The sequence below is a fragment of the Canis lupus genome, chromosome 6 (genome assembly GCF_011100685.1).
Source record: "Canis lupus familiaris isolate Mischka breed German Shepherd chromosome 6, alternate assembly UU_Cfam_GSD_1.0, whole genome shotgun sequence".
Classification (NCBI taxonomy): domain Eukaryota; kingdom Metazoa; phylum Chordata; class Mammalia; order Carnivora; family Canidae; genus Canis; species Canis lupus.
In genome coordinates, this window is record NC_049227.1 from 68,759,532 (window position 1) to 68,901,001 (window position 141,470).

A 141,470-nucleotide genomic window follows, 5' to 3' on the forward strand; every position below is an offset into this window, starting at 1 on the left:
AGCTATAATTATAGTTATCAGGATGTTCATAAATCATGATCTGACTTTTATTTTTCACTATCAGTTCTGCGGAAGAAAATAGTCCTTTTCATAATTATGGCATTATAGGAGAATATGATATTCAATGATAGTCATACTTTCAGATCCTTAGAATTAAGTTTCTTTGGCGTTATTCATAGACTTGTCCTATATCCCAAACTCTCACATTGGCAAATATTTGTAACATCTGTACAGTGACGCTGCTTTTATTGCTGTATATCAACATTGGCCATCTTCCAGGGGGCTTATAAAGATATCACTGACCACATGGAACCAGGAAGAAAAATCTGCTGGAGATTTCTCTAAAAAGCTACTGTCTACTTTACACATTAGTGTTTTTCTTTTCTTAAGAAGACTACATACAAGATAATGATTTAGTGCTGGTAATCACAAAATGCTCATTTACATGTCACTCTGTTAAGTGTGGCTTTTCTTTTAAATCACAAGTTCCTTGTAAATTATTTACTTCTCTTGTGTATGTATGAAGAGCAGAATGATGGCTGCAAAAGAATTTTACCAACAGGTAAAAGATTCTATTTTCATATCTGTGCTGTCTGAGGCTTCAGAAAAGTTTAGCTCTAATAATGATTTGAACTTTTCATATAATTTATGGGTAAAAATAAACTTCTTCAAAGTCAATTCTTTCAAATGTCAAATAACTAGCATTCCTGCAGAAATATTTTGTTAATTCAGTTAGAAAGTCTGGCATTGCAGTGATGAAACAAATACAAATGTTGAGGGACAGCATTATTATACTAATGTTCTTACTAAGTTGAAAATATAAAAAGATATTCTTAAGTACAGTGCACACATAATTTTCATTCGCAAACAGCAGTGTTCTGAAAATAAAAATAAGAGCTCTAATTATCAAATTTATAAACACATACATATATGCATATGTTAATTTCCCACACAACTTTCCTGATTAAGTTAATGTTAAATACTTCATATACAAAGAGATATAGATAGATATTTCTACATGAGAGCATGTAACTTCTTCTTTTGCTGCCCATATCAATAATATTTTGGAAATGTTTGACTCTTTGAACAACTGCTTTGTCAATAAAGCTAAAGGTCCTACAATGATATTGAACATTTAAAAAAATCCTCTAGATGTTGATATTTTCTTTTCAAAATAAGAAATTAAAAATATTTAAAGAATTCAACAAATGGAGCGCCTTCCAAAATTTTAGGTCTAAAAATTTTGGCAGCTCAAAATTATTGACAGTTTGCAAACAAGAACACATTGAAAGTATCATCACTTTCAAATTAATCATACAATGCATCTTCAAGGAATATTTGAAAAAATATTTAAAAAATAAAATTAATTAAGCCATGGTAAATTTTTGTACTTAAAAATACCAGTGACCTAGTATTAGACATAGTTACAGCTAAGCCATGATAAAATATGTGAAAGTGTATAAGAATAATTATGGGCTATGATAATTTTTAATAAGATATTTTGTTTTTAAATGTTGCTTTAACAACCACTGATTGGGGAGAAAATTTTAGTTGTGAAAATATTTCTTTAATATAATTCTTTGACATCTACAAATATAGTTAATCCAATTTGCCCATTCATAAGGGTGGATTTCAAAATCCTATGCTCTAAATCATTTTTATTGTCTTCCACTCTTCAAAGTGTTCTGGCTTAGAGGATAAATGTATGCTCACCTTATAAGCTTGAAAGACTTTGGCTTTTATAGGCATACCTTGGTATTGCAGGTTTCTTTCCAGAACATCTCAATAAAGTGAATCAAATTAATTTTTTTGGTTTCCAAGTACATAGAAAAACTATGTTTCCAGTATACTATAGCCCATTAAATGTGCAATAGCATTACGTCTAAAACAACAGTGTACATCTCCTAATTAGAAAAAGCTTTATTGCTAAAAATTGCTAACCATCATCTGAGCTCTCAGCAAGTCAATAATCTGGTGGAGTCTTGCCTAGATGTTGACAGCTGCTGACTGATCAGGGTAGTGGCTACTGCAAGTTGGGGTGACTGCAGCAATTTCTTAAAATAAGACAACAATGAAGTTTGCCACATAGATTGGCTTTTCCTTTCACAAGTGATTTCTCTGTAGCATGCACTGTTATTTGATAGCACTTTACCCGCAGTAGAACTTCTTTCAGAATTGGAGTTAATCCTCTGAAACCCTACCGCTGCTTTATCAACTAAGTTTATGTAATATTCTAAATCCTCTGCTGTCATTTCAACAATCTTCACAGGATCTGTACCCGGAGTAGTTTCCATCTCAGGAAATCACTTTCTTTGCTCATCCATAAGAAGCAACTTCTCGTCCACTTAAGCCTAAAATGAGATTGCAGCAGTTCAGTCACATCTTCAGGCTTTACTTCTAATTCTAGTAGTCTTGATATTTTTACCACATCTTCAATTAGTTCCTACACAAAGTCTTGCACCCCTGAAAGTCATCTCTGAGGGTTAGAATCAACTTCTTCCAAACTCCTGTTAATGTTCGTATTTTGTCCTCTTCTCATGAATCATGTTCTTAATGGCATCTAGAATGGTAACTCCTTTCCAGAAGGTTTTTGACTTGCTTTGCCTAGATCCATCAGAGCAATCACTATGTATGGAGGCAAGAGCTTTCTGAAACCTATTTCTTAAATAAGAAGACTCAAAAGTCAAAATTACTCCTTGATCCAGAGGCTACAGAATAGATGTGTTAGTAGGCATGAAAACAATGTTAATCTTGTTGTATATCTCCATCAGAGCTCCATACATGCAGTAACATTTTAAAAAGAAACTTTTCCCTTGACCAATAGGTCTCAAAAGCAGGCTTAAATAATTCAGTAAACCATATTACAAACAGATGTGCTGTCATCCAGGCTTTATTGGTAAATTTGTAGAGCACAAGCACAGTAAATTCAGCCTATTTCTTAAGGGCCCTAGGATTTTTTTATAATGGTAATGAGCATTGGCTTTGACCTCAAGTCATCAGCTGTAGTAACCCCTAACAAGAGAGAGTCAGGAGTCCTATGAAGTTTTGAAGCCAGGCATTGACTTCTCCTCTCTAGCTATGTAAGCCCTGGATGGCAATCTTCTTCTAATAAGAAGAATTAATAGAGTGTAGCCATCTCTATTAATTATATTAGCTGGATCTTCTGGATAACTTTCTGTGGCTTCTCTATTAGCACTTGCTGCTTCATCTTGCAATTCTGTGTTATGGAAATAGCTTCTTTCCTTAAAATCCATGAACCCACCTCTGATATCTTCAAACTTTTCTTCTGCAGCTTCCTCACCTCCTTCAGCCTTCATGAAACTTAAGAGAGTTAAAGCCTTTTTCTGAATTAAACTTTGGCTTAAGGGAATGTTGTGGCTGGTTTGATCTTCTATCTGGATCGTTAAAGCTTTCTCCATATCAGCAATAAAACTGTTTCACTTTCTTGTCACTAGTGTGTTCACTAAAGTAGCACTTATAATTTCCTTTAAGAACTTTTCCTTTGCATTTACAACTAACTTAACTATTTGGTGCAAGAGGACCAGTTTTCAACTTGTCACAACTTTTGACATGGTTTCTTATTAGGCTTAATCATTTCTAGCTTTTGATTTAAAAAGAGAAACATGCAATTCTTTCTTTCACTTGAATACCTAGAGGCCCTTGTAGAGGTATCAACTGACCTAACTGCATTCGATAAGATTGTGTTTCAGTGAATAAAGAAGCCTGAGGAGAGAGAGTGAAATGAGGGAATGGCTGGTCAGTGGAGCAGTCAGCAAACATACAACGTGTGAGTTTACCATCATACATAGGCCTCTTTTGTGGCTTCCCAAAACAATCACAATAGTAGCATCAAAGATTGCTGATCACGAATCATTATAACAACTATAATAACATTTAAAAGTTTGAAATATTTCCACTATTACCAAATGTGACCCAAAGCCACAATGTGAGCAACTGGTGTTTGAAAAATCTGCCTATACACTTGCTTAACACAGGGCTGCCATAAACCTTCAATTTGGAAAACGAAAAACAAAAACAACAAAACAAGCACTATCTATGAAGCAAAATAAAGCAAAGTACAGTAAAATAAGTTATGCCTATACTCTGATGAAAATAAAAATCATTTAGAGCTAAAAAAATGACATGATGTGGCTTATAGACTATATATACATAGGACATACATATTCTTCTATATTCTAGGATTACTTTATCTCTATAGAGGAACATGATAAGCCAAATATGGAGACCAGACCAGGTAAATGGCTATTATAATAATGCCATTAGAAATGATAATGTGGTAACAATGTAGCTGAGTATTGTTCGGATTTGAGATCTAACTCAAAAGTAGAACCAAAAGCATTAGGTGACAGATTGGATGTTGGATATGGAAGAAAAACAATAATTTTGATGGCCTGAGAAACTATGCAAGTGAAGATGCTATTTTCAAAGATTAGGAAGTATTAAAGGATGATATTGCTGACAAGAGGTGAAAAGATTGTAAATATAATTTGGGACAAAGTTGGGATGACTATTAGACATCTTAGGGATACTGACAAGAAAAATAGTTGAACATATGAGTCAGATTTAGAACAGAACCAGTCTGGAGATATAACAGGAAAATCATTAGATATTTAAGCAGCACTTAAATTCAGACTGGACTAGATTACTCAGGAAGAAATCAAGGCAAAGAACAAAAGAGGTCCAGAAACTAAATTTCAAGGCCTTCATTTAGAGAGAGGCCAGAAAGTGAAACTGCAGAGGAGTGTCCAGTGTAACAGGAGGAAAGCCAGAGAAACAGAATACACTGGAAGGCATGTGAAGGAAATGGTTCCAACAAGACAAGTGATCAGCGTTATAAAATGGTGATAAGCCAAGTATGAGGAGAACTGAGAACTGACCACTGGACTTAGCAAAGTAGAGGTCATAGTTGACCTTGACAAAAGTCATTATGGTGAAGTGAGTAGAGAAGTTAAACATGCTTTTATATATTTAAGCTAAAAGAGAGAGAGAGAAAAGGGGTGGATATGTAGATAGTAGGGCAAATAATTATCAAATCTGGGTGACAGGAATATAAGATTTCATTATCCATTATCTAATTTTGTGTATGTTTGAATTTTTCTAAACAAAAACTTTAAAACGGGAGAGTCAAAGCAGAAAACTGGAGAAGCAATTACACGTAACTTTTCTTGGTAGCTTAGTTATAAAAGGGAGATGAGAAATGAGGCTGAGGGATGCTAGTTGGAGAGGAAGTAGGATCCAGAGAGACCTGTTTTCAAGTGTATGAAAAAGCATTATTTATTTGTACAATGATAGTAATAAAGAGGTAAAATTGATGATGCATAAAAGAGAAAGGGAAGACATGCTCAAAAGATAATTGAGCAAATAAAATGGAGGGGTTATCCAACAAAGGTTTCACTTTAGCTAAGAGCATGACATGGGTGTAGGAGTGATGTAGGGACTGTACACACAGTTGGAAGTTTCCTGGGTGTTGTGATGGAGAAAGTATGTGGCATTTTATTCCTATTGTTTCTCTGTCTTTAGTGAAATAAGCAAGGTCATAAGCTGAGAGTAAAGATGGATAAGAGAGTTTTAAATGTAAGAAGAAAGCAGGAAATAGTTACCTATGAGAGCAGTAGAGTGGGGGGATTCTGAGTTCTAGTGGGCCAGCCATCATGGTTGTGAGCTTTCCTTATCCAATGCAGGCAAGAGTACCAGTGTAAATGATGAGTACAAAGAGTTGGATTCATTTAGGGTACAGATTTTTCAGACTTTTACAAAAAAAGCAAGACAATGAAGGTTATAGGCAAGGTAAAAAGAGGAGAGAAAGAGGTTATAGATTGAAGTCTGTAGGTCTCAGTGGGTCATACAGAATCTAATAGGGATAAGAATCTAGGTGATGAGTTTATTTGTATGTTGACTGAATTAAAATATAAAATTATTTTCATTAAGATACACTACAAAAGTGGAAAGAGAGCCTAAAAAATATTTAATTTTTATATTTGTGTATATTTATGTATAGTATACTATACAGATAGCTATAATATGTTTTTAACTGCTAAACACGTAAAAAGCAAGATGCATAGGCAATTCAAAAAAGAGGCAAATAAACATATGAAATGATGATGCTCTATTTTATTAGTAATTAAGAAAAAATATATTAAGGTCACAATGAAATCCCATTTCATAATAATCGAGTTGGCAAACATTTTAAGAGTTGCTTGATATCAAATGTTGGCAAAGCAGAGAAACATCAGGAATATTTATACATAGCTGGTGGGACTGGGCATTGGTACAATCACTTGGGAGAATGTATAAAAATAACATCATAAAAAAATGGAGAAAGAAAGAAAAAACATTTAAATGTTTATAGCAGGAGAATGAATAAATAAATGCTGGTATATTCATACCATAGGCAAAAAGAATGAATATAAATACATCTCACAAACACCATGTTGGATGAAAAAAATTGAAGTTACACATTGAAACCAATTATATAAAGATTTAAATATTCAAGACAAAATTATGTATTACTTAGGAATTTTTGCATATATAGAAAACTATAAAGAAATTCATGACAGTGCTAAATAAGAATGTCGGGCTACTTCTAGAGGAGACATTGGCTGTGCCAAGGAAAGATTTGTGAAGATTTAGCTGAATCAAGCTATTTTCTTGAGCCAGTTGGCAAGTATGTAGGTACTTGATACAATATTTCTTACATCTTTTTGGAAGTCTTAAGTACTAATAAACTTTAAACCTAAAAACCAGTAATATATTAACTAGCAACTTCAGAACTACTATAATGATGTCTCCCGTTTTTCTTTCTCTTTCCATTTTTTTTTTGTTATCTTCATACCCCTTCATCTTTTTGTTTTTCTTGCTGCCTCAGTACACCATGTATTTACTTCCTCCCCCTTGGGTTCCAACAATGTACTTAAGAAAATATACACATTTCCTTGAGTGTACAGTCTTTTACTGGAGGTCTAAATTTTTTAAAAGGACTACACTGAGAAACATGTATATATGGATAGGTAATTTTCTTGATCCTAACCATTAAGAAGGGTAAAAATATTAGAGCAATTATTCTTTTCTTGAATTCATCTATTTCCATGAAATCTCATTAGTTAAAACCAATAGCCCTCTCACTCCCTGAGGCGAGGAAAACTCTTACCTAATTCATATTATGAAGTTTGACAGACAGACTAATTTTCCCAAAGTTTAAGATTTCCCATTAAAGTTTCTCTTCAGGTGTTTTTTTGTTTGTTTGTTTCTGGATGAGAAAATGTACCACTCCAGCTCACACATATTTGTTATATGGACCTTAAACTTTCCTTTTCTAATCTCATTTTACATCCTTCTGAATTATTAGCCAACACTTGGGCACTCTTTCTGCCCCTTCTCTGAGAACCTGGAGGTAATTTTAGCAACTATAATGGACAGTAACACCTAGTTTCTACAAATTTCATTTTCTCTACTCTCCTTTTGCTTAAATCATATGTAGGGATTTCTCTTCTCCACAGATCAAGTTCATGAATGAATATGCAGTTGTCATTTTGATTGCCGCTAGAAGCAGTGTTAAGGTTATAAATCACCCAAAATAAACCACCGAAAATACAATAGATTTCAGATTTTCAGAACTCCGTTTACTGTATATCCATAAAAAAATAAAAAAATAAAAAAATAAAGAAATTTACATAGCACATGCAGCACATTTCCTTACTGCTTTATATGCCTTTGTGGAAATTTAAAATGAAGAGTAATCATATTTACCAACTAATAAATATGCCTTTTTTGTCCATTTAGTCAGGGCAAGATATGAATGTAGCATCCGTGTAATGTCTACACATAAGTTTAAATGAATTAGCAAGTGAATACTCAGTGAGAGAAAGTGCTGAAGTTAAAATTGGATCTAATTTAAGCAAGGGAGATAGAAACATTTATTGAAGAAATACAAGTTTTTTTACAAAACGACAAAATTAGGCATGAGCTCTGTGCACAGTAGTCAGCTACAAAGTAATTTAAAACTTGATGCCATTGTGCTTCTGCACTGTATATCCCCCAGGAGTATCTTTTGGGAATATGATAGTAAATACTAATGACAGGGACATAAAGCTTCAAAATATTTTTAAATTTAAAATCCCCTTAGTAAAATGGAATGAGTAAAAGACTAGAAGTCTAGTTTCTAATTTCATATTTATTTATTTACGTATTCATCAATCATTAACTACACCAACTATATGCCAGGAGCTTGCGAGGCACTGAGGTGATCAAGATAAACAAAATATACTTGTGCTTAGAAATTGCTGACATTCAGGTTGAATAAATAAGGTTGTATGACCTGCCCAAATCAATCTTTCAATGCCTTCTTTTGTAAAATGAAGAAAATGCAAATCCTAACCAATCTCACTGATGCCAAGGATCAAATGTGCATGTGAAAGTTCTACTTAAACTGCTAACCACAAACAGAAATATGCTGGAGAAGAGACTATGAGTTTTTGGAGGCCTCCCATATCCACAACTGCTAAGCAAAATGGCCTCGTGTATGTTAAGGAACAAAAGTAATTCTATGAGAAGGGTCACATGCTTTCCATGAGGATCAAGTCCCACTAGTTAAACCCAGATTAAAGACAACCAAGCCAAGTCTTTGGGTTTCCAGTGAAGCACATAAGAGGCTTGAAAGTTACCACTCCATCCTAATAACATGAAAAAGCGGACGGGCTATAAAATCAACAGTGCTTCTCAGATGTGTAAGAGAACTGAGAACACAGGGCAATTTGCTATCCATAAAGTTGGAGACATCAATAGACATATACTGAAAATCACAACTTACCTCGGCAGAAATCCATAAACTGAAACCTCCATGAAAACAAGTGCGGGGGGCGGGGGGGGGGGCCGGGGACCATTTTGAAACACCCAAGAGCACTCTTTCCTTAACAAGGTCTGCCCATAGCAGAAACTATTTAACCAAATTGTAATCAGCTGGATTTTATCAGAGCCTAACTGACTTGGGAGAAGAGAAATACTCAACTCCAGCTAGATCTACTCTTCCACATGGATAAAAGGAAACATCCAAATCCAGTACCTCTGTCCATTCTGTCCCACATAAGGGAGTGAGGAGGAATGAGAAGCTTGTGTGATGTTCATGGTCCAGAGATACACAATCACTTAAAGACTGAGACCTAATCAGGGCACTACAGAATGCTTCATCTCCTCCCCCACCTCACCACCACATTACTAAAGGCCTATTCATGGCTGTTCCTTTTACCCAGTGCACCATATTCAGCTATCAAGAAAAACTTACAAGACATATTAAAAGGCAAAAACATAGTTTGTAGAGACAGAGAAAGCATGAAAAACAGACCCAGAAGTGACATGGATTTTGGAATTATCAGACTAGGAATTTAAAACATCTGGATTAATATTCTAAGGGCTCTAATGAATAAACAGCATGCAAAAACAGATATCCTAAGAATTAAAAAGAAATGCTAGAGAGCCCCCCCTCCAAAAAAAAACCTAACAGAAATGAAGAATGCTTTTGATGGTCTTATTAGTAGATTGGATACAGCTGGAGACAGAATCTTGAGGCTATCTCAAGAGAAACCACCAAAACTGAAAAGTAAAGAGAAAGAAGAGTGAAAAAATAAACAAGTGGAACAGAATTTCTAATAACTGGCACAACTACCAAAGGTGTAACATATGCATAATGGGAATAATACCAGAAGAAGACAGAAAAGCACTGTTGAACAGAATGCTGTGCACCAGTTACTAGTCCCAGGGAGGACTCCAACTATGTGAGGGATAGCAAAGATCATCCCTATGCCAACCACCAGCAGTAGAAGTTAAAGCACTTCTGCCCACTGCATCTTCATATCAGAGTCACCAAGAAAAACACACTTGACTTAGCACTGGATGGAACAATGCTTGGCTTACATAGAAACAAGCCAGAGAACAACCAGGCTCAATAGTGGATGCCCGCTTTCCACTGCCAGCCGGCCTCTCCTGTCAGCTGCTGTAGGGCCATTTGCTGATAAACACCCATCTTGTGTCTTGGTAGAAGGACCTCATCCACTCTCCACAAGGGACAGATATAGCAATGGAGTTGTCCAAGATCCATATGACTTACACACTTAAACAGGACAAAAGGGCATACACTGAACATGAAACAGGAAAATATATTACCACAGAAGATAATAAGTCCAGCACAGGCTGTGTGGGCTCTTTAACTATTGCAAAGTATTCCAGGAACAAGACACTGTCTTATGCAGCTAACTGGAATTTGAAAGATGGTGCACAGAACTGCCTTTCCCAACAGAAACAGAAGAAATATTTAAAACAATGACTGAGGGACACCCCGGTGGCTCAGCAGTTGAGCTTCTGCTTCAGCCCAGGGCATGCTCCTGGGGTCCTGGGATCAAGTCCCGTATTGGGCTCCCTGCATGGAGCCTGCTTTTCTCTCTGCCTGTGTCTCTGCCTCTCTCTGTGTGTCTCTCATGAATAAATAAATAAAATCTAAAAAAAAAAAAAGACTGAGAACTTCTCCAAGTTAGCATCAAACATGAAACCACAGATCCAGGAAACTCAGAGAACATCAAACAGCATGAATCCCAGAAACACTAAGCCAAGACGTGTCATTTTCAAACAACAGAAGGCCAACGATAAAGAAAAATGTTTTTAAATGTCAGAGGATTAAACCTTGACTATAGCAAAGCAAAGATAAAAATTATATCTTCTCAGAAACCATGCAAGCAAGAAGACAGTGGAAATACTTGAGGTGTTATAAGAAAAAAAAAAAACACTAACCTAGAATTCTATATGTTGTGAAGTTAGCTTTCAAAAATGAAGGGTGCCTTGGTGGCTCAGTTGATTAAGCATCTGCCTTTGGCTCAGGTTATGATCCAGGATCCTGTGATGGAGTCCCGCATCAGTCCCTGCTGAGTACGGAGCCTACTTCTCTCTCTGCTCTTCCCCAATGCTCATGATCTCACCCCCTCCTCTCCCAAATAAACAAATAAAATCTTAAAAAGAAAAAAGAAGAAAAGAAAATGAAAGAGAAATAATGGTGTTCTCAAATAAAAAAATAGGGAATTTATTGTTATTAGTTCTCGTAAAGAATGTTAAAAGTTCTTTAGAGAAAAGGAAAATTATATAGTTAAAAAACTCAGATCTGCCTAAAGATAAGAAGGAACAGATGAAGATAAAATAAAAACTTGTATTTTTCTTACTCTTAATTGATCTAACAGATAGATTTATTCAAAATAGTGGTAGCAACGGTGTATCTGATTACGTTTGTGTGTGTGTGTATGTGTATGCTTATGCATGCTTATAAATAAGCAAAGTGAATGACAGCAAAAGGACAGAAGTGAATAATTAGGATTAGTTTTATTATAAAGTACTCACACTACCTGTGAAGCAGTAGAGTGTCATTTGAAAGTAGATGTGGGTCAGTTGTAAATATACATTGCAAATTCTAGGACAACCACTAAATGCATATATAAAAAGAAGTATAACTTACATGCTAAGAAAGTAGAGAAAATGAAATCCTATAAAATTGCAAAAAGCAGAAAAAGGTGAACAACAAAAATAGAAACAAGAAACAAGGACAAGTAGAAAACTGGAACTAATATGGTAGACAGTAATCCAACTGTATCAATAATGGTCTACATGCACCAATTAAAAAACTTAAATTCTCAGAGTGGATAAAAAAAAAACCACTATCTAACCATATGTTGCCTGTGAGAAACCCACTTTATATAAAGGCACAGATAGATTAAAAGTAACTGGGTGAGGAAAGATAGCATGCTGACACCTAAAAAACAACAAAAAAAGTAGGATTGGCTATATTACTTTCAGGCAAAGTAGACCTCAGAATGAAGAAAGCTACCAAGGATAAAGAGGGACATTACATGATGATAGAGGAGTCAATTCTCCACGAAGATGAAACAAACCTTACTGTGTATATACCTAACAACAGAGCATCAAAATAGGTGCGGCAAAAAAAAAAAATGATACATGTGCAAGGAGAAATAGATTAATCCACTGTTATAGTTGGAGACTTCAACATCCCTTTCCAAAATAGACAAATCCGGTGGGCAGAAAATCATTGTAAAGACATAGCTGAATTTAACAACACCGTTAATCAATTGGATAAAATGGACATCTATACATTACATCATCCAATAACAGCAGAATACACATTCTTCTCAAGCTCATGTGGAACATTCACCAAGGTAAAACACAACCTGGGACATAAAACATACCTTGATAAATTTAAAAGAATGTAAATCATACAATATCTGCTCTCAGACCACAATGGGATTGAACTAGAAATCAATAACAGAAAATAGCTGGAAAATCCTAACATATATGAAGATTAAACAACGCTCCTCTGAATAACACATGGGCTAAGAAAGAAATATGAATTAAAATAAAGGTGTTTTGAACTAAATGAAAATACAACTATCAGAATTTGTGAAATGCAGAGAAAAAAATCCAGCTCGACAACAAGTGTATGAAATGATGTTCGTCATTACCAGTCATCAGGAAATTGGAAATCACAACCTCAATCAATATCTCCTCACACTAGGATAACTATTATGAAGAAGAGGAAGAGGAAGAAGGAAGAGAAGGAGGAGGAGGAGGAGGAGGAGGAGGAGGAGGAGGAGGAGGAGGAGAAGAAGAAGAAGAAGAAGAAGAAGAAGAAGAAGAAGAAGAAGAAGAAGAAGAAGAAGAAGAAGAAGAAGAAGAAGAAGAGGAAGAAGAGGAAGAAGAGGAAGAAGGAGGAGGAGGAAGGAGGGGACAAAGACAAAGATGAAGATGAAGAAGAGAAGTGTTGCCTAGGGTGTAGAGAAATTAGACCCCTTATACACTGTTGATGGGAATGTAAAATGGTGCAGCCTCTATTGAAAACACAAGGTTCCGCAACAAATTAAAAATAAAATTACCACGTGATCCAGCAATCCCCACTTATAAGTAGGATATATCCAAAAGAATTGAAATAAGATCTTGAAGATTCCTTGCAGCATTAGCCAGAATAGTCGAGGTAGGGTAATAATCTAATTGTCCATTGGTGGATAAATTGATAAAGAAAATATGGTATATACATAAAATGGAATATTATCTCATCTTTAGAAACAAGAAAATACTATCATCTGCAACCACCTGGATGAACCTGGAGGACATTATGCTAAGTGAAATAAACCAGTCACGGAAGGACAAATACTGCATGATTCCACTTATATGAGGACCCTAAAATAGTTAAACTTGGAAGCATTGAGTAGCATGGTGATTTCCAGGGACTGCAATAAGGGGGAAAAGGGGAGTTGTTCAACAGGTGTTAGGTTTCAGTTATGCAAAATGGCTAAGTTCTAGAGATGCAGTGTACCATGTAGTGCTTAGCTAGAGTTAACGATACTGTATTGCGCACCTAAAAACTGGTAAGAAGAAAGGTATTCAAAGTGCTCTTGCCACACACACACACACAAAAAGAAAAGAAAAAAGTTGAACAAAAAAATATAGATATGCAAGTCACTACAATGGTGGAAATATATCCAGTATTATTTTTCATAAGTAAAATAGATTAATAAACCCTGATATCTAGGATGATAGAAGCCAGACGTCAGGATAGTGATTATACTGGGAATGGATAGGAGTCCAAGTAGAGATAAGGGATTGAATGAAATAAGGGATTGAATTGAGTGGTGTTCAGATATTCTTTATCTTATTCAGGTGGTGGTCACTGCATGGCTTTTAAGAAATGTATCAAACTCTATACCTGTTTTTTTTTTTTCTTTTTTCTTTTTTTTTTTCAGATAGGGAGAAGGGGTGGGGGCAGAGGGAGAGAGAGGATCTCAGCACAGAGCCTGATGCAAAACTGATCTCACAACCCCGAGATCAGAACCTAAGCCCAAACCAAGAGCTGTGCGCTTAACTGACTGAGTCACCTAGGAGCTTCTATACCTAAGATTTTACCTATAAAATTTTCAACTTTCCCGAATACATGTTGCGCTTCAAGAAAAAAAAAATGTTTTTTTTTTTTAAAGTCATCTTATATATATACTGGTGACTACCACTGCACATGCTAAAATATGCCAGAAAATAGGAGTATCCCAAATGCCCTTTCTGAGGGAGGACATGCAATTCCCATACCTCCAACCAAATACAATAAATACAGAGCCTCAACTTCTGGATGGTTCACCCGATTGGCCCTACTTTGTTAGGATTATTTTATCATAAATGGATGCTGAATTTTGTTTTACACTATAGATTGTAGGATTTTTATCTGCAATCTGTTAACGAGAAAATTACATAGAATGCATAAAATTAAATCAGACACACTTTTCAGGTCATGACGTAATATGTTTTATATACTGCTATTTGATTATTTTTTAATGATTTCACCTGTTTTGTGAATATGATTTTCTTACTTCTTAATTTTGAATCAAGATTACAGTTGCTTCATGAATTAAGCTGGGGTGAATTCCTTCTATTTTTATTCTGTAAATAATTTGTTCAAGCTGAAACAGATTTCTTCCATATAAATGATAAGATTTGCTTGTAAAACCATCTGCGAGTAGCATTTAGTGGTATTATCTTTATGGAGATTGTTAATTGATGCAGTGTATTTAATGCCTGTAGGATTATTCCATGTTCCTATTTCTTTCTGAATTGGTTTGGTAAGTCACTTTCCTAGGAAGTTTTCCCACTCCATATGTTTCAGATATATTGGCATAGATTTGTTTATGATATTCTATTACTCTCTTTTAAATCTCAGCTATATCCTTAGTTCTGCCATTTTATTTTATTTTTTTTATTTATTTTTTTTTTTAATTTAAAAAAAAACTTTTTTTTTTAAACTTTTATTTATCTATGATAGGCACACAGTGAGAGAGAGAGGCAGAGACACAGGCAGAGGGAGAAGCAGGCTCCATGCACCGGGAGCCCGACGTGGGATTCGATCCCGGGTCTCCAGGACCGCGCCCTGGGCCAAAGGCAGGCGCCAAACCGCTGCGCCACGCAGGGATCCCTCTGCTGCCATTTTAATTCTTGATGTTATTTGTATTTTCATTCTTGTTTTTCTATCCTTGTCAACCTGTAAAAGGTATGATGGTTTATCATCACTTTAATAATCCTTGTTTTAGCTTAGTGGTTCTTTTATTTTGCATATTTGCTTTATATCTCATTAATTTCTATTCATGTCTTTATGAGATTTGTCTTTCTAATGTATTTCGGTCTTTTCTCTTTGTTGTTTTTCCAACTAAAGTTGGATGCTGAACCCTTTTATTTTCAGTCTTCTTTATTTCTAATATGAGTGGTAAAGCCTGTACATTTTGATGTAATCAACTTGGTTGCATCTACCTAGTATTGATATGCCATATTTTGCTATCATACAGGAAATGTTTTTTACGTAATGTCCATTTTGATATTTTCATCCTGTAAATAATTAATTTTTTTAACTTCCTAATATAGAAATAAATTGTATTAAATATCATTTTATGACTGATTTCTAACTTATATTTGGATTTTTGGGGCATTTTTCCCCAGCTTTATTGATATATAATTGGCAAATAAAAAATTGTATATATTTAAGGATATAACATGATGGTTTGATATATATATATATATATATAATATGAAGTAATTACCACAATCCAACTAATTCTCACTTATTTCTAGGGTCATAGAATTGTGGTCAGTAAACTATCTGCATGATATCAATTTATTAAAAACTGTTGAGATTTTTTAATATGCTAGCATTCATTAAGACAAATTATATAAATATTTAATGAGTATTTGAGAAGGATTTATATTTTTTGAGTGTTGGCTTCAGGAAAAGATCTCTTATTAAATAAAGTTTGTTAAGCATACTTTTCAAATTCTACTTGTTTTAAATCAAAGTTTGCTGTATCTATTAGCTACATACAACTTCGAATTAGTATATCTTCCTGGTGAACTAAGCCTCTTACCATAATGTGGCAATTCCTTTGGTCTCAAATAACTTTTTTGTCTTTAAATCTATTTTTTCCTCTCTTAATAGCATATGTGCTATCTCTGGTATTCACCTTATATGACTTCTTCCATCCGTTTGTATGCAGCATTTTGGCATCCTCATATTTTTGGCTTATTGCTTATAAAGAACCTATAACTACAACTGGACCTTGCAAACTGCACTTGACAGTTTCTGTCTTATGAAGGAAACATTCAGTTTGCATAGAGTAGATCACTGATATATCAAATCTTCCTTACATCATTTTATTTGAAGCTTTCTATTATTCTTCTCTTATATGTTATTTTTCTTTGTTGCTTTTTATTTTGGAGGAATTTTCCAAGGATTTGCACCTGTTAATTTTTCATATTATTCCTTAAATCTACACATTTGAGTGCTATCATATCATTTCTATTCTTTTATGAGTTACACTTAAAATTGTATCATCAGTGCCTAATATAAACTCTCAATATAATCATCATGTTAATTCTCCTTTCAAATACCAAGAACTTTGAATGTTTTATATGCCCCAATGTATGTGATATTTTGTCTTTTTTACTTCCCCCAAATTATACATGAATATTATTTTATACAATTGACATACATGTGTTTTTATACTCATGTTTACAAGTTTATTTTCTCACCATTTTTTCTTACATCTCAAACGTTCTTCTAGGGTCATTTTCTTTCTTCCTAACATGCAAATGTAACTTGCAAGTTCTTTAGATAAGGATCTATTGATAGTAAACTCCATTCGGTTAAGTTGCCAATTTCTTTTTTTTTCACTTTATTTTTTTTTATTTTTTTTAATAAATTTATTTTTTATTGGTGTTCAACTTACCAACATACAGAATAACATCTAGTGCTCATCCCGTCAAGTGCCCCCCTCAGTGCCCGTCACTCATTCACCCCCACCCCCCGCCCTCCTCCCCTTCCACCACCCCTAGTTCGTTTCCCAGAGTTAGGAGTCTTTATGTTCTATCTTCCTTTCTGATATTTCCCACACATTTCTTCTTCCTTCCCTTATATTCCCTTTCACTAAATAGTTGCCAATTTCTTTTCTTTTCCCTCACTTGTAAAAAACAGTTTTGTGGGGTGTAGAAATCCTCTTTCCACTTTGAAGATATTTTCCATTATTGTCTAAATTACAGTATTACTCTTGAAACATCAGTTGTCAATATGACTATGGGTCATAAGAAGAGAATTTATGCCTTTTAAAAAACATTTGATGTAGGGATGCCTGGGTGGCTCAGCGGTTGAACGTCTGCCTTTGGCTTGGGGCGTGATCCCAGAGTCCTGGCATCCAGTCTCGCATTGGGCTCCCTACCAGCAGCCTGCTTCTCCTTCTTCCTATGTCTCTGCCTCTCTGTGTCTCTCATGAATAAATAAATAAAATCTTTAAAATATATATGCATATATATTTGGTGTAGCTTTTGTTTGTTTTTGTTTGGGCATGGTATAGCTATTTCACTACAAAGTATCAAGTATCAAAGTATTTCACTTCTTTCCATTTATACTATTAGTATTCATAATGGCTTTTGTGTCATATAAAATTATGTAAATTTTGAAAAACTTATCAACCATTCTCTTCTAACATTAATTTTTTTCTCATTATCTTATTCATTATTTCTGGAACTCTAATCATATCAATGTTGGAGCATATCCATCTATCCTATATATCTTTCACTTCTCATTCATGTTATACATCTCCTTTCCTCTCTACTAGAGATTAAATAATTTCTTAATAGCTCTTCTAGTTCATTAAGATTCTCTACAGATTTATTTAACCTGTTCGATTTTCTATTCACTTTAAATTTCTTTTCCTTAATTTTCAACTCTCTTTAATTAAAATCAAATCTTTCTGGTGTTTATAACTTCTTGTACATTGCTATTTTTATGCCATTGTTCTTTTAAAAATAGTTAATATATAATTATTTTATATTCTAAATCTGTTAATTCCGATATATGAAGTCCTTGGATATCTTTATCTATTGTGTTATTTCTGCTGGATCTCACACATAATGGCTCCTTTTCTGGTGTACTCAGAAATTTTAATCTGAATTAATGTTGTATAAAATTTAATCTGTTGGAATCCTGAGATTTTCCTGGGTCTGTTTTCTTCCTGAGAGGATTTATATGTCATCAGAAGAACTGCCTACTTGAGACCAATTTAAATTAATTTCTTGCCTTAACACTCTCAGTTGACATCGGTTGTAGAAATTTGAAATCCAGAGTCACCTGAGAGAAGCACAATGTTTCTAAATTATGAAATAAGACTATCATTTTGATGATTATAATTATTTTATATCAAAACTTTCACTTTTTTGAGATGCAATATTTTTGTATGTTCCTTCTGCTGAAAATTTTTGGTAACCTGCCCTTTCACTAATGTGTAGCTTTTTTATATTACCTCATATTATTGTAGTAGTGTGCTATTCATTGCTTTCTAATTTGGTGGCCTAATAAGAATGTCAAATTTCCTGCATACTATATCATTTACATTTAAAGTCTAGTAACTAATACATGCATTTGCCCTAAGGGACATCTCCTAGATTTTGCTTACTTAATGCATTGATTTGGTTTCAGCAAACTAGTCCTATTTTGGAACCCGTGGTAATGTTTCCTACTTCTTTATAAGCTCAGTCACTCATTTAAATATAAATAGATATTAAAATTTACCCAGGATCTAGTTGTGTTGGAGAAGAAAGGGGTTTTGTGCTTGTTTCTTTGTTTGTTTTTAGAATATCCAATCAATCATAAAATTGGAAGCACTGTTTCTGATGTGTAATGTGGCTCTTTCTTAGATTCTTTGATTTCAAATGATTTAAGAGAGGACAGCCTGAGGCCCAAAGCCAAGATTAGGGATGATCAGGATATGAAACCAAGTATTTTCTCAATATGATGTTATCTGTAACATCAACTTGTTTTTTTTTCTTTTTTTTTTTTAAGATGTATTTATTTATTTGAGAGAGAGAGAAAGAGGGGAGGGAGAGGGAAAGAAAATCTTAAACAGACTCCACCCCGTGTGGAACTCCATCTTACAACCCTGAAATCACAAACTGAGCCCAAACCAAGAGTCAGATGCTTAATTAACTGTACCACCAAGGCACCCCAACAGTAACATTTTTTATTCTTTTTTATCTCAAATCTTCATTTACAATTAAGAGGCATGTGATTTACTAAATTGTTATTCTAATATAATCTGATTTCAAAGGTCATTAGAATAAGTTAATTTTGGCTTTTCAAATGCATTTCTTCTGAGGCTCATTAATTAGAAATTGCTTCCAATCTTAAAATGATTAATAGTCATCAAAAATATGATTTAAAGATTTCTGAAAAACATTTAGACTTACTCTTGAGATAAGCCCATTAAACTTAACCCTGAGTGTGTAGTATATTTGGCAATGACACACTAGAATGCTGTGTTAGGGGATCACATAGGTTTCTTCACAGTCACTAAAGCCCCCTGTCTTGGACTGTACATATGCAGATATAATCTCTCATAGATCCAAAGAGAAACTATCCTGACTCTAATTCAATGTCGATAAAGGCAGAAGCAAATTGCTCTGCTATATAGAGAGTTGAGGTCATTGAAATCATTGCTCCATTGAATGATGTTTGAAACAAAAATGTGAACAGGGATCCCTGGGTGGCGCAGCGATTTGGGCTCCCGGTGCATGGAGCCTGCTTCTCCTTCTGCCTATGTCTCTGTCTCTCTCTCTCTCTCTCTGTGTGACTATCATAAATAAATAAAAATTAAAAAAAATGTGAACAAAATTGAACAAAAATAGCAAAATATACAGACTCCATATTACATGAGCCAAAGAATACTTGAAAGTGTATAGAGTAACCAGTAAGTGGCATTTTTGTAATTATCAGATTAAAGAATATGTTTACTTCTAAGGACATTTTACTTTTAGATGATTGGGCGATTTTACATTTCCTAGAATAAAATCAAGTTCTCTATTTGAGTTGGCACAAAGGGGTCTGATTTAGCACAAAGATTCCTTTGGGTGTTAAATTACCTACCTCTCTTCTGACCTAGTGTCATTCTGACTATGTGTTACAATGACCCACAGATGACAAAAATAGGCATTGTATTCTACACAATCAAATCTAATAACTCATTTAACTGCTGACTTATGTATTGTCCTTATTTCCAGATGTTAAGTTTTACAAAATACTAATTCTAGATAGAAAAATAAAACACACCATCCAAAAACCAAATCTTTGTAACATAGCAAGTCCTTAAAAAAAAAACAAATTATGTATTTCTTATTAAAATATACTTCTATAGAAAAAATAATACTTTATTATTCTTGTTTTTTTTTAATTTTTTATTTATTTATGATAGTCACACAGGGAGAGAGAGAGAGGCAGAGACATAGGCAGAGGGAGAAGCAGGCTCCATGCACCAGGAGCCTGACGTGGGATTCGATCCCGGGTCTCCAGGATCCCACCCTAGGCTAAAGGCAGGCGCCAAACCTGCTGCGCCACCCAGGGATCCCAATACTTTATTATTCTTTAACAAAAATATAACTTATAGGGTTATTGTAACTAAGCTTTAAGAAAGTAGCTTTGATTTCACTACATCAACAAAATTTTTGTAAGATATCACTTTAAAATCACATGACAGGTAATACCAAATTTTGTGGTACAGTTTTTTTTAAGAAATTTCCTACATAAGCAAGTTCCTTGTTATAAAACTACAACATTTGAGAATTAACTAAATCTTATTGATGATCTTATCCAACTCCTTCACACTATAATTAGGAAAACTAAGGTCTGGAAGCGTTAATATGATTTGGGCATGGTAACAAACTTACAAAGTGGCAAAATCAGAACTAACATCTCAATCTTCTGGTTTCTCATGTCAAAATTTTTATGCAAAATTACTGGGAGAGAACTAAAAACTCACATATTCCCATAATAGTAAAAAAATATTGTGCAATATTACAATATTGCAAGAAAAAATTCTTTGGAATGTATGGTTCATTTTATTCGAGACTATATTTTGGCCTTTGACATTAAAACCTTGGCCTCAAGTTAAAATTATCTTTACCATGAGGGTGAAGTTCAATTATTCAGCAGTGCCCTCTAAAAGAAGCAACTAAGAGAACAGCCTGAGTTGATGAATTTCACAGGAGATTACAATTAGAAACATTCACTGTAGACAAGACATTTAAGCTAAAATACAAATTCCAAGTCAGCTGATTACTGTTACATTGGGTTCTGACCTGATGTTCAGCAATATGCTTTTCCTAAAAGCATATTTCCTCAAAAGTTAAATGGGGGGCACCTGGGTAGCTAATCAGTTAAGCGTCTGCCTTGTGCTCAGGTCATGATCTCAAGATCCTGGAACTGAGGCCCACATCAGGCTCCCTACTAAGCAGGAAATCTGCTTCTCCCTCTCCCTCTGCTCCTCCTCCCTGTTCATACTCTCTCTCTCTCTATCTCTCTCTCTTTCTCTCACAAATAATAAGTAAATAAATAAATAAATATCTTTTTTAAAAGTTAAAACTGATAAAATGCATTCAAAGAATTAGTGCTACATTTTACCCTGAGTTGAAATTATTTTTCTACAATGAAATTATTTTCAGTCATGAAATTATTTTTTTACAATGTCAGCTGTCACTTTTAACTACAATTTCTGTTGCTGTGTGGTTTGGGAGATTTGAAAAAAATACGGAATCTGCAGAGAAAATGCTAAGTATAGAGATTAAAAATTTTGTTAACTTTTATCCGTATATAATGACACTTGAAATACTAGTCACTTCATGAATAAGTCTTTGACAGTGTGCCAATGTCATCAAATTACAAAATAGAAAATATCAAAAGTATTGATTTTGCTTAAGCTGTGGTATACTAACACAGAATATACTAATCTTAGGAAACATATCTCAGCAACAAAGGGTACTAAACAGAACATATATTTGGAGATATGACATAAAGTCATTTCCATTCTAATTATGTATTCGGAAGTTGAAGTAAATGCCAATGTCATCTACCATAGCTGGTTATTTGTTCCGGTAAAAATTTACTATGGTGGCTGAGAGCAATTTTCCTAATCCTGTTTTTATCCCTAAACAACATATGAAAGTGGTATCACTAAACCATAATTCAGTGTCATGAATATAGTAAGAGGAGTACCTACGAATATCAGCTGAATTTCAACAGTCATTAACATAACTCTGTTACCTAAAGAGAATATGTTTGTAACAACACCAACGTGAAAGGAGTATTTCTAAAGTGATAATTAAAATGCATTTTTAGGGCATTTTGCAATTCAAAACATCCTACATTCATTCTTCTACACTTATGCTCTGCTCACTCTTATTTTTACTCCCATCAACACTGCCAAGTACCAGATGCACATAAAAGTATTAAAATGGGCAATTCACAAATGTCAGTTTTCCTTACCGCTAAGGAGAAGAATCATATTTTCCCTCACAAGTGTTAAAATAACATTTTCCTCTAAATATCTCTCCTCGAGATCTTTTGTGTTTCTATAGAACATTATTCTTGGTTTTCTAGTGAGTTGCCTACTAAGGAACATTCTATTGGAAGGGATTAACTGATAGTCCATTTTTGTTTTTCTGGATATCACATATTGAAAAAAAAAAAAAGAAAATATTTACAAAGGCATGCTTAATTTCTCAGAGTTTAAGGTGGAGAGAGCAGCATGTATAGTGTCAAAGATGAAAAAGCCACCTTTTTTTGTAGTCTGGAGTTTTATCCTGACACATATCAACAGGAGTCATGTGCTGGCTTTTCAAATACTGAAGTAGAATGTTAGATCAAATAGGTCCCTAATTAATCCTAGAGTCATTTACATAACGTTACACATACTACTCAATCAGAGATGTTTCAAATCAGCTCCCTGTAATCACCCTTAAGGTTTTATAAAACTGAAGAAATTAACGAGTCATTGTTTTCCTGGATATATAGAAAAGGAGAATAAAATGTGGCTCTGGTCTGGGAGTCTCCTATAACCCATCAATATATGGCAGGTGCAGTATTTGTTGCAAGCAAATCGTGGATTGCTGATATATTTTAGGGATATACCTTGTTAATCAAGAGAAATAAGGTAAGATTGAAGTATTCCAAATGAACCCAACATTGCTCTGCTTTTCTACTCAGCTTCCTACTTGCTGCCATATTTTGTGCTGAGGGTTAATAAGAACTAAATATTTTTAATGCCTAAAATTTGACATGTGTATCTAGCCTCAAAAATATGAGAATATATTAAATTCCACTAGAATTTACACTGTAAGAGTGTCAAGATATGAGTTGGCAGAGGTAGTGCAGGGGCAAATTGTGGAAGCCCTTCTAAGCCACATGTTATGGACTAGAAGTGCCCCCCCAAAACTCACATGTTGTGATCCTCATGTCCAATATAATTATATTAACAGGTATGGCCTTTGGGGGATGATTAAGTCATGAAGGTGAAGCCATCATGAGTGAGATCAGTGCCCTTACAACTATGACCCCAAAGAGCTCTCCTACTCCTTCTGCCAGCAGAAGACATAGAAAGACAACTGTGAACCAGGAAGTGGGCTCTCACAGACAGCAATTTTGCTGTATTCTTAATCTTGAACTTTCGCGGCTTCCAAAACTGTAAGAAATAAATTTCTGTTGTTTGTATGCCACCTCATCTAAGGTATTCTGTGGTAGCAGCCCAACCTGGCTAAGACACATGGTAACATGTTACACTTAGTTAGATTTAAAGATGGGGAATAATACTAGTTTGGCATTTAGGAAATCTACTCTAGTTTCGATGTAAGATAGAGATCTGCAGAAAGCAAAATTATTGGCATGGAGATCAGTTTAGCAAATATAATTAGAGGTAAGAGAGAGAGTGTTTGGGTAGAAGGTAAATGAATATTGTCAAGTGGTCAAGCAGTTCCTGAGCAGCAGGGTGATGGTGGTAGCTACTAGGTTGGCTTGCCACATTTCTATAGATTCGGTCAGCAAAAGACAATGAATCTGAATGGATTTAGATAGTTTATTATTTACCTAAAGGAAAGCAAAAGCAATTATCAGCATGGTTTCAGCTCCCTGTGACCCTAATCCCATAGAATGACACAGGACTTGACCTGAGGGACCAAATGGCAGCACAATTTGTACATTGCTCTGCTATGGATGAGCCATCTCTGGACCTGCAGTTAACTGGTGTTTTAGAGCTTACACCTCCACCCTCCGTGGAGGACTCGGTGGGAAGTCCCATAGCTCACCACACCCAGGGAGGTGAATGAGAAACCGCCTCATGGCAGCCCCCTCTAGGGGTGGATGAGAAACAGTCCTGCGACAGTTCCTCAGGACACTGCCTTTCTTGCTATATTACAGGGAGAATCACAAGACATTCACTAATACTTGGGTTAGACTAAAAACAAACAGTCCAACTAGAAAACGTGCAAAAAATATGACAGACATGTCACCAGAAACGACATACAGACACATGAGAAGATGGTCAACATGATTAGTCGTTAGAAAAATAGAAATTAAAGCCACAATGTGATATGACTACACATATCACACGTGATACCTATCGGAATCGCTAATTTTTTTAAAAAACTGATTTGTTATAAAGGTATATCAATTATAAATGTACATGTACCTAACAATGGTTTTATAATAGACAAAGCAGAATTGTATAGAAATGGAAAAATAAAAAAAAATTAAAAAAAAGAAATGGAAAAATAAATGTAACCACGTTTAATAGATATGAGAGTTATTCTGATTGAGCCTTATTTTCTATCTCTGTAAGCTTGAAAGTTTATTTCTCTCCTGCATACAGTAGACACCCCCTTATTGCAGGGGCTATTTGAAAGCTCCCAGTGGGGTCACTTCAGGTGTTCCATTTATAGAATTTGTGTTTACTCTTTTGCCATATTAGAGATCCTGATTTCCCGGGAGGGAATACATTTATTTCAAGACCAGATTGGTGTGGTATAATCAAAATTGTATAGGAGTTGGAGTTGGAAATCTCTGCACTGTGTCCTAATTGTGACCTAATGCCTGCCATTATGATCTGATGCCTCCTTGCTGAGAGAATTTGCCCAAGTAACACTTCATCTTTCAAGTGGACACAGTAATCGTGCCTTTCATTTTTATTGCTTTGCCTGCAAACTTAATCATATTTGTTAACTTCTATGTGCCTCAGTCTCAACATCTGTGAGTTGGGGATAATAATCACCACGTTGTTGAAAGAATTGATGAGAAAAAGCAGGTGAACTCTTGGCATAGAGCCTGGAAGAAAGCAAGTGTTGATATGTGCTGCTGTGTTTGTTTTATTACCTATTACCCCCCCCCCCCCCCAGGATTTCTGGAAGAATCAAATTAGTCAGTGGGCTAGAAATCATCTAAACAAATTTTGTTACTATTTCAATGGCCCCTCGATTTCCATAATTTTTTGCTAGGTTATTATACAACCTTAATTTATGTAAAACCACTATTGGAATAAAAGTATAATTTTCTTGTTTTTTTAGTCTCTAAGATATACTAATAATTGCAGAATCAGATCACTGAGACTGGAAATTTGTTCAAAAATACAAATATTATAGATATATTTACTATTCAGATAATAATGGAAGTAATTTGGCTAAAGCCAAGCAACATCTGCTTTCCCTGCAATTGTAGATCTATATTGACTCTAAAAATATCTATATTGACTCTAAAAATTTATTACAGTTAAGTTCCAAAATGGTTTTGGCTAAATATTCCTTTTTAAGGTGAATTTAGAGTATTTACAGTGAACTTCACATTAAAATAAGGTAGTCTGTTTTTTTTCTTTTTTTTCTTCTCTAGGGTTTGTAAGTAAATTTTAATTTGTTATCATCAGTTTCTTGAGAAGTACATGATGGATAATACATTAGACAGACTATTGGTTTGGGGAACATTCATAAACATAAAAGCTTCAGAACCTTAGCATGAAAAACTAATAGATCTTTAGGAAATTCTTCATAGTATTAATAATCATGAAATAAGAAGCTAGTTTGATTTGCTCCTGAAGATGGAGAGTATCAATTAAAGGAAGACAGAATTGACAAAATAGATGTATTACAAAAAAAAAAAAAAAAAAAAAAAACACCTGATATTGCCACGTAGTGGAAGGTCATTCTTTTAAATCTTACCTAACTGCAATATTTTCTACTTTTCAGGGGTGTTTGTGGAAACAAAAACTGCATTAGAGGAGGTACTATTTTACCTCATTAATTATTGGATCTCATTATATTAGCATATGTGATACATAGTGTTTTCATAATTGAATCTACAATATAGAGTATTTAGGCATTTTAATGTAAGTATGGCTTTCACATTTGCATGTGTTCTTCAGGGAAACAAAAGCACATCCATTATTTAGACCTATTCTTCATATTTCATTAAGTAGAATTGAACATGCTTATAATTGTGGAGTCGTATTTTATTTTTTAGAACTTAACTTCAGAAAGGGACGATTTATAGTTCTAAATAAGAAAGGATATTTCTGATGGACGGCCACAATCATGCTTGGAAAAACTGGGATGTGGGTGAAAAGTAAAGTAGAAATCACTGGCCCTGATCTAAAACCCAGTCTCATTAGGTTAAGAAAATATATCCAATTTGAAAGCTGAAATTCCCTTCTTTCTACAACTTTTTCAAGTTTTGGAGAAATAAGTGAGTTTCATCATACGTTTTCTTACTCATGCAGAATGTAACTAAGACCGGTTTTTGTGAGGGGGAGGGGGTTTGTTGTTGTTGTTTTACGTAGTAGCCTACCTAAATTCCATTTCATACTTTTGCCAGATAATTCTCAGCTCAAGCCAGCCTTGGACTGGAGGGATCTCTTCAGCTCTGCACTCAAGGGAGATAAAAGAGCATAATTGTAAATGCACAGCAGTTCATCTCAAGATCTATTCAACTGTATGAAAACCATATAACCTCAGGTTAGTTAATCAACTCATTTCATATGCAGAAAACAAACAGATACAAAAGCAAACACTTCACTGCTACTTGATATTTAACATAATTAGTACCATTTCCTGGTTTTGCATTTCAAGAATTCATACTACATTTATGTTGAATAGAGAATTATATTCTAATTACGTGGTGATATTAATGTTTCCCATCTTACATAAGAAAATATCTTCACTCTAAATCTGTGGACAAGTGTATGAAAATAACCCCCTCAATTTCTTCATCATAAAAGCATTAGTTGACTTGGGTAAATATGGAGGATCACAGATTAATAATGCTTTATGAAAAGAATATGTTTTGTATCTCTGTCTGTACCTATATCTATATACAGATATATCTCTACCAGGATAGATCCTTCAAAAGATATTTGAAGGTTAAGTGTTCAGAGTTTAAAGGTTCAATATTTCTATATCAGCCATAAGTCCTCCTCATGAAATGGGTCAGACCAAGTGTGGTTCTTTGAAAAGTACCTCTCGGGTTAATATTCTCCTTCAGGGACACCTGGGTGGCTCAGTGATTGAGCGTCTGCCTTTGGCCCAGGGCGTGATCCTGGAGACCCGGGATCGAGTCCCACATCAGGCTCTCTGCATGGAACCTGCTTCTCCCTCTGCCTGTGTCTCTGCCTCTCTCTCTCTGTGTCTTTCATGAATAAAAAAAAATAAAAAAATAAAAAAAAAAATCTCCTTCATTGGATCGCTTTTACTTCTCTTACATCATCACTATAAGATGTACTGAAATCGTTCAATGAGTTCATAGTCAAACTGCTCAGTTAGAACCTCAAAGGCCACTTAAAATGGACATTTGGGCCTTTTTCATAATTTGACTACTGGTGATAATGCTGCTATAAACATCAGAGTGCATGTATCCCTTGAATAAGTATTTTTGCATCCTTTGGATAAATACATAGTAGTGCAACTGCTGGGTGGCAGGGGTAGCTCTATTTTTAACTTTTTGAGGAACCTCCATACTGTTTTCCAAAGCAGCTGCACCAGTTTGCATTCCCACCAACAGTGTAATAAGGTTCTCCTTCTTCCGTATCCTCACCAACACCTGTTGTTTCCTGAGTTAATTTTAATTTTAGCCATTTTGACAGGCGTCAGAGGTGATATCTCATTGTAGTTTTGATTTCTGCTTCCCTGATGGTGAGTGATGGTGAGCATTGTTTCATGTGTCTGTTAGCCATCTGGATGTCTTTGGAGAAATATCTGTTCATGGCTTCTGCACCTTTTTTAACTGGATTTTTTTGGTTTTGGCGTGTTGAGTTTGATAAGTTCCTTATACATTTTAGGCACTAGCTCTTTATCAGATATGCCATTTGCAAATATCTTCTCCCATTCCAAAGGTAGCCTTTTGGTTTTTTTGTTCATTGTTTCCTTTGCTGTGCAGAAGTTCTTTATCTTGATGGAGTCCTAATAGTTCATTTTTGCTTTTGTCTCCTTTGCCTCTGGAGATGTAGAAGTTGCTATAGATGATGTCAAAGAGATTGCTGCCTATGTTCTCCTTTGGGATTTTGATTGATTCCTGTCTCATACTTAGGTCTTTCATCCATTTTGAGTCTATTTTTGTGAATGGTGTGAGGAAATGGCCGTTTCATTCTTCCTCATGTGGCTGTCGAATTTCCTAACACAATTTGTTGAAGAAACTGTCATTTTCCATTGGATATTCTTTCCTGCTCTGTCAAAGATTGGTTGACCATAGCGTTGCGGGTTTATTTCTAGGTTCTCTATTCGGTTCCATTGATCTATGTGTCTGTTTCCGTGCCAGTACCACACTGTCTTGATCACTACAGCTTTATAATACAGCTTGAAGTCCAGAATTGTGATGTCTCCAGCAAAGCTGCTTTAGCTGTTCAGAATCTTTTGTGGTTCCATATAAATTTTAGGATTGTTTGTTCCAGCTCTGTGAAAAATGTTGGTGTTATTTTGATAGGGATTGCACTGAATGTATAGATTGTTCTGGGTAGTATATACATTTTAACAATGTTTGTTCTAATCCATGAGCATGGAATTTCTATTTTCAATTGTCTCAATTCTATTCAATTCAATTTCTATCTTTAATTTTTTTCATCTGTGTTTTATAGTTTTCATAGTAAAGATCTTTTACCTTTGGGTCAGGTTTATTCCTAGGTATCTTATGGTTTTTGGTGCAATTGTAAGTGGGATCAATTCCTTGATTTCTCTTTCTGCTGCTTCATTATTGGTGTACAGAAATGCCATAGACTTCTGTGAGTTGATTTTATATCCTATAACATTACTGAATTCCTGTATCAATTGTAGCATTTTTTTGTGGAGTCTTTCAGGCAGTCACAATTTATTTTACTTTTTCAAAGGACTATTTCTGGAATACATTTAGCACTCTCCTCTTTTTTCTGTTTTCTAATTTATTAATTTTTGTTTTTTTCCTTTTGTGATTTCCTTTGCTCTCTCTGGACTAATTTCAGCTTTCTTTGTCTTGAGTTGATAATTTATTTTTAGTCAAGTTAGGTATTTAAACCTGTGAAATATCTCTGAAAATAGATTTAGCCATTAAAGAGAAATGGGGGGTAGAGATAAGAAATAGAGGCAGAGATAGAAATAGAAACAGAGATAGATGTATATATTTCAAGATGCTTATTATTTCTCATGCACTTAAATGTCAACTTGAATGTATATAAGATTTTTTTTAAGATCTTATTTATTCATGAGAGACACAGAGAGAGAGGCAGAGGGGAGAAGTAGGCTCCCTGCTGGGAGCCCAATGTGGGACTTGATCCCAGGACCCCAGGATCACACCCTGAGCCAAAGGCCGGCGCTCAACCACTGAGCCACCCAGGTGCCCCTGTGTATAAGATTTTTGAGTCACTTTTTCCTTTCTCTATATTTTATTTTAACTTTTTCATTGAAGCATAATATTCACACTACATAAAGTATGCAAACATTAAGTGTACAGATCAATAAACGTTTATTAGTTGAATACAACTTCCTAGCCACCACCCAGACCAAGACATACATATCACCATGTCGCGTTATTCAAAGCTCCTTCTTGCTGTTGCATAAAACTATAAAATGGGTGGGACAGAAATGTGTTTGGGAAATCTCACATCCCCCAACTCCCTGTTGATTACCTACCCAAATTCCTATCATGGTATACTTGTCACTGTTCTCAAAGTCTATCTGAATGATATTTCACAATAGGTAGCCTGTCGTGTCTGACTTTTTTCATTTTGACCGTGAGAAACAACCCAATTGTAGCATGTAGTATTAATTCAATTTTTATCAATGCTGTATTCAATTATGTAAATATAACAGGATTCATTTATCTCTTCTACTAATGATAAACATTTGGGTATTACAAATAATTTGGTTTTTTTTAGTTACTATCTGAAAGATGTGAAAAAGCAGCTACACTTGTGAATTCATGAGATGATGACTTATTTTTTTTTAAGTGTGAAAAAGAGCATCTTTGTGGGACTGAAAGGCAAAGAAATTTATGGCTACCCAGAGTCAGAAAAATTTTTAAACACTTCTCATCTAGTGTTTTAGTATAAATAAATACCATATATTAAGCATGTCTTTTTTTAAAGATTTTATTTATGTATTTGACAGAAAGAGCATAAGCAGGGGGAGGGGTAGAGGGAGAGAGAGAAGTAGTCTCCCTGCTGAGCAAGGAGCCTGATAAAACAAAATTATGTATTGATCAAAACGTTGACAAAAAATGTTGGGATCAGAGGCTGTCAAAGACATAACCCTGTAACTCCTCAGTTAACAATGACTCAGTATTCACTAATTCATGTTCACAATAACTTTACGGAACATAACTACCCTGAATCAACTGTATACCTACTACATATCAAGTACTTCTCTGATTCTAGGGATTCAGCAATGAATAAATTAGACTTAGTCCTTTCTTCAAAATGTTTGCATTTCAGTGGTTGGGAGTAGGGGAGAGCAAAAACCAAATAAGTATATAACATGTTGGGAGGTAAAAATACTACTAAAAAAATCTGGGTGGGGCAATAGTGTTATGAATGGGTTGTATTTTTATACAGACTAGTCAGGGAAATTTTCTCTGATGGAATGACCTTAAAACAGGAAGTGGAAAAAAGTGCCAAGCAGAGGAGGGAACAGAAGCAGAAGGTTCAAAAAAGAAGTATACTTTTTTAGTGGGGAAAAAAGGATGCAGGATGCAGGCCAGTGTTCACAAGGAAAATATTGTTAGGTAGAATAAGTAGAAAAATAGGTAGAAAGGAGTAGGGCAACTCCAGGACAGCTTTATAAGGCCTCATAAATTGGATACTTTATATTTGTTCCTCAGATATATTCCCCAATCTTCTACACCCTTATCTGTGCCCTTTTATGGACCACATCAATGGGCTGCCTTGCCCTTTGGCTTCTGGTAGGATTTAGCCAATAAAAGGTATGAAGAGGAAATTAGAGGAGAAAAGAAATAAAGGTAAGGTTTTTAATCCTCCAGCTCTCTCTGTGTTTCACTGCCTTGGTCTGGCTTTGCCCCTGAAGCCATGGCTCCTGACGGGTCACCCTCTGTCTCCGAGTTCTGGTAATGGCTTTGTAAACAGACCCTTGATTATTTCCAAAAATTGTGAATTTGAATATGCCATTTGTTTCCTGTTGTGACTACATTGAACAAGGGAAGGATTTGGTGTTAATATGGGTGGGCGCCCATGGAGTCCTCTGGAGAGTTTTGAGTATTTAAATAGTATCACTTTGGTTGCTGTGTGAATAAAATAACCAAGGTTAGTAGCAGAGAGATCATCTCAGAGGGTATTTTAACAATCCAGGTAAGATAACGTTGGCCTACATAAAGTGATAGAACTAGAGGTATCAAGAAGTAGGTTGAATTGTACATACATTTCAAACAAATCTGTTAGGATATGCTAATGAATTGAGTTTAGTAAACAAGGGAAAGAGAGAACCCCCCTGCCCAAAAAATTAGAGCTTTTAGTCCAAGCAAACAGAAGACTGGAGGGAAGTGCCTTTCACCAAAATAAGGAACAGTAGATTTTATGAGGAAATTAAAAGTCTGTATTTGGAAAAATTTAATTTATAATATCAACCAGGCAGTCTGGCAGAGAAATAGAAATCTGGAATTCAAAGATGTGTATTAATGTAAGAATCATCAATATAGAGATGGCACTTCCTGTAAGAGAGTGGGTAAGAGCACTAATATTGTGTGTATATAGAGGGGGAGGAGAGAGCACTAAGTCTTGGGGCAATGATGTCTAGAAGATAGGAAGGGGGCGCCCGGGGTGGCTCAGTCGGTTAAGCATCTTCCTTCAGCTCAGGTCATGATCCCAGGGTCCTGGAATCAAGCCTCTTGTCTGGCTCCCTGCTCAGTGGAGAGTTGGCTTCTTCCTCTCCCTCTCCCTCTGCCCCTCCCCCTGAATCATTCCCTCTCCTCACTCTTGTTCTCTCTCTCTCTCTCTCTCTCTCTCTCGTAAATAAATAAAATCTTAAAAAAAATAAGATGGGAAGAGAAATAAATTCTGGAAAAGGACAAAGAAGATCAGAAGTCAGTGAAGTAAGAGAATAATCAACAGGTTTCAAGACAGTAAGAAAGGTCTTCAAGAGAGAGGAAATGACTAATTCTTACAAGTGCTTTTTACAAGGCAAGTTAGAATTGACCAATAAATTGGGTGAGAAACGGGTTTGACTGTCCTTAACAAGAACATTCTTATTAAAACACCTAGTTACAGAATGGAAGAAGTAGAAGCACAGATAGTAAATGTAGATAACTCCTTCAGATACTCATCAGGGTCAACAAGATGGAAGGAAAACAGAGAACGGGGAAACTGGATGGTGGCTGAAAGAAGATACATATTTGGTGTTGGAAGAATGTGACATTTTTCCTATGCATTTCTGTATCCTCATTTTGAAACAGAAAGGAAGGTTTTCAACTGAGGGGAAAGAGGGTTAAACTTTGGAGACAGAGACGAATGTATGTCATAGCCCCCTAAAACAGAGATCAGCAAAGTTTTGTTAACAAAGAATCAGATATTAAGTACTGTGGGTTCTGTGGATGATTCAGTCTCCGTACAGCTACTCAACTCAACGTCTGTGTTGTAGTGTAAAGACAGCCACGGACAATACATAACCAAATACGCATGGCTGTGTTTCAGGAAAATCTTATTTTCAAAATCACACAGAGCTGGGCTTTGCTCACAGGAGATAGTTTGCAGATCCCTGATCCAGGAGAGTGAAAAACTGATGCCCAGAGAAATGCAGTTGAGTTTGCAGGAAGCTAAAGGCTGACTTGAGGTTATAGCCATAAATATAAAGTTGGACCAGTCAGGATGGGGTGGTTTGTCTCTAGCCATGTTTTAGGTGCTTGGGGGCCGAAGTTGCAGCTGGTCCAACGACAATACTGAACAAGACAGGCATCTTTTATCCTCAGCTTCCGCCAAGAGCTGAGCTGCTCTGGTCATTTACCCTGCCCTCCGCTTTATTCCTATAATCCTGTGCTTGCTTTTGCGTGTTTGGACATGATTCTCCATGTAGCAGCCTGAATGGTTTTCCTGAATTCCTCCATTAGACAGGCAGGTTCCTGCTTTCTACCCTTCACTGTCTCCCAGTGTATTGTGCATCACATTGGAAACATGACTGCCTAGGCCTTGCAGGGTCTGGCTCCCCACCTCCTTCCAGACTCATCTCCCAGCTCTTTGCTCTCTTGTTGTCACATGCTCCACACACACTTTCTGTCTCTGTTTCTCAAATGTATCAAGGTTTATTCTGTCCTCAGACTTGAAATACTCTTTCTCTGAAACTTCCCTGAATTCCCACTCTTTTTTCAGACTCTATTTTTTTTTTAAGATTTTATTTATTTATTTGAGAGAGAGCACAGAGGGAGAGGGAGAAGCAGACTCCCCACACTGAGCAGAGAGCCCGATGTGGGTCTCCATCCCAGGACCCTGGGATCGTGATCCGAGCCGAAGGCAGACACTTAACCAACTGAGCCACCCAGCTGCCCCTTCAAGCTCTATTTTAAATGCCCCTTCTTCTTTAAGATGTCCCCTCAGCCCTGCGAATACTCCTCATCACCACCCCCCATGCGCCCACCCTTTCCCATCCACACAGCTACCCATTATTTCTGTCCTAGGACTCTCCCCTTCCCCTTCACTGGATTCAGTGTATTCTATAATGATGAATTTATAGCTGATACCATGGGCTTAAGGTCTACATGGCCCATCAGATAATACATCTCACGAGGGCAGGATGTTTGTATGTTCCACCAACACACACCCTAGCCTAACCCTTGGTATAGTAGATTCATAATCAGTATTGTTGATGAATGAATTAAGGAATTCAACTCACTTCAGGGTTGAAGGTAAGAAAAGACTTCGTTTGCTGCTTTCTAACCGTTAATTCCTTGTATTAGTCTATCCGGGTTGGTATACTAAAACATCACACACTGGGTGGCTTAGACAACAGAAATTTTGTTTTCTCACAGTTCTGGAATGTGGAGTTCCAAGAACAAGGTGCCAGCAGAGTTTGCTTTTAGGGAGCAATCTCCCCTCAGTATGTAGACGGTATCTTCTTGCTGTGTCCTCACATGACCTTTTCTCTGCACACACTCCCAGAGGGAGAGCTAGCTCTGGTATCTCTTCCTCTTCTTGTAGGAAAATCAGTCCTATAGATTAGGGCCCCAGCCTTAGACCTTACTTCATCTTACATCCTTAAAAGCTCTATCTCCAGTTATAGTCCCATTGGAGATTAGGGTTTCAACATATGAATTTAGAGGGGGACACCTTCAGCCCCAACCCACTCCCCATCCCATGCCCCTGCCTCCTAGACTGGGTCAGGTTCTCCTTCATTTGTTCCCCCGGTGCCCTGAACTTCTATTACACACTGCATATTAACTTCTGATTTCATGTCTTTATTTCCCGCAAAACACTTAACTTCAGAAGAGCAGTAATTGTATCTGTTTTGTTCAACATTCTTTCCTAGTTACATTGCACACTACCTGGCACATGGCACCCAAAACTGCCTTTTAAATAAATGAACGGGGGACACCTGTGTGACTCAGGGTTTGGGGTGTCTGCCTTGGCTCAGGTCGTGATCCTGGGTCCCAGGGATCGAGTCCCACATCGGGCTCCCTGCAAGAAGCTACTTCTCTCTCTGCCTATGTCTCTGCCTCTCTCTCTCGCTCTCTCTCCCTCTCTCTCTGTCAGGAATAAATAAATACATCTTTTATAAATAAATAATAAATAAATAAATAAATAAATAAATAAATAAATAAATAAATAAATAGCTTTAGCTTACAAAAAATCCTAATATTTTGTGTTCCCAGTGATTACATACTTCTTGTGGAAAAAATAATCCTTAGAAGATTTTTACTTACTTTCTATACAGAGAGACAATTTGAAGACAGAAAAAAAAATTCATTCAATTTAATGTAATGTAATTTTAAAATGAAAAAACTGAAAGGAAAAGAGGTTATAGTCCTATGAAGCCTATGAGGTAGACACCAAATACAACCTGTAAAACCTGTTTTGATATCTCTTTGGTTTGGGGGGAGGTTTTTTGTTTTTTGTTTTTTTTTGTATTGTTTTGTTTTTTTTGAAAGATTTTATTTATTTATTCATGAGAGACTGAGAGAGAGAGAGAGAGAGAGAGACAGAGACACAGGCAGAGGGAGAAGCAGGCTCCATGCAGGGAGCCTGGTGTAGGACTCGACCCCAGGACTCCAGGATCAGGCCCCAGGCCAAAGGCAGGTGCTAAATTGTTGAGGCACCCAGGCATCCCTTGATATCTCTTTGAACAAAAAATTCAAACAGACTATTTGGGGAAAATATGAAAAATATAAATACAGATTGGATATTGGAGGACATAAATAATTTTTAATTGTGTTGGTTCATGATAATGGCACCGCCATTGTTTTTTTTTTTTTTTTTTTTAAGTCCTTTACTAGGATTTGTTTAAAATACTCCAGGAAGAAAGAAAAAAGTAGAGGAGAGAGATAAAATGAGATAGTAAAATGATATTCGTTGAAGTTTGGTGATAGTACTTGGGGATTCATCATACTTTTCTTTCTATTTTTTATGTTTAAAATTTCCATGAGAAAAATTTTTTAAAGGAACACATGAAATGTAAAGAAGTGCTATGTACAAAGTTACTGCTTTTAAAATTTTTTCCACTCAAAATCAAAACTATGATCCTTTTTGGGGATTAATTCAGTTATAGTGATGGAGTAAAGTGGCAACTGGCCAAAAAAATAACTTCGTTCTTTCATTTAAACTCACCAAGTCTCTGGGAACACAGCTTCTCATACCTGTCAATTTTCAGTATCCTGGGGGCCAAAGTGGAAGAATTTACATCTCATATCAGAAATCAAATCGTGTTCTGAATATATAGAAAGGCAACTCAGAAATTTTTGAAAATACCATCAAGAGTAGATATGTATAGTTTGAAAAATTATAGTGCTGTATTTCAATTGTCAAAATTGCATAAAAGGCAGGAAAATCACCCCATTCATTCTTGAAACATGAGCTGTCTGAAATCTGTCGTAAAATAGAGGCCCTGTGGAATGACTGAGGTAATTGTAGTAGTAATATTAAGATAGCAAGATATCCCCTTATGATGTCATATTAAGGCATTTTATATTATCATTATTTATATTTTATAGATATGCTATAAAATCATCATAAATGCACTGCCCACACAGCTCTTTCATTGCACTATAAGCACAATTATTAAAAAATAAACTAATAACCTAAAAGATGGAATAAAGGGAAAATAACTTTTATGGAATATCTACTTTTTAATATTAACTATGCAAGGTGGTATCCATGCTTTCATTTAGCCTATAAATAACTTATTTACATTATAATCTATCCAGTAGAAATCATTCTATGGCTAAATTGAGAACCAGAGTGTTTTCAGCAATTTTCTCCAGGTAGCACAGTTAATAGAGGAGCTCTGATTAAAGCCCAGATGTATGGGATTCCAAACCTACTTGCCTCACCACTAATGTACATTGTGTTACTACATTTATAAGACATCCATTGAGCATGGAAGAAGTTATATAAGCTTGGCTGAAGGTTGCAGTTCAAGGTTTTAAAATAGAAATTTGATCTAGAAATACTGGTTGTTTATGTAGGCAGAAAGTCCTAGTTTGGGGGGACTGCTGTAACAAAAATACCACAGGCTGGTGGCTTTAACAATAAATATTTATTTTTCCCAGTTCTGGAGGCTGGGAAGTCCAGGGTCAAAGCACCAATACGTCTGATGTGTTGTGAGGATCTGCTTTCTGGTTTGTAGATGGCAACTTACCTGACGTGTTGTCTCATAGAGAGAGCTCCGAGATCTCTTGTTAAGGACACTAATCCCATTCATGATGGCTCCACACTAATGGCCTCATCACCTCCTATTTCCTAATACTGTCCTACTGGACATTAAAATTTCAACATGCATGGTGCAGGGGACAGCATGATTCAAGGACCTGCTACAATGACCACAGGGTCAGTATCAATTAGTCCTAGATTAGGAATTAACTAAAAGATTTTTGACACACAATATTACCCAATACTGATTACCATAGCTTTAAGTAATATGAACAGGGAATCAGAACACAAGCAAACAATAGTTGTTTCAAGATGTCTCATCACATATAAGGCACAGTTTCCAGATCCTCCTTCCCACCACCACTCCATTGCAAAAGATAAGGTCAAAGAGAGGCAAGACCATTTCAATCTTCAATACGGAAAGATACCCTCTCAGGTCCCTGTCTTGCACTGGTCCTATACTCCTCACAAGATCCCTCTAAGAGTACATGGTACCTTTAATGAAAGAATATCTAACTATTTAGAAGATACTGTCACAACCTCTGGATGACTTCCAAAGTTGTGTTTACACTGAACTACATCTACACTGAACTACATCCAGAGTAATCAAAACACTGTCCAGTCTTTGTTACAATTTTATAATGAGAGGACAATTTTAAAATTTTTTGGATATCGTGTGAATAAAGATGTGTATGTGAATATACCTATGTTAAATATACCTGTTTAGGAAAATGTTTGCCCTGTTATAATGCAAACCATAGACCTTGGCTGATAATGTGTCAGCATAGCTTGGACAACTGTAATAAATGTACCATATGGGGCAGGATATAAATAGTGGGGGAGATTGTGGGTATGAGGACAGGAGAAGTATGTGGAGCTCTCTGTTCCTTCCACTCAACCTTGCTGTGAACCTAAAACTATTCTAAAAACAGAAATAGAGGGGTGCCTGAGTGGCTCAGTTGGTTAAGTGTCTGCCGTCGGCTTAGGTCATGATCCTGGGGTCCTGGGATTGAGCCCCACATCAGGCCCCCTGCTCAGGACTCTCCCTCTCCCTCTACCCTTCCCCCTGCTTATGCACTTTCTCTATCAAATAAATAAATACAATATTTTAAGAAAATAAAAAGATAAAAACATAAATAGCTTATTAATTTAAAAACTTCATCAAGTTTTATCCCTAAAACATAAATATTCAATTGCTTAATTGATTTAATTTGATTTAAGTAACTATTTCAGATATGTAAATTAAACATCTTTATAGTAAAACATATTATTTCATTATCTTTTATTGGTAATATTTTGTTTCAGAGATAAAAACTAATTTATTGTTCTTTCTAGCACAAAGAAACCAATGAAGGAAATCTTTTCGCAGTATTTTCAGCTTTCCTGTTTCTTCCAAAGATTCTATCCATATGAATCTGTGTAATTCAAGGAAACCAATTATTCCAGTCTTTTCATATGCTTAGATTTTAGAATCAGATCAGTGAACTGAACTGGTTATTGGGTAAATTCAACAAGAGATCAAAGTTTCTAATAGATTTTCTAGTGAAGAAAATTTCCAGCAGGGTAGACTAAAGGCTAGATTGAATGTAATTCTATGAAAAAATAAAATAAAATACAACTACAGTCAATTTCAATAATAATTTGCATCTATTAAGGTATAATACATTAGAATGTAGTTATATTTCAGGCTCCTTGTGGATTACTTAAAGGAAATAAAATCTTATTTAAGCCACTTTGTGGTTTTCAGGAATATGAGCGTTTATTGAGACTTTTAAAACATGGAAATTTTAAATGGGTAGTCCTAATAGGAACTCCTCTCCAGTTCCAAAATTTGCTATTTTTGTAGCCATTAGTTTTTGGGTTTTTTGGTTTTTTTGAACCAATGTCTTGAGGTCTGTTTGCCATAACCCCTCACCCCCATGGGAATTATTGACCTGGTGGAACAGGGCAAGAGGTCATATCAGGGAAGGGAATAGAAGCAAAATACTTGATTAATTTCTTCCCAGGCCATGCTTTCTTCCCATTCCTGTGGTAGATGAAAGCAAGAATTGTGACTTTGTGTCTAAGCAGAAACTAAATTTCAAATAGGTCATGTCTCTTGTGATTTTCAGAGCGACATCAGAAACTACAAAGAATATGAGTAAGTGCCGAGATTCCTGTTGCTGTGCTCAAACACCAAAATCTGACTATTAGTAAGACCTAAAAAAAAAGAATCCTGGAAGATCTGATATATACAATGTTTCAGTTATCTGTTAAAATTTTAAAATACATTATTTGTACCTTTATATTTTTCCCAAGCCAGATAACCTATTGATTTTCAGAATCATTGTTCTTTCTAAGATGCACAATTTTAAAAATTTTCAATAGATATTTAATTTCACAGGTAAAACATTTTACTTTTCTTATATCTCTTAAGATCTGTGTATACATTGAACAATTGAACATTATGATTATTATTCTTTATCCTTTTAAAGTACCATTCTGGGGAATGAACACATGAACTTCCTAAATTATTTTCCTTATCAATAGAACTAGCCCCAACTTGTTCTTCAATCTCACAGTAATTTAACAGCTGAGCTGGCAGCAAGGCATGGGCCAGAGCTACATGAAAGTGAGACACAAAGTCTTTTTAGTGAAGGCTAAAATGCTGTTTTTGTGTCTCCCAGTGGTTTTGCAGCTGCCATTGATCTAATCTCAGAAGGATGCCTGTGACCAATTCAGCAATTTTCTATTTTTATACACAATCGGCCCCTTTTATAAACTAAATGAGACTTTCCAAAAAAAAAAAAAAAAAACCAATAATTTAATCTTTCACTAATGGCTCACCCATCACCTCTATGTGTTAATCAGAACTAGGCAAAGTTCTTCTAGAACTTAAATAATAATTATTGTCTTAACAAGCTAAAACAAGCATAAAGTAGTTGTGGAGGATGCAAACCATCAGAGATCTTAGGTTGTCAAGTTTTACTCTTTCCTCCACATATCCAGTATACTCTTGTTTATCTGTTTTTCAAACTGACTTTAGAACATTAAATCCACAAAGCAGGTATTTTCTAATATTGGTATGTTGTCCACAACACATTGCTAGAAGAGATCCTCAAAACCAAGTTAAGTCCGATGGCATCTGATGTGGCCACCTCTTGGTACATTAAATTGCTTTCAAGTAGAAAACTGCTCAGAATCTCTTAAAACACAATAATTTCAAATAAACAGTTTAGAGAGCAATGCTGATTCCAGAGTAAATATCCACCTGCAAGTGTATGCATTTATTCTGTCCCCAAACATTTCAGGTAAGCCATTAGACATGTTTTCCCATGTGATTTAGTTTTAAGATTATAAAAAGGTTGTATCATTGGACTTTATACGTTACATTAGTTATCTTTTGCTGCATAACCAATTATGGATATCAAAAGTCCACGTTATGCCACTTTGCTTTTATGAAAGACTTGCATTACTACCTGTTTTTGCTAACCAAAATAAATCCAAAGAGGATTTTTGCTTTTATGGAAAAAAAAAAAATTGAAAGTAGCATTCAGTGTGTGTCTTGCTGTGGGCTATTACAGAGGGAGTGTGCACTTGGAGCAGCACAGCAGCCCCACCAAGCTCCTCCCCCAGGAACTACACTCAGCATCTCAGCATCAAGACTCAGTAGCCTTGAACTGGGTCTGTGAACATTTGTGCTTCATCTCAATTGATTTTATGAATTCACTAAGAAGATGTGTCTTAAGGTATCAGGAAAATCTACTTGCTAAAGGTATCAGAGAGGTTGTCTTTTAGGTCTGGAAATGCCTAAAAATGTTTCCATATAAACGAACGGTAATTACTTCTTTGTTTCATGCCACTTCAGCTTACCAAAGTTCTTATAAAAATGCTCTATTTTTGGATAGCTGGGGAAACCCAGATGGTAAAACTTAGTAACTTAAAACATAAGACATTTATAGTCAATTTTCTTTATCTGTAGTAAGCGTGTCCTATAAAGTCACTGCAAAAATGGAGCAATTGAATTCTGAGCAATGGCTTGTAGAGGCAACACAGGCTTAGGCTCCTGTGAGCTTCAGGTCACAACCTTTTCAACCAACGATCAATACATAACTTTGCTTTATGTGTGTTACTGCTTAAAAGCACTTACGTAGTTGATATATGTAGTTGATTCATTAATACTAAACTCATAGCCAATAGCACTATAACTCATGCCTGAACAAAGCTTACCTAACACTTGTATTTTCTCCCTAAGGCATAGCACAGCCTTCTTGTGTTCAGAAACACTAGAAAGCCCTTCAACATCATGCTTGGGGCTATTTTAAACAGTGAAACCACCACCAAAAAAAGCACAAAAATGCAGAAAATAGAGCACCAAATAGGCCATGAAAAAAGATACTTGCTTACACCAGGGGAGCTGATGCAGGATGGCAGAGCTGGGAACAGGGACATGGACGTTGGGCCACTCAAATCATTCATTGCTCTGTGCATATCTGTAAATGACTGTAAAAATGTCACAAATATTGATTTGGGGATTACAAATATATTTTAGCAAGTAGGCAAATTTGCAAATACAGCATCTGTGACTAATGATAGATTGCATTTTTGCAGTCTCTGAAAGGCAGCAATCTGGGAACAGATTACCTAACTCTTACTTATTCCTCAGAATTTAGTTTATGGTATCTCCCCTTAGAATCACCTTCTTTTACGTTCTTTTTGCCGATTTTTATCACATTGCTTATTAGAGTAAACCATAATGTCATAGTAACTTGTCCTTCCCAATACTCAATTGTATGCTCTTTTAGGGCAGGAACTGTGCCTTATTCATTATTATATTTCCAAAAAGAGTTGCCTTAATGGGCAATAATTCCTAATGGCTCAATAAATTACTTAATCTAGTTTTACCTGATGGTGCAAGTAATGTCAACATGGACCCACCAAAGTACCTCTCAGCTGCAAAGAAATACTGTATATTTAAATTTCAGTTATTAATGAAATTAGCACTTACGAAGCTTCTTCAAGTATTAGCTCTGAAGACTAATTTGCACCAAGAAATTGAAAAATACTGTACAAGTATTAATGGATTGAGATAGCTGGCAAATGAAAAAAGCTGGTAATATAGCAAATGACTATTGTTAATTTAAAATTAGTCAAATTTGGGGCTGCTGAAAAATTTACTCAAGTTACTGTCAAAGGCTGGAAGGACTTCTACCCTTCTTGAAAACTAACAAGTTAGCCCGCTGTATTTCATGGAGAGAGAACACAAATTAACAATAGCAGGAATGAAAAGGAGGAAGTAATTAGAAATACTGAAATTATTAAAATGATTATGAGAATATTTTTAGTAACTTTATGCCAGTGATTTGACAACTTAGATGAAATGGACAATTTCAACTTACACAAAAAGAAATAGAAATGCAAGAGATCCATACCTATTAAGGAAATTAATATTATATTTTTCCCACAAAGAACTGTAGGCTCAGCTTCACTATTAAGTTCTACCAAGCATTTAAGAAAGAAAAAATAGCTATCATACACAAACTTTCAGAAATTAGTAAAAGAGAGAGCATTTTCCAATCCATCTTATAAACCAGAATAAGCTTATGGTTAAAATATTACAAGAAAAAATATAGGCCAATATCTCTAATAAGCACAGATGACAGAATCCATAACAAAATATTAGTGAATCCAATCCAGTCATACATAAAAAGGATACTATGTTATAGCCAAATACAGTTTAACCCAGAAATTTAGGTTAATGTATCATTCAAAAATAAATAGAACTCAATCCACTATCAGAATAAGAGAGGAAAGATGAAGCGACATGAATTTCTCAAGAAACATAAAAAGCATTTGGCAAAATTCTACACTCATTCATGATTAAAAAAAAACTACTCAGATTAAGAATAGAAGAAAATTTCCTTCACCCAATAAGGGGCATTTATGAAAAGCCTAATATTAACATCACATTTTCTAATGAAATACTAAGCCCTTTCCTCCAAGACAGGGAATAGACGGAGATACTGTCTCACCACTTCTATTCAGCATTGTAGTGGATGTCCTAGTCAGTGCAGTACAGGTAAAAATGTCTAAGAATAAATAAAAGACAAAAAAAAAACCCTAGAAATAAGTAAACCATCTTTATTTGAAAGTTTCATGATTTATGTATATGTGAAATTCTAGAGTCTACCAAAAAAATGACTAGAACTAATAAACGAATTGATCAAGCTCATAGGATTCAAAATAAAAATATAAAAATGATTTACATTCCTATCTACTAGCAATAAACAATACCATTAAAGCAACATAAAAAGTATTACAACTAAATCAGGTGAAAGATATACACAACCTGCGTACTGAAAAATAGAAAACACTGTTTAAAGAAATTAATGGTGGCATAAAGGGAGAGATTTGCCATTTTATGAATTGGAAGGCTCAATGTTTTAGAGATGTCCATGTCTCTAAATTGTTCTGTGGATTCAACAAAATCCCAACAGGATTTCTCATAGAAATTGGTGAGAAGATTCTAAAACTCATACATAAATGTAAAAAATCTAGAAAACCCTCCTGAAAAAAAATGAAAGAGTTAAAGGAATTATACAAACTGATTTTAAAACTTATAATAACTGGGACAGTATGATATTCGTGTAAGATCCATGCATAGGATACAGTCCAAAAATAGACTCAAATATCTGGCCAATTGGGGGAAAAAAAGGTTGTTTGTTTTTGTTTTTGACAAATGTTGATCAAAATACCTGCGTGAAATATAATCATTCATAATCATACAAATTAAAATGAAAACCACAGACATCCGTTCACATCTACTAGAATGGCAAATAAACAAGATACACTAAATACAGGACAGAATGTGGAACAGTGTAAACTCTCATACAGTACTGTTGAGAGTATAAAATGGAAAACATTTTGGAGAACTGTTTGCCAGTTTCTTATTAAAATTAAGCATACATGTAGTCTACAATCCAGCAATACCATTCTTTGATAGTAACTTAAAATACAAATGGCTTCAAGAAGCTTTGTATAAGAATATAGCAATTTTACCCATAATAGTCCAAACCAGAAACCATCCAAGAGCCTGACAATAGGAAAATGGACAAATTGGGATAGTTTCATACAATGGAATACTATTCAGCAATGTAAAAGAATGAGCTACACACAATGTTCTCAAAAATATTTTGTTAAAATGAAAAGCCCATCACAGAAAATGCATTCAGCGTGATACCATTTATCCACAGTATGAGGATTCACAAAACCAATCGATGATAATAGAATTCATAAAAGCACTGCCTAGAAGAGAGGTGAAATCAACTTGAAAGGGACATGAGGGAATTTTCTGAGGTAATGAAAATGTTCCACACATTATTTTGCGCTGTGATTTTTTTTTTAAAAATATTTTATCTATTTATTTATTTGACAGAGGTAGAAAAAATGAGCGCAAGCAGGGAGAGTGGCAGGCAGAAAGAGAAGCAGATGCCCTACAGAGCAGGGAGCCCGACTCAGGACTCCATCCCAGGACCCCAGGGTCATGAGCTGAGCCGAAGGTAGACACTTAACCCACTGAACCACCCAGGCACCTCTATATTATGCTATGATTGCACTAGTGCGGGAAATAGTAAAAACATGTCAAAATGAACATTTAGTATCTGTGCACTTCATTGCATGCCAATTATGAATCAATTTTAAAAACATTGAATTTACTTTATCCCTAAGTCTGATTTTACTCTATTGTTCTCTTTTGTGTTGAATGAGAGCACAAACAGGTGAAAAATCTGGAAATTTTCTTTGAACCTACCTGCTACAACCTATTTTCTGTCATCAGATCTTCTTGAATCTATCATAAATACTTCTCCAACCCAGTTACACCTTTCCATCAGATTGCCAGCACCTTTTCCCAAATTATCATCACACTGAATTTGGACTAACTGGGTCCTACGCCTACGCTTTTGCCTTGCAATCTACTTGCTACAATTTATATAGGATAATATTTCATAAATACAAATGTATTGAAACATTTAAGATTTTCACGTTGCTCTTATAAAAACTAACAAATATTTCCCACTGAGAAAATTTCCTACAAAGCCATACATAGCTAGAGACTAAATCTGTAATCTCTAATACTTCTATGAGGAACAAGCAATGACTTATATCCTCACAGATGTGTAACCAAAAACGATACTAACAACTTATTGACTCTCAAAGTTTTGTCAGGTCTTGTACTAGGTGGTTATAGACATAATCTCTAATTTCATCAACCTCCAATGAAGAAACAGAAGTTTAGACAAGTTAGTGACTTCCAGAAGATTAAGTTTATGTGTGGTGAACCTGGAATTTAAACTCAGGTTTGTCTGGCTCCAAAGTCTGTCTGCTGAATTTCAATGATATTACTGGGAATTGTGTTCGTGGATCTTTGGCTGCATATAGCTGTGATTTAAATGGCTGAGTATGATAATTACAGGAGCTGGGTCAATACCAACTATTTTTCTTATAATTCCTAGTGATCCGCTCCCAATAAATAACATTTGCACGAGAACCCCACAATAATGGGGTCTCCATGTGCATCAATTTATGTGTTCCCTTTTGTAAATCAGCATAACAATAGACGTAATATGGGAAGATTGCCAAAAGGCAGAGGAGTCCATGTAATTTATTAGATGACCACAAAGGAGTATTTTCTAAAGTCAAGAAAGTAACTCTGAAAATCATTCTAATGGTCAGTTTCTGGGAAAACAATGGGAAGGAAAGTCCTTCAACTATTTTCAAAACCTTCAATGAGAATGCTGCCTTTCGAGATCATTGGCAGACATGCTATGTGACTCTTCAATTCCACATACTGTGCAACAGCATTTAACCCCACTTCAACAAAAAGAAATAGAAAACAGACCACAAAAAAAAAAAGAAAAAATAGAAAGAAAAAAGAAAACAGACCACAGAAACAACAGTAATGTAGTGATACCCATACTAGGAACCTGAGAGACATTTGGAAAGACATGCCTAAGGAAAAAACAATCACCACCGAACGCTAAAAGTATAAAGAACATTTCTATTTTTTCTCAAGTTTTTTAAGTCCAGGATAATTAACATACAGTGTTATATTAGTTTCAGGCGTACATTATAGTGATTCAACAATTCCATACATTACTCAATGCTCCTCATGGTAAGTGTGTTCCTCATGGTAATCCCCTTTACCTCTTTCACCCATCCCTCCCCCCTCACCACACCCCCTGCTCTGGTAACCAAAAGCTTGTTCCCTATAGTTAAAACTGTTCCTTGGTTTCTATCTCTCTCTCTCTCTTTTTTTTTTTCCTTTTGTTCAATTTATTTTCTTTCTTAAATTCCACATATAAGTGAAATCATATGGTATTTGTCTTTCTCTGGCTGACTTGTTTCACTTCATATTGTACTCTCCAGCCCATCCATGTCATTGCAAATGGCAAAACTTCATTCTTTTCTATGCTGGAGTAATATTCTAATATTCCATTTCATATAGATATATATATATATATCACTTCACATCTTCTTTCTCCATTTATCTAAAAACGGACACTTGCACTGCTTCTGTGATTTGACTATTGGGTAAATACTCAGTAGTGCAATTACTGGATCATAGGGTAGTTCTATTTTTAATTTTTTGAGCAACCTCCATACTGGTTTCCACAGTGGCAGTGCCAATCTGCATTCTCACCAACAAGGCATAAGAGTTCCTTTTTCTCCACATTCTTGCCAACATTTGTTTCTTGTGTTTTTGATTTTAGCCATTTCACAGGTGTGAGGTATTTCCCTGATGGTGAGTGATGTTGAGCATCTTTTCATGTGCCTGTTGGTCACCTGTACGTCTTCTTTGGAGAAATATCGGTTCATATCTTGTGCTCATTTATTAGTTTGTGTTTTGAAAGTTTAGTTGTGTAAGTTCTTTATATATATTTTGGATACTAACCCTTTATTAGATGCCATTTGCAAATATCTTCTTCCTTTTAATAGGTTGTCTTTTAGTTTTGTTAATTGTTTCCTTCACTGTACAGAAGCTTTTTATTTTGATGTAGTCCTAAAAAATTTCTTTTGCTTTAATTTCCCTTGCCTCAGGAGACATGTCAAGAAAATACTGATGTGATAGATGTCAGAGAAATTACTGCTTGTACCCTCTTCTAGGCTTTTTATGATTTCAGATCTAACATTTAGGTCTTCAATCCATTTTGAGCTTATTTTATTTTATTTTTTAAAGATTTTATTTATTCATGAGAGACACACAGAGATAGAGAGAGAGGCAGAGACACAGGCAGAGGGAGAAGCAGGCTCCATGCATGGAGCCTGATGTGGGACTCAATCCCGGGACCCCAGGATCATGAAGGCAGGCGCTAAACTGCTGAGCCACCCCATTTTGAGTTTATTTTGTGTCTGGTATGAGACAGTGGTACAGTTTTCCCAAAACCATTTGTTGAAGTGACTCTTTTTTCCCACTGCATGTTCTTGCCTCCTTTGTCGAAGATTAATTGACTATATAATCATGGATTTGTTTCTGGGCTTTCTGTCCTGTTGCCTTGATCTATGTGTCTATTTTTGTGCCATTACTATACTGTTTTAATTACTTCAGCTTTGTAGTATAACTTGAAATCTGTAACTGTAATACCTCCAACTTTGTTTTTCTTTTTCAAGATTGTTTTGGCTATTCAGGGTTTCTTTGTGGCTCCATACAAATCTTATGAGTATTTGTTCTAGTTCTGTGAAAAATGATGATGGTACTTTGTTAGGGATTGCGTTAAATCTGTAGATTACTTAAAATGTATGGACATTTTAGAAATATTTGTTTTTCCAAATCATGAGGATGGACTCTTTCCATTTGTGCCATCTCAAATTTCTTTTATCAATGTTTTATAGTTTTCAGAGTACAGGTCCCTCACCTTCCTTGGTATTTTATTATTTTTGGTACAATAGTAAATGGGGTTGCTTTCTTGATTTCTCTTTATGTTGCTTCATTATTAGTGCATAGAAATGCAGTGGATTTCTGTATATTGATTGTTTTCATCCCATGATCTTACTGAATTCATTTATCAGCTCTACTAGTTTCATGGTGGAGTCTTCTGAGTTTTCTATATATAGTATCATGTCACCTGCAAAGAGTGAAAGTTTTACTTCTAAAGAACATTCTTACTTTTTTAGAATGTACCAAGAGTAAGCAATTTTATAGTAATAATCAAATACATCTCAGTCATCAGCCTGATGCGGGACTTGATCCCCAGCAGCCCCCCAAACCCCGGGGCTCACTTCTTTTTCTCATTTCTGCTTGGATATAAATCTTGGGCAAGGTGACAGTGTAAGAAAGAAGAAGGTTGGTGTGACTTGGCTTTAGTTGAATCATTGCACTTCATGTCATAGCCAAGAGAAAATAATAAACCAGAAGACACTAAAGTGTATCAGATATTGTTAACCAAGTGATGATTCAGTGGGTTCATGTACAAACCTTGGAGAGAAATTTTAAATGTAACATATGAGTGAAAATATATCAGTTGATACGATCTCACTTTGGCAGACATATAGCCTATAATAACTGCATTTCTATAGGACCTGAATAGTAGATATTTTGGAGGATACAATCACAATGAATCAATAGATTTCAACTGGAACTTAGTAACTAACTTCTTACTTTTATAATACGATAAGCTGTTATTAGAGTCTCATTTTGATTATCAGTAAAAATCAAAGGGTTTTGTCACAGAAATGGAAAAATGTAAACTTTTTTTCAGGACAGGTGCAATGTAAGTGAATATTATACTTTCACTCCAATGTAAGGGTCTGATTTCAAACTAATGAGACAATAGATCAGAATTCACCAATTGCACTGCACTATGGAAACATATTTCATTAACAGAATATAAATATGTCTTATATTTGCACTAAAGTTGGTTTCATGAAGCTAGAGTCAGTTTCTCTATAAGGTGTAACTGTGCTAGTATAAGCAAATATTATTCAGATTGAATAATTCATTCTCTAGTTTGTAACAAAATGCTTATACGCAGAGTCAAAAGTTTTCATCAGAGTTGAATTATATGGTCTGTTATGAGCTGAATGCTTGTATCCCCCTAAAATTCATATGTTGAAGCCCTAACCTCCAACATGGCTATATCTAGAGACAGGGTTTCTAAGGAAATAATTAAGGTTAAATGAGGGCATAAGAGTGAGTCCCTGATTTCATAGGATTTATAACAATAGACACCAGAGTTCGCTCACACTCTCTTTCTCTCCCTCCCTTTGTCTCTGTCTTTGTCTCTTCCTCTACCTTTCCTTGCACTCCAAGGAAGGCCACGTGAGAACATAGTGAGAGGGAGCTGTCTATAAGCCAGGACACCTTCACTAGACACCGAATTTGCTGACACCTTGATCTTGGACTTTCCAGCCTCCAGGATGGTGAGAAAATAAATTTCTGTTCTTTAAACCAACCAGTCTGTGTTTTGTTATAGCAGCCCTAACTAACTAATATATGGTCTCTTCCATTTCAAGGTACTACAGCATTACATATGCAAAAGAAACATACATATCTTTTTCTCTAAAAAAGTCATAAAAAATTGTTTAGTGATGTTGTCTTTGAAAAGTATTTATCTATTGTTTATACTTAGTCAAAGTAATTATGAATATAAGAACTTCCTTAAAAGAATTTTAAATAATTGCAGTTGAGCATGAAACCATCACCTCACAATCCATGCCTGCAAATGTAGTCTTCCTGAATTTAATAGCCAGAATGCATCATTTCTCTATATCAACACGTTCTCCATCATGCATAAATACTTGGTACTAATGAAGGCTAAGGGACTGGCATGAAAGCCTAAATATATCTATGTCTGAGTAAGGTTATTGGTGAAAACCAATTTTTTTTAAAAAGGCACTACCTTCTGGCAATAACCAGAATTGATTATTGTTTACATACAAATCTTGGAAGTACCTTATAATTATACAATAGTTTTCCATAAGAACCTCAGAAAACTACACACAATATATTTAACTTGGATAACAAGAACTTTTCTCATTAAAGTACCTCTAAGACATGGTAGAGGCATATTTGAAATGAACTGAGTTGATTTGAATTAAATTCAACATTTTTTTTCTTCCCAAAAAATGTAAGATGTAGTGAGAGTTATTTATCCTATATGATAATTATGTAGTGCTTGTCATCCAATAAATACCCACCATAAACCAAATATTTATTTTTAAAATATTTTTTTATTTTAGCATAACACATTTTCAAAACCAGGAAGCTGAAGTTCATATAATACTATTAACTCTGGTACAGATCACATTTGGATTTGATCAACTTTTATAACAAGTACTGATTTTTTTATAGCTTTATTAAAGTATAATTGATACACAAACACCTGCACATATTTAATGTATACAATGTGATGAGTTTGGACATACGTCTGCACCTGTGATACCATCAAAAAATATGGAACACTTCACAAATTTGCATGTCATCCTTGCTCAGGGGCCAGGCTAATCTTCTCTGTGTTGTCCCAATTTTAGTATATGTGCTGCTGAAGTGAGCACTATAAACCAAATATTTAGTTTTTATCCCCAAAACTAAGGCATACTCACCTTAAGAAGTACAAGAAATTAGAAGAGAGATCAATTACAAATAATCTAATTTGCCATCATTTTCTTCAATTTCTACCTGCTTTTGTAATGTGACTCGCCCAATATGAGACTGGTCTTTGAAAACCTTTCTGTCTGGGTCACTTGAGTGGCTCAGGCAGTTGAGCAACCAACTCTTGGTTTCAGCAGGTCACGATCTCAGGGTCCTTGGACAGAGCCCCACACATCAGGTTCTGTGCTCAGCAGGGAGTCTGCTTGAGGTTCTCTCTCCCCTGTCCCTACCTCCACCCATGTGCTCTCTCTCTCTCACACACACACAAAAATAAATAAATCTTTATAAAAATTCATTTGTCTATCAAAAAAGAAATCAAAGAACTACAAACATATGTAGAATAAAGAAATGTTGAAATAAACTTGCAAATGACCTAATACTGGCTTTTTCACAGGAGTATTTGGGGAGTGGGGAGTGAGAAAAATCAACTGAGTCTCCACCTGACACAATTTATTGGTGTGTATAATGACAATAATTATTTCTCATTGCTAATAGTTATCTATAACTTGCAAAGTTGTTTTCATAAATTTTTTAGTTTTTTTTTTTTTTTTTTTTTTTTTTAAGTAGTAAGAACACATTCAGAACTGTTAAAACAGGAGGAAAGAGACCTCAGTATAGAACTGAGTTCAATTCTAAATACAGCATGGGCAGGAGAAATTCATAGCCAAGTGGTAGGGTGGTGGTGAATGGATAGAAAGGTACTGATAGGAAACTTCAAGGATAAGGGGAGAGTCTGGCTAAATCGACTTGATAGGATCCTTGCCGAGGTCAGGCTAGGGTGATCAGACACTAAGGAGTGGGGAGAGGGAATGTGACCAGAGATCAAGGGTGATCAGATATCAAGATGAGGAATTCTTGCTACAGCAGGACAATGTGGGTGCCATGAGGACAGACACTGAAGGTAGAGGCCTAGGAAGGAATGAGAGGCTCTGGCTGGAAGTAGGGTGAGAAGAGAGTTTGTATCCACAAAGAAGCCTCTCATTTTTCTCTTTCAATGGGATCCAATGGAATAGAATTAGGCGAAGATGAAGGGGTTGGTGTGGGTAGGATTTTCTCCAAATGGCACTCCTATGTTCTTATTAAATGAATGAATTTCAAGTAAACAATTCACAGAGTTGACAGAGAGAAGAGGGTTCTAAATGCATCCCAGAAAGCCAAAAAAGTCTTTCCATAAAACTCCAGTGAAGAGTTACTCACTCTAACATGTATAAGCCTGCATCTGCCACATAATCCCCCTAGAGAATAGTTTTTAAGTGACAGAGTAGGATACTGGCAAATTCTACTTCTACTGACAAACCTAATGGAACCAGCTATTAGTCTAATTCAAGGCACAATGACTACATGAAAAGCCATATCCCCTTCCCCAGTTCTGCCAGAGCAAAAATGAGTAAGTTCAAAGAAGAATGCTCAAACCTAGAATGGGCAAATGTTTTTGAGGTTACATGTCATTTTATTGCTTCTCTCACTTTTAATGTTTTAGCAGGTATTACTGAACATATCAAACTACCGCACTGTAATTTAGTCTCTGATAAAACACTTTACCATCTGGCCAGCTTCCTTCCAACACTTTCATCAGTTTTCCCAAACTGATAGCAAAAGAGAGTCATTTGTTTCATCTCCTGATCTCCTTTTTCACATCACAATGAGTGATTCCCATTTAATACATCTCATGAGCTGATACTACAGAGTGAAGGAATGCAAATGATGTGACTGGTACAATTGGAAAAAATTTTATAATTGCCATGAAATGAACAAGGGGTCTCTAATTATACACATTAACAGGACAAAGATGCACAGTGTTCTGCCCATGACGGTTTAATGACATCAGTTTTATGGCTGGGATTTCTAGCATTTCTCTCATTATGGTGTATGTCATATTAGGCAAGTAGTAAATTGGTTCAAACTGCATGGGTGGTTTTAAAAGCCAACCCATATGCTGATATGTGTTTCCTTTTCTTTACATTCTCTTATGACAGGTAATGCCCTTGAATAGTACTCCAGTAAATAAGACAGGTAAAACTTTTCCCCTACTAATATCTTCAAACTCAAGTATGTCTCCTCAGATGCACCTGGATTTAACATGTGGATTTAATCTTTTTGTTGTCATCTATCCTCTAAAATAAAGATGCACATTTAATAAAATCTAGAAAAGCTTATGGAAATGCATCCAATCAGATGTGACACTTATAGGGGACATAAGGGCAATAATATCCTGAGAAATAGTAGGAAAGAAAAGTAAAGTAGGAAAATTACTTTTCATACTTCAAGTGAGAGAAATGTTATTCTATTGCTATACTCAAAAGCAATATCCACAATATGACTGAAAAGCAGCAACTCCAAATAATTTCACAATTGTATATGCCAAAGTTATTTTGACAAAAACTTTTCTTTAATGTATCTGATAAATATTTGTCCCAAATGGAATAGAAAATTGAAAAAAAATGCAGTAGTTTTTTTACTATCTCTTTTTAGATACTTTGACTCATGGCATAAGTTCTCTTTATGATTTTTTTTCAAATAAAATTGTTTCATCTGCATAACCTAGCGATTTTATGACCCCTGGAAGCATTTTCTCCAGGTGCAGTTTCTAATATGATTTTAGTATTTCAAATTTTTCTTCTTTTATAATTTCAGGCATTTGGAGAACCAGAGGGAAATCTTGACAGTCAAGAAGGTCATTAGGAGTCGGCAGTACAATTTTATAGTTCAGTGATGTAAACCATTACTCTTTTCAAGCATTCGAAAGATCATGCCAGCCTCCATTGGACTGCCATTGAAAAGGATCTTCTGTTACATTTCTTTAAATTGGACACCAAGAGCAGAGGTTACGTGATTATATCCTTTAAGTGCAGAATTTAAAGCAATGAATCACTGTGATTACTTTATCATGGATGAAGCCAAGAAAAGTACTGGGCTAAGCACTGTGATGGATACAATGAATAGGGAGCGCACATTTAATTTGGAAGATTGCAGATGAAAAGATAAATAACAAGTAACAAGACTTGAAATGGGTTGCTGCTCTACCACGAGCAGTGTGACACTGGCCAAACACTGAACATTGATGAACCCGAACTTACCAGGTTAAGTGACTTAACTAGCGACACACACACACAAGACTTGTTAAGATACACTGGTGCCATATAAAGTGGGGTGTAATCTGGAGATACATCTTTGTTTTTGTTTGTTTTTAGTACTGATATTTAAGAAAAAGATGGAAAGAGAGGAAGAAAGACTGAAGAAAAGAAAACGAAGCTTGAGGCAGACATAGACATGTTTGTAAGAGGACAGAGAGTTAATAAAGAAAGGTCATGTTGGTGGCTCATACTCTTCTCTCTTAGAAATAAAAGTCAAGATTATCTCTAAGTGTGCAGGAGAACAAAGTAAAGTGCATGACAGATGGAAAGATCAGGATAGTTGTTGAAATAAATCAGAGAGCAGCTGTTAAAGTGTAATTGCCTCCGATTTTAAACTCTAACAGGTGTAAGAAAGTAGAAGGCAATTTTTAATGGTTTTTGATTTGCAGAGAGATTTTTAAGGGATGACGTACAAAGCCAGGGAAGCAAAGGACCTGAGGCTATTAGCTAAAGGACACCTGAAGTGAAAAGAATGTTGAGAAAAGGAAGGAATACCTTAAAGTAAGTCCAGGAATAGAAGATGAAGTTGGATGTCAAGGGACTGAAGGCCCAACAAGATCAAAGAACAAGAGTGTAGGGAATGCTGGTAAGGTTTTCTGAAAAGAAATGATGCTTCTAATCCATTTCAGGTGAGGGCAATGTTCAGGATTGGGCTGTGGAGGTAAGTCCCTGGACAAATATGAGGAGAGACGTCGACATAGAGGAATAAGAAGCCACGAGAGTTGAAATATTTGGGGTGATTGATATAGTGACATCACATAGGAAAATAGAAGGTGAAAGGATGGATGACTCTAACATAGGAATGGTTGTCCTCAATAAATGCCTGAAATGTGAATGAAAATTTCCATGTTTATACTTATGTAAATGTATGTAACTTTACATAAATGTAAATGAAAAGTAAATGATAGAAAGGATACAGACTGCATAGCAAATGGTTCTACTCTCATGTTGAAAAGTTTCTGTGTGAGTTTGAAAGTCTTGGAGAATGACAAGACTCCCAGTGTTGAAAAAAAGTGAGAAGCCCCGGGGAATGAGGCTTACCACTGAGCTGACCTACAAAGGAAATAATATTCCCAGGAAATAACCAGATTTCTGATTATTCCCGGAAACAATCATGCTTCTATGATAAAATACAGATAATATAAACTTCTATACAGTAATATACTCAAAGGTACAATTTATAATTCTGAAAATGTTGTTTCTGGTCATAGACAATAAAAAATTACAGAACCTGGTATACAACTTGTTAGCTCAGGAGTTCAAATAAGTATTGAATTATGCTGAATCATCCTGCCTAAACATTAATTACATTAACTTAATGACATTAACATTTGCCTCTTTTTATTCCCCCCTTTGTCTAATTGAGACATTTGTTACATGAACTAAATTAATTCTTGATATAATAGGTTTCTTTGCATCATGGTCTTTGTCAAACAATTTTGCCTTCTATTGTCCATCAAGTTTTTACATCTGGATTTGAAATGTACATTAGTATGATAAAATGGTTTCCCTGTCATTTTCCCATGAGCTGTTTCTCATTTAGTTAAATACCTCTTCAGGGGGCCGAGACTCCATTGATTTCAAAGTGAGATCAGCATGCTGATGAGATTTTTAGACCATATTGAATAACGAGAAAATGGACTCTTCATTGGTCTTCCCCCAAGAGGAATTCAGCAGAGCTACAGAAAGAAAACACCAATGAAAAAATATAGAGACCAAGGGACAGCAGGTAGAAGAATTAGTCATGGTTGCTCTAAAGTATAAAATTTTACTTCCAATATACTGCCAAAAATACTGAATGATTTAATAGAACATGTTAGTCTAGCTTTTACAAAGAATGGATTTCTGAGATTTTCTTTCTTTCATGGCCCTGTGTTTTCTTGACCTTTTTTACCTGGTTCCAGTTTCCTTAGATACTTGCTGGGGATAGCATTTTGGAGCATTTTGCCAAGACTTATTCACATGAGTCCTATTGACCTTGATCAAGGTCACAAGGCAAACTCTCCAGTCCTTAACTTTGAAAATAAACTTGATATTTCCAGTCATATTTTCATCTGGTTTTGTTATTCCACATATGAGAATTATTTCTCTGAGAGGTTTGATTTACTTCTATTAATTATTATTCAAAAATATACCCTGTGAAACAATTGCAACCAAATACCAAACGAATGAAAACAGATGGCAGTGTAATCTTGAGAAAGAATTTTGCCCCCCTAGGGAGGACAGTAGGAGGATATACTAGAGACAGAATTTTCTTAAATTGTCCTTAGAAAGTTAACATTAAAAGTGACTAAAATAAGGTTTGCTGGTATCTCTCTCAATTTTAAACATTTATGTTTCTAAGGTAAAGCATTTATAAAAATAATTCAGAACTTACACAGAAAAAGTAAATTACTTTGTTTTGTGGTCTCACAATTACAACATTTGGGTCCGTGCCAAACCAAAGAAAAAATGTACCCAATGAATTTAGAAAATATGACATCAGAATGATAAAAGTAAGTTTGAGAACTGAACAAAATTTGAAGAACTCATCAAAAATTTCCCTCAGTTATTAGGATGTGTCTGACTTTTATTTTTCTGGCTTTATCTTTGTAGATTTTACCCATTCAAGATCAAAACAGTTGGTCAATTTCATTAGCTCCTTTAAAAGTGCATGTAGAAGGGCTCCTGGGTGGCTCAGTTGGTTAAGCATCTAACTTTTGATCTCAGCTCAGGTCTTGATCTCAGGATCATGAGTTCAAGCTCCGTGTTGGGTTCCACGCTGGGCACAGGGCTTCTTAAAAATAAGTAAATAATAAAATAAAACCATATGTGGCTAAATCTTAAAAAATGCATCTAGAGAGTGAAAGGAGTTTAAATATCTGAGGGCAATCCCTTTCACCATGTTAGAAGGGGGCCCTTTGGTCTCATTATCATACACTAAAAAGGTAGTGAAGTTAGATCCTACCCAAAAAAGCAGGTCTCCAGGGCACAGAATGAAGACCAAAGTCAGATTCACCAGATATTAATCGGTTAAAAGTGCCTCTGCCTAAAAAGCCTAGTCCAAGATCCGCATGAGGCAATGTACTTAACACCTCCCAAACTCCCTTTTCAGCACAGATTACCCACTACACTTAGGGTACCAGATGGAATCTTGAAAAAGTGTTGCAATGCAATCAGGCATCAAAGTTAAAATGAATTTTACAAACAGCATTAAGGCTAACTACATTTCCAAACCACTCTTGGCATATTTCTTGGGTCTCCTCCATTCATTTTGCCAGCAGTGGTTGATTTAAAAGGTTATGTGAATGTGTGTATTTTTTCCTAATGTAACATTTACAGAGAAAGCACTTATGTAAATAAACCTTTGGAAAATGAGGCTGTTAGGATTAAAGCACAAATGCGGGCATATGCTATGGAAAACACTGTTCTTTTTCTTTAATACTATGCTAAGGAAAATTTATTTAAGTAAATTTCAAGTAAACATTTTATACGTACAATTGCTATGAAAGACACTCAATTTTCCACAATATTGCAAAAAAAAAAAAAGTATGAGTGCTTTTAGACTGGAAATATCGATCACACCTTTCCTGGTACAAAGATCATAGAGAACACACATGTTCTCATAGCTTTATACTACATTTTTTTAATGTTAAAACACCAGAGCCAATGCTGGCTGCCTATTTTTATAATTCCATAGGTATTGACATATGTCACCTGTGATGCAGCCACATTTGGCCAACTCTCTGCACTCACCAGGGAAGAATCGATCCTCAGCTTTCATTAGATGGTAGAAATAGACCATTGGCAGAAAAAAAAATATTTTTAAAAATAAATAAGAGAATTTGCTGCCTGGGGATGACACCACTACCATTCTCCAGTGATTTGAATTATTGAATGGGCTAAATAAAAGCTGTTTCTATTCTCTTTTTGCCCAGACTAACCACCTGAAATGCAAGTTGACTTTTTAAAAATTCTTTTATCCCTTCAGGTTGGTAGGATTTATCCTTGAATGTTCTGTTCTGCACACTCTGTGTGGAGTGCTGACATGTATTTATCTAACAATCTCTAAAAAAATAGAGAGCTTTAAAGAAAATAAAGACTACAAAGCCCATAGTATTTGCCAAACTATTAGCCATGATGTGCAATTGTGAGATCGCTCAACAAACTTCACAAAAAGCTGAAACTTTTCATTTCTATAAAGTCTTTTCTGATCAGTAGCGTCAAAGGTGTTCTCACTGGGTCCGCATGGTAGGAGAACATGTAAATGACAAACAGGGCAATGAATGGAAACGATTTTAATCTGATTAAATTCGGCCAATGTTTGCTAAGCACCTACTACATGCGGGAACACAGTGCTGTGGCACTATGGACTATAACATCCATTTCTTCGCCAATCATTTCAATGCCAGGCTTTCAGCTCTATATCAAGAACTTAAGAAGTTTTTCTTGTCTTTCACCTCCCCAATCACCAGCTAGTTTCAGTTTGAACTCCTGGTTTTCCCATATTTGCACCTTATTGTCATTGTCCTGACCCCACTGCTATTGTAATTATTTGTTATAATTACTCTAAAAGCTTTTTCTTGTGCTCAAGAACTCTAATTCCATGTCCTGCAGAGACTTGCGCAATGACAGAGTTGAAGGAATAAATGAATTCATTCATTCAGTTGAATAAGTAAATGAGTGAATTAAGAGACAGCCAAGAAGCTGATAATCTCCCAATGCAGATATGTGCAAATATTACAAAAATACAAGGTAAAATTTAATAAATAGCTGAAAAGAGTTAAAGTGTTATAGAGAAGTTTAGAATAGCAGAAGGGGGACATTGTGTATGGTCAATAAGAAAAGGTGCCTTTTGAGAACAACCTTCAAAGATGAACAGGAATTCAATAAAAAGAAAAAGTTTTAATGGTGGAAGGAAGCATTGTAAGGAGGAACGAGAACACAAGGTCAGAAGCTGAAGAGCAGGCAAGAAGGAGGCATAACATTGCGATTACACCTGCACGCCCTGGGACCAGCCAGCTGAGGTTCACCTGCTGACAATGCCAACCTCTAGTTCCATGACCTTGGGCAAGTTGCCCAACATCTTCATGCTTTGCCCTTTTATCCCCTTTCTTTTTTTTCAGGTTATAAAGTAAGGGTAATAGTAGTAACTACCTTGTAGAATTATTGTCAGGCTTAAATGATTTCATGCTTGTAAAATACCTGACACGTGATGAGCACTCGAAAAACTGGCTAATATTAGTTTTAACTAATTACAAAGAGCTCCATCAAACTATGGTGGAATCTATACACAGGACAAACAATGGTCCAAAAACTTTGAAAGAGGGTGTGCTCATTCTATGGAGTATAAAATTCCAGATGAGGAATTTGCACTTTGCAACACAATAGACAGACACATGGTTGTACAGTGTCTCACTTTAATGCAGCTAAATGTACACCTGATTCTTTCACCAAAAACCCATTTTTTAAATAAATAGGAAAGCTCTGAAGACACAGACTATACTGTGCACTATGTTGCATGGCACACAGAATTCATTAAATGTCAAATAAATTCTTGGTAATCTATTCATGGACCAAAAAGATACCTTTAGACTTCTACTCTGGAGAGCTAAAGAGCTGATGAAAAGTTTCTTTCCATCCCTTATTCAGAAGTCTGAACAAAAAACATTCAGACTCTTGGACTTTTTTTTGCACTGGGAATTGACCAATGTGACTGCTAGAATCAAATGTGCTTTCTGCTCAATAATATTCTTTACAGACAAGTTTATTCCCAGCCAAAGTGATATATATTAGAGAGATAATAAGCTTCTATATTAACATATAAGGAGTATTATTCAACTGCAAATGGTTTTGCACAATCCATGATACCTATAAACCCTATCCTAACAGGTAATTTGCCCTAAGTATTTTAGTCTATCATATATTAAACCATTGAGAGCAGAGAAAAATCATTATAAAAAATGAAAAAAATCCACAAAATATCAAAAAAAGTAATTACACATATAAAAAACATATATTCTTGAATTAAGAAATGACAGATCCAATTCAAGTTAATTTTCAGAAAACACAAGTTTATTTTTTTTTTAAAACACAAGTTTAGAAAGTGAATCATTTGCTGTTTATTGGCAACAGTGCTCTTTAGTTAGTATTAACATTAATGCCAGAGGGCTTAAGAATATTCTACTACTCAAAATATGGAAGCTTCACTGACAAACATGACTAATTATTGAAACTGGACTGATATTCAGCTTCCTGAGCAGTCTTCTATTTCTAAGTAAAGGCACACTAGTAAGAGATAATATTAAAGTTTTTTATTCATAAATAAATATTTGACAACTTGGCATTTTATCTTAACTTTTTTTGGAATTTAATGTAAACATACATTAAAATGGGAAATTTGATATTGATGAGTTTTGCATATCATGTTGGTTTGACCTTTCACTTTGCCTTGATTTTCATAAATGAGAGTTAAACTCAAGGTGGCGAGTTGTATTGGAAGCCAGGGGGCTTTTACCAAATTATAGTAAAAAACCTACTTAATCACTAAAACTTAGTAAGAATTTCCTTCCTCTCTGCTCAAATTACATTATTACCTGCAGTATTTAACTCTATGAGATAATTTGCACACTTAGCTATGGCCATTTAAAAAGCCACATAAGTCATTATGTGACTTCTCTATTTGGTTTAATGCAAATTCCCAAAATGGCTTTCAAGTTATTTGGAATTTTTCTTCTCAGCCTAATTGCAATTTTATTTATAGAAATGGGAATTATTTCTGCTTGGAAAATAAACTTCTCAGAAACTGAAAATTTATCGACAGAAAGAGCATTTAACAGTATTTCCTCTTTAAAATAATCCCGGGATTTCTCATCAGATTGTAGAATGGGCAGTTAAAGGCAGCAGGTCTTGCCTGGTGAATAGAGAGACTAGTTGAAAATATCAGTTATTTCACTTACTTTTTCTTTTCTTTTTTTTTTTTTTTTTTTTTTATTTCGCTTACTTTTTAACCAAACTATTCTCTGGCCTTGGACCCATAAGTCAATTTTCCAAGTAACTGTGTTTCAGAGTTTTGCGCTCTTCCTTCATTTACATCCATCTCTAATACATCCGTGAATGTCCAGGCATCTTGAGCTAGTTGCTCAAAGTGACCCTAGACCCGACTACTGAAAGAAGTCTTCACCCCCAGCCATTGTCAGGAGAGAATGTAGCAACTCCTTTTTCCCTCACTTGTTCTTATTGTCCTACATATTTCCATCTCACATGTAAAAGACCGCATACCAAGAACTGCCTAAAATTCTATTTAAATGTGTAGAAAGGATGTACACCAACTCTCCCAATTGACTTGCTTTCTTATTTTTGAATAACCAGAACAGATGTTAACCATTTGAAGTGATTACATGATAGACTTAGTCAGATGAGCTGGGTGCTACTTTAAAATTATACACTGTGTTTATGAAAACTTATTTTTGTTTTTAATTCCCCAAGGGAGAGGGTTGCCAGATTCAGCAAACAAAACTGTAAGACATCCAGGTACAACTGAATAAATTGAAAAATTCAAAAAGTAAAATTTGAATAAACACCAAATATTTATTTGTATATGTCCCAAATATTCTATGTCTTGCATTTATATCTGGTAATCCTACACAAGGAGTTCATTGTGTTGTCAAATAAATACATCTCTGGAGTTTTCAAACCACTACCATTGTATAACACAAATGCTTAATTCCATAACACTGTGAAGAAAAAATATAATCCATTTAAACAACTTCTTGATATTATTAAGCTGTTAGTTTAAATTTTCTTCTAAGTTGTTGTTTTTAAGTATTCAGTTCTAATCAATCTATTTATTTAACAACTTCTGTAGTCTGGTGAAATCTAGAAGTGACACCAACTTAAAGAGACTTACAGCTTGAAAAGATCTCTGACCTTTGAGTGAATTAGTCAAATCACTATTAATAAGACTCAGTTAACTTGAAAATGTTAGGTAATCTAAAAGCAGGCAGACACAATAACAGGAGCCGTGGTGGCTAGGGCAGAGATCTGGGAACTAATACACACACAAAACTTTTGAAAAAAAAAATGCATGTATAATAAAATAGTAGACACTTTACATAGTGATTCTGATTTAACATTCATATGTTCAAAACTTCACACTCCTGTAGGAATTGGTTTGCAACACCTTAGCCCCATAGCATAATCATTCTTGTGTTGTTTACCCATCAACATAAGTTAATCATCCCTTATGAATTACAAAAGCACAACGGACATAATACATATTGACTGAGTGTTGATTTCATTAGCTAAGGCAAACATGTGTTACCGTAAAATATCCATGTGGCCTAACACAAATCTTTGAATTGTGTCAATATGTAGGAAATCCACATATTAAGTATTGGTAAGTAAGATATTAAAGGTATGTAGTGATTAAGTAAAGATATTAGTAAGTATGATATTAGTGAACAGGACTAAGGTATTAAAATATCCTTTACCACTTTCGTGTGTACAAATTCTGTACAGTGGATTTGAAACCTGAGAAATAGAAGTACTGGTATCACTTATAAACTAGACAAGAACAGTTTTCACAAGGAAAATCATAGCTTTATCTCATTTATGAATATCAAAAATTTAAACAATAGATTTACAAACTCAATCCAGAATAGCATAAAAAACACACATGACCAAGTTTGACTTATCTTAGGAGTACAAATATATTTTCACATTGCAAATCTATTAAACTACATAAACATATTTAAAGGGAAAAACACAAGATCATCTAAGAGATGTAGGAATTTTATAAAATTCAGCATCTCTTCAGACAGAGAGCCAAGAAAACTAAGAATAGAAGGGAGCTTCTTATCCTGATAAAAGATATATACCAAAAGTCTACTACAAATATCCTTAGTGGTAAAATATGAAATGTATTCCCCTCATAATCCGGAACAAGCCAAGAATGCCCATATCGCTAAATTTTATTCCAATTTTATTGAGGATCTTTTTCAGTACAATAAGAGAAGCAAAATAAATTACGAGCATAAATATTTAAAGAATACTTAAAGAAAGAAAACATGATTTATAGATGATATTATTGACCACATAAAATACCTGGAATTATCTATAGACAAATTGCTAGAATTAATAAGAATTCAGCAGGGTTTTACCCATGTTATGCAGACACTATACAAAAATAAATGGTATCTTACACAAGTAACAATCTGAAAAAGTGTTGAAAGGAGGGAGAGCAAGAGTGAGAAGTGGCAGGAGGGGTGCTCTTTATGGTAATAACAGAAACAAAAAATGTACAGATATGTATGTAGAAAATTTAACATTGGTGAGAGGCATTATAAAAGACCTAAATAGGGACACCTGAGTGGCTCAGCAGTTGAGCATCTGTCTTTGGCTCAGGTTGTGACCCTGGGGTCCTGGGATCGAGTCCCACATCTGGTTCCCCACAGGGAGCCTGCTTCTCCTTCTGCCTATGTCTCTGCCTCTCTCTCTGTGTCTCTCACGAATAAGTAAATAAAATATTTAAAAATAAATAAAAAAATAAAAGAACTAAATACATAGAGATCTTCCACGTTCAAGGACAACAAGCCAGTATTTTAAAAATATTTACTCTCCTCAACTTCACCACCTCCATTTTTATCACCATAGTCCAATTCACCATCATCTTTCACATTTCTCTGGTCCTCTCCTAACTGGCCTCTTTTGCTTGAACCTACTGCTGCTTCAGGCCTCACATATAAATCCTGTGCTCAAAATCCTTCAACAGATTCACTTTTCACCATATAAATGCTAAATCTTTAAGGTAGCCTATAAGATGCTAGCTGGCCTGGCTCCCAAATTACCTTTCAACCTCATCTCATACCACTCTCTCTTCGCTCAGTTTGCTCCTGATGTAATGGCCTTGTAACTATTCTTCAAACATACCACGACTCCTTCCTGCCCTGGCTGCTCCTATACATCCCAAAGTCCTCACTACTTCAACTCCTTGCTCAAATTCTCGCTCACAAAAATCAACCCTATTTAAAATTTCAACCAGCCTTCTACTCTCAGATTCTTCACTTCTCTTTATTTTTCTCAATGGCACTTGTTATCTCCTTATATACCACATAATTCACTTAGCTATTATATTCATTTTCAGTTTCTGCCCAATTAGAACTTAATCTTCACGAGGGCAGGTATTTCTTTTTCTGTTTTGCTTATTGCTGGATCCACAGCACAGTTAACAATACCTGCCACATAGTAGGCATTCAATAAATATGTGTTAAGTGTTATGATGAATGAAATGTAATTTAGACAACAACGAGAGGGATTATTAATCGGTTAATAAAGTCATTTGTAGGGGATCCCTGGGTGGCTCAGTGGTTTAGCGTCTGCCTTCGCCCCAGAGTGTGATCTTGGAGTCCCCGGATCGAGTCCCACATCAGGCTCCTTACATGGAGCCTGCTTCTCCCTCTGCCTGTGTCTCTGCCTCTCTCTCTCTCTCTCTGCATCTCTCTGTGTCTTTCATGAATAAATAAATAAAATCTTTTAAAAATTAAAAAATTTTAAAAAGTAAAGTCATGTGTAATTATTACACATACCCACTAGAGTGCCAAAAAATTAAGAAATATGGTAGGTAATACGAGAGGATGTAGATCTACAGGAACAGTTTATACACTGCTGGTGGGAAATCAAATTTGAGCTTTTGTGTCCCCCCGCCCCAGAAAACTGGTTGACATTATCTTGTAAAGTTAAACGAGCATTCTCATACCCTGCAAATCAATATTTCTACCCTTACATACAAATCTTAGAAAAATTCTTCCATATGTGCAGGAAGAAACATGCAAAAATATGAATGACAGCAGTATTAATAATAACAAAATGCTAGAAGCCACACAAGTGTCATTTGACAAAGGAATAGACAAGTAAATGGTGTTGCATTTACCGAATCAAATATTCAGAAAGTGGTTAAGGTAAATGAAACACAACATTTACAAAAATATGGATGTGTCTTAAAATATGTTGAATAGAATTGTCCTGTAAGACTGCATAAAATATAAGGTCATTTTAATAAATCTCCACACAAGAAAAAATAAAAATGGACCAGATATTGCCTTCAGTTTATTTATATTATGCCAAAATAACTATCCATGTAGTTAGTTTCCTCTACTAGAGTAGAAACTACTAGTATGAAACCAGTTTTCTCTGGTGGAAAACAAGATGAGATAGCAAAGTATACATAGGTAGACGCAGGTCATGGTAACCTTTAATTCTTAGGTTCGATAATGGGTTCACTAACGTTTATTAGATTATTCTGCTAATATATACACATGTATATGAGTAAATCAAACATAACTTATGTATATAAATTATACATATATAAATGTCTATAATTTGTGTATATAATGCAAATATGTAATATAAATTAAGTATATTATTTACAAATTTAAGGATATTTAAATATTTTTATAATTGAATATAGAACATACAAAAGAAACTATAAAATTCCCACAGCAAAAAAAAAAAAAATTCCCACAGCACCCTTTTGCATGTTTCAAAAATGAATTTGGCTGTTATTAATGTAAAACAACTGTATATTCAGCTTATGTTTCAAAATTCTCAGAGACTGTTTGGCACCCAACTTTATGGTCCTTGATTAACCCCAAATTCTATGGTTTGGAATACACACTACTCAAAGTTTTGATCTTTCAAACTTCTGAAACAAGTCCCCCCATTCATCTTTGAGATCCAAATTTTCTACGTCTGTGTTTCACATCCCTGTTGTTACTAGCTGAAATAAGCTTCCTGAATTATGGTGACACAGATGAAAGGGGATCAAGGAAAATGTAGCCGGAAGCAGTGTTTTTCCAGACTAGCTCAGCCATACTGCATTCTTACAAGTGATTCAACTGTGTTCATTTTCAACCAAAACCCTCGTGTTATTCCAGTAAGGGATAGGCTGTTGTTCAAAGTAATGTCATATTTTACGATCTCTGCCAATTGTCTCGATGGAGCTAAGAATGTGGCCACAGCAATAAGTGGCCACGAAGGTTTTGTGGGAGACATTCTCTTCTGCAGGACAGACAAAATGCTTGTAGTGAAGGTTAAACAAAAAATAAAACACTTCCATTGCATTATGTATCTTGATATATTCCTAATGTATTCCTTTTTGAAATATTCCTTTGCTGAAGTAGAGGCAAAGACAGAATGAGCAACAGTTGCTGTTCTATGTACAAGTACCCATTTTTAAAACTTTTAAAAATGCAGCGGAGCAATTTAAAAGAGCAAGTAGCATGGTTACTTTTTTAAAAATACATATTCTCTACAGCTACATTTATCAGACTCAAAACATGCAAATTGCACAGTATATGAATTTGGATATGGCTAGTTTCTTTCAAGACCGGCTAATACAAAGACATCAAATCCATGTAGTTATGTATTAAATGTAGATTTCTTAATACAGAGCCAACATTTCTCTTGAAACTACTCAACAGCGTTGCATTTAACATCAAGACATATTTAAGATGTGGAAAAGATTCTATTCAACAATATTCCTTGAATCAACAATAGTTTTATTAATTATTAATCAGACACATTTTTCTTCACTTTAAGTCCTCTCTTTGACTTTCTGTAAGTACCTTAGAAAATTTCCAAGTAAATGTGAATTTGTCTTGCCTATTGAAATCAAGTTATTTTGTGTGTTTGAATGACAAGCCGAAGGAGGCTATGGTTTTGTTAAGCCAAATTTTGTACTCAAGTGCAGTGTTATTGAAATTATTCTATGCTTGTGGTCTGTGATTGCTTCTTTTGAGTCCTACTCCCCTCTTCCTTGGAAGTCATTATTATCTTGAGATAAAAAAAATGTATGTCTTATTAGCCAAATCAATATTTCTATTCAAGTAAAATGTCTAAAATAAAAGAAAAAAAACATCGCATAAAAAATAAACCATCTCCAACAATTTAGTTTCTAAAGTTTGGCTTTTGTACTTATGCAAGACTGACTCCTTGCTAAGCCTTCACTCCAAGGCATTTTATAATGAAGGTTCCCAGTGTTTGACCTTGTTATTTTGCAGAATTAATTTGATCCACTGTCATCCAACTGAACTGCCCTGTGTCTCTTGTTAAGTGTGCCGTCCCTAACGAAGCCCTAGTGTTTGGTCTTTAGACTTTGTAATACGGCTCTTCCGTTCGCTCTCAGGTTATAGCACTCATCATACATTCAATGGAAGGGAAAATGTCTTTTTATGGCATTTTTAATGCTCTGAAAAATCATGTGTTAAAGGAGGGGTTTTTGAAGGAAGTATTGTCCTTCTGGCTTAGTTTATGGTTTTTCAACTCTTAGCATAAAAGGAGTACCTTCACAACCAGATTTTATAAAGGTAATAGAATGTTTCGTCTGAAAGCTTGAAAAGAAATGAACACCATGTTTAGTCTGAAAGCTTAGCTGGAAGATAAGGGACAGCTGGAAGACAAAAGCAAAGTGGACAAGCCAAAGCATTACATAAAGAGAAAAAGAAGACCTCAAAGGTAAATAGTAATTTAAAAAAAAAAAAAGTGTTTCTCATTTCTCTCATAATATACAAATTTCTCCTTTTTTTTCTTTTACCAAAATATTAGTCCTTTGAAATATTCCAAAGAGATTAGAATCTAAAATTGATTCTCATTCTTGTAGTCAAGAATTAGCATTTCATGAGCTTCTGCCCCCTGTTGGTGAATCTTTCCTTCTAACATTAGTTATCAAGACACTTGGCATTTTTTTCACAGCATGCATGAGTCACAACACAGTCTCCATCCTCAAAATAAGTGAATGTTGAACTTTGAATGAAACATGCCTCTTCCACCTCAATCTCAAATTTGTGAATGTGCACCTCTTCCCTTTTAGTCTGCTGTTTGACTGCCTTCAAGCGACAGCTCTTTCTCTTACGCAATCTGGGCTACAAAAATACATACCAAGGATTTACTTTGGGAAGCATCTGCCCATGAGGAGAAAAGGACTGGGGACAAGATACCCTTTGACACACTTGAGATTATTCCAGGGCCCCAAGTCACAGCCATTAGGCTACATTTCCAAGAGATGCTAGGTTCCCAGATTTCACAAAGTAGACTTGCCTGATGGTGATATAATTACATTTCTAAAATAAAATGACTTTAATTTCCCTAAAACCTGTGCCAATCAGAAAGCTTATTTCTAAAAGAGAATATGGAAATATCTTAGTCAAATAAGAATCTTCTCCATTTTGACTGTTTGTCAGCTGTTGGAACATTCACAGGTTTTACATATCTGCTGTTTTGTTCCTACCCAAGGAACTGTCTAGACTGGTAGGTGGGTAGAATGGGTATTTCCATCTCATTTTATAGATTAGGAAACCAAAATAGGGAGTCATTGGTTATGTCACACAGTCATTGGCAGAATCGTAGTAGAACTGGAGTCTCCTGATTTTTCATCCAAGATTATTTTATTTATTCATTCATCCAGTGTTACTGTTTGAGTACCTGTTAACGTACCAGACCCCACTGGGGTCTAGGAATACTGCTATGCTGCCTTTCACTCTATAATTATGTCAACATATCAATGTGTAATATAAAAATATGACATACATAAATTAAAATATATTACTTGAAGTCAAAATATGTTTTTAAATATTTATTGATTTTAGAGAGAGAAAAAGAGAGAGAGCAGGTGGGAGGGAGGGACAGAGGAAGAGAAAGTCTTAACAAGACTCCACACTGAGCACAGAGCCAGACCTGGAGATTGTTTTCACGACCTAGAGACCAGTGCCCTGAGATCATGACCTGAGCCTGAAACCAAGAGTCGGATGCTTAACTGACTGTGCCACCCAGGTGCTCCTGAAGTCGAAATATTTAAATGAAACTGAAACTACCAATATTATCAGCACGTTTTCATTAATATGTATTATTACTAAGTTAATTCGATCTTAATTGTGCTAGACTATCAGCTCTCATTTCTTCCAAAATGTCTAGCAAATAGTAGACACTTAAAATGCATTTCAAGAGAATAGAGTAGTAGCTTTTCTTTAATCACTGATATTTGTTCATTGTACTCCAAGTCATCAGCTGACACGTAGCACAATTAGAAAATAGAGAACAGTTATCACTGGCACTATCCTTCCGTCTCCCACATCCTACTCAGCTGCTCCAGGTTCTCTCTTTCCTCAGGCTTGCCTACTGAGTCCCATGCTTAGAAGAGCCTTTCCTAAGCTAAATCTTAAATGACACTAGTATTTATAGTACAGGAATACTTACATAGTACTTTACTGTGTGGCTCTTAAAAAGTTCCAAGATCAATACAGTAAATCTCTAAATCCAATGGTTCAAATAGAAGTTGAGACTAAATGTCTGAGAAAAGAAAACTTCCTCCCATTCAATTCAAATCACAATTTACAAGACACTGTCGCTCAGTTAAGTTGACTTCAGTCCTTTGCTGAACTTTTATAAGAGTAAATCATTTGGAAATCAATGCTGCACTAACTCTAAAATGAAATACTCCCAAAAAAGGGAAAGATTACTTTTAAAGAAAATAAAAAATTCCTTTAAATAATACATTCTCACCCAGAAACTTTGATCATATTGTTCCATATTCTTAACAATTCTTAACAGTAAGGAGCTAACTAAGTTTTTTTAAATGAAAGACTATCACTTCAGCATGTGTCAAGGATGTTTGAGACACGTAAGTCTGAAGGACAAAGACCGAGTTTTCCCCCTCCGTTGTGTAGAAATGTTGCTGGAAAATGGCTGGCAAAAAATAGACCACACAGTTTTCAGCCGTATTTAGCATGTCACCAGTGCCATGGAGCTGGTTTTTGCTTATGGTGTCACTGGATGTAGCGTAACACCTGCCGGCCAAATTGAGAAAGAAGCGAGTGAGCCCCAAGATGTAAAGAGCTTGAGTCCCTAAATGTGGAAAGTTACCTGCCAATCAGGAGCACCTCATTTGGATTTTATGTGAGAAAGGAAATAAACTATTTTATTAACCCATTAAGATTTCAAGCTAATATACTCCAGCAGGTGATATTATCTTAAGTGATGAAATGCCCCTGCGTAAGACAAAATTGAAAAAGGTATGTATGTGTGAACTAATGTGTCTTAGTTTATTTGGGTTACTATAACAGAATACCACAGGCTAGGTGGCTTATAAAGAGCAGAAATCCATTTCTTTTCACTTTGGAGGCTGGGTAAGGGCCCACTGCCTGGTTCATAGATGACCATCTTTTTGCCTTATCCGCACATGACAAAAGAGGAGGGGGACTCTCTGCGGTCTCTTTTTTAATGTCACTAATCCCACTCATGAGGTCTCTACCCTCATAACCTAGTCAGCTACCTCCGACTGCCATCACAGTGGGGTCAGGATTTCAACATACCAGTTCTAGGGAGCCACAAACATTTTGTCTATGGCACTAGGGAATCAAATCAGATATAAGATCTGGTCTGTGTATGAAATACTTTTGTCTATGTTGTCCTTTGTAACATCACTAATGCTTATTCTGGTTTTGAACATGAATATAACAGGAATGTTACAGAGAAAACACATGAATGGAATTTTCCTAGGAATCAAAGATGCTGCAATCTGAAGAGGAGCTCCAGGATATCAGATCTAGTGCCCTAAATTTTGAGGGAATTTACAGTTAGTTTGTATTCTCCTAGTTTCCATGGGCTCCATGGAATCATATCTCGAGATAAATGGTTGCCTTCAGGGATCCTGAGAAAGTTTCAAACACATCAGCCATCCTCAAGAATGAAGGTAAGCCATGTTTTCATTGGACCTCTCTCTTTGTGCCTCCAAAGGCAGTTCTGCTTACAATCTGTCATCTCTATAGAACATGGCACAAGGGAGCATCAGCTTTTTTTTAAGATTTTATTTATTTATTCATGAGACACACACAGAGAGAGGTAGAGACATAAGCAGAGCCTGATGCAGGGCTCGACCCCAGGACCCTAGGATCACAACCTGAGCTGAAAGCAGACACTCAACCACTAATCCAAGGCGCCCAGAAGCATCAGCTTTAGTTGCTAAGAATGTACTAACCACAAATGCACAGTTAAAACTAAACTAATATACATGATATAGGCCAAAAAGATATTTGGACATAAATTTTTTTCAAACCAATTCAAGGTGACTAAAAGAAATTATATTACCTTCTCATTCGTTTGCTTTTTAGACTCTGTTGAGGAAATCATTAAAATGGATTACTGAATCTCTGAAAGCAAATCTATTTCTTAATTGATGGGAAAAAGGTTTGCACCAAACAATGATGCAAATCTCTTGAGAAATTCTGTAATTTTATAAACTATGATAACAAAGCAATGGCTGTTTACCATTCACTCCCGTACTGTGTACGTTCTTGTTTGATTACACAAGATCATAAACAAAAGAATTAAAGAACAGAGAGATAGGTTAGCCTTCTCCGCTCTTGTAAACAATTCTGATAAATGAAGGGCAAATTCAGAGGTAAGCAAATAACTCAGTCTAATGTAGCCACGGAATTTCTTTTACATTTTTTTCAAATGCTCCCTTTCCTGTTTTTAAAGCTACCTTATCAAAGGACCCTAAAACAGGGAGATATCTCTTTAGACAATCTGCTTGGAGCATTTATAATATTTAGTGTAACCATAGAAGAAAAATTCTTGTTAAGACATTATCCCAAAAAAAGAAGCAAGCTGACTGTTTTTGGCCTACTGTAAACTTCAGAAATAGGCTTTATAATTCAATCTATTATAGTGGCTCAAAGAAACATTTTTTTTTTTACTTTGGTACTTAAAATACAACAAAAAAGATTCATTAAAAATGACTGAATTCAAAATAAGAACTATAAAATGTATATAACTCTCTCTTAAGATTTAACTTAAATATTTTTGTGTATCCCAGTATGAAATTAATTCAGGAATTAATTTTCAATCATAGGATATGGTGAAAAGTCAGGTCTAAACCTTTCATTTTGGGGAGACAAGGACCAAAGTTGTTTTGTTTTAATTATGTATTTGATCTTTGAAATTCACCCCACCTACTTTGAAAAGTTTGTTTCTTCTACAATTGCTTCGTTTGCTTTCTTTTTTAAAAAAAATATTTATTTATTCATGAGAGACACACACACACACAGAGAGAAAGAGAGAGAGAGAGAGAGAGAGAGGCAGAGACACAGGCAGAGGGAGAAGCAGGCTCCATGCAGGGAGCTCGACATGGGACTCTATCCCGGGTCTCCAGGATCATGTCCTGGGCTGAAGGTGGTGCTAAACCGCTGAGCCACCTGGGCTGCCCTGTTTGCTTTTCTTCTACAATTGCTTTAATTAGAAGCTGTAGAGAATTTTTCCTTCTGTCCATGATAGCTCAAATTTAGTCTTTAGGTAAAATAGTCTTCTGATGCACTCTGTGATCTGAACACTTGTTGGTATGATTAGACATGTTCATGGGCATGATCAGTCCTAACAATGTGACATCTTAATTGTTTCTTCCTTTCTTCTAGACCTCCAATAGTAGCATGCCCCAGACCTCTCCTCTCCACCTCCTCTATCTCTATGATGATCACATTCAGTCACATGGAGTTACATGACATCAACAGGCAGAAGACACCAGCTCCAACTTTCTGTCACTAGCTCCAACTTTTCCCCCGGAACTCCAGACACAAATAGTCAATATTTGTTAGTAATCCCCATTTGCATGTCAAAAAAGCTACTGAAATTTGACATGTTTGGAAGAACACTGGATGTCTCCAGGAAGGGAATCTCACCTATACTCTTTCTTATCTTAGTTAATGGAACAACCATTTCTCTTTCTCTCCTCACACCTTGTAAGACTTTCTAACTCTGCTTGAAAACATTTCCTAAGCCTGAACTATTTCTTATTGCATTCATGAATACCACCATAGACAGAGCCACGTAATTTTTCCTAGAGTATTAAAAGTTCCTCCTTGCTATCGCGCTGCCTCAGCACACTCTAGCCATGCTTGCTTCTGCTATTCCTCAAGCACACAAAGCTAGCTCCTTCCACACAGCTCTACACTCCTGTCCCCTGTGCGTGGAATACCCTTATCACAGATCTTTGCATGACTCGCTCCTTCATTTTATCCATAGCTATCCAAATGTCACCTCTTCCAAAGGATTATCTTTGGCCATGCCTCCAAACCAACTGCCACTTCCTATTATCCCCTTATTCTGCTTTTCAGGTAGGATTCACTTCTACATGAAGTTATACTGTTAATTTTTTGTATCTCTGACTAGAATACAGGTAATTTTGTCTTTTGTCACACTATCTGAAGTATGAGAACAGTGGAAGGCACATATAAGATAATATTTGTTAAATAAGTGAATGATAAATAGTCTTCTTTGCTAAGATTCTAGGCACTTCACATGACTACAGTGGAAATTGCCCCTGAACCACCTGCTCTGGTGCCTTAGGAAATTATGTGCATGTGTGTATGTGTGTGTGTGTGTGTGTGTGTGTGTGTGTGTGTGCTGAGATAACTTTGTCTCTAATGTGTTCTGGCACCTGGGAGTTCAGACCAAGAGTTGCAAGATGTGACTATGATTGATTCTAATACCAGAGAGGAGAGACTTGCCTCTGCTACAGCCAAAGTCTCCAGAACCTTTGGACCAGCAGTGGTTGTTCAGGCTTGCTATCCTGGGCATAGAAATTGGAATACACATCTAGATGCAAGACCACCAGTGGCGCTATGGACTTGGAAAGAGATTAGCATAGCAATTAAGTGATTAAACTTATCTACTATATCAAACTTGATTCCACCTCATGTTCTCAAGTCCTACACTAGCTCGCTATATTCAAGAAACTGTGGTAAATAACACCATGGGAGCAATCTGAAATTACTGCTTCCAGGTAGAATGAAAGTAAAACTTGAAGATAAAATTTAATAAGATTTCTTAAAATTTTTATTTTAAATAGGGGGAGTTTCTTCTTCCTAGCCACAGCTTCAAGCCAAAAACGTCATACTTTGACTTAGTGATACTGGCAGCAGTTTTCTGTCCATGTGCTGGGATGATGACAGTCACAGGCGAAGAGACTCTGCTAGACTAATTCTCCTCTTCCTCGCTTAGATAAAGAACTTTGTGCACTCGATTCAACTTTGTTCTATTGTCAAGAGGCTAAATTGGCTACTTGAAAGAAGAGAAAGATGTGTATTTTCATTGGACATAAGATCGCATTTTTGCCTAATTTACAGGTCTGTTCTGTTCATCGTGGCTTTATAGAATTTAGGAGAAGAAAGTGATCACCAGTGGGGCACCTGGGTGGCTCAGCCATTAAGCATCTGTGTTCTGCTGGGATCATGATCCTGGGGTCCTGGGATCAAGACCCACACCAGCATCCCTGCTCAGTGGGAACCTGCCTCTCCCTCTCCATCTGCCTCTCCCCCAGCTCATGCTCTCTCTTACACTCTCTCTCTTTCTCTAAAATAAATAAATAAAACCTTAAAAAAAGAAAAAAAGAAAAGAAAAGAAAAGAAAAGAAGAAAAGAAGAAAAGAAAAGAAAAGAAAGAAAAGAAAAGAAAAGAAAAGAAAAGAAAAGAAAAGAAAAGAAAAGAAAAGAAAAGAAAAGAAAAGAAAAGAAAAGAAAAAAAGAAAAGTGGTTACCGTCAAGCATGCGTAGCCATAATCACAGCAGTAGCAGCAGCAGCCATACTGGCAACAACATCAACACCTGTGATAACTTTTTTACACATGAGGTTATTACTTTTCTTATTTTTTAATAACTTAATGAATCAGGAATGACCCTGGAAAAACACATTTTCTGGAGTAAACAATGGAAAAGAGCTATTAACCTAACACAGCAGGAAATATATTGACCACAGTTAGAAATTTATTTTCTCAGAATGCAATACACAGTTTAGTGCTAGTATCTCTTTGTAAAACTAAAAGAGAGAAAAAAAAAGCCCCAGAAAACAAAAAAGACGTATTTTCATTGTTGATGTATAATCTGCAAAGCCAGCAGACTGAAAATGCACAAAAGTATTTAACTGTGACTATAGAGTATATATTATTTTCCATAAATATGGCTCCTAAATATCCTTGTCCTTTTTAGATGTTTCAGACTGTGTAAAGGGAGTAAAATATTCAATTACTTTTTAATGTCTCAAAATCACTCTCAGCAAAATGAAATCAATGCAATTGCCAAGAGCCCTCTTTAAAGGATCAGCTATATTAATTCAAGATATGTCTCCCTCCCTCAGGTAACTTTAGTTTGAACATTGTTTACGAAGCTTAACCCTTGGTGGAGACTGAATCCCATGCTTTCCAGAATAAATTAAGAAATGGGTAATTTTTAACAATAGGCGGTAGAGATGTGTTGGTTCCGCAGAAAATAGTGAATTGGTTGCTAGAAGATTATAAATTCAATTCAACCTACTAAGTGATATGCACAACTCCGTATCCTCCAATCCTACCTTAATGTACAGGTAAGGTGTTACAGATCTGTAGGAGGCCAATTAGTGCAGACATGTTCCAGTGGGTCTGAGATATCTACCTAGAAACAGTACAATAGAACAGAGCTCTGCCAAACTTTTCATAAAATTCACTGTGAACAGATTTCACAATGGATACATTATGGCCAAAATAGTGTTCAAGGCCAGGCTTGAGTCAAGCAGGCACTAGATGGTTGGCCTATAAAAAAACTTGCACTGGTAGCATTTTTTTCCAGCTTTAACTAGTAACAAGAGATTTCATAGGCATTATCTCACCATTTTTTCAGAGGGACTCAGGCTCTTGTTCAGTAAGGCATCTCAGCAACTCTTAAGAATTGCATATGATTCAGATTATCCCAACGACATGACCTGTGTAATCTGAATTAACTCTTGGGCTATGTATTCGTTGGCAAAATAAAGAAGCCATTTAGATGGCATAGTGTAAAGGCCAGTTTTGCTTCAGTTCTTCACTTTTGTCTGTTTCGTATCAGCTGGAGGAGAAATCTGCTCTTAGGGCTTGGGAAGAAATTGAAATAAGCACATTCTCTAATGACCAATTGTACAGAAGGCCTCTCCAGTGAAGTTAGATTAGCAGTTAGGTTGACCTTCATGTGCCAGAGAGACTCCTTTGCATGTATTTTTTAAGAGGGCTCTTTTGTAGAACCACCTTCATGCCCAGCAAAGCATTTTCACCTAAAGGCAAACAATAAAACTTCCTGGTAATGACCTGATTTGTAAACTCACTTGGTGAAAAAAGAAAAAAATAATAGTAGTCTTAACTGCTGTATAATATTAAGCCAGAAAGTTTCTGGCACTATTTGCAGATTCTGACTTAAAGGTTTCATTCAAGGTGAAAATTGCACTGGGACACATCCTGGGAGAAATAGTTATGGTTTTGTTCATTCTTTGCCCCTAAACAGGAAATTGCTTTTCTGAGTCTACACTATTTTAACAGCAGCATAAATGCAGCTCATTGCTCTGAATTCAGACATAATACCTCATAATAAGATTGGGGCTGGGGGAGGGAGAAAGCAGGTCAGACACGAGATTGGGGTGAATAAAATAGACAAACAATAACAATACTCAAATCCATCCCTAAATAATTAGTCGCTATTTTTTTAAAGCCTGCAGTTAAAAAAAAAAAAAAGTTGGATCTAGAGAGCAAGCGGATGCTTTACTACATGCCCTTAGGAGAGCATGCGAATCACTTTAACATGTTTGAGATAACTACAAGTGTTAGTCGCAAAGTGGAAAACTGGAAAATTTTAATGGTTCCAAAGACATTCTATATAATATTTGCCAGAAGTAGATATATGAAATATTGCCCACACTTTCTGAATCTCAAAGGTGATAAAAAATTACCACTGTATCTAGAGATGGATACATGGATACATTGATAACTTTGTATCTCTTTTATTACAACCATGTTGGCATGATTAACTTCTGACTTAAACTATACATTTCTGATAGGTAGGGTAGATTTTATTTATTTTTAATTTATTATTTTTGGTAGGGTAGATTTTAAAGTGAGACTAATCTGACCCCAGGAGAGGAATAAAGGGGATTCATGATGTCCATCTTTCCTCTCAAAATAGAAAGTTGAGTGTCTACGTCAGTATTAACTCAACAGCAGCTTTCCTCAAGTTGGTGAAGTTGAAGGACAATGATACTCCTCTCTCATTTCTCAGGCTGAAGATTTTTAGGAAATTTACTAAACCTCCTTGATTCTCAACTTCTTCATCAACTATAAATAGATATATTAATATATATCTAGAGATATATAATATATATATAATATATCTAAGATATATTAATATATCTTTTTTAGGGACATTGGGAGGATTTAGTGAGATGAATGTATGTAAGTACATACATAAGTGATTAGTATACTTTGTGGCATATAACGGGTGTTCAATAAATGTTAGTTCTCACATATGTAGACTTACGGATTTAGTTTTGTCTTACAGCAAGAGAAACTGAGGCTGGTGGAATAATGCACAATCAGTGAGCTACTTAGAGGCAGAGCCGGTCCTTGAACCTGATCTCTTGACCTTCCAGTTAACACAGACAGTGGGTACCAGGAAGGCCAGATATCACAGGAATGAACACTGTGAAGACAGACCTAAACTCAACCCCAGTGCATGGGTTTAGCAAGTCATTTAATGTCACTGTGTCTCAGTTTCATCATTTAGAAAAATGGAAAAACTAGCCACCTCACAGAGGTAATGTAAAAATTAACTGGAATATCTGAATAACATAGCAGTATCTAGCAGATACTTAAAACTCAACAAACGGTAGCATTTATTATTAAATATTTGCCAAGTGCGGGACACCATGAAAAGTGCCGTGAGATACCCCAAAATTCCCTACCATGGAAAAGCTTTTTTGAAAAAATAACACAAGGAAAAATAATTATTGATGCGAAGCAGTGTTTAAATGACAAATAAGTAATATAGTTAAGAAGCTAATGAGTTAAAATGATGGTGAAACAGAGCAGTTTATGTTGAGGCAGCCAGAAAACAAGCCTCACTGAGAAAAAGTAGGATTGAATTCAAGCTCAAGAGAAGCAGATTCCTTCATCTTAACAAAATTTTAGTTAATCGTTTTTTCCTTTCCTGTAGGAAGGTTGACAAAAAAAAAAAACAAAAAAACTTTCAATTTCAGAATTGTGAAAGAGAAGCCATATTCCTTATGGGGAGTTGTTAGGGAATCCAGCTTTCTGGGTGAAGGTTGATAGACAATTATTTTATCTTGAATATCAAAAAGAGAGCCACGGTGTTTGTGTGTGTATGTGTGTGGACACACATGCTTATTCACAAGTTTTTAGGAGTTGGTTCACTTCAACTCCAAAAACATGTATTGTTTTCTAGGCCCATGGGATGTACACCTTAATAGTTCCCTTGTCTGCAGCACAGGAGAAAAAGAGTCTCATCCGGTTATTTCTCAACAGCAACTCCACAGACAATTGATACACCCATTAAACATACTGCCAGTGTGTCTGGTTTGGTTACCTTTTTGATGTGCTTTCTAATGGTGCTACTTGCCTTTGGCAATAATTGTAATTCAATTTATGTATCTACAAAATCATCCAATCCTACTGCCTATTCAGTGTCACAAAATAACTCTTCTCTTTAGAGTTAATCAGCCTTACACTGTATATCTTCTATTACCTAGATTTCACGGCATCTCCCAATCACTTTCAAGCTGAACAAGTTTGCATTCAAGAAAGTAAACACATTAGAAATAAAGAGACCAATTCAGAGTCAGTGGTGAGAGATGCCACTCATAAAAGTGGTGACTTGGCTCTATTATCAAAATTGGTGTGTGTTTGTGTGTGTGTGTGTGTGTGTGTGTGTTTCACTCCGGTAAAGAGGATGTTTTAAATCTTTAATTATATAAACACAGTTCTGCGGTAACGTTTTAAAATAATTTTATGCATGATTTTATTTCATTTTTATATAAATTTTGAAATGCAGTTGCAAATTTTTCTCAAGGCAAGTGTTGTATATACATAACCACTTTGTCAAGTCATCTTAATATTGATGAGTATAAATAGGAAATAACTTTTTTCTCTAATCACTGCTTTCAGTTATGTTCCATATAATTTGCCTGTACTTTGATGTTATCTTGGGCCATTTCTATCACTTACAGTATTTAAAATCTCAAACTCTGTAAGGGTTTCATGTGCTGCCAGCCATTTGCCAGAGTAGAGTCTTGAGCTGGGACCTTGACTCCTTCTTTGAGTAATCTCTTCTCACTTCCTCCCTTTAAAACCAGCTCCTCCGGGATCCCTGGGTGGCGCAGCGGTTTAGCGCCTGCCTTTGGCCCAGGGTGTGATCCTGGAGACCCGGGATCGAATCCCACATCGGGCTCCCGGTGCATGGAGCCTGCTTCTCCCTCTACCTGTGTCTCTGCCTCTCTCTCTCTCTCTGTGACTATCATAAATAAATTAAAAAATTAAAAAAAAAAAATAAAACCAGCTCCTCCAGGGGTGGGTAAAGAAAAGGAAAAAGAAAAGAACATACATGTCTCTTTCCTTACCTGGGATGTCTTGCCATTTCTTCATTGGTTTTGCTCCTTCAGTAAATCTAACTCCCTGTTTATCACTGTCCATTATGTGTCTGAGCCCAAAAGTTGATCCTCCTATGGCACAGAGCATTGTAAACCCAAAATGTGATCCGTGGACTGGCAGGATAGGCATCACCTGGAAAATTGTTAAGAGCCTCAGTTCCTACACCTGCTAAATCAGAATCTGAATTGTAACAAGATCCCCAGGTGATTTGTATGCACATTAAAGTTTAAACGATTGTGGTTAAAAGCAGCTCTTTTTTATTTCCTTCTGTCGCAGGCTGATATACTTTTAAAGTATAATAAAAACAAGTGGGTAGAAAAATATTTTTTTTTAAAGGCGTGCAAAGTGTAAGCAGAAGTTTTGTTATTTAATTCAACAGACGGTGATGGAGTAAGAAGTACCAGGCCTGTCCTCCCTCTGGAAACATCCATGATACAGTAATTTTTAAACATTAGACAACAGGCAACACAGGACTTTGATTCTTAAGAGAAGGGAAACAAACAAGATGAGACTTATTATCATCCAAGCTTTTTGCCTGAAGGCATTACACAGGCAAGGGAAACCCAAGCAGAGCAGGACAGGCTCACAAAATTGAGGAGTCAGACCTGATAGTTCACTGAGATTGGGGTGGCTTGACGTTGGAGGGGGACAGAGTTTTGGAAAGGAAGTGGTTAGGAAGAGAAAGAACATAAGAAATCTCCTCGAGTTGGTGATTGAATTCTAAGCAATGCATGAAGCTTTGCAGTCAGTTGGAACTTCATGCGACTGGGCAGAAAAAAAAAAAAAAAAACCAGGAACCTAAAAGTTGAGCAAACCCAAAGCTCACACAGGGCTGGGAGATGGTTCAGTTTCAACCGTATAGAGTGGAGAGATCTTTGGTAGATCCCCTCTTCTCCGGCCAAACTCAAATCTACAATTCCCAATTAACATAGTGGAAATTAAGAAACTTAAAAATTCTAGAACACAGGTTTTTCTCTTTTTGGATTAGGAGTAATTTTATTTTAACAAAATGAAATCCTAAGAAATTATATTCAAGTTTAGTTTGAACTGTAGGTGAAAATAATGACATAGTGGACTTTGTATTAGAGGAACTTGAAACAGAAAAAAAATACATGTCCTTTTGGCAAATTCACATTGTCCTCTGTTAACTAAAATTTTTATTCCGATGGGAAAATCTTAGTCCTAGATAATGCAAGATGTGTGGAAGAGGCCTTCTACTTCAAGTGTAAGTGTCACCTGGTACTGTTTGAGGCAATCTTTCCCTTCCTGGGTGGCAGTTTTTAACTGATCTAAGTGTGATCAGGGACTAGAAAAACCTAATCAAAAGTAGTGTCTAGCCACTAGGATGGTGAAAAGCCAAGCAAAGTTTCATTCATAGGTATGTCTCCTTCCAGCACCTGAAAATGTGAGTAATGTGAATGTAAGTTCAAATTTTAAATATCAGAAAATCAAGTGACAAAATAAGTCTAGGAGTAAAGTGAATTCAAGTACAGATTTAGCAAAAATAAAACAAAACTTCTACATGGGGACTTAGAACACATGGATTTGAATTTGAGTTGCAAAGTTGTCAGTTAATAGTTTTTTGATCTAGGACAAGTAACAAGTTATATATATTTTTTGAAATACACATACTATAAAATAATGAAAGATTGAAATAATAAAGCTATTCTGAGAATGGGATTTAAAGTATAAAATGCTAGGAGAGTATTATATGTGCATAAACTTTTTAAAATAACAAGCACTTATGTAAGCACTGGTCTATGCATCTTTTTTTTACAAATATTAACTCACCTGAGTGCCATTTTACAGATGAGAAAACTGAATTACAGAGAGGTTCAATAACTTGGTCAAGATCACACAGAGTCAGTAAGTATTAGAGGTGGGATTAGAATCCAAAAATCCTGGTTTCAGAGTCTGTGCTAACCCAGGTTTTATATGGTCTTTGAGAATAGAAGAGTCAGCTTTGGAGCCTGTGGATCTTTCTGGCTTGCACCTAGAAAGGACTTTCTTGAGCTATTGTTTTCTTTGATACGACCTAAGGAGGTATGCCTTCAGACCATCCATTACAACGGGTTGGTAGTTTTCAGATTTTGTCCTGAGTTCCATTGTTTGGCTACGTCTTCCTGCAGAGGAATCCAAAATTGAATCCAAAAAAGCAAGTTCATAGTGAAAATATAAAATCCCAAAGACTTTTGTTTTTGATATGGTTACAGGAACTTCTTAATAACTGTGCAGTTTCTAAGTTTGGTATTTATAAACCAAAAGAAGGTTAACATTATTATTAGGTGAGCATTATTATTATTTCAGAATATTCATCAGAAATCTAAGTTCTTACTGTGCCTACGTATGTGCCCCTATTTAGAACCCGCTGGGCCCCTAGGAAAGGCAAGGTATGTGGGCTACAGAGTCGTGCCCCATGTAAGTGCACCATGATAAAAAAAATTTGACATTCATGGGGCACCTGGGTGGCTCAATCAGTTAAGTGATTTGGTTTGGGCTCAGGTTGTGACCTCAGGGTGGATGAGATGGAGCCCTGTGTTGGGCTCTGCACTGGGCGTGGAGCCTGCTTAAGATTCTCTGTCCTCCTCCCCCTCTGCTCTCCCAACCCCAGCTCATGAACACATGCACCCACTCTCTCTCTCTATCTTTCTATCTCAAAAAAAATTGAAATCCAGACATTTTGAAACTGAAATATGTAAAAAATGTTCCAAGAAATAATATGCCTAGAAAAATTGAAGGGAATGAATTTTTATATCTTCAATTTCTACATATAATGTTCCTTCCTAAGATTGATCTTCCTAAGAGACTTTGGCCCAAGTTTTTCTTTCCTGCCTCCCCTTTCAAAAATGTCCTCCCTTTTATTGTAGAAAAGAATAAGATACCCTTCCCTCATATTACAATAATCCCACTGAGATGTATTTTACTTTTTATGCTTAACAATTACTCATCAAAATTTGAACCTCTATCTCTATGCTTTTGAACCATTACCCATTAAAAATTATCATTGTATAACCTCAATTCAGTAGAAATTTTAACATTTAAAGCTTATGGTCAAAGTAATTTAAAAATAAAATTATTTGTATACATATCTTTGTTGCAGAGAAATACGTTTGCGTGGTCCTTAGAAAATTGCAGATAAAAATTTTGCATAATGATTAAATCCTGTGGGAGAAATAGAATAGAATTAAAAGTTCACGGACAAATAATACAAAATTTATAACTGTCAAAGGGACTTATATTGTTTGTATATTTGGGTGATGATGTGTTTCATATTGTGTTGGTTTGATTCCAGTGAATACACGATAAAGGATAACGTAAGAGATATTTTTAAATGGCAGCGTTCACGGTGTACCATAAGTTACAAACTTTGTAACAATTTAAACTTTATATGGAAAATTCAAATTTAACGTTAAGATGAGGAAGAGGGCATGTTGGTTTTCATTTTTGTTTTTGTTTTCCCAGAAATCTTCTAGTTTCAAAGATCACTGATCAAGGGACCATCCTTTGCTCATTCTGGGCCATAGAAACATGTACGCTCAGATCATATCATTACAGCCTCTTGCAGAAATGCCTTCACTGAATTTCACTTTAGCATTGACTCAGCTTTTACAAAAAGTAATTACAGGAAACAGCCATATGGAATCCATCACTCCAGAGAAATACTATTAAAGGTATACACCACATCACAAAATGCCCTCTAAAGCAAAGCCCCATGTGAAAAATTTCTTTCGAAATTCAGTTCTAGGACAGGCCTTGCTTTCCTTGATTGAGTATTTGGTGCACTTTGTCCTTTCTTAGCAGAGGACTTTTAATAGTGGTTATATTTTCCCTTTCACTTTGGCTCCCAGGAAGTTTGCGACTAAATCTAAGGTTACGTAGAGTACCTATTTCAGTCCTACCAGATGGCACAGACTTTGTTGCAGTCCCCCCAGTCTATCCATATAACTTTTTGCTTCTAAGTTTTTCTTCTTCATTCTTTTTACCATTATGTTATGATAGCTGTTCGTTAATCTGCTTCCAAATCTTCTGTGGAGGCAGGGCATGAATAAAAGGAAATTTAAATAACATGTGTTCTTTTTGTGCAGGAATCCACAGGCAAATCTCCACCTGTTCCTCGGCATATTCTTAGTGTGCCTTGGGTACATAAAATTACTAAAGATGAGAACCATCAATGACAAGGGGAGGCCACCATCGTTACTCCCGGGTGATGCTTTATTTTGGCCAGTCTCTTAAGCGAGCATGCCCTGGGCATTTCTTATTGGTGTGAGCCTAGGCATAGTTGTAGGCATTGACTTCTGCATCCAGTTAACAGGACTTATGGTGTTTATGAAATAAAATTTTCATCAGATTCAATAGTGTCATCAGTGTCTAAAAAAGAAAAAGAAAAGAAAAGAGAAAAGGTGAATTTAGGGGCACCTGGGTGACTGAGTGGTTGAGTGTCTCCAGAATCCCAGAGTCCTGAGATCAAGTCCCACATCAGGCTCCCCACAGGGAGCCTGCTTCTTCTTCTACCTGTGTCTCTGCCTCTCTCTTTGAATAAATAAAAATAAAACCTTTGGGGGGGGGGAGAGAAAAAGTGGATTTAATTTTGTAGGTCAAACTAAAACTTCTTGCCAAGAGATAAGAATATCCACTAATACCTCTTTTCAAAAACAGCACTTGTATTTCCTTTTAGCAAATTCTGATCTAATTTGATCATCCCTTTCCCTCGAGGCTTTGTCTCAAATGAGTGATCCCTTCTAACCACGTCTCGAGGCAGGAATCATGTCAGCAGCACACTGATGAGTAAGGAAAACTTCCTCTTGCCCACTGTCTCTGCATCTCACCTCCACGGAAGGCACCTGTGACCTCACCTCTCCCCATCTCTGTTCCACTTCTGAGAGTCAGGCACTTTTAACCACCTGTCTTTCCCATCGCAACCCTATTTCCATCATTCCATAAATAAATATTGAGTGACTCCACCTACTAGACACTAAGTTGAGGTCCCAGGGGTATAAAGAACCTGGTAGCAAACAAGCTAGAGAAAATGCCTTCAAGGAGCTTCTAATCTCGAGTATCCTAAGGACAGAGGGAATTCAGTGAACGCAGGAGAGGTTTCTATTGGAAATTTAGTTTGCTCCTCAATTCTTGTCCCACTGCGCTCTTCTCTAAACCCTGTTTAATACCTTACCATGTCACCTCCCAGGCCTCACACTTTTACTTCCATTCTGTTATTTAAATAAGCTCGATTACCACACACACAGAGACATACACGTCTCATATGCTCATAACGACTTTATGTCGAGGATCATACAGACTTCTCTAACGTGACATTCAAAATGAGATATATTCACTGCACAGAAATATCTGAATTAGACCAGCAACTTAATTTACTGGGTAGAGAAGTAAGTGCTCATAGGGGTTTTACTAACAGTAGTAGTTCCTAACTAGAGGATCTTTTAGATCCACGTGAGTTAACAGTGAGAGGGACACAAGTAGTACTTTGAGATACAAGCAATAAATAATAAGATGGGCATATTTTATCCAGAAAACTTTATTCAACATTGAATATTTTAAAAAATATCATTTTGGGGTGTGCCTCCAAAGGAATGATCATGCAATAAAAAGTGGAAAACGGCTTCCTAAGAGTGTGGGTCCAGACAACCAGCCAAACAATGTGTTTCATTGACTACCAGGTAGTAGATGTTTGAGTAGCTAAATTTAATCTCAGGAGCTGGATTAAAGCTGAATTGCTATGCAATTTCCAAAGGAAAATGTTGAAATTAAAAAAAATAAAATAAAATAACAAAGCCAGGAGTTTCTGTGTGTGATTGGTAAGGGAAGGGGACTGTGGATGCCCTCTGTCAGAACCCTTACTGCATCATTGTTCCCGTTAGTTGACTTGGCAAAGCAAGGAGTTTGGAAAAAATGACTAAAAATGATTTGCTTTGTTGTGATTAATTTAAATCTACCACCACCACCACCCAATGCCCTACAGACATCTGAGTTAATCCTCAGTAGAAAATGGATGTTTTTGCATGAGTTGATTCTTTAAGAAGATCTGAAAGGTGCTAACTACTATAACCATAGTGACCACGTGCATGTGCACAAGAGCCAGTGGACAGGAAGACAGTTGGCCTTTAGTATAGTGATGGGGTTCAGGACCTGCTACCTGATATGGAACGTTGGCATATTGAATATCTTAAGCTGAAGCACGAAAGTCACTCTGACCTCCCCACCTTGCCTTTCTTCCCTAAACAAGTCATAAAACTTCAATATGAAAGACATCCTCCCATTGCCAGGAGGAAGGAAGATATTCTTACCACCAGAGTCAGGAAATTGAGGGCCATGATACCTAGGCAAACAACACTTGTTAAACGAACCTTTATCTTACTAGTTACTTCACCATTTACTGCCTTTAGCCCAAACCCCTCTCTTGTTAATTCTTCCCAAATTTCTTGTTTCTTTGTCTAGAACATATAAAAGCTTTCTGCTCTGGTCGCTTCTTTGGGTCTTCATTCTCTTGGGAAGGATCCCATAAACATTGAAAAATTCAATAAAATGTGTATGCTTTTCCCCTATTAATCTTTGTCAGCTTAATTTTTAGACTGAGCCAAGAACATTAGGAGAGCCATGGCAAACTATTTTTTTTTCCTGACAATACAGATGTAGAAATTCTAGTTGAACTGGCATTCTTTCATGCTAGCCTCATTCTAAAAGAAATTGCTTTGAATTAATTGGAAATGCAGCAATTCAGTATGATAACCTTGCTATCTCATATTGTTCAGATGGTCTGATCTGTAAGTGTCCACACACACGTGTCTTTGCTTGTGCTGTGTCCCTTGCCATGAATGCCTCCAGCCCCTTGCTCAGAAGCCCATTATCTCTGGGCCCTTGGGATCATGCAAAGCAGTGTTCATTTTCCATCCCAGCCAATCTAGTCAAAACCAACACATCCTGCAGAATCCAGCTTACATATCATCTCCTTGTCAGATTCTCTTCATCCTTCCAAGGCAAGGTTGTTAAATATCACTGTTGTTTTATTCTTTTGTAATTATTTTTCAAATTCTCTCATCGATCGACGAGTCCTTTAGTTCCTTGAAGAGCAAGTCCACAACTTACTCATATCTGTATCATTAGATCCTGACAATTTTAGGATATTATGCTTTGTTGAAAGGCTAAAATATGTAAAAGAAACAATAGGTGAACACCAACTAGGCTTAAAACAGAAGACTCAATGTACTTATTTACTGATCCATCATAAACATTGAGCTACTTTAATTATGGCTAAAAATAATACCTGCTTGTGACCATAAATTTATCAGAGCTGCAAAATTCATAATATGAACACAAGCATATATAGTAGTAGAAATGCAAATCAACCATACTGTACCAGTCAAAAGCTAGAGACTCAGGTTTTCATTAGTGAACTAAAACCCTTTCTTCATTATTTTTTGGAGTTAATAATCATAAGCATTAATTCCAGTTCTATACCATTAAGTCTTTAAACTGGACCATTTCCTGACAACTGTAGAATACTTTCATAAGAATATTGATTTTATTCAGAATCCTGACTATAAAATTATACCCCTTACCTCAAATGGCATGTAAAAAATTTTTCTAGATGTTAACAGTATAATTATAACTATTTAATTTGCTGCAAGTAGTACTGTCTATGAACTAAAATTAGGACTTCATCTCATTCCAGAAAATAAAAATGTATTTTGCATCATTAAATCACTATTTAATTTTGAATATCAGGCTGATATTGATAAGTGGTTCTGAATATAAAGGTTGATGTATTTTTATTATGCCTTCTACCAAGAACGGATTTAAAGCTAGTTAATTAAACCATACATTACTACAATTTGTAAGGTAGTGAGGTGCTCTTAGAATGTTATAGAGTTCTTTACTTACAAATAATTTTCTCTTGAAAATGAAAGTCCACTCTTAAAATGGAATAGTTGGTTCCAAGTGTGTTTTCATATATTAACTACATAGAATACCATATTTAACGCTGTAAAACTCTGAGATTTTTTTTTCCTTAGGGCATATCAGCTTCGTATTAATAAGCTGAAGTTAATGTGCAATAAAAGGACAGTATCTGTCCCTATCAACATGAATTATAAGACCAAATAATACCCATTTAAAATTTTAATGCCCCTTAAGCTTCTCAAATGTATCTATTCTGACTGGTATTGTCCATCTGTGTTTGTTCATAAATATCAAAAAAAAAAGGAAAACCAAAAAATTTTTATTACGTTGATTATTAACCATCTGCTAAATCTCAAAAAACAAGTAGTGATTAGCCACATATATGAGGTGGGAGAAGGAAAGCAGCTCCTGGTTCTTAACAAGGGAAGATCATAACAATGATCTATGACCCTTTTTCAAAGTACAGAGACCTGCATCAACCCTCTAAAATTCATATATAGTTATTTAAGTGTGAATCCACAGTTGAGGATCACTATGTTATGCAGAGAGAGTGGCAAATGCTAACAGAAAGCTATAGAATGAGTAAATAAAGGAAGGAATGTGAATATTCAAAAGCAATCAGAAAATCTTCCCTAAATTTTACTTCTACAATATGAACTAGAGATCTAGTGTGATATCCTAATGAAAAATGCTTTAAATTTTATTTTTTTCTGATTTTTAATGTTATCCTTATGCATTCTTAATGTTTTTACAAATGACTTTCATTATTAGTTCTTTCACGAATATTACTTGACCTCCCATTGCAAGCCAACAACACATTAGGTGCTGGGGACATATAGAAAAGTAAGATGAGGACCCTCCCTGAAAGAAGACATGACTTTTACAGGAAAACCATGAAGGATAATCATTTTTCTTTTAAACTCCATAGTTGCATCTGACTTAATCTGTCCAAAGTCTGCGTGGTTTTGAAATTCACATTGTATTTTCCTTAACAAATATTCAGACTCTGGTAACTACCATTTCAATGATCTCAGCCTCCTAATCTCAGAATCACTCAATAGTTAATTGTTCACTTTGGTTTTGTCTTTGATCTTGACATTTCACTGGTTTTATCTTTCGTCATGGTTCTGGCCATAATGCCGCGGTATTTTACCTCACCCAACATAATATCTGAGTTTCCCTATAGGGATAATGTGATGGTATCTCTTGTTGAGCCTCCTTTTTTATTTTTATTTTTATTTTTATTTTTTCTGGTGTTTTGGTTTCTGAGAGTTTAACCTGCGAGGATCTCAAGAGATGATCAAAGAAAACCTGAAGAAGTAAACAGACTAAGAGAAGTTCCTGTTCATTAATGCAAGATCTCAGTAAAACCAAGACTCAGAACAGGAAAAAAGTGAATGTCTCTGAGTAAATGAGGGAACATGCAATTGCTCTAACGTAGTGCCTCTTCAGGCTAATGAATATTCATTGAGCAAGTGTCCAATATTAATTATAAATGGGTCACCATATAGAAAACTCTGAAAAACACTACGTGGCATAAAGTAAGTGGCCAATGAATGTTCACTGATAGACAAATGGGAGGGCGGGCTAACAGCATTGGGGAGAGTAAGCAGAGACAGTCCCTTGGGACAAGAGCCCAACTTTCCTTCTCTTAAGGCCCCCAAATTGAATGCTTTAAACCTGGTTCACAGTCTTCTTTCCACAAAACCGAAGCCCTACCACCTTAGAAGACAATTCTGTTTCTAGCGCTTGTTGGGTTCCATGCCCCACTAAAGGGGCTTGTCAAAGTGCCATCTTCCTTGTATCTAAATTCATTTCTCCTTGAGAAATATTGATAAAGGCATTCCATTTTATTTCACTAGCATTCTAACACCCTAGCCATGTTGGAGAGTCTCTTACGGATTAGAACCTACAAGCTTTCCTTCTGTCCTATTCATGAACAATTCTTTCATTTCCCCATCTAGCCATTCATTCAGTTACTCAGCCTGAAAACCAAGTTCATGAGGGGTTAAGTGATTTGCCTGAGTTGCAGAATTTGTGATTTGAGAGAGACTTAAGCCTAACACTCAGTCCTCATTTGAGGACTCCTGCCTTTCCATTAGGATTTCTTACTTAAAATTCAAATTGGAGAACTTTTTATGCCATGTATTTCAAATGTAGAAATTAAAAATCAATTTTAAAATAGCTTTTAAAATTGTAAAAACTAACAAAATAAACAGGCTTTAAAAATCTGTTTTTGATTTTACTGCAGTTAGTGTCAGTGGGCTCTGTTATTATAAGTTAGAGCGTTAATTTAGGGAATCCCTGGGTGGCTCAGCAGTTTGGCGTCTGCCGTCAGCCCAGGGAGTAATCCTGGAGTCCCGGGGATCGAGTCCCGCATCAGGCTCCCTGCATGGAGCCTGCTTCTCCCTCTGCCTGTGTCTCTGCCTCTCTCTCTGTGTCTCTCATGAATAAATAAATAAAATCTTTAAAAAAAAAAAACATTAATTTTTGTGAGGAACACACGATAAATTCAATAAAACTTTATTTACAATATATCTGACAGATGCAATTTTAGACTCTGTAACTGTGGTGAAGAATCTTTGGTTTTTTTCTTTTCCTGGCCAGAGACACTATGATCTGTAGGGCACAACCTATAAAGGTCAAGAGTATGCTAATAATGCCTACTATCACAGGGCAATGGCATTTTCAAGAACTGGGCTGGAATTTGGCTAATAATATAGCAGAATATGGTTCTGAAGTTTGCCATCAAATTCTCATGTTCTTCAGATAATATTGTACTTCATTTTCTTCAGATAATAAGTAGATTGTGAATGCTTTTATTCCACTTTCTCTACTCTTCGAAAAACTAGAATTTGCCAAAAATCAAAACTTGAAATTTTTCAGGGTTGGTAGAATGTAAATAATCTTGCATCTCCCTAGAAACATTAAATGGGAAATTCACATTGACCAGAGTCCTAAATGGTCTTGTAACAATAATAAGAGTTTGATTCACTTAAGCTTTTGTTGCCTTTTCATTTCTAGAAAAGAGAGATTGGTGGATTTCTGATTTAGAATCTTCCTACACTAAATGAAATAATAACATGAGGTTGAGAATTGTGAAAGTATTTTTCTAACAATGGCTGCACCCAGACATAGTTCATTCCACATGTTCTTCTTACAACACGATGTTCACGTTCCTTCATCAAGAAGTGGGATCTGTGTGTATTCCCCTGTCACTTGGGTGGACCTTGTAACCACCTCCACAAATAGAGTACAGCAGAAATGATGCTATGTGACTTCCCAGACCAAACTACAAAAGATAATTCAGCTTTATTTTTTTCTTGACACACATGCTTTTGAAGCTCCAAACCATTTTATAAGAGTCCATCTATAATGAATCTTTAATTCAGCAGAGACTACATGAAGGAAAAGAGAAATGCCCAAGGAGCCTCAGCTCTTCTAGTTCTCAGAAATTTGAGTCTTTCTAGTCCAGCCCTCAGATGCATTGGTCAGAAATCTTCGGGTAGTTCCGGCTCCTAACCATTGTAGTGCATCAGCCATGATGAGTGGAAAGGAAATGAGATGCTCTCAACAAGCCCAGCACACACTGCTGATTCTTGTTACATAAGCAAAATAAATGTTGTTGTTGTTTAAGATTTTATTTATGTATTTGTTTGTTTGTTTAGAGAGCGCACCTGAGCGGGAGGGCCAGAGGGAGAGGGAGAGAGAGAATCCTAAGCAGACACCATAATGAGCCTAATGTGGAACCCAATCCCACGACCCTGAGATCATGACCTGAGCTGAAATCAAGAGTCAGATGCTTAACCGACTGAGCCACCCAGGCGCTCCTAAATGTTGTTTTAAATCATTAAGCTTTGGGTTTGCTACACAGTCACTATAACCGGAACAGAGATATCCACTCTATTACCCAGAGTCAAGCAAATATGGCAAAGGACAGCTATACATTTCTTTCATTCATTTCCATAAATATGTATTAAGTATCTAATATGTGTCCGTCACTATGCCAGCCAGTGGCTGTATAGCAGGAAGCAAAATAGGCAGCATTGGCTGCCACGGAATTTAAAGCATTGGAAATGTGCTGACAACAGGCAGGCCTATGTATAATCTGATATCCTATCACAGTGGGCATGCTTAGAAGGTTCTAGAAAACGATGATTGCTATAGAAATGGTAATGGAAATAGCTGATATCTTTCCTTTCTCGATGGAGACATGTATTCCCCTGCCAATCAAATCTCCCTGTGCACAAAACATATTGCCAACCTTGGCCAGAATTTATGCTAGAGAACAGTAGGGAAGAAGAGCAGGTGAATGAGATAACTCAGAAGCTTACAGTCAGACATCTGACTCTAGACATCTCTTTCTTTATTTTAAATTGTGTATAATAGATACCATATTGGGATAACAATTATGACACTTTATGCGTTTGAAACTTTGGGGTTAGATTGATCGGAAAAGTATAATTCTAAAATAACCTTAAAATTGCTTGATTTGACAAATGGATGATGCTGAGAGTCCCGACTCAAATCTACAGTGTAATTTGGATTGTTTTAAATAGTTTTAAACAACTTTCTTCATATGCAATGTGTTTCTCATAAATAGCAAAGCCAGGAAAAAAAAAATCAGGGAAGCTTTGCACATTCTAGTTAGGCAAACTTAATCCAAATGGTGGCTCTAATACTCATCTCTATACCATGATAAACCTCCAAACAGCTGAAAATTTTTATTGGGAGGATGAATCATATTATTCCATTTAGATTATTTCAGCATTAAAGGATATGGCTTATTCATGCTGCAGATGATAAAGCCATGTGGTTAGGTTAATGCTAAAACTGACAAATGCTGTGCCAGATTTCAGAATATATGGAAAATTTTAATTAGAAGTTTATAAAACTCTCAAAAATCTCCAAAGGTTTTATCCTTATGAATGGACTTAAGATAAATTTAGAGCTAATATATTAGCTAGTATGCAGGCAGTGATTAAGGGAAAACAGGTGGCTGGTGTGCTTCATTTCTACAACAGTCTCCTTTCTGAGGCTGGCTGTGGAAGCCAACTCCAGTTGCCTGCAGGAGGTTGTTTGTTCTCAACAAAGAGCAATCAGGAGTATGCTTCACTTTGTCAGAGAATATGACATACTCTCAAGCTTTATGCTACTTCTGTCAGACTGAGACACTTGGCTCTACCTCTACAAGCTATTTTTAGATCTGTTTATTTCTCCTGCTATTAATTTATAATCATTCCACTTTCTTCACAGATTTGTCAGTAAACTCGACTGACTAGAGGATTACAAAGACAAAGAAGCATCGTTCAAGGAAAAGGGAAAATGGGGAGATGAGAGATGTTGATTATTGATTATGCATGCCTGAATGACCTTTTCTCCCTTGAATAGCATCTTACAAGTTGCTCTAAAATGCTAAACCACTATCACCATGGAGTAACACCCTAGCTATAAAGGGGTTATAATAGAGGCAATAAAACATATTTAAAACATGCTCTAAAAGAAAGATAAATCCGATGCAATTCACATAAAGCTTAATGCATTATGTACCATCTGTGCTTAATAAATGCATTACTCATAAAATATACATTCACACGTCCTCCTTTCTTATCAATAAAGCAATCAAGCTGAGCATAAGATTATCCAGAAATTCTGCTCCCTCCTATTCAAAAATATAATCACATTATCCCCTTTTTAAATCATGCTCAGATGAAAAGAAACAAGAAATGGTTACCTTTAATATTTTATTGTATAAAGTATTTCACATTTAGCCTACTAAAAATACTGCATGTGCTATATATTTATTTGTTTGTTTGTTTATTGTCTTTCATGTTTCCCAGGATAGAAGAGAAAAAAATTGCAGCTTTTTTACTCCTAACCCAGGAACTAATCTTAAAGTATAATACAAATCAGTAATTGAGACTGTTAGAGTTATCCTGAAGCATTCAGAGACTTTCTGCACTACAAAGACCATTTTTTGGATTATTAGTAAATGGACATAATGCTAGTTCCTGATCTCTAAAGGAATTTGACTCTGTGTTTGTTTCTTTTCATATTCTTCTCCATTTGTCAGATTGAACAACCCATATACACTGTATGAGATGTTTGGCATCCAAATTACATTTCTCCAGCAGAATTTGCCCAAAGCATTTCCTAAACTAAGATCAAGACGATCTTCAGAGTGAGGATTAAATTGGGTGCTGGCAACGTGGTCCCCGCTGATCTACTATTTTTCGTCTGGACAAATGACCCCTTAACTGCTGGGTGTCCTTATATCACTATATTTTTAAAGCCCCTTTCTATTGATAAACAATTAATTATCAGGTTAAGTCAGGTGTGATTCATTCTAGTATACAGTTAGGCAGACTATAGAATGAAATGTTGGTCGTGTTCTCACAGTCAGTGTTATGATTTGTCATTATGAAAATAAAGGAATCTTTAGAACCACAAAACAATGTGCAACTGCTTTTATTTCCTCCTACTATCACTTGGTCCCACCCCAAGTTCAGATTTTTCTTTGATTACTTGCAGCACACTAGCAGACCCTAAGGCTCTCTCCAATACCTGCTAAGACATCCTTGTATACTTTACTAGCAAACATGTCATTTAGAAAGGCAAATACCAATTTATAAGATGCAGGACTTTGTATATCTCTCACATTCCCTTTTCTCTCTGACAGGCAAGACATCCTAGGTCTCATTTTCCAATCCTTATTAAAAAGTGTGATCCTGGTTGTTTAGAAGGCTCATTAGTGCCATTGCTCTGTGATGGACTGCACATCTTTAAAAGAAAGACAGATTGTATGGATGCATCAGCACACCAGCCATAATGAAACCCAAGTGCAACCCCACAAGCCTCAGAATTTAAATCTTCATTTCCTTTTGTGAAAAATGATAGCCACACCATGGGCATTTGAAAATACAGCTACATCTTTGTCCTCCCAGTAATAGGCATGCACCACGATTGCCTACATGACCTTCACGAAAAGGAAAAGGAAAAGCAGTTAGCCATGTAATGCTTTGCAAATAGGGCACTGAGCCCAGATAAGAAGCATGCTCAGTAAATGGACATGAGCAGTGGGTTAATAAGGATGTCCACAAGAGCAAACTCAGAGACTTACAATCTCATCAGTAGTGAAGCACCGCTCTCTCGGGTGATAGTGTCAAAAGCATTTAATTTTATCTGGTCTTGGACTTCTCATTCCAAAAAGATCGGTTATATGGCATCTTTATCTTGGTTAGAAGCTGCCATATATTTAGTTAAATGAAAGATTGTTTTTTCAAAATAAAGGAAATCACAGAAACAATCTTATCAAAAATAAAACAATTCTAGTAGTTCTGATCCTGGGGAAAATGAACCAAAATGATGCTATAGAGTGAGTGACTATTCCAAAGTTCCTTTTGATTTTTTAAATAAATGTGTTTCTACATCTTTAATTAGCTGTATGTGTATGTTTCCCGTTTTTAGGGTATTTCACAGGGAAGGCCACCATGGAGTGGGGAGCACACTGGTCTTGCAGTCCTAAGACCTTATTTTGCTTCAGAGCCTACAACTTGCTCACTAAGTGACTCACTAAGTAAACTCCACTGAGCCACAGGCCTTACCTGCCTCATGAAGTTGCTATTTAAAAAAAAAAATCAAAATATAAATAATATATTTCTCAAAAAAGAAATTAAAAAATACTTTGAGATAAGCAAAAATGGAAATGCAATATACCAAAATTTATGGGATGCAGCAAAAGTAGTTCTGAGAGGAAAGTTTGTAGTAATAAATGCCTACCTCAGAAAAAAAAAATCTCAAATAAACAACCTAACTTTTTAACTCAAGGAACCAGTAAAGGAAGAACAAAATTAGAAGGAAGAAAATAACAAAGACTAGACAGAAATAAATGAAATAGATATTAAAAAGATAATAAATAAAATCAATGAAATTAAGATCTTGTTCTTTGAAAAGATAAACAAAATCGATAAGAGTTTACCTAGACTCACCATGGGAAAAAGAAATGACCCAACTAAATAACATCAGAAATGAAAGAGGAGATTACAACTGATGCCTCAGAAATACAAAAGATTATAAGAGACTATTACAAATAATTATATGGCAGCAATTTGGAAAACCTAAGAAAAAATGATAAATTCCTAGAAGCTTAGAAGTACCATGACTGAACCATGATGAAACAGAAAATCTGAACAGATTAATTCCTAGCAAGGAGATTGAAATCAGTAATCAAAAACCTCCCAACAAAAAGAATCCCAATACCAGACAACTTTACTGGTGAATTTTACCAGACATTTAAAGAAGAATTAATACCAACCCTTTTCAAACTCTTCTAAAATAAGAGAAAACTCTTAAAAACTCATTTCATTACAGCAGCATTATTCTGATAGCAAAATCAGACAAGATTTTGCTATCAGAAAAAAGAAAAAGAAACTTATAGGCCAACATTCCTGATGAACACGTGCACAATCTTTAGCAAAATATTAGCAAACTAAATTCAACGATATATTAAAAGGATCATATACCATGATCAAGTGGGACTTATTTCAGGAATGCAAGGATAGTTTAACATCCTCAGATCAAGCAATGTGATTTACCACATTAACAAAATGAAGAATAAAAATCATATGATCACTTTAAAAGATGTAGAAAAAGCACTTGACAAAATTCAACATCCATTTATGACAATAAATCTCAACTAAGTGGGTATAGAAGGCATGTATCTGCATGTAATAACGGCTATATATGACAAGTCCAAACTAACATCATAATCTTTGGTAAAAAGTTGAAAGCTTTTCCTCTAAGATTAAGGAATACAAGAATTTTCACTCTCGCCACTTTCATTCAACTTAGTATTGGAAATCCTATCCAGACCAATTAGGCAAGAAAAGATTTAAAAGACATCCAATTTGGAAAGAAAGAAGTAAAACTGTCAACACTGGCAGATGACATGATATTATACATAAGCACCCTAAAGACTCTATCAAAAAACTATTAGAATTGATAAACACATTCAGTAAAGTTGCAGCATACAAAATCAATACACAAAATCCATCACGTCTGTTTACACTAACAACAAACTGTGAGAATGAGGAATTTAAAAAGCAATCCTATTTATAATTGTATCAAAAAGAATAAAATACATAGCAATAAATGTAACCAAGGAGGTGAAAGATCTGTATACTGAAAAGTACAAGAGGTTAATGCAAGGAGTTGAAGAAGACACAAATAAAAGGAAAGATATTCTGTGCTCATGGATTGGAAGAATTCATATTATTAAAATGTCTATACTCCTCAAAGCAAGCTACATATTTAATTCAATCCCTATCAAAATTCCAACAGTGTTTTCCACAGAAATGGAACAAACAATCCTAAGATTAAGTGTATATGGAACCACAATAGGCCCCAAATAGCCAAAGCAATCTTGAGAAAGAATGACAAAGCTGGAGACATCACACCCACTGATTTCAAACTCTATTACAAAGCTATAGTAATTAAAACATCATGGTACTGGCATAGAAACTGGCACATGTATCAATTAAACAGAATAGAAAGCCCAGAAATCAACCCATGTATATATGGTCAATTAATTTTATGATGAAAGGGCAGGAATATACAATGCGAAAAGGACAGTCTCTTCAGTAAGTGGTGCCGAGGAAATGGACAACCACATACAAAGGAATGAAACTGGACCACTATTTTATACCATACACAAAAATTAATTTTAAATGGATTAATGCTTGAATGTAAGACCTAAAACTATAAAACTCTTAGAAGATAGGTGATTAGCTCCTTAATATAGGACTTGGAGATGATTTTTTGAATCTGACACTAAAAGTAAAAGCAAAAAAAGTGAAAGTGAACAATGGGACTGCAGTCAACCAAAAGCTTCTGCACAGCAAAGAAAATCATCCACAAAAGAAAAAGGTAACCTGCGGACTGGAAAAAAAATATTTACAGATCAAATAACTGATAAGAGATTAATATCCAGAGACACCTGGGTGTGTCAGTGGTTAAGTGTCTGCCTTTGGCTCAAGGTGTGATCCCGGGGTCCTGGGATTGAGTCCCATATCAGGTTTCCTGCTTGGAGCCTGCTTCTCCCTCTGCCTAGGTCTCTGCCTCTCTCTCTGTGTGTCTCTCATGAATAAATAAATAAAAATCTTTAATAAAAAAAGAGATTAATATCCAAAATACATAAAGAACTCATACAACTCAAAAGCAAAAAGAAAAAGAAATCCAATTAAAAATGGGCAGAAGATGAGTAAACATCTTTCCAAAGAAGACATGCAGATGGCCAACAGGTACGTGAAAAAATGCTCCACATCATTAAACATCAGGGAAATGCAAATCAAACCCACAATGAGCTATCATCTCACATCTATTAGAATGTCATCAAAAAGAGAAGAAATAACTTATCTTAGCAAGAATATGGAGAAAAGAAAACCCTTGTGCATTGTTGGTGGGAATGTAAACTGGTGCAACTACTATGTAAAATAGTACAGAATTTCCTCAAAATATTAAAAATAGAATTGCCATATAATCCAGCAATTCCACTTCGGGATACTTAACTGAAAAAAAACAAAATACTAATTCAAAAAGATAAATGCACCTCCCAGTCCACTTCAGCATGATTTACTATAGGCCAAGCTATAGAAAGAAACTCAGTGTCCACTGATGCATGAATGGACAAACTATGGTGTATACACACACACAGACACACACTCGCAGAGACACACAGACATTCACAGAGACACACACACACAATGAAATATTATTCAGACATGAAAAAGAATGAAATCTTGGCCTTTTTGGCAACATGGATGGGCCTCAAGGGCATTATGCTAAGTGAAATAAGTCAGACAAAGAATAATTCCATACGATCTCTCTTATATTTGGAATCAGAAACAAACAAACAAAATCTAACCTCATGAATACAGAGAACAGATTGGTGGTTACAAGAGGCTAGGAGTGGGGAGATGAAGAAATGGGTAATTTTTAAAATTTAAATAAATTGACTGAAATTTTTTTAAGTTTAAAAAAGGAAATAAAGGGCAGCCTGGGTCGCTCGGCGGTTTAGCGCTGCCTTCAGCCCAGGGTATGATCCTGGAGACCCGGGATCGAGTCCCATGTCAGGCCTCCTGCATGGAGCCTGCTTCTCGCTCTGTGTCTCTGCCTCTTTCTCTCTCTCTCTCTCTCTCTCTCATGAATAAATAAATAAAATCTTAAAAAAAATAAAGGAGGAAATTAAAAATTACAAGTGAGGGCACCTGGTTGGCTCAGTGGGTTAAGCATCTGCCTTCAGCTCAGGTCATGATTCCAAGGTCCTGAGATCAAGTCCCACATCGGGCTCCCTGCTCAGTGGGGAGCCCACTTGTTTCTCTCCCTCTGTCCCTCCCCCAGCTCATACTCTGTCTCCTTCTCCCTCTCTCAAATAAAAAAAAATAGTATTTAAAAAACAATTGTAAGTGAAGCCAATTTTCTGTTTATCCCCTGGTGCTCTGACTTCCTGATCTTGTAGGAGCCCTACATTTTGTGACACATTAAAATGCAAACAGGAGAAGCCTCGGTGACTAAATAAACATTACAAACAGGACTGACATGGAACTCAGAAACAGAGTTTAAACCAGTGGTAACAGGATTATCACTTTTTTTCTGAAACAATTAAATATTTCAAATCATTGCTGATATCACCTGCCTCCTCCTATCCAGGTTTAGAATGTGACCTAAGTTACAGGAGCTCCTCTTCATTCTCTCTCCATTTCTAGCCTAATAGGATATATTCATCTTCTAAAAAGTGGACAGTAGAGGTTCCTGGCTGGCTCAGTCCGAGAAGCATGTGAACTTGGACCTCTGGGTCATGAGTTTGAGTCCCACGTTGTGTGGAGAGATTACTTTAAAAAAACAATAAAAAGTTTTTAAAAAGTGGACAGTAAATGTCATTTTCTATAGAACTGTGGGATATGCTACAGGCCTGCGCACTGGCTGAACAGGCTATTTCTCTCACTCTAAAAGGATTGAATGAGCGCTACGTGCATTGCACTGTCCTTGCACTTTCAAGGATAAAAAGATGACTCAGACACAAAGTGTGCTCTCAAGGATCTTATCATCTAATAGAAGAAGATCCATGCCTTGCAGGACTAACCCAAATACAAGGAGGTGACCAAACACACCAGCACGAATCTGCCGTGAAAGGAGGAGAGTTTGTGTGCAGGGAGAAGAGCAAAGACTTCAGCATCAGGCCCAGTGAGAGACCAGGAACAAAGCACGGTTCCTTCAGGCAAGTGTCTTCTAGTCTAGAAGAAGGAAAACACATACAAAATCAAACTTGGGAGAATACTTGTTCTGCTACTACAAGACTCCGAGATGCTTAAAAAGGGAAAAATGTACCTTGGACTGGGATGACACGCTGAAAAAAAAAAAAAAAGAGAGAGAGAGAGAGACATGAAGAAGGAAGAAGAGAATGAAGCTGTGTTTAGTAGCTACCACATGTCAGGGACCAGCTGGACCCTGCATATGCTTCATGGAGGTGGCAGGTCAACGGACCCTTGACCCACGGGCGTGATACCAGAGCTGTGATGGCAGACATGGACATCCCAGAAGGAGGAAGTGATGTGAGCCAAATATGGAGGTGAGAAAACCTAGAGGAAGTTGAAGAACCTTGAGAAACCTACAGAGAACCAACCGACAGGAGCATATGCGGGTGCAGCAGAAAATGCAGATTCCCGCCATGTGGTGGAGGGTTTGCAGGCCTCTCTAACATGAGTAGTCACCACATTCAGCGACAGAAAAGCCATACAATAAGTTCAGCAACAAGGATGGTAAAATAGATACTCTTTCTTGCGGGATAAAATCTAACCCCGTGCTACGTGCATCAAACAGGTGTATTATAATATCAGTTAACTTACGACGGCTTCCACTTCACAGACAGACTATAAAATATCCTGTTATGATAGTAATCATAGCTGTTCACCTTTCTTGTCAGATATGGGACATGTTTTCGAAAAATATGCATGTTTAGACTGATCCCAGCCAGCCAGAATGAAGTGAGAGTGTAATTTTCCTAACAGCACTCAGTCGCAAATACCGGACTCATCTGTAAAGCCACTTTTCAAAAATAAATGGAAGGATTTATACTCTTTATCAATGACAGATACTAAAATGCTGCAGTACAGTTCTCCAAACCCAGAGGATCATTCTTGGAAAGATCACCCCCTAAGGATAACGTTACTCAATTTATATCTTTGGAGCCAGCTGAAAGCTGAAACAGAATGTAAACAGAAATTCCACATAATAAACTCTGTGGAATGATGGATACCTGAAAAGACTAGAGCAAGCCCTCTCTGCACTTGACAAAAGGTCAGAGGTCCATCTGGAAGATTTCTATGTGACACACTTCCAGGTCACATGCAAATCTGAGCAGGGCCTCGACTGTAACCATCAACAAGTTCATCAAGTTTGTATGGAAGATGATGGATGATGGACCAAAATGCTACTTTGTAAGCCACAAGTGGTGCTTTCAAGGGACCTGCCTAAAAACGGAAGTATGACACTTAGGGTTAAGGAAGAAAAAAATGAGATAAAGCTCAGATGGAAGTTGAACTTTGGCTGGCCAGAGCTGTGGCTTCTCAATGACATGCTTTGGTATTTATGCTGAGACTCTAAGATGAGGCCCAGAGATACCGCGAAGGTTCCAGTGAGACTCTGAGGCAGCTGTACATGTTTTCTTTGTGTAGAGGCATCATTTCCAAACCACGCTTCCCCACTCTAACCCTGAGCAGAGTGCTCCTCTTAAGACTTAACAAAGCAGGGATCCCTGGGTGGCGCAGCGGTTTGGCGCCTGCCTTTGGCCCAGGGCGCGATCCTGGAGACCCGGGATTGAATCCCACATCGGGCTCCCTGTGCATGGAGCCTGCTTCTCCCTCTGCCTGTGTCTCTGCCTCTCTCTCTCTCTGTGTGACTATTATAAGTAAATAAAAATTAAAAAAAAAAAAGACTTAACAAAGCAATCCTTAAATTTACCAGCACCCATTGAAACCAAATGGTTGAATCCGGTGACAGATGTAATGCTATATAGCTATCAAAGCGTGTTAAGACCTCCAAAAACACTTATTTTTCCAAGATAATTTAAGAAATATAAGCTTCCAGGGGCACCTGCGTGGCTCAGTCGATTAAGCATCTGTCTTCAGTTCAGGTCATGCTCCCAGGGTCCTGGGATCAAGCCCCATTTTGGGTTCCCTGCTCAACAGGGAGCCTGCCTCTCCCTCTCCTGCTCCCCCTACTTGTGCACTCTCTCTCTCTCTCTCTCTTTCTCTCTCTCTGGCATATAAATAAATAGTCTTTTTTTAAAGAAATAAAAATATTAGCCGACTTAAGCCATTCATGATTTACTATGAAAATAAATATGAAATAAATAAGATGTGGAAAACATAACTCAAAACATACAACAAAATAAAACACAGGGGATTTCCAGGATTAACTGGGACTTCACGACCTCTGAATCAATCTCTTTATTTTTAGATGATCAAATTTAAGCAAAAAACATTGAATAGCTTTACCAAGATTATCCAGTATTTAAGTAACAAAAATTAAGTGAACATCAAACTATGATCTAACAAGATAATTTGTATATTATTCGTATTTTTCTTATAGTTACATAAATTAAAACTATGTAGCATTTAACCCAATTAAACTAAAACCCAAACACTTAAATGACTGTACATAATAAATGGCACTTATAATGTATATCATGTCTCTCTTGAAAGTTACCTTGAGAGATCCTGACTGAACAAATAATTATAGTCTCTGGCTCTATTCTACTTATTTTCTACAGCAATTTTAAAAATACAAAAGAGGGTTGGGGCATTATACATAGAGATACAATCATATTAATGGGACCTAAGAATCAAAACTTTCTAATTCCTTGTCACTTTGTTGCCTAATTTATCAACATCAGTGTGTTATAAACAAATTGATGGGTTTTGGTTTTATTTTTTCTGAAGATTTATATTTTATGAATTCATAATTTCTTTTAAAAATAAAAATAACTAAATGCAGTGCAATATTTTGCATTGGGTCCCAGCAAAGAAAAATGACACTGAAGGAAAACCTGGCAAACACCAAATAGAGCCTTTAGTTTAGTTAATAGTAATACACCAACGTTAACCCCTCAGTTTGGACAAAAGTCCCATGATTAGGTAAGAAATTAACTTTAACGGAAAATGGGTAATGGGCATAGGGGACATTCTTTTTACTATCTTTGCTTTACCTAAGTCTAAAATTATTCCAAAATAGAAAGTTTATTTTTAAAATATAGAAATAAAATTAAGAAATATTGGTAATATTTGGGGTTGGGAGGACACACTGGGCCAATCAAAATTATCGTCATTGATTAGGAAAATGATGGAAGACGGTAGTTGCAAATAAAGGAGGGAACAAGGGAAGGGAGGAAGAAAAAGAAAGAAGAATGGAAGGTAGGAAAAAAAGAAATTGTCCCAATTCCTTCATAAGGAGTTATATACCATAGCAATACAGAGCCATATTTTCTCTAAACCCCCAAACAGTCTAGTTCCTACATTTATTCACTTAATCGTAACAGAGCAATAAAGTCCTTGTTGTTATTATTCCCATTTTGGAGGTGAGTGGACTGAGCCACAGAAAGTTTGGTCATTGACCCGAGGTCACATGGTTTAACACATCGTGGAGACAGGATTTGAATTAGGCTCTATTAGAGACCAGTCTTTGTAACAAGAGAATGGCTCTGCTTCCCTTTCTGTGACTTCTGATGGACTTCTGCCCTAATACTAACTTACAGGGTGAAGCAAAATTTTTCTTTCAGGTTTTCCTTGCAGGCTTTTTTCCCTATACTCAGGTGGGAGGCAAAGCCCATGGACTTCTATGAAAACCAGTAAGTACAAGCATCATAATTTACTCACAATTATAGCTTTTGAATACTGGCTCAGATGTAGTTAGGCTGCTACAGGCAGGGTGCTTTCTTCAGTCTGCATGTTTTACCACCTGGGGCCTAAGGCACAATCTCACAAAGTCCCTACCAAGAAGACTCCTTCAGGGTTTTCATGATGGCTCTTGCTCGAAGGCCTGGACCCAGTCAAGGGGCGGAGCCGGGTAATAGACACTCTGAAGCGATAATTCATTCTTTTCACCCCACTGCTTCATCCTCTTCCATTTTCCTGTCTCTCCTACTTGTACCTGTGAGTTTCTAGAAGTTTCTCAGAGGCTGTCTTCCCTACCCCATATCAACTCACGCAAAATGGAGCCAAGAAGGCTCATGGGCCAGCACATCAGCTAGCCAGGAACTCCAAACTTAGGTTTAGGCTCACCGAGGATACCCAACCTGAGGAGCCAATCAAGTGGGCAAGTGGAAAGTGAAGAAGACAATGTATGCTTGTGACTTTAAATAGCTCTGCCTTTTAGGTCTAATCCTTGAAGTTTTCTGAGAGGCTAAATTTCTATGAAGAGAAGTGTCTTTTAGTACATCTGGCAAAGCCTCAATAAATATCCACTGCTATTTAGCAATTTCAAATTTACAACTTAAAAAAAAAAAAGGTTTATGCTTGAAAAGATGCAACATTTTCCCCAAGGTGGCTCTAGCTGCATGGATACCTAGATTTCCTACCCCTGCGAAAACAACACTCCCAGGAGACACAAGTTCGTTAAGTGATAGACTATGGACACACTTCCACAGCTGCAAATCAGCTCCGCCCGGGAGAGCCACTGTGAAAATTAAATGAGATGATGTTGTGAAAATACTTGAAAACGCTGAGGAGTCTTTACCACTGCAAACCAGGACTGTTGTTAAAGTATGATTTTCTCATTTCCTAAAACTGCTGAGATGGGATGATACAGTGTGGTATTAACTGGCATGTTCTCTTCCTTCCTTTTTTGTGCTTGTGATCATCTTTCCTTAGGGCAGCTCATCACCACTAGGGTGAGTAGTATTAGTGAAGGAAGATGTCACATTCTTGGCTGCAAAGATCAAAAAAGCCAGGTTGTTTGGTGAGTTCATGGGAACGAGTAGAAACATTTAAAATAATATGGGAAAGCATTTTTTTTCCTCGGCATCCATGGCCCACTTAATAAAAATCATCCATGCTTAGAAGAAAGAATTGGAAAAGAAGGAGCCGTGGTTACTGAGCCATTGACCTATGCCTGGCCTGTAGCCTTAGAGTCCCTTGAGGGGAGGAATAATTGAGGACCAAGATAAATTGAGGGATTTATGGACTGGGAGGGAGGTCTGTGACTCATTACCTTTTTGGAGTCATGGGGAATAGCATAGGGGAGAGGAGAGAGCATCTACATAGAGATACCCAGAAACACCCTAAGCCATCCTCACAAAGTTCTGTGCCCCAACAGGATGCTGAGAATTGCCAACATTTTTGTTTGCTTTTGCTTTTCATATCTCCAATATGGCATGAGTTTGCAGAAACAAAGTACACAAAAAGGATCCTCAGAGCTGAGAAGGAAGAATTTATCTACAGTCTAATAGTATACACTTGAGTTCCAAACTCAAATCCCATAAAGGGATGACACCATCTGAAGGCCCAATGGGTGGTCTGTCTACCTCAATGGATACCAGCAGTGGGCAGGCCCCTCTGCCCGTAGACACCACAGCGGTGGGTCATTGCCCCAGGACTGAGAATTATAATCAAAGAGACAAAGAGGAGGGAGAAAATATTGATTTCCTTTTGGTTTAAACTTGAAACGATCTCTCACCAAGGAAAGAATCCCTTACAATTACCTGCAAGTGTGAAGAGCAAAATAAACACCTTTCTTGCCTTTGGATGAAAACATGGCTTGAAATAGAAATTAAGTTCAGTTAGAGGAAAAGGAAGTTATATTTTTACACAAATGATTATATATTCTGTGCAAATCAATATCTATTATACTACTATTTCTAATAAGACACCACTACACAAAATGGGATAACAATGTTTCACTCAGAGATTCTTCATCAAATTTCTTGCCATGCATTTATCCTTTCTGGGCCTCAACAGCACTGCTCCTCATGTTTTAGCCAGCCCATGAATATTAACAGATCAATTGATGAAATTTTTTTAAAAGGCAAAAACAATAAAATTAACATAGGGAAGTTTTTCAGTGTTTCCTAGTTACTAATTTCCTTAATTAGTAACCTCAAAGCTTTGTTTTATCCCTGGAACCCCATCTCCACAATTAAAAAAAAAAGTCTTCCTTAAATGCATTCTATGGAACCCTTTCTTTCAGGAGGTACCAACTCATAAAATGGAAACATAAGCATCTAGAAAAAAATAATTCTGCTTATAATCTTAATTCTTCACAATACTCTTCTTCCCTACCTCACCTCGGTGGAAGAAATATACTTCCCAACTATACCATGACTTCAGAAAAAATCCCACGACTTACTTTGACCAACAGGATGATAGTGGACATGACACAAAATGACCCTTAGCAGGTGCTTGGGAAGTTGGTTTGACATCACTATAGCAGAGCTTCCCCAGATTTGCTGCTGCCCCCTCAGCCTGGGCCCAGATTAAGCACAAGTAGAGCGGATCTGAGCTCGGCCCTCAAACCAATTTCAGCTGGATCCGCAGTTTGAAGCAGAACTACCCAATACCACTCACCCTAGATCTATTTGCCCCCCATGACCCACATGGGCACATAGGCAGGACTAATTTATCATTTGACATCTGAATTTTGGATTGGTTTGTTAAGCAGCAAAAAACCTATGATACAGGATCTAGTCTCATTTGATTCTTAACCTTCAGCTTATAATAGTAACTTTGCCCAAAGTGGTTGGGTAACCTGTCCCCACTCACCTGGTGAGGTAGTGGCAGACCTGAGCCCACTATGCACACTCAGCCTGATGCATGCTCATGGAACACATTTACCTTGAACAGCTTGGGCATACTTTGTTTTTGAAAATCATCAGCAAAGATGAACCATGATTCCTGTCCCCCCAACCCTGTGCACGAGCCTGGCATTAGCTCTGTTCCCAAAGGTAGAATCCACATCCAACCATCATCCCCAGGACCCCAGGATGCTCAGTAAGCATTAGAGATGCGTGGTCCCTCCCACAATGGAAATTACTCATGCTTTTGCTTTAACTAACAAGACAGGGGTGTCCAGACTTCTCATTAGGGAGCATCAGGCCCTTAGTAGAGGGAAAGAAAAGAAGAGAAGGAAGGAAGGAAGTGAGAGAGGCAGGGAGGGAGGAAGACATAAGGAATACTGATAAGAGATCTAATGAGTTATCATTTTCCAGCTCTACTACTTTAATGGCCTAACCATAAATGTGGTTATGTCCTGTAACAGAAGGCATCTTGGTGCAAGAGACTGTGTTCATAAGCGGAGAAGGAGGTGGAGAGTGGGGGAGGCTGGGTGGCTGGAATGGTGAGTGGATATTAGGAGGAAAAGGGAATTCACCTCCTTAGTGTATCTCATATCCCATCGAATGCACTCAGGAAGTTCACAGACTTCAAACACTATCAACACACAGACACACACACACACACACTAAAACTACAATAAAACAGGGTGAAATGTGGATGAAATATGAGTTGAGGGATGATTTTGTAGATTCTGTGAAGATTGTTCTCTTGAACTTCTATCAAACTTCAAACAGACACAACTTGCGTGATAGTTCTCTTGAAAATAGGATTCTATACCAAATTTCTCCAACAGCAATAAACATTCTAAGCAGAATTATAGTAGCTTGATGTACACTTTTTAGAGAAAATATAAAGGATAGGATGACCCCATCAACATTGTAAAAACTTAAAGTTTAAATGTTTTAGAAACATTCAAGGAAATAACAAAAGCCGTATCTTCCCTTTGCTATATATAAGGAATTCCCACCGAAGTCGATGGGGTTTTACATAAAAATCAATGGCAAATTATGGCCCTTAATGAAAGAGGAAATTATAATTATAGCGCTGCTGGTAGCATCACTATAGTTAAGGCTGAGCAGTCTTTTCCATTATCACTTATCAGGATTTAATAGCTCAGCTGTTTTGAGCCCTACTTGGCTGAAACATGATATAAAACTCATCAAGCTGGATGTAATTAGTTATTATTATTGTTATTACATAAACAAATATTTTAATCAGTAAAGCATTTTTTAATTATGAAGCTTAAAGAGACTATTTTTTTCTAGTGACAGGTGCAGGGGTAGGAAAGGAGACAGAAATAAGGACACATGCTTAAAAGAAGGTAAATTGAATGTGGCAAGTCTCTCTATTGGAATAACTCACTTTCCTTTGATTGTGGGAACCAGAGCGACCTTCTATGAAACAGAATCTCCTGGGGTTAGGCAACACCATAGAAGACTGAGGGAAGCCATTCACTGGCTCCTTCGGTCCATTTTTCCATTGTGGGCATAAATGCATGTGCAGTGCAATTAAATGGGAACACACAACAGGGTTCCTAGGAGTTCTCGGCACCAAATCTTGCTTTTCTGGAAAAAAAGGGCATCTTTTTCAGCTTATGGATGTTCTATCATCACTCAGTCCATAGGTATGGTCTGGACACTTTCGAAGTGGATGAACCTCAGCTCAGAAACATTTGATAGGTCCCAAGGAGAGTTTTCAGGATATGCTGTAACTATCCTTTTGCTCTCCCATGTGGGTGGCCCCAGGAAGCCGAGATGGAGGTCTTTAGGCTTAGTGTACCTCATGTACAGGTGAGGACACCGGAGCAGCAAAATCTTTTTTTTTTTAATAGGTTTTTGTATTCACAACCCCAGAGTTCCCTGGCACCTGGAAAAGCCAGCTGTGGACGATCTACTTTGAAGACCTTCATTTCTTAAAGAAGAGGGTAGATCAAATGAATAGAATATGAGAGGAAAAAGCAAATGGTACTTGTAAAGTGCCTATCATGTGCATTATACACTCTCCTGCACTTTCTTTCATTTAATCCTCATGACAAACCTGTGTGAAACACAATGAGAGTCAAAGAAATTAAACGATTTTTCCCAGATGGTTCAATTAGTAAGTGGCAGAGATCAACTTCAGTCTCAGGTCTCAGGAGGCAAGTTCAGTGCTCGTGCTATTTTCCTTCTGAACCTCCACATCCACACCCTTACTCTCTTCGTAAACCCTGTCCGTTAGGGCTTTCATCCCCTCCTGTTAGAGAAACTGTTTTTGTCAGGTCCACTGACAGCCACCATTGCCGAGCCCAATGGCCACTGCTCAGTCTTCATCCTCTGTAACCTCTCATCAGCATCCAAAACAACTAACCTCTTTTTCCTTCTTGAAATCCTCTCTGATCTTCATTTCTATAATAACTGCTATCCTGAGGTAAATGTTCTGGAAGCTTCTTCCTCTGCTCAGCCTCTCAGTGTTCCAAGGCTCAGTCCTGAAACCTCCTCTTTTTTTTTTTCCCTGCTCACTGCTACCCTGGTCATTTTTGTTCAGTCCCATAGCTTCTCTTCCATCTCTATGCTGAAGACCACATGCCAACCCCCCTCTCAACTGAGATGTGGATTTGTACATGTAACTTCCCACTCAATAATTCTGTGCATTTCTAATAACATCCTATACAGAACATTCCCAAAACAAACCCTTGCCTCCCTCTACTTAGGAAAAGACTCTATTCTTTCCCTATTTTTTCCCATCTTAGTGAATTACACCCTCCTTCTTATAGATGTTGAAACCAAAACACGGTGCATCATCCTGCCTTTCTCTTGCCTTCCATTTGTAACCCATCAACAAATCCTGATGATTCCACATGGAAATAATACCTGAAATCTACCCACTCTTTCCAGCACCAACATTCTAGGTTTGCAATTGACTTCCAACTGGGCACCCAGGTTCTAGTCTATTTAATAACCAAAGTGATTAAAAAAAAAACATAAATCAGACCAAGTTACTTCCAGGCTTTAGTGTCCAAAAGAAATACAAAGTTAAACACAGAACACACAATTACACACTTAAAATCTTCCGAGAAAATCCAAATTTCTTTCCATCTTCTCGCCGTGACTTTACCCTCCTCATTCTCTTTCTTTCTTCCACATGTCTCATACTTTCACACTCTAGACCAGACACACCTGGTCCATCATTGTCCTGAGCACACCCTACCCACCACCAGCTGGATGCTACCTCCACCACCTTGAGAACTTCACCCCTACCATTTGCCCTGCCAGGAATACCTTGAGTTTTGCATAATTAGATCCCGCTCAAGATTGATTTCTCAGCCAACTGTCACCTTCTTAGGAAGGCATTCCAAAATAAGCTTTGTAATGCTGATGATGGCACACAAGCCTAAAATATTTATTACCTGGACCTTTGCATTAGTCTGCTTAGGCTGCCATAACAAAATACCATAGAGTGGGTGGTTTAAACAACAGAAATTTATCTTCTTATCGTTCTGGAGTCTGGAAGGCTGAGATCAGTGATACCAGGTCAGGTTCTGGTGAGAGCCTTATCCTGGCTTGCTGAAGGCTGCCTTCCTGCTGTGTCATCACATGGTTGAGAGAGAGCCCTAGTGTCTCTTCCTTTTCTTATAAGGGCGCCAATTCTAGTGAATCAGGGCTCTATTCTTATGACTTTATTTAACTTTAATAACTTTCTTAAATACTCCATCTTTAATAAGTCACATGGGGAGTTAGGGCTTCAACACAAATTTTGAGGAGACACGATTTATCCATGCAGCCTTTGGGATCCCTGGGTGGAACAGTGGTTTAGCGCCTGCCTTTGGCCCAGGGCATGATCCTGGAGACCCGGGATCAAATCCCACATCGGGCTCCCGGTGCATGGAGCTTGCTTCTCCCTCTGCCTGTGTCTCTGCCTCTCTCGCTCTCTCTGTGTGACTATCATAAATAATTAAAAATTAAAATAAATAAATAAATAAATAAATATCCATGCAGCCTTTGAAGAAATAGTCTGACACTCCCGGTCTGATGAAGATTTGGAATATAGGTGAGGTCTGGTGCCGATGACCCAGAAAGAACTGTTGAGACTTAAGACATCTTTGGTGCAAAAAGGTGGTCTTATTAAAGCATTGAGACAGAACCCATGGGCAGGAAGAATGGCTGCTCAGGGCCTGTGAGGGGGGCTGATTATATACCCAGGGGTTGGGGGAGGTAAGCAAAAGGGAGATTCCAAAAGGATTTTCATGTGCAAAGGAGGACCTACAAGATACTGGTGGCCTTGCCATTGTCAAGTTAAAGATTGCTTTGCCCTCTAGCAAGGGATCAACATTAAGACAACTGGAAGCCTCCTGAGGTATATCACACAAACCCTACTCTGGGTGGGGGGTCATTTGTGGGATACCAGCTGTGCTTTGTCCTCAGCTAGCCCTGTTCCCCCCTCAGGTCTATACCAAAAAATATTATCTTTCCACTCTACCGTATTGCCCATCTCTCTGGCATAAATATTTTACTGATGTTTAATGTGGCCGAGCACATATGCATTTTCCATAAAAAGTATTATGTGTGTAGGGGGGAGTCAAATTAGAAATAGCCATGATGTTGGTTATAAAACACTAACCAGTTATTTTAATTTTATAACATTCTCACTTTCGCCCTCTCTTCAAATTACACTGTTAGAACAAGAGAAAATAAATTTAAGAATGGGATAAACATAAATATCTCCTTGATTTTCCTCCTTATGCTTAGTAAAAATTGGGAACACTGAGAATTAGAAAGTCCTTCTAGCAGCCTTAAAGGAGCAGACCGGATCCACAGTGGACTCCTAATGCTTTTCTAAAACACACAGCTTGCTTTCTCAGTCTGACTCACTGTTTAACCACATTTTTAGAAGTCGCTTTACAAAATGTGTTTTTTTCCTAAAGTCTGCCTACGTGCTTAAGTAAAGGACAGATAAAAATAAAAGATTACCCCTAAATAACCGAGGTCTAGCTTTGTCCCTCACTAAAAGATTAGCCAATTAAAATGTAGTAGGTACAGACCATGGAATAATCACAGATAGCAATTAGAAGTAACAGCAACCTGAACATTTCTCAGAAGCCCAATGTTCAGTGAAAAAAAAAATGAGAAACAAAAAAAAAATCAACAAAATAATGCCATTTATGAAAATTAAGAATATAAACGTATAAAACACTACCGATGTCATCCGCGGACATTCACTTTCAAGAGTACATATGCTCATGAATGCCTAAGGGGGAGACCCTTTTGGAAGTCAAGGAAGAGAGGGGGGGAAATTTCAAAAATGAAATCGTTTTACAACTAGTGATGATGGTGAGCAGAATACAAGGGGCTCACATATTTGAACCCTGAGACATAGAGGATGGTGAGGGAGGGAGGGACAGAGGAAGAAAGAAAAGAAGGGGTTAGGGAGGAAAATGAGCATGAGGGAGGACATATAGGAAAATAAAGCTGGTAAATAGAATTCTCTTTTGATCTCCTCGTTTCATTGAGGGTTGGGTCCTAAGCACCTCAGCTTGTGTTTGTGGGACCATTCCTGGATGTGAACTAAAGTTGCAGCAACAGCTCAGGGTGCTGGGTCACCAGGGCAGAAAGTGCCAGCTCACACCCAAGCTTTAGACATAAAAGTAAGGAGACGCCAGGATGTCCTTTTGCTTTCCTTGAGCCTCCGAGTCTATCCTGACTTATTTATGCCATCTACTGGTCCTTTCAATTAATGGCCTTTGCAAAACTCACTTGCTGCTGGACAAGGACAACTTTGCAGCCATCTGGGAGCCAGACCCCAGAGTCTTTTCACTCAAATCCTCCATTTCTTGCCAAAGATGCCTCCTCCGAAGCAACCTCTGGCTCTGGCTGTTGTCCTCGTAGGTTCCACCTTCACCTTTCTCTTTGCTAGCCAATCCCTGCGGACTTAATGCCTTTGTTAGAAGTACTCTCTCAGGGAAAAACAGGAGCCCTTTTCTGATAGAGGCGAGAAAGCCACTTTTCAATTTTGCCATAAACATCAGGTTTGAGTTTCTCTTCCAAAACTGGAAATGTGCCTTGGAAGGGGGTATCCTTATGTCCACCTAAAATTCATTTCTTACACTTTCCTATTTGAATTAAAAAGATTTGCAAAAACTCATTATAGTCTTTGGGATGGATTTCTGGTTGTTTTTTTTTCCCCACTTCAGTGTAAATCTGTGAGCTGCAACAATCTTACAGTTGGATGCGTACTATCACATGCCCTTATCATCCTACTGCCATTTTTTAATTTTCTCATTTATTGAGGCTGTTCCCAGGCTCAACTCATAAGGAAAAGATAAATGCCAGTATTTTTAATGTTGTTTCAGCCAGACAGCCAGTCACTGGCCCCATTACTGATGGTCCCCTCCCCAACCCGAACATGTGTAAGAATCTCATGGTCTTACACCTGTTCAGAAATAGAAGCCATTAGTCAACAAATGTAAAATTTCAACAATGACAAAAACAAAAATTATGTCTCAATCCACATTCCACAGTCCAGCACATCATGCTGAACAATTTCTCATTCATGTTGAGAGCTTGTTGCTCTGAAGAAGAGAAAAATCAAGCAAGTTGTTTCTGGAGCCAACACTGGGAATACCCATTACATTGACAAGCCATCTCCTCTTCCTTGTTGATGTGGCTATGAAGCAGCTGAAGTCGATTCCAGGAACAGATTGTCCCCAGAGTGTTTCCCCCAAATTCCACATGACCGTGATGCTGCCATTACAGAGAAAGAGTACTGACTCTCCTGAGGAGCCTGAATCTCAGGGAGGACTTGAGACCCTAAGAGAGAGACCAGAAAACTGTAGCCACAGGTCCAGTGCACCCACCACCTGTTTTCACACAGCCTGTGACTGAAGAATGGTGTTTTTAAAAATATTTTGTTAATTTTTTTAAAGTTTTTATTTAAATTCCAGTTAACCTACTGTGTACCATTATTAGTTTCAGGTGCACAATATAGTGATTCAGCACCTCCATACAACACCCGGTGCTCATCACGGCAAGTGCCCCCTTAATACCCATCACCATTTTTTTTTATTTTAAATATTGAAAAAAAGATATCAAAAGAAAATAGTAACTCAAGATGCATGAAAATTAGATGAAATTTATTTAAATTTCAGTGTCCATAAATAAAATTGTATTGGAACACAGCCCTTCTCATCATTTGCTTTTTGTCAACAACAGCAGAGCTGAGTAGTGGCAACAGAGAACTGCATGGCCCCCCAAATTGAAATATTTTCCAACCAGCCTCTACAGAAAAAGTTTGCTGACTGCTGTAGTCACTTTGGTGAAAGGGTGAGGCACTGTGATCCCTTTCATGGTCTCTACAGCCTAAGACACTCAGGAATTGGTTTCAAAAACAAAACAAAACAAAAAACAAAACAACAACAACAAAAAAAACAAAAAACAAACCTAAAGAACGAAAAAAGGGAACCAAAGAAGCCAGCCCCTCACTTCTCAAGATTCATTGTTCTTTTTTTTCGTACATTTAACTTTTTCTTAATCAGATGCTGGTCTCAAGACTCTTCAGGTTTTTTTGTTTTTTTTTTTTTTTAATCGCTATTTCCATGGTGTGTTGGTTCACCTTGAAAGGTAAAGAGTTTGGGTTAGAAATTTCCCCTACAAATCTCAACTTGTGGTGGTCTCTGGAGGCTAATTCTGAACAAAAAGTTGGGAAGCTCCAGGTATATCCAGAGAAAACAGGCTAACATTCTTCAGAGTAGGATCCTTACTCATTGTATAGTATAATACGCGGGCAAAAGCCACCTAGAAAGATGGCTTCCTTTCTCCATGGTGCCCTTTTCTTCAGGATCTTCCCCTGAAGTTAGGAGTTCCTTGGTATCTGTAACCTATTTTACATCACTAGCCTGGTGAGATTACAGCAAAGCTTAAGACTCTTTTATTTAGATTTTGACCTTCAAACCTGTTCATCAGCAGGTGCCTCAAGGGGCAGAAGCTGCTGAAGAAGAGGAGTTTAGCTCAGGGTATTGTTGGGTTTTTATTTTCCTTTCTTATTTCTGGTTGCCTTGGTTCCCTTCCAGTGCTTTTATATTTTTTTCCAGTGCTTTTAAATAGACGTTTTTATTGATTGATTTTTTTTTTTATTGTATCCAGTGTTCATTGTTTGTTTCAAGACAGGAAGTTTGCTCTGATGCAAGCTACTCCCTTAAAATCAGAAGCAGAACTATTTTTTTTAAATCTCTTTTTAAAAGTAAATACTAGTCTCCAGTTTTTTGCTACTAGGATTGCCAGATGATAAAGCTGTCCGCTTCATTCCAAGAAAAAAGTGACCTTAGGCTGGAAATCCTGAGAGATGTCTTTACAATATAAAGTACATTATATTTTCACTGAGTGTCAAAGGGATTCGCTTTGTGATAGTAAAGATAATACAATTATGTGACACAGAAAAATCCAAACTATGACCTACGGAAGAATGGAATTTGGTCCCAAGGAGATCTTTGGCAGGTGAAATGCCATTGAGAGACCATGAATCTATGATGACTGCTCATGTCCGAATTGCCCTTGGATACCCAGTTTGGTCCCTTTTATCATGTTTCCATGCAGACACTGAGCTCTCTGACAAAGTACTCAGAACCAAATTAACTCTATCCCTCTTGGCTATTCTTTGCTTCTTCTCAGTAACCATAGAATGCTTATTTTCCCAAATTATCGCAGTAGAAGACTTCACTGCAATGTTAATTTCATAAAGGTAGACCTTGCTTTAAGACAGTCATAGGCAGCACAGTGTTTTCAATTGCATTTCCCTGATGACTGTTGGCATTGGTCATCCTCTGCGATGGATTGAGAGATAACTGGCCACTTTTGTGAACTATCTGTTCAAATCTTTTGCCCATTTAAAATATTTTCTCTTTGAATAAGAGTTCTTAATATGCTCTGGATGAGGTCTTTGCTTATTTTTTTTGTTTTGTTTTGTTTTTGTTTTTGGTTTGTTTTTTTTGGCTATCGGCTCTTTGTTGACATAGATATTTCAAGAAGAAAATATTTTTAGGGTAGCCCAGGTGGCTCAGTGGCTTAGCACCGCCTTCAGCCCAGGGTGTGATCCTGGAGTTCTGGGATCGAGTCCCAAGTCAGGCTCCCTGCACGGAGCCTGCTTCTCTCCCTCTGCCTGTGTCTCTCTCTGTCTTTCTCTCTCTCATGAATAAATAAAATCTTAAAAAAAAAAAAAAAGAAAATATTTTTAATTCAATCTAGTCCATTTTTCCAATTTTTATTTTTTGTGGCATTGTGTCCTGTTTAAGAAATCTCTGTCTAAGCCAGTATCATAAAGATTTTCATTAAGCGTGACACCCGGATGGTGCAGTGGTTTAGCATCTGCCTTCAGCTCAGGTGGTGATCCTGAGGTCCTGGGATACAGTCCCGTACCAAGCTCCCTGCAGGGAGCCTGCTTCTCCCTCTGCCTAAGTCTCTGTCTCTCTGTGTCTCTCATGAATAAATAAAATATTTTTTAAAAAAATATTTTTAAACTTCTTAATTGTAGCTCTTACATTTAACTTTATGGCCCATTTTGGGTTAACTTGCGTTTGTGGGATGAGGTAAGGGTTGGAGTTTCTTTCTTCCCCTTGCATTTATTTATCTACTTGTTCCCAGTACTGTTTTTGAAAAGGCGACCTTTTCCTGTTGAATGACTGGAACTCTGATTGAAAATCCACTGAACATTTAAGCATAAGAGTCCTTTCTGATGCCTTTCTAAAGCTCCAGCTAGGAAGCACTACATTAGAACAGCAGGCCACCCATTGGAGCCAAAGTGGAGGTCCTCATAATAGGTCATTTGTAGGAAGGACTTAGAGACGTAAGCAGTTTTCACTGGTGACCTATACAGCCAAGATCCTACCTAATTCTCCACTTGTTTGCCTATCCAGGCACTTTTTGGCAGGCACCTGGGAAGAATGAGGTAAACAACATGTTTCTTTAGCTATTTTAAGCATAGTTTCGCTATCCTTATCTTTGATTTGGATGAGGGGATTTGATCACTCTGAAGAGTCATATAAATTAATAAATGATGATTTAGAAGAGTGCACGGGTTACAGTTAGCTCTTGTGAGTCCTTGTCTTATAATCCTGTATAGTATTCTAAATTTTTGCAATGTATTTATAATAACTGGCATTAAGGGAAACCAACAATAATAAATGTTGTGCAGGGGAAATAGCAGTTAATGTGTTGTTGTTTTACAACTGATACTGGCTCTTAATGCAAGTGATTCATTTTGTGACTAATAGCAAGAGAAAACACATGAAATTAGCAGCTGAACAGAGCCACTTAGCCATCATCGTGATCAAGGATCACTGTTGAAGCTCCCAGGCCCTCGATGCACATGATTCTTTCTCAGTTCCCAGGCTCTTGGGTCCTTGCTCCTGCTGAACTGCCTGTCCCTTTCTCTCTACTGGGTCTGTCATTCTCCTACCCTCCTCCCCACCCCACCCCACCCCCAGGCCTCACTGTAGATTATGAGTTTGTCTCTTTTTGTCCACACAGACTTCACTTGCCTGGAGTAATGATATTCTCGCTTCTCTGGACATACAGTCTTGTCATCTGAGCCTGCAAGTGACAAACCGGGACCAATTACAGATCCTTGACACAACATTTGGTAATTTTAAATGATCTATGAAAACAGAATAAACATGGATTGATTTCTATGTCCTACTTTGATTCTAATCAGTTACAAATTGTGATAAAACTTGTTTTGAATAGAAAACTGGGGAAAGGTGAGAGAAAAGTCACAGAAAGATGGTCTGTAAACTACAGGTTGCCAAAGTCTTTCTGTATTTCCCCCACCACTTGCTCATGAAAGATACTTGCAAAATCAAGTTATATCACTTAGGACCTCATGTGTCAGAGGTGTATACTTCATAGAGTTTTAGCTGCCTCCCCCATATATGCAAATATTTAAATCGTAATATCAGAATTTCAGAGCTGGAAAAGAGCTTAGAATTAATCTTGTGAAATCCAAGCTGATAATTTTACAAATAAACTGACTATTACAGAAGTAAAGAAATTAACCTTCAAATCACAGACTACTTAATGATTGAGCAAAATGTTGACTCCCTGCTTCCAAAGTCCCATTTTAATGCTACCTCCTCTGGAGGTAGACCCTAGAATCTGGAACAGTACTCTGCACCATAGAGAATCTCATGAAAATAATCTCGAAGAATGGAAGGAATCAATATTCTGGGATACAAATAAGAGTCCATTCTTGTAACTTACGATTTACATGATTTTCAGGATAAGCATTATTTTCCATGCGTAGAAATATGGAATGCATAGAAAATGTAGTTCAGATGAGTGCTAAATGTTTTAAAAACAGAGTATGCCTGGAAAAGAAGCAAAATTAGAACAATACAGGAGGGAGTCTCAAAAGTCCATAGTCTGAGGCTTTTAAGAATATTTCAAAAGTCTGTGGAGATTACGAAATAGTTGCAAGTTTCTAGATACTAAGATGTTGAAATGACTGACTAAGGCCTATATGTTAAAATGCATGCCCTTGGCATGGCTGTGATTCAATTAGATGGTATCATTTTACTCCAAACTGGGCCCTTGATAGACCCAATCCACATCCTGAAAGGAACCACCTCACCACCCCAGGGATCACTATAACCAAACTTTGTGCACAACTAGCCTTCCCAGGGGGGCGCCTGGGTGTCTCAGTGGGTTAAGTGGCTGCTTCTGGCTCAGGTCATGACCCCAGGGTCTCGGGATTGAGGAGTTGTTGGGCTCCGTGCTAGTGGAAGAGCATGGTTCCCCCTTTTTATCCCTCCATCCCTCTCCCTGCTCATACTCGCATGCTCTCTCTCTCTCTCTCTCAATTAAATAAATAAAATCTTAGAAAAAATAAAAAAGAACTGACCTCTTGAAACATTTACACAGTCCCATGGCACATGGATGCTTAATAGAGAATGTTGTTGAACAGGTAAATAATTTCTTCCCAGAATACTGAGAAATTTGTAGTATGAGACATTGGGGAAATACGGAGTTCGAAGCTCCATCAGCAGATAATGAGCAACCCTAATACTGGTGTTACTAAATCAGCCTCGGTACCACTTGTAAAGGAAAAGCATACTGGCTATCACGTTCTCACCCTCTGGAGACTTGTCTTGAAAAAGAGATAGAAATTTCTGTATTTGGAAGAAAAAAAAAAACCAGTCCTTAAAAAATTCAGTGTACCTATTTTTCTAACTAAATTAGGTCCGTGCCAACAACGGATTCTCCAAAAGAGAGGGCAAAATCTGAACATCCATTATAGCTTCAGTCTCCCCATACCTGAGGAAGAAAGTTCTTTTCCTATCGTCGCTAAACTAACAGAAGTCTTCTCTGGTGCCATAGTCCCTGGGCCGTGGATAGAGGCAAACCACCTCAGGTAATGCCCTGTGGACACAACTCACAGTCCACACATTCTGGCACCAAAGAAAATGTTGAATCAGGGAGGATTTTTTTAGTCAAGCATTAGCCCAAAATATTTTTAATATTAGGAGAGAAGGACACATACATAAATCACCACACTGTAAAGCAAAATTCATTGCTACAGAGATATAATGAAAGTACTAGAAGGTACCAGTGGGATACTTTCTGTAACTGATAGCATGAGGAAAGTCATAAAATGTGGTCAAATTGGGCTTTGAACAATTTGTTAAATTCCAATAGGCAGAACCATCAAGCTTGCATTCTATGCCGCAGACGTAGTGAGGGTGTAAATGTTTGGCCTGAGTTTAGGAGTGGAGAGACCAGAGGTCGCAACGTAAGTTGTGGGGAAGAAAAGAGTTATAGGATGGTCCCCGGCACCTTTGCCTCTAGATCTCGTCCTCAGACAGGCACCGGATTCCACTCAGTCACAGGAAAGCCCACTTCTGCAGGCCACTTTCTCCAGGCTCCTACCTGGGCAGGTTTCCATCTGCATCTGGCCAGTGGGAGGTACCCACTAGAGATGAGAGGGCAGACGTGTGAGATCTGGGCTCCCCTCTTCCTCTTGGGCATGATCTCTGGCAGCCAAAGTGCCTCCATCCTGGCTCCAGCTCCCGTGGGAGAGCCCCACCCCGAGCCCTAACCTTTCACTTGGTACTTCCCTTCTGTTCACTCCCTCTAGAGAGCTTTGGCCCCTCGGTTCTGGGACCTCTGTCTTATCACATCGTTCCTTCCGTCCTAAGGGTGGTAGTGGCTTCTCTGTTTTAGCTGAAGGGAATTGGAATACTTCACCCCAAAATATGCCTCTTTGACCTAAAAATGATTTTGAGCTGGAGGCAATTAAGAAGCAGGAAATGCAAGAGAAGCTCTTCACCCCCCCTTTCTGCCTAAAGGTAGAAGGTACATTCTCCCTTTCCTGGAGAAAGACTCTTTATCGGCCCATGGACAGCACCAGAGTGACCTGCAAACAAACCTGACTGGATCAGTGCCCTCTCATGGATTTACTACCCCACAGCTTGCCATCTTGGAAGCCTAAAACTGTTCTCCTTGTCCAGCCATTCCCCCACAAATGTCTTGTTCTTTGACAAGGATGCTACATGAACTGGAGTTGTAAGCCACAATTTTGTTTGTTTGTTTGTTTGCAATCGACATATAATGTGATATAAATTTCAGGTGCACAACCTAGAGACTGGATGATTCTGTATATCACAGGGTGCTCGCCTCAGGTGGAGTCACCATGTATGACCACATGACAATGTTACAGGATTATTGGCTATATCCCCCATGCTGTCCTCGTCATCCCCACAATTTATTTATCTTATAACTGGAAATTGACACCTCTTGTACCTTCTCCCACCCTCCACCCCCCACCCCCCACCCTCCAGCCCTTCTGACCATCTCTGTATTTGGGCCTTTTTTTTGATTGTCTGGTTTGCTTTTTTTTGGTCATTTGTTTCATTTTTATTTTTTCTTAAGGTTTATTTATTTTAGAGAGCAAGTGTCAGCTGAGGGAGGGGCAGAGCGAGAAGAAGAGAATCCTGGAGCCGACTCCTGGCTGAGCACAGAGTCCAAGGATGGGGGGAGGGGCTCAGTCCCAGGACCCTGAGATCATGACCTGAGCCAAAATCAAGAGCTGGACACTTAGCTAACTGAACCACCCAGGCACCCCTGTTTTGGTTTTAGATTCCACATATAAGTGAAATCATGTGATTCTTGTCTTTCTCTGTCTGACTTATTTCAGTTAGCATAATACATACCCTCTAGGTCCAACCATATTGTCACAAAGAGCAAAATTTCTTTTATTTATTTATTTATTTATTTATTTATTTATTTATTTATTATAGTCACACAGAGAGAGAGAGAGAGACAGAGACACAGGCAGAGGGAGAAGCACGCTCCATGTACTGGGAGCCCGACGTGGGACACGATCCCTGGTCTCCAGGATCAGGCCCTGGGCCAAAGGCAGGCGCTAAACCGCTGCGCCACCCAGGGATCCCAAGAGCAAAATTTCATTCTTTTTTATGAGTAATATTCTGTTGTACACATTTTTTTCTCCGTTTATTCACTGATGGCCCCTTGGATTGTTGCCATATCTTGGCTATTGTAAATAATGCTACAACGAATATGGGGCTGCATGTATCTTTTTCCAAGCCATGGCTTTGAGTTACTCATTGAGGTTTCTCCCTCATGATGTGCGGTGTGCATGTGTTAATAAACTGTTTTTCTCCTGCTGGTCCCGCATTTTGTTAAAGAGCTTCAGCTGAAAACACTGAAGATGGATAGAGGTAAAGTTCCATCTCCCATACTTGGCCAACCTATGGCTTGCTTCTCTGTCTTTCATTTGACTTCTCAGCTTTCCCATCACTTGCATAGCCAAATTTCTACATTAAATCACATGGCTTAAAAGACCTGGAGTCCCTTCTATTTTCTGCCAGAGTCTGATAAATAAGGGCAACCGTTAAGACTGACTATTAAGGGCACTTGGGTGGCTCAGTGGTTGAGTGTCTGCCTTCGGCTCAGGGCATGACCCCAGGGTCCTGGGATTGAGTCCTGCCTCAGGCTCCCCACAGGAAGCCTGCTTCTCTCTCCCTGCCTATGTCTCCGCCTCTCTCTCTGTGTCTCTCATGAATAAATAAATAAAATATTTTTAAAAAAGACTGACCATTAAAGGAGTAATGGCTTCAGCTCTACCTTTCTTTGCCTCTTCCTACTTTAGCTTCCTATATTTAAAAATAGTTTTTTGTTGTTGTTCTCAATTGGCATTAAATGAATCAGGTTCACATACCAGCAACCTTCATGTTTTCTCATCACTTCTTTTAGTCTCCCAAAATATTATTGGATGTCTATTATGCGCAGAAACTGTACTATTTGGACTCCTGCCCACAAGAAGCTGTGTGCCATGTACACAGTCATGTAGCGAGACAATTCACAGAGTGTGATAATGCTTGAATGATATCTACAAAAAGTCAGCAGAATGCCAATGGCAGAGAAAACAATTATTTATTGGTAGGTGGTAGATGGGAAAGGGGAGAAATATTACAGAAGGTCAGGAAGGGCAGCCCGGGTGGCTCAGCGGTTTAGCGTCGCCTTCAGCGCAGGGCCTGATCCTGGAGTCCCACATTGGACCCTCATGGAGCCTGCTTCTCCCTCTGACTGTGTCTCTGCCTCCCTCTCTCTCTCTTACTCTATGTGTCTCTCATGAATGAATAAATAAAATCTTAAAAAAAAAAAAAAAAAGGCCAGGGAAAAGTGAATAATAGTTAAAGGCATTTTTTTAGTGCTTACTCTGTTTCAGACACTTTTCAAAAAGTACTTTACATATACTTTCTCATTTAATCCTCAAAATAATCGACATAGGGGAAGTATCCCCATTTACCAGATGAGAAAACAAGGCAAACGGAAATTAAGTAACTGCCCCCAAAGTATGAACAAAGCCATGGAGACAGGAGAATGCACAAAAGAGGGAAGAGGAGGAAGTCACGCAGTTGAGCTCGTTTTACAGTTTGAGATCAAATATGTCCAGATTAGGAAAACCATCCTAAGAAAGGTTGAACTCAATACTTTTGTAACTGAAAGGAAAGGAATCCACTGTAAATCTCTACAAAGGCAGCACTGGCAGGGAAACAAGGCGTATTTTCATGCTTTGGTAGCAATTTGCTACAGTAACTAATTTGCAAACTCTTGGTTCATAAGTAATAATCCTAAATCAAATAGAAATCAAAATTGAGAGAACACAGCACTTGAAGTATAATGTTTCTCCTGCTCCCCCACAACTGTGATTTGTCTATACAAATTAACTCCTGGATAAGTGGGTTCAAGACTTCATCCAAAAGTAATGTAATTGGGGATCACATTTATGAAAAGCAAGGGGCAAAAGTACTCATTTTGTGTGTTCATTGATCACCATAAGCCTTAAATATTGTACATTCAATTTTCTGTTCTGCAGGTTAACAAAAATGCTAACATGGGGCACATTAATGTTAGCTTAAAATGCAAATGTGCATAATAATGTCTAATATAACGCCAGAAATATTAGAGAATGCAGAACAAAGCATTTCCAAATACTACCACAGCTTCAACACCAGGAAAAAATGTAAATTTTGCATACCTTTTACGAAATTACACATTTAAAATTTTTTTCTGTTGTGATAGCTTTTTTAAAAATTAGAAAAACCTTAGTTTTTATGTGAGCTTCCAAATTCAACCATCAGCATACTTCCCGCTTTGTAGGGCCAGCAGGGGGCAGACGTGACCAAGCCATTTAATATGTTTCTCTATGCTGTTATAAAGTTTGCATTTGAGATACAATATGCTCTTGAAGCCAAAGGTATATTTAAAAAAAAAAAAAAAAAAACTGCATATCAAACAACCAAAGTCGAAAACTCTGATAATTTGACTTTAGGTCTCTTTCATATATTTTTTTTATGAGCTACCAAAATCCAAGTCTAACTTTTGTTTATCAGTTTGCCATTATACAAGATTAGCAATGCCCATCAGCACCTGAGTTTCTGTTTCTAAGCACCTGCACTGATAATCTACTTGTATATATTATCTAATTTAGTTCTTACAACATATCTATGAATAAAGTGTTATCATCATCTGTAAGATCGGGAAATGAGAGACTTTTTAAAGATCACACATGATCTAGCAGAGACTCAGTTCTGTCTAATTCTAATGTTTGTATATGATATCGTTTCTCATTTTTTTCTTTTTTAATTACAAAATATATAATACATACAGAAAGTGCATACAAGACAAATACACAACTTAAAAATAATTAGAAAGCAAATATCCATTTCATCACCACCCTGTTCAACACATGGGACATTTTTAGCTTCTGCAAAACAGCTAGGTGAGCCCCTGACTCTTCACAACCCCAAACCCTTGAAAGGTAATCACCATCTTTTTATGGTCGTCATTTCCTCTCTTTTTTTTTTTTTTTAATTTTTTTTTTTTTATTTATTTATGATAGTCACAGAGAGAGAGAGGCAGAGACATAGGCAGAGGGAGAAGCAGGCTCCATGCACCGGGAGCCCGATGTGGGATTCGATCCCAGGTCTCCAGGATCGCGCCCTGGGCCAAAGGCAGGCGCCAAACCGCTGCGCCACCCAGGGATCCCATTTCCTCTCTTTTATTTAGAATTTTTGTGAGATTTATACAAATCTATTCATAATGTATAGATTCATTGATGTCTTTACCCTTTGGTCAATATTATATTTGCAGTATTTGTGGCTATTGTATATATAATTCTTTAATTTTCTTTGCTATATGAAATGAAGTACTTTATATAATATAGCACAATTAGTTATCTTTTCTACTATTGATGGGTATGTGGGTTGTTTCCAATTGGGACTATGATGAACAATGCTACTACAAAAATTCTTATACATGTATTCAGGTGCACACATAAAAGTATCCCTAAGATACATAACTGAGAGTCAAATTGCTAGCTCATCAGGTCTGTCTGCATATCTTGAACTTTACCACAAACCATCCAAAAGTCTGTTAACAGATGAATGGATAAAGAAATGTAGTATATTCACACCATGAAATACCACTCAAAAAAAAGAAAGAACTATTGTTACATGCAACAATAGGGTTGAATCTCAAAACACACTGAATAAAAGAAGCCAGACACAAAAGGGTATATTTTGTACAATTTCATATATATAAATTCTAAAAAATGAAAAGTAACTTACAGTGACAGAGTACAGACCAGCGATCATCTGAGGATCAGAACAAGAGGTGGAATAAAGAGAATGGATTATGAAGGCCCCATGTAATATTTTTGGAGGGAGGGATAGAAATATTTGCTACCTGGATTGTCAAGATCATTTTACGGTATATTCATATGTCAAAAATCACTCAATTTTACACCTTAAATATGCATATTTTATATGTCAACTAAATCTCAATAAACATAAAAAAAGAATCAAATTATTTTAGCTTGGATTTTTTAATTATTACTAATGATATAGAACACATTTCTTCTGTACTGGATATTTGAATTTCCTTTTTCTTTAGAGCTCCTTCTCAAGTCTTTGGTTCATTTTCTGTTATGTTTTAGTTTTCTTCTAGACCTGTAGGATTACTTTGTACATCCTTTTATTAGTTCTTTGCTAGTCATATGTTTTCCCACATTTTGCGGTGTCTTTTCACTATCTTAATGGGATTTGTTGAATATAAAAATTACTGATTTCAGTGTAGTTGAATTTTCAATCTCTTTTGAGATTAAGCTTTTTGTATCTTGTTTAATAAATATGACATAAGAAATATTTTGTTACCCCCATTATAAAAGTACCCTTCTATTTTATCTTCTCAATGCCCTTTAGCACATAGGTACTTAGTTCACCTAAAGTAGACTTTTGTGTATAATGTGAAGGATTCACTGTTATTTTTCCCCAAACCAATTGACTAGACCATTTATGAACTGTCTGTTATTTTTCCATCCATCTGCAATGCTAACCTTATCACAGGACAAATGTCCAGACATGTTTGAGTCTGTTTCCGGACTCTCCATTCTGTTCCATTAATTTATTAATGCACCAAAGTCAACTTACATTTCTTAATATGTCTCTTTATGCCTGGTTTCCCACTTCATTCTTTAAGAACATCTTGACTATGTTTAACCCTTTACACTTCTCCATAAATTTTAGGATAATATCAACTTATTCATGATGCTACTTCTCATTTCCAAGGTATATTTACAAACTGAAATAGAGTATGTTCCCATTATGGAATATTTATTATCATACAAAACTGGAAAGACCCAAAGTCATATGGTTTATTTCTATGTAGTTATAAATCAGAAAAATGCTTAACACAACATACATGTTGACCTATAAGGAAAGTATTAGAACTGCCCATTAACATCACAATAACATGAGAGATAAGATTAAATTATCTTTACTTATGTACAATAATAGGAATCAAACAAATACACAATCTCATGAAAGAAGTCAGATCCAAGAGTAAATAGTGCATGATGTTATGTAAGTGATAAAAGAGACAAGACCAATCTATGCAATTAGCAGCCAGAGTAGTGGATATCCTAGGTGGCTAGATGAGGGACTTCTAGGATATTCTAGAATGTTCTGTTTCTTACCTGAGTTCTAGTTTCATGTGTTAAGTCTATCAAAATGTACTGAGCCATGAACTCTGTACTTTTTATGCATATATATTAATAAATAGCTTTTTTAAAGTAATTGTTAACAATTTTAGACCTATTGATAAGACTTTCTTTATAATTTAAGTGAGAAACTAGATACAAAATATTCTGAATCTGTGAGATACTTATTGAGGTGTGTCTCCAGCTGAGTTAATACAACAGCGGCCATGTCCATGATTAACTGCCTGCTTCTAATAACAAATCACTCTTCCTGGGCAAGTATGACTCAAGGTAGGATGATTATATTTCTCCCTCTTCTGGAGATAAAGTGATTGTTCCTATAGGCTCAGCATATGATTCAAACTAGATCAATTGCAGTCCTTTTTTGGAATATTTCATAATGAAACTGGAAAAGAAAAGCCCTCTTCCTTTTTGGGTCCTGGGACTGGGACTGAATAAATGTCAACTTGAAGCTTGGGTTCAGATGGCTTAAGATTTATCAAGAATGCTAGCCTGAGAAAATGACAGCAATAGACACAAAGAAGGAACCAGAGAGTCTGTGTGTGGGGGTGTGGGTGGGTGTGGGTGTGAGAGCATGTCTGCAAGAGAGAGAAAGAGAGGATAGATTTTGAATCTATAGATACAACCATCTGAGGCAGTTCTGTTCAATCCCAGCCTTTTCTATGGTTTATTTTTTATTCGTATAAATCAGGTTGAGTCTTTTCACTTGTAACTAAAATAGTCGTAATTGGCAGAAAATCAAACTATAGTCAGTTTTAATTCTCTAGAATTCTTATCAATATTAATTGTCACATCCTGGAAAAGGGTTTAGATAGTAAACAAACAAAAACATGGCCTTAGGTTAAAGAATACAACATTGACTGGAGACCCAAAGAGAAGATCAAATGCTTTAGAAATAAAACAAGAAGGCAAAATTAAGATGACGTGGGTGAAGATCAAAATATGCTGACAAGTTATATTAAAATAAACTTTGCTAAAAGCACACACACACTTAAGGTAACAGGTTTTGTAAGAAGAAACCTTCATTTTTCACAGATACAGAACATAAATCCAAAAGAAACTATAATCATTTTTTTTCACCATTAATAGCTGTAAAGCCCATTGTTCCTAGTTATTTGCAGGTATTACAATTTCGTATATCCATCTTCATTCCAGATATACATAAAATATGCCCCTTCCGTTTCAGCTACTTCTATTTTTCCTGTTTTCTTATTTCTCAGTTTTTGCTCTTCTATGATGAGATTAAAATTATTAGTATGTGAAGGAGTCACATATTTATTTCCTTCTTTTACTTCCTTTTCTCTGAGAAAAGAGAAACAAAATATTATTACTGGATTATTTAGAGAAAAGAAACCAGAAGGAAGGGGAACGTTGGGTTACTGGGTGTCTAAACCAACCAACCCCTGACTTTGGAAGTGCATGCTCTATGAAGGAGAGAAACCAAGATGGTAGGATCAGTAGTAGCTTGAGGGTTTCTTCGTTGTTTGCAAGTGAGAGAGAACAAAGAGGATAGCATATTCTAATCTGATTTCTTACAAACTAAAATAAGATTTTAGTATAGATTGAAACTTCTATCTGATCTTTGATTGAACTGGTGCAGCATGTATTGTCGAGAGAATTTGAGAAACATTGTGAACAATAGATCCAAGCAGGGGGTAGCCATAGAGCTGACACTTTCAAGTGTCTATACCACCAAATACAACTACCTGTTTTCTCAGGAGGCAAATCCTCTAAGAAGTCATCTGCAGCCCACAGCATCTGTCTCAGTGCAGAGAGAATCAGAAGGTCCTTTACGGGTTCCAGTTCCCACTCTGAGGTATAATTACTAACCACCAAGATGTCAGAAAGAGCAAATCCAAGTTCTCTGTGGACCATCTCTAACTGCAAAACAGAAACAGTGACAAAGACTTATCTTAGGTCAATATATATTGTGAAAGCAGTGACAAAAAGCAGGAGCTTGGCAATAGTATACCTGTTGGGGAAATGAGGATAGAGATCTGGTCCCATAAATACTTTTGCTTAAAGAGCTTCACAAGTCAATCTTCAGTATCGCTATTAATTTTCATCGAGAATACACACAACAGATTCCACGTGAATTAGAAGTGAAGAATAACTAATAGTTCTATTAGATAACTTTGAAATTGAAGCATTTTTAATACTCTTACACTGGAGTCTGTAATTTCCCTGTTTCCAATTATAAGTATTCTCATGATTAGTCAATTTTTATTAGACTAGTTTAATAATGATATTTAATTCTTGCTTAGACTAATTTCTCTGTGGAATGAAACCACCTGGGTTCAAAACGGGGCTCTGTTATTTCTTGTCACTGTCAAAAACACTGTGCTTTTGTTTCCTCATCTTTAAAATGTGGTAATGATGGTACCCATCTCACAGATGGTAGATTTAATAGGTGATGGGAATGAAGGAGGACACTTGTGATGAGCACTGGGTGATATATGGAAGTGTTGAATCACTATATTGTAAGCCTGAAAGCAATATTATACAGTATATTAACTAACTGGAATTTAAGTAAAAACTTAAAAGAAGAGGAAAAAATTGCTATGGCTCCCTGTAATGTACCTAATTAAGTCAAGTCACCCATGCAAATATAACTTTTTAATTTTACCTCTTCCTACAAGGATTCAGCCCTCCACTAAACTGAATGATTCCATGCTTCCCACTCACACTGCCTTTTCATACACTGATGTATTGACATATATCATCCTCATAACCCAAACTTTTTTCCTCTTTTTGTCTCTTCACCTCCTGAAACTTTCCTCCTCTATGAAAGCTATTTTCCAGTGACACTCCAGGAATGAAATCTTCCCCATCTTCCTTAACATAATATTTTCCTCTCTAAACTTTCACTTTTGAGTCCCTTCATGAGATTTATCATACTCATACTCTGTCAATTTTTTCCCATCCCACCCCCCATCTCCTCACCTCCATTGATAAAATTCTAAGCTTTTGAGTGAAGAGAAATTGTTTTAATTATCTGTGTATCTGGTTAGAGATGATCACTCTGACTCAGTATGAAAAAGCAATCAATATATACTTGTTGATAGGCACCTGGGTGGCTCAGTGGTTGAGTGTCTGCCTTCAGCTCAGGTCATGAACCCCAGGGTCTCCATCGGGCTCCCCACAGGAAGCCTGCTTCTCCCTCTGCCTACGTCTCTGCCTCTCTCTGTGTGTCTCTCATGAATAAACAAATACAATCTTTCTAAATAAATAAATAAGCAAGCATTTGTTGAATTGAACCTAATTAGATTAAATTATAATGAATGGAATGATCTGTGTCTGTGTAAAGATGAATAAATATTTAATTTTTAAATCTTGGGACACGAATCTGAATTATCCAATTGTTTTAATTCTTAAGTTCTGTAGGTGTCCATTTTATTTTTTTTCCATTTTATTTTTATACACAGTAGTACCAGGTGATTATAGTGACATATCCCAGAATATGTGTTTACAAAAAGGAACATCATTCATTACCTTGCACTTCACAAGTGTACATCTATATATGTCTATGAAGTCACCTTTTGTAATCAGATCCAAGCTATCCACATGAGTGAGCAACACCACATGTATTATACCTAGACCAAACAGATACATGTCACTTTGATCATTAAAGACAACATCAGTATTTTTCAGTTAATCAGCTATCAATTATAAAACAGGCTTTCTATGGAGTCATTTCAGAGATTTGGGAAGGCCCACCCCCCTAAAAATATCCCTTTCAACTACTCATTAGTACATGGAATTCCTTTGACATAGGAAATTTCCTTCATTGCTTTCCATGGTAAGAAATGAGGCTTCAAATAAAACCACCTCTTGGAAGAGATAAACTAAAACTAAGCTACAATATTGTTGACTGGTCTTATGTCCTGTCCCAACAATTGTTTTTATGAAGACTAGAGAAAAGAGATCTAATAAACAAGATGGGGGAGAAGAAGGAGGAAATAGCATTGTCAAAGCATCACAAATAAACTGCTTTCTGTCACAATGCTTTCTGCACACCTCCCTTGCAAGGTTTCAAAATTCAATGAGCAAGTAAATCATTTCATGCTTCTAACTTAATCAAGATTGTGATAAACTGGCTCTTTCCCAGACAGAATGGATAATAAAGCCAAGAAAAGCCAATATGGGGCTTTTCTAATTCCCTGATCCTGTTTACCTTCTCCTAAGCCTTTATACTACCACTCCCTACCTAACATCATACTTCCCTGTCACCTTTTCTTACTGATATATTGTTTTCCATTTCTAATCATTTAAGGTCCAAGGGAAAAGCTAGAACTTTTGGTAAATAAATTCATGCTAGGATATAGTGATAGCAGGTAGTGAGGACTGTGCTAAACTCTTCAAATATAATGATTTGTTTAATCCTTATAATAAATCTCTGAGGTAGGTGCTATTATTATACTAATTTAATAGATTAGGAAATTGAGACCATAGAGAGTTTAAGTCACTCACACAGAATCATACAGCTATTAAGCGCTTGATTTGATTGAACCACACTGATGGGCCAGAGAAGATTCACATGCCCAATTTCTTAAGCTTCTCATCCTGTTCTAAAACCATTCTATAATATAGTCTAATCAATTACTCTTAATAGCAAAGTGGAATGAGACTCACCACACTTTATCAACTCCCTTCGAATTTTTTTGATCTTTGCCATCATCTCATAAGAGAGGTGTTCAACAGAGTTGATATTGAACACAAATACCGCACAATGAATTCTGTCCTTCAGCAATGGGTTTTCAATATAGTTACTATGACCTGGTGTGATTGGTTTCATGGAATTAAACTGTAAGGTAAACATAAAGCAACATATTAATTCCATGGATATTTATGAGCACATACTATGTATGAGGCAGTATACAAGTCTCTGATATTATGAGGCTAGCAATCCAATAGGGAAGACAGTCTATGTAAGTAGCGAGCAGCCTGTTCACACAGGCAAGTAAAGCTTCTGCAAGAAAGGGACACGTAATCTGGGAGCTACAAAGTAGGGGGAGTTAGTCTGATAAAGGGAACAAGCATATAGTAGAAAGTGTTCTAGATAGAAGCAGTGTAGGAGAAGGTGGAGGTGAGAACATTCAGAAAGAAATCCGGCATGATCACACAGAATGCAAGGGCAGAAAGTGGTTCAAAACGAGATGCATATACTCTCAAACTAGCAATCCCTCTGCTGGGAATCTGTCACAGGTGTACTAGCAAAAATACAAAATGATGTAGGTACAAGCCTATTAACTTCAGGGCTATTTGTAGTAGCAAGATTCTAATATATCAATTATATATATATATATATATATATATATATATATATATATAGTATTTCATGACTTCCCAAAAAAGAGAAGAACCACAAATCTGTAAGTATTTTCTTATACAGTAAAAAAGGAAAGTAAACCATACATTTTTATATGGTTGCTTATTTTTAAAAAGGAAAAAAAATGTATTTGAAGGGGCAGAGAAATAAAATGGATTCTTTGACTATGCCCTATTTTGTAAAGTTGACTTTAGACTACATTTCAGTATGCCAAAACTAATTGCATATGGTTTGGGTAAATGTTAGTTGACTACTAAGGGTGTGTTCAGTATTTGTGACCATAGTTTTGGTGTACTTGCTATGATTTATAATTAAATGCTATGATGTAGGGATGCCTGGGTGGCTCAGTGGTTGGGAGCCTGCCTCTGGCTCAGGTAGTGATCCAGGGATCCGGAATCAAGTCGCTCATTGGACTCCCTGCGAGGAGCCTGCTTCTCCGTCTGCCTATGTCTCTGTCTCTCTCTCTCTCTCAGTCTGTGTATCTCATGAATAAATAAATAGATCTTTTTAAAAAAATGTTACAATGTATTAAATTTGATTCCAAATAATACAGGAGAGGAGAAAGTGGATAGACACAGATGATGGGCTGTGAATCAAAAATTGTTGAAGCTGAGTAAATGGGAAGTTTTTAAATTGTCTTGTCTACTTTTGCATTGGTTTGAAATTCTCTATAATAAATTTGTTTTTTTTAAAAAGAATATTTAAAAATAAACTTTGCCTCTATAAGATAATGCTATACTAAAGAATGAAAAGCCATTGCATGAATAGAAAAATAAAACATGCTGTGTTTCTGGATAAAAACACTGGATATGCAAAGATGTAAATAAACTTTCAATATAAAATTTTAATGTAATTTTAATCAAAACACCAACAAATCAAACACAAACAATCAAATAAAATACAAATAAGCTCACTTGGAAAAGTATATTGTGAAAATGTTAAGAAAAACAGATGCAAGAAATAAGTAATGAATATGACATGTCCGGTGAGGTATAAAGACATAGTTGATTACTATGGTATTAAAACAATTAAATAGGGACACCTGGGTGGCTCAGCGGTTGAGTGAGCCTTTGGCTCAGAGTGTGATCCTGGGATCCCGGGATCAAGTCTGACATCTGGCTCCCTGCATGGAGCCTGCTTCTCCCTCTCCCTATGTCTCTGCCTTTCTCTCTGCATCTCTCATTAATAAATAAATAAAATATTTTAAAAAACAATTAAATGATATGATAATAAAAAGAATATCATAAAGGGATTGATAAATACAACAAAAGAACAAACTAGAGAATATGAAAACCAATCCCTATATTTGGTAGGTAAAAAAAAGATGCAAAGACATTCAATGAAATATGTTGGCACAATTGACTATTCATTTGGAACTAGATAAATTAATGACTAATTCAAAATCTAAATGTTTATAAAAAGTACTAGAAAGTTTTAAAAAATATGATGGACTAAAGTGGCTTTCTCTTTAATCTCCCCTCTCCTCTCTCCTAGGACATCTGAGAGCATAAGGATGAAAGCCACATGTCTTAGTCTGCTTGAGCTGTTATAACAAATGACCATATATGGTGTCTTACAGAACAAAAATTACCTCTCACAGTTCTGGGGGCTAGAAAGTCCAAGATCAAGGTGCTAGCAGATTTGGCATCTCCTTGCTGTGTCCTCATATGACAGAGAGAAAGATTTATATCACTTCTTGTAAGGATACTACTCCCATTCATGAGGGATTTACCCTGTGACCTAATCACCTTTCAAAGGTCCCAACTCAAAAAAAAAAAAAAAAAAAAAACAAAACAAAAAAAAAAAACAAAGGTCCCAACTCGTAATGCCATCACATTGGGGATTAGGGCTTTGGCATATGAATTTTAGGGGGACACAAAGCACCCCATACTGAGGGTCTCAGTAAGAGAAAGTCAGATTGACCTTTGAAATTGATAACCTCAAAGAGCTTTCACACTGGCCCAAAGCTGCCTACCTTCAGACTTCCTGTTACGTAAGGAAAATTACCTTTGTGAGTAAATTGCTGTATTTGGATTTCTGTTTCACATAGCCAAAGGCAATTGAATATGAAACAACATTCAGAGTTGTTATGGCAGCTTTGACAAAAGAGTCTTTGGATGTTTTAATTCTTTGTAGAATAAAGTATCAAAAAGGAACAAATGCTCTTGAACAAGTATAGTTCAAGAAAATAAATCATAATGCATTAAATTAGACTAGCATCTGCCATTGTCTATAGTGAGCAAAAATAAACATTTTAAATATCAGTTATAATTTCTCAATAATTAGTTCAATCATACCTGGTATCTGTCAGAAATGTGGCCTTTTAAGATGTAGACTATGTCATCCATGCACGGCCCTTTGTCCTCCTCACCCAGGCCCATTGAGTCACACAGAATAAATGGCAGGGAGTTGTTATACCCCGCATCCTTAATGGAATATACCCTGTACTACAGAGGAGAAAAAGGCAGTATTAAGGTACATTTTTTAAATTGCAAATGGAGGTAAAGTCTTCACGTAATGAAGTCAACCAGCAAAAGACTTTTCAACCCTAATTAACTAGAACAAAGTAAAGACTGAGTGACCTTGAATGGACATACCTTGTCAGACACCCCGGCTGCATCAGAGCCCACCAGAGCCTGGTGTGTTACGTAGCCTCGGAAAACAGATTTAACTGAGTTGAAAAAGCTAGACTTCCCAGCTCCAGTTGGACCCAGGAGCAGAATCCGTATTTGGCGAACCAGGTCTCTATATGGTCTATAGGATTTTATGTCAAACAATAAGCTCTTGTGGAGCCTGTTGAAACAAGACAATTTTAACAGTTGACTGAGGGTAGATCACAAGAACTTATCATAAATTTTCCTAGGATTCATTTTCTTTTCTTATATATTGTTTTTTTATTTTTGAGTAGCAATTTGCTTTCCTGTTAAAAGGACACGAAATTATCCTACTTCAAATCCGACTATAAAAGAAGAAAAAATAAAAATAACATTTATAAACTAAATCCAATCAGACATAAAATCTTCCAGGTTTAAGCAAGCAGATCATATAAACCTAGTAATAAATATGAACTGTGTTAAGTATGAAGATAACTTATCAGTAATAAACTTCAAAAAGCACAACATAATATGTGACTTTTGAAGTTTATGGAAGTAGGTAATTTCTAACATATTCTTGAAGTTCTCCACCTACCAGCCAGCCCTTCCAAAGTAATTCCCTAAAGTAGTTGAAACTGTAACTGCAAGAAGCCTAAGATATAATGTAGACATACAGCCAAATAATGGTTTTCCTTCAAGTATATAAAAAGATTAGGAAGGCTTTCCCTCTACTTGGTGTTCTTTCTGTTTTAACATTGGTATTATCACAAACAGCTTTATAATTATAATTATAGTTTATTCTTAATGATCCACAAGCTATCTGTTATAATCTGTGCTGCCAATTTGACAGAACCTATAATAGAATAAGTCTAAGATAATGAGCAGAATAAAAAAACATTCAAAACATTGACTTACTGAGTAATCTCTTCCATGTTTCTTTTGTCCAGTAAGTCTAGGGGAATAATCAAAGAAAAATGCAAATTACCAGTTGTTGAATGACTGGCTAACTGAATGTCAATGCCTTCACGAGGGAAAAATACAAAAATAGCTTTTCCATAAGAACAGCACAGTATAATGAAAGCAAGTGGAGAAAATTCTGGCAAACCTCCTTAACATCTCTTTGGAGAGTCTAGAGCTAGAGGCAAGGTGGGCACTGTAAGATTAGATGGTCCACAGATCTCTTCTCATCCAATTACTCAGTGGTAGTGTGTGGCTTGCTCCAACACGGGAAATGAGAACTGAGGTCCTTTCTGAATCAGAGAAGCAAGGCATAAAGGCAGGGACAGGCCAAAGAAAGACTGAGAATAGTTAAAGATAGCTACTCTCCATAATCCAAGAGGTCTGAAAAGGATAATGCACAGAGACACACAAACAAAAAAACCCCATAGGTACCAATGTTTCTCCGAAACCTACTATCTGTGGGATACCTGGGTGGCTCAGTGGTTTAGCATCTGCCTTCTGCCCAGGGCATAATCCTGGAGACCCGGGATCAAATCTCACATCTAGCTCCCTGCATGGAGCCTGCTTCTCCCTCTGCTTGTGTCTCTGCCTCTCTTATGAATAAATAAATAAACTCTTAAAAAAAACCAAAACCCTGCTACCTGCAATTGGATTTCCTGGAACTTCCAATACATTTGATTTTCTTCTTGGCTCCAAAGAGAACGTAGAACTCATCCCTACCGCATCAGAGTGTAGTGAGCGTTCAGGGAAGGGCTGAGGACTTTACGTGAACAATGAGACTCAGGCACAGAATTATTTATTTTCTGTGAAGAGACACTCTTTTGTGGTTGATTTAAAATTGAAAAGGCAAAAAAAGAAAAAAAGAGAAGAAAAGGCACCTAGTTGGCTCAGTGGGTTGAGTGACCAAATCTTGATTTCTGCTCAGGTCATGATCTCCCAGTAGTGGGACCAAGCCCAGGTCAGGCCCCATGCACCACATTGGGCTCCACCCTCAGTGTAGAGTCTGCTGCAGATTCTCTCTCCCCCTCCTCCCCTTACTCATGCTTGCTTTCTCTCTCTCTCTCTCTCTCTCTCTCTCTCTCAAATAAATAAATAAATAAATAAATAAATAAATAAATAATATCTTTAAAACAGAAACTGAAAGGGTCAGGTATAGTGATCCTGGAAATTCTCTATACTACAAAAGAAGAATACTATGTGAAACATTTAAAAATATGGTTATCCATATCTTTCCAGAAAATCTCTTTAAATTACGGAAGGTAAAAATATTGAAGACTACATACAATGACTATAATAAAACAAAAAAAAAGTGTAATTGTAAACACAGAGAAAAGCAACCTCTTGGGATGTTACAAAGCACTTTCTTAACTTTAACATCCAAAAGGAAATTAAAAATCAAAATTGTAAATATATAGAAAATAATAATATAAACACTATATCAACCTTGTGATAAAGTACACTTTGTTAATAACAAGAAAGAAGGAAATTTTCGAAAATAGAAAATAGAAACAGAAAAGAATATTGAAACAAACCTTAGAAATATAAGAAGGAATTAACAAAAACACAAGATAAATTTTATACATTGAAGAAAGGATAAATTAATACAGTAATTGGTTTAAACTGTAAAATAAATTACTGACTAGTCTAATCAAAGAAAACCAAATTCACAAAATGTCATGCCACAACTCACATGCCAAAATGGCTACATATTATAACAAAAAGTGTTGGGAGGGATCCCTGGGTGGCTCAGCGGTTTGGAGCCTGCCTTTGGCCCAGGGCGCGATCCTGGAGACCCGGGATCGAATCCCACGTCGGGCTCCCGGTGCATGGAGCCTGCTTCTCCCTCTGCCTGTGTCTCTGTCCTCATTCTCTCTCTCTCTCTGTGACTATCACAAATAAATAAAAATTAAAAAAAAAAAAAGTGTTGGGAAAAATTCAGACATGACGGAAACTCTAATATACTGCTTGCAACAGTGGAAATTGGTAGGACTATGTTGTAAAACTTTGTCAGAATCCATCGAAGCTGAACATACACAAATCTGATGACCCAGAAAGTTTATATTTATATTCTTTAAAAAATATGGACTAAAACACATGTACAAGAATGCTTATAGCAGTATTATTTGTGATAGCCCCCAACTAGAAAACTCAAATGTCTACCAACAGCAATTTTATTAAAAAACCAAAAGAAAACAAAAATAGAGGCTCCTGAGTGGCTCAGTCAGTTAAGTGCCTGACTTGATCTCAGCACAGGTCCTGAGTTCAAGCCTGGAGTTGGGCTCCACACTGGGCATGGAGCCTAAAAAAAAAAAAGAAAGAAAGAGAGAGAGAGAGAGAGAGAGAGAGAGAGAGAGAAAGAAAGAAAGAAAGAAAGAAAGAAAGAAAGAAAAAGAAAATAGAAAGATGATGAAATCATTACACTGGCAAAGTATATGGAAATGTAAAGGAACAAATGACTACAACACATAATATGGATGAATCAGTAGGGAGGCAGGGAGTTAAACAGCTGTCCTGAGATACATTTGCTCAGTTTACCAAATAACACTCTGAGGGGAAAAAAAGAAAAGTGACTCAACCTGATTCCTTTGCAAATATGCTACGAATCTTATCTCCTGGTAAACAGACTAATGATATCTCCTGCAAGGAACATACTTATCTCTTGAATGTCCTTAACAGGATGTTCCTGGCTAAGGATTACTTAGGATAAATAAATACGAATCCTATGGATTCATGAGCACATCTTCAACAGGAACTGTCATGTAAGCTGACCGCCTTAGTCTGCTCAAGATGCCATACAAACCATGAAGTAGGACAACAGAAATGTATTTCTCACAGTTCTGGAAGCTGAGAAGTCCAAGAACACTGTGCAGTAAGGTAAATTTCATTCTGAGGCCTCTTCTCTTGTTTTGTAGGGGGCAGCCATCTCACGGTGCTCTCCCATGACCACTTCTTATATGTTCATGGGCAGAGAGTAAGCTCTCTGGTGTCCCTTCTTATATGAATAGTTGTCGTCTTGAATTAAGGCCCCACTCTTATGACCTCACTTAACCTTAATTACTTCTTTCGAGGCCCCATCTCCAAGTATAGTCATATTCAGTGAACATATGAGTTTGGGGGGGTGGCACAGTCAGTCCATAGCACTGACATATAAAGGTTCCATTACATAATCACTCTTCAATATGTAAAGTGGCCCATAAACTTCATAAAACAACTCTGCTTGTTGTTTTTATACAGAAACATATGTCTAATAAGCAAAGCAAGGACCTAGGAGACACACAGAATATTCTTGCACCCTTTCTGCCTTCTCTGAGATTTCTGATTGCCTTTATCCCTGAAATTATTACCCAAACCTACTACTGGGTAAGATATCTGATTTGTAGAGGTCTTATTTTATAAACCAATCCCTGGTTTAGCTCAGTCCCCCAAACATAATATTGAACATAAGAAGCCAAGCAGAAAAGAGTACATATTTTGATATGATTCCATTTATACAGAATTCAGAAACAAGAAGTAATTAATGTTGACACAAGCCAAAGCAACAATTAACTTGGGTTGGTAATAAGCTGAAAGAATCAGCAAGGAGTCTTTTGAAACGATGATAATAATCTATTTCTTCATCTCACTAGTGGCTGTATTAGTGTGTCTAATTTACAAAAGTTTGTCAGTTGATACATTTATCAATTGTGCACTTCTCTGTTTATGGGTATACTTTTTTTTAGATTTTATTTTTTTATTCATGAGAGACACACAGAGAGAGGCAGAGACACAGGCAGAGGGAGAAGCAGGCTCCGTGCAAGGAGCCAGATGTGGGACTTGATCCCGTGACCCTGGGATCACGCCCTGAGCCAAAGGCAGATGTTCAACCGCTGAGCCACCCAGGCGTCCCTACGTGTTATACTTCAATATAAAGTTTTCTTAACTGATCCATGTTTGTCAACATCATGACATAGCCAGGTAAATTTACCAAAGATCAACAAAAAAACATTTTAAACGTTTGGGGCAGCCAGGAAGAAAGATCAAATCATCCAAAGGGAAACAATAAAAACAAGTAAGTCTGGCCCTAGGTTTTCCACAGCAACATCAATAGTGTGGAAACATTACAAAATCGCCCCTCCCCAAAAATTATATACTCTGATGATCATTCAAGTATAAAGACCACAAACAATTAGTTTGGAACATGAAAATACTCAAGGATTATCATTCCCAGGGTCCCTTCTTTTAAATGGATAGCCATTAATAACTATTTCAGAGAAGAAATCTAAACGGCCACTACTTACAGACTTGCTAGTAATCAGGAATAAGCACGGAAGAAAATGAGAAACCATCCTTTGACTATCAGATTGCAAATATTCTAACATTTGATATTACCAAATAGTGGCAAGAAGATAGGGAAATAGGCATTTCTATAACACTCTTGGGGATAGTATAAAAGCTTTTGAGAGGTATCTATCAAAGTGTGAATGTAAATAATTCTTAAACAACAATCCTACTTCCACGAAGTTACTATTACAAAAGCATTTTTGTGCACAATTATATTCATAAATACATTACAAAAGCATTATTTATAAAAGAAAATACTGGAAACAATGTCCTTTAGCAGAAAAATAAGTTACTTAATTTTGATCTTTTGATATAATGGATACAATGGGAAACTGCTGGATCTAGTACCAATCAAGAGGAGTTCAAGGTTTGGTTTCATTCCAAGAGAATCTAACAATCTTTAGGTTTGCTGCCTCTCTCTCTTTCTCTCCCTTCTCCTTCTACCTTTCCTCATCCTCCCTTACTCCTTCTCCCACACAAACATACTCCAGAAAACTGTAAATGCTACTTTTGGCCATGGTTGGGTCTCAGCAAACAATGTGTGGCCAGGTTTCAGTCTGGGTCACCCAGAGATAAGGAGATTCTTTCTTAAAGAGATGAGTCAAAATCCCCCAGACATTCAGGAGAAAACTCTATATAAGGTTATCTGATTAAACCTACCTTCACATCGAAAAACTTCACATTCCTTAACGGAAATAATTTGATCTTTTTGATGCTTTTGATGTCTCTCATTTGAAACTTGAACTTTCAGTTGAAGTTTCTCAATTGTATCTAATTTCATAGTCACTTTTTTTCCATCCAGATTTAAGAGGAATTCTGAACAATTATCTTCCTTGTACAGACAGAGAAATGTAGACGGTGAATATGCACCTATTTTGCATTCTGAAATTTCATTCTTTTGAAAAGCAAATAGGACAATGGGAACTCTGTCACCATATTCCTGGTAACTGTCTTTTATATATGCCCCAAAAATATCATGTCCACTATAAATCACCATCACAGTAGGCCCTTGGTTATTGCATCTCTTGTACACATTATATCCAGAGAAATCATGGACACTTGCTTTATAGAGAAGGGTAAACCGTTTTCCTCCAAAACAACTTTGCAGCTTCTTTTCTTGCATCTTTGTCAAACAAGTTGTCACTGCCATACTTCTCAATCTAGTAGAAAATCAAACATATTTTCCATTAAATATTGAAAAACAGGTAACACATACTGTCACAAAGCTTACATTTGTGCCTCTTATTTACTCTACATTACATATAAGATGAAGAAATGGAGCATGATCAAATAGCAAGAAAAAATCTTTAGCTTTTCATTCTAAATTATTTTTTTCAATTCAAAAAAGAAGACTTCTATTTGCAAGTGGCTAGGAATGGTGAAAAGCAGCAAGTCATTTACCTGTTTGTAGAATTTGTACAGGTACTGAAGCCGAGTATAACTGCTCTGTCCTGACAGCTAAGCAGATACAAGATAGAAAGAAAATTCTTCAGCAACCTCCAGGCTTCAGGGACTCCGAGAAAAGGAAAATGAAACTCAGAAAGGCCCAGCCCACTTGGCCGGGAGCCAGCTTCCTTCTGTGAGGGAGCACAAAGTGGCCCAGTTCAACATATACAGTCAAGTCAAATAAAAATATTAAGAATGTCAAAGAATTGAAGTCAGAAGAAAACCTAACAGCTCACTAGATTTTTAAGTGACTTTTTGGAAAGAGAAATTCAATCAATTTCTCTATGTTGAAATACCAAAAAGTGCTGTCTATTCCTGCTCCAGGACACAGGCCTCAAAGTGTCCACTTCTCTGCTATCAACTTCCTCTCATCAGAGTCCACTGTTTCCTGTGCTGTTTGTTTGTTTGTTTGTTTTCCTGGGGATTTTTATTTATCTATTTGGTATTAAAATCCACTAGTTCTTGAGTAAGACATGCAGTCTGAAAACAACTTTCTTGAGATTTATTTCAGCCAAGAACTGTGGAGACTTCTGACTAGCTGTGACAGAGGAGCAGCAGTCTCACACAGAGAACACTGAGGCAATATGTAAGGCTTTTGGAGATCAGCAAGTGTTGAGGACAATGTCACCACCATCTGAACACCTTCCATGCTCAGTTCCCACTGTTCCCTGACTCAGAAAAGCAGGAGACTCTTTGTCATTTTGCAGAAGGTCTCAAGAACTCAGGCTCAAGCAGGAGGGTCTAACATTGCCTGGCAAACAACTGTCAGTTCACTAAGGAAGCCAGGGATCTTCATGTTCGACGAATTGCTTGTATCATCAGTGGAATGGACATTTTAAAAGCTTAGCTCTTTAATAATAAAGATACAAGACATGGAGATGGTCGAAGAGATCATTTGGTAGTCTGTACCTAGCCCATATTCTTTTAAGAGATCCTGTAGAATTGGCATTTAAGACACAGCTTTGAACCTCCCTCTTATCACCCCTCTACACACACCAATAATCCAATGATTATGCCCATAAGTTATGGCATTTGAATGAACAAGCACCT

The 141,470-nt window shown here is 36.6% G+C and overlaps 1 protein-coding gene, 1 long non-coding RNA gene, 1 other non-coding gene and 1 pseudogene across 5 annotated transcripts; 1 reads left to right on the forward strand and 3 right to left on the reverse strand.

Annotated features, from left to right (window-relative positions):
- Positions 1 to 1,955: 1,955 nt before the first annotated feature.
- Positions 1,956 to 10,036, reverse strand: LOC106558914 (annotated as a pseudogene).
- Positions 10,037 to 25,047: 15,011 nt separating this feature from the next.
- LOC102152406 lies at positions 25,048 to 55,904 on the forward strand. Of its 2 annotated transcripts, XR_005360468.1 has the most exons (8): positions 25,048 to 25,208; positions 26,140 to 26,174; positions 26,765 to 26,904; positions 31,229 to 31,366; positions 49,498 to 49,607; positions 51,233 to 51,294; positions 52,815 to 52,851; positions 53,473 to 55,904. It is a non-coding gene; the product is annotated as an uncharacterized LOC102152406 (long non-coding RNA). The 2 variants fall into 2 exon arrangements; XR_005360469.1 differs by lacking the exon at positions 26,140 to 26,174.
- On the reverse strand, positions 50,635 to 50,741 carry LOC119872449. Its single transcript, XR_005361522.1, has one exon. It is a non-coding gene; the product is annotated as a U6 spliceosomal RNA (small nuclear RNA).
- A 68,383-nt stretch (positions 55,905 to 124,287) lies between the features above and the next one.
- IFI44 (interferon induced protein 44) lies at positions 124,288 to 140,537 on the reverse strand. 2 transcript variants are annotated; one of them, XM_038541583.1, is made up of 9 exons: positions 140,376 to 140,537; positions 139,635 to 140,134; positions 134,610 to 134,646; positions 133,698 to 133,893; positions 133,398 to 133,547; positions 130,404 to 130,575; positions 129,264 to 129,364; positions 127,478 to 127,652; positions 124,288 to 127,073 (listed from the first exon to the last, which is right to left on the reverse strand). In XM_038541583.1, the coding sequence occupies exons 2-9, from the start codon at positions 140,122 to 140,124 to the stop codon at positions 127,060 to 127,062; spliced, it is 1,335 nt and encodes a 444-aa protein (XP_038397511.1). In that variant the 5' UTR covers positions 140,125 to 140,134; positions 140,376 to 140,537; the 3' UTR covers positions 124,288 to 127,059. The 2 variants fall into 2 exon arrangements, with proteins under 2 accessions (XP_038397511.1, XP_038397510.1); XM_038541582.1 differs by having other exon boundaries at positions 127,475 to 127,652.
- Positions 140,538 to 141,470: the final 933 nt, after the last annotated feature.

Coding starts and splice junctions, on each gene's coding strand:
- IFI44 (XM_038541582.1), bottom strand. CDS start 140,124: ATGGCAGTGACAACTTGTTTGACAAAGATGCAAGAAAAGAAGCTGCAA. Junction 133,894..134,609: donor AACATGGAAGAGATTACTCA/GTAAGTCAATGT, acceptor TTGTTTCAACAG/GCTCCACAAGAGCTTATTGT. Junction 129,365..130,403: donor AAGGGAGTTGATAAAGTGTG/GTGAGTCTCATT, acceptor TGTTTGGTCTAG/GTATAATACATGTGGTGTTG.